This window comes from Aphis gossypii, chromosome 1 (assembly GCF_020184175.1).
Source record: "Aphis gossypii isolate Hap1 chromosome 1, ASM2018417v2, whole genome shotgun sequence".
NCBI classification, from domain to species: Eukaryota; Metazoa; Arthropoda; class Insecta; order Hemiptera; family Aphididae; genus Aphis; species Aphis gossypii.
The window spans coordinates 81,504,754-81,627,104 of NC_065530.1; the positions used below are offsets into that span (position 1 = coordinate 81,504,754).

The 122,351-nt window shown below is 24.8% G+C and overlaps 1 protein-coding gene and 1 long non-coding RNA gene across 9 annotated transcripts; both read right to left on the reverse strand.

The window, feature by feature from the left end:
• Positions 1-25,105: 25,105 nt before the first annotated feature.
• On the reverse strand, positions 25,106-31,786 carry LOC114124977 (uncharacterized). 3 transcript variants are annotated; one of them, XR_007603471.1, is made up of 6 exons: positions 31,534-31,782; positions 31,227-31,311; positions 28,462-28,612; positions 28,238-28,330; positions 28,059-28,159; positions 25,106-25,752 (listed from the first exon to the last, which is right to left on the reverse strand). It is a non-coding gene; the product is annotated as an uncharacterized LOC114124977 (long non-coding RNA). The 3 variants fall into 3 exon arrangements; XR_007603462.1 differs by lacking the exon at positions 25,106-25,752 and having other exon boundaries at positions 27,254-28,159; positions 28,417-28,612; positions 31,534-31,786; XR_007603453.1 differs by lacking the exon at positions 25,106-25,752 and having other exon boundaries at positions 27,254-28,159; positions 31,534-31,783.
• An 18,267-nt stretch (positions 31,787-50,053) lies between these two features.
• On the reverse strand, positions 50,054-120,581 carry LOC114124975 (high affinity cAMP-specific and IBMX-insensitive 3',5'-cyclic phosphodiesterase 8). 6 transcript variants are annotated; one of them, XM_050196926.1, is made up of 20 exons: positions 120,461-120,581; positions 96,851-97,059; positions 89,188-89,252; positions 84,594-84,719; positions 81,604-81,684; positions 79,597-79,799; positions 63,964-64,023; positions 63,813-63,870; positions 61,141-61,308; positions 57,406-57,620; positions 56,819-56,937; positions 54,767-54,918; positions 54,577-54,684; positions 54,309-54,502; positions 53,654-53,932; positions 53,460-53,587; positions 53,249-53,400; positions 52,992-53,156; positions 52,006-52,135; positions 50,054-51,909 (listed from the first exon to the last, which is right to left on the reverse strand). In XM_050196926.1, the coding sequence occupies exons 2-20, from the start codon at positions 96,951-96,953 to the stop codon at positions 51,755-51,757; spliced, it is 2,661 nt and encodes an 886-aa protein (XP_050052883.1). In that variant the 5' UTR covers positions 96,954-97,059; positions 120,461-120,581; the 3' UTR covers positions 50,054-51,754. The 6 variants fall into 6 exon arrangements, with proteins under 6 accessions (XP_050052883.1, XP_027844238.2, XP_027844239.2 ...); XM_027988437.2 differs by lacking the exon at positions 120,461-120,581 and adding an exon at positions 115,618-116,159; XM_027988438.2 differs by lacking the exon at positions 120,461-120,581 and adding an exon at positions 115,618-116,156 and having other exon boundaries at positions 54,767-54,903.
• Between the last annotated feature and the right edge of the window lie 1,770 nt (positions 120,582-122,351).

The window sequence follows — 122,351 nt, forward strand, 5'->3', positions numbered from 1 at the left end:
CTGTTTTAAATTGTGTAGGTATATTCTAATGTTATGAATTATTTTAAATTATTATTCTAAATATTTTAGAAATAAATTTAGACGTTAGTCGATATTTCCATTATTGTCTATTTATAATGTGTCATCAAACAAAATTAAATTACATAATTTTTTTTTTAAATATTTCGAAACAAAACTAAGGACAAGGCCATATATGTATACAACCTTGGACTTAAAATATCATACAATTTTTTTATCATATTTTAAAATAAAATGCATATTTATGAATACTGTTTTTGCTGTAAAATTGATTAAAAAATTGTATTCCTTATCGTAAGCAGTATACATTTATACAATTTACGGGAACCCCAATGGCCAGTATTACAATACAATTATATAACTTTAAAATAATTTAATGTCTGTATTGGTAAATGGTAAAAACAATTTATAAAACTTCATTAGCACATTTATTTATTCGAAATAAGTAATAACATGCATCATTCGCATGTATTCTGCACTAAAAATATTATGTTATCCGCATTTTAAAATTTGATGAATTAATGTATGGTAATATTATTTAAAAACTCATAATTGCATGATTTTTTAAAACTTACAATAATAAAAGAAAAATTGTGATGATATCCTTCCTGATCAAGAAAAAGAATCGACACGGAATTCTAAAGATTAAAACTTCCAATATTTATGTACTCAATTGTTTAATTAACAAAAATAATCAAGAAAAATATTAAAACAGTTTTGAAGAAATTTTGGTACTGCAAAAAATTCTATAATTTAGATTTAAGGAAGGAATAAAAATAGTACTAATAGTAGAACTTGATGCAAAACAAAATAATATATAAGTAGGTATTATACAAAATCATAATTAATAATTTTTTCTAGTAATATTTTATTGAAATTATAATTTAACAGCAAAATATTTCACGAACGACTAAATATTATGTAAGTATCTACTCCTAAAAATGTAAGTATAATGTAATAAAAATATAAATCAATAGTAACTGCTAACAAATATCAAAAAAAATTATATAATTATAACAAAATTCATAACATATTAAGTCATACCTATCTATTGACTTATTTATTTTCTATTAATTTTGCACCTTTGAAAAACATTAATGTGACATTTATAATTATCTATTATGTTTTTAATATTATTCTTTGTTAGCTAAAAATATAGAATACCTAATTCAACAATTATTTAATTAACGTTATTAATTATTGTAATTTGTTCGTACATTTGCTAAATATTTATATACTAAAAATAATAATCTAGTTAGTAGTTAATATCAGCAAAAAATTAATTAACCTTGGGTCATAACAAAATTCCAAGTATATTTTTGTATAATTAAAAAATATATTCATGTTGATTACTTATAACTTATAAGCTATAATAAATACATCAATGTTTATTGTTTTTAATTTATAGTGAATAAATGTTAAATTAAAATTATTTTTATAATTAAGCTTTACAGGTTCTTTTATACTTCTTAATATTTAATAATAGAAAATAAACTTCAATTTATTATAACCTTATATAATTAATAAAAGTTCTTGGAAATATGCGAAGACCTAAAATAAAAAGAATTCTGAAATTTCTCAGCCGTAATTATTAAAATAATATTTGTTACAATAATTAAAAATCCAATCAAATTTTAAAATAACTAAAACAATATAAAATATAAAAATACAAATAACACAAGAATTATTTATACATCCGCTACATACTATATAGTATATATACCTAGTTTATTAATACAGTCGTACAGAAGTTCTAGAACTGTATAAGGAAATTAGTTTTCCGGTTTAAAATAAAAAATTAAGGTAAGTACTTACAAAAGTTACAAATTATCAAATGCTCCTAGATTTTAAAAAAAAAACTTTTATTTATGACTAAATTTATATAGTTTGTTCGTAATCATAACATTATGCTTCTTATTTAAAATACTTACTTTAGTATATCCATAAAAATAATTAATTATAAGCCAAGTTTACTGTTTTGTTTAATTTTTTCTTTATTTATTAAAACCTAGTATAAATTTTAATAAAATGCAAGCAGAGCAGTTTTTAATTCGCTTATAATTGGTTGTACAATATAATAATATATTATTGCATAAATTAATGTAGAGGAAGATTCAAGTCTCTAACCACGTATATAATAATATAATCTATAATAACTTTTAAAAATATTTATGCATTATGTTATTTATAATTAAAATACTAAAATTATTTGTTATAGCTTTAGGTCAGGACTTATTGTACAAAAATCTTTTTGCCATGCAATCAAAATTACAAATAAGTATTTGAAAATATATTCAACGAAAATGTTTTTATTTGAAAAACACCCATTAAACATATTATAAAAATGTTAAATAATTGACAATTGATGAATTAATAAATTGGTTAACTTGCCCTACAAAGTACAACTTAGTACATGCAGATATATATTGATAAATACGACTATTATTTGATATTTTAGATATAATTAAAAAACAACATAGTTAAAAAAAATGTAATGGGTTCGCTGCGCATTAGACTCAGATATGAAATAATAACGATTGCTACTTTTATATAAACAAGTGTAATCCAGTAATGGGTATTGATTTATTTATCTTCGTATAAAATATCATTTTAGTTACTCTGAATCTATATTTCTAATCCATACTTCATGTCATACAACCATCGATAGCATACATGGTCGATAATATCCACTAGACATTCTTCGATGAGATAAACTAGATGAAGCAATGAAGCATCTGCGTACTTCAGCCGATTGCTTATGCTACATCACATTGCATACAGTAGAAATTCACTGTATTTCAAGAAAGAGGACAAACAAATCCAGGGAGTTCTGAAGCAGAGAAGCGTTCTGGGTTGTACATCTCATGGGAAACTGACCAACATATCATACATAGGCTACGGCCTACGAGATTCTACACTTCTGAAACTGGGATATAAATAAAATCAATAGACAAAGTCAACCAGGCTGGTAAGATTGAATCTAAATTTCTGTATTGTAATTAGATTTGTAGGCCAAAGACCACCAATGGCCTTAGGCCTAACTATAATTTTTTATTGTGTATTACTAGCGAAATGACCAAATCTACTAATACTGTAGTCATACACAAATAATACATATGATAATCTCAGCTTGAAACATTTAAAACCATTAATAAAACTAAATGTAACTTTTAATTCTCTTATTTTAATATTTTTCAAAGAAAATGTTAGCGGTATTTTTTTTTCTTTGGCCCACGCCGCAATTTGAAAAAATGCATTCACGCAAAATATTTTTATTTTTATTGTTTTTAAGTAACTTAAATACTTCGATAATAATACTTTGAATACATTTTTGTCTAAGATACGCGTGGGCCAGACTGCCATAGAACAAACAGTAAGTACGACTGACATCCTCATCACGTTAACTTAATTACTAACATTTAAGTTCTAATGACTAAAATAAAATAAGTAATTACATTGACTTTGAATATAAATATTGTAGTATTAACATTAGTGTATATTTATACTATAGATCTACACAGTACTTGAAGAAAAACTAAGAATAGGCATTGACAATATAATATAATATTTAAGCCTATACTTGGCAATTAAGTTCCAATATCAGTAAAATGTCAAAATAATTACTTTATCAATATTATAATAATTATATATCGATTACAGGTTAACTTATTTATGGAAAATATTATAAATGTCTTAATTTATCAACAATACCAACATGGGTAACTACCATAATTACAAATTAGTAATTACGATTATAATAATTAATAACAAACTAACCAAGTCGTACCTTTGGTCAAATGAAAAATATTTCGCTAAAAATTACTCTTAAAGATTACATTTTTATTTCTAAAACTATATTCATACATGCATTTACTGTAAAAAAAAACAAGTATTTGCTGTTCATTTAAGATTTTTAATATTAAGATATTTAGTATTAGATAGCCTTACAATTCTATCTGTACCTACTTACATAGCTAGTTAGCAGCACAAAGTATACCTAAAAACTAAAAATGTACACGATAAAAAATCTTATGTATATTGTATATTAAGTATAAATATATATAGTTAGAAGAATTATTTAAGTTATTTTAATCCAAATCAAACGTTATAAGTATGAACTTATGAGTTATGACTTTCGACTTGCACGAACGTCTCACCCTGCATGTGTATTGTCTCTGTCAAACGTGCAACATAGCAACTATACAATCAGCAAAACCAATATTCTGTAATGCGAGTATTAGACTAATGGCTTATTACTATATCAAACTTGATAAAATTCAAGTCTAACCTCGAGTCTTTTAAAATTATAACTCAATACACATGCACAAAACAAGACGCACGATATATTTTATAAAAATTGTATTTATTCTTCATTTTATAAATAAACAAAAACTTAAAATTATAAATAATTTAAATAATTAATTATCTTCTCCATTTTATCAAGTCTTACATATAAATAAATAATGATAGTTATCGAAACGAATAAATTGCTTGGTGATTAAACCGTTTTAATTTATATTTCTATGCATACATCGTTAAACCAAATAAATTTATCTAATGACTTAACTTTTTTTATACCATTTAATTCATTAGTAATTTACTTACTGCCTACTTTCTTAAATTTTTATCAAAGAAATTAGTAATTACCTATTCATCTCACATTCCCACAGGACTCATCTTCTTGCGTTTGAACTGTTTGAAGATTCGATAATCGACATCCTAAACGGATGTCATCATAAATCATAACTATAGAAATTATTATTATTTAATCACATTTATTTTTTGTTAAATACTTATAAATTAATTATAGTGGTATACTTACTATTTAGTAACTTCGAATTTTTTTAAACAACTAAAGACTACAGACTGGAGAGATTGATTGACATTATTTAGTTACAAAATATATAATTCAAAAATGAAATTTCCTTTTCAAAATTTTAAATTCTTAAAAATATTACAAGGATTGAAGAATAGCTATATTAAGAAATTAGAATTGTTTTGTTTAAATCATAAAAAATATTGGCATAATTAAAAAATATCGTAATTGATTATATCATGTATGATAATATTTCAGAATTAAAAGCAATTAACTATTAAGTAAGGGCATGTAAACATGTAATATTTTATATAAAAAGTGAAAGATCCTCAAGTCATCCCAACCATCCAATAAAATTAACTTTATATAAACTTTGGCATAAACCAAAGACTCCCAAATGTGGTCCTTGGTGAACCGTCATTATAGGAGAGCCACGATATAATATTATCTGATCGAATAAGAAATTGGAAATTATAAAAAGCTAAAAAGACTACGGATTCTTTATGATTAGTAATAGTTTGACTTAAGAAAACGTTTGGGAAGCGTTTAAAAATATAATAATTTATACTAATTACATAATTTTTAAACGTTGTGCAAAGATTAAATTATTATACATAATAATATATTAGATATTTCTAAATTATTTAGTCTTAACTTTTAAGTTAGGTGTCAAGATTTCCGATAAAAATTTAATTAACAATTTAATGATAGTATAAAGTTTAAACTTAAAAGCTATTATACAGGTAAATAATGTAAGTACAAGTAATAAGTAACAAGTTTATTAAAAAGGTTCAATTTTAAGGGATTTTAATTTTTTTTAATACTATGAATTCAAAGATTAATTTTTAAATGTAATTTAAAAGAAGAGTATTATTAGCTTTTATTTGAATCACTGGTTTTAAATTTTAAATACTGAAGTATTTAAAGCTTATATAATAATGCATCAATATAATATATAATTATAAAAATGATTTTTTCATAGATATATTTACTTCTAAACCAAGCTTCTTTAAAATAATTATATATTATATATTTATGTTTATTATGTTTAAAATTAAAAAATTAAAAAAAGGGGGGGAAGTAGGTAACCGCTCTATTGTAGGTTTAGTATGTCGAAATCTAGTCGAATATATTTCGTATATACTACGTCATTGAGTACATTACTATAACGTAGGTATGTGTTAAATTTGAATTTAATTTTTGAGCGCGAAGACAGACCTTCAGCCTATATTAATATTACCAAATATTTAATGTTGTGTTATTTAATAGGTATTACTAATAGTTACTAATTTTTTTATTAATATAGAAAATACTTCTAATACTGCGTATTACAGCAGGCTAATTAAGTTTATACCGAAAACAGAATTTACTATTTAATTATTATAATGGTTTTTATTTATTTAGGAAATGTATTATTGTAATTAGCTTTTGAATCAATACCGCCTTATCATAAAATAGTATGAATGGGTTCGTGGTATAAGTAAGAGCTTAAAATTAAACTTAATATTTTGAAAATTACATGTATATAAAATATAATATAATACAATATGTAAGTAATAAGTATAGGTAAGTTTCAATTTTCAAGTTGCTATGAATAATATTTTTATGGGGCAGCTTCTATTACATTTTCAAGATATTTGACTAAATGGAAATTTTTTTAACTTATCCATATTAACTATAAAAAAAAACAAAAGTATCAAATGCCTATAAATAGCTTTAAAAAGCCAAAATATTTTGAAAATCTTAACATGTAAACATAATACTAAAATAAAAATTTGATGAAAATGTCAAGTATTAGTTATTCATGTTAAATTTACTCAATTACAAAAAAAAAAAAAATTAAAAAAATGATTCTGTTGAAATTCTGGCTTATATAAAAATCACCATTTCTTATTAATTGCTACTTGTTTTTTGTTTTTTCTCGAGTAATAGTAAGAAAAGTACTGGATATTTTTTAGGTCGTCTGTATTTCCCCCCCCCCTGACCACTAAAAAAATTACCAACTAGTTTCACTTTAATACCAGAAAAGATATTGAAGTTGATTGAAAATCCAGCTTTTTTACTATCAAAAGGTGATGATAGACATAACAAAAAAAAAAAACACACATCATTGTAAAATCAATAGATAGAAGCGATGAGCATTGCTCAGAATTTAAAATGAATAAAAGAAATGCTGTTGTTTTTGCAGATAATAAAACTTATTAAAAAATGTCCTGCACTTAGAAACTAAGTAAAAACCAAATTATATATAATTTATTATGATTCTATATGCATTGTCTACACTTTTCGTCTTAATATAATTTATTTGCAGATGTATAATAATTACACAAAAGATACTAAAATAATTATAACAACTTTTGGTATTATTTTGTCTTATTTTAGAGATACACAAATAATAATTAAGTTCTTTTTTTTCTTTTTTAGATTAATTGAACTAGGTATGATAATTTAAAGAACTAAATTTGTGCTTTTTTTATACTCACAAATGACCTAATTACATTCTTTAATTATTTCCATTATACAGTACAAATTGTACTAGTTTATTTCTATGATTACTATTATTAATATTCTAGAATAATACTACTCCATTAATTATATTTTTTAATCTCAATTTTTATTTATTAACGTCTACAATTCGCGGCATTATGAATTTTACTTAATATTTTACTAGACTAACTACGTCCGAGGAGAGTATTTGTTTTCTATATAGACTATATAAAATACATTATAATGTTCTCGAAAAATGCTTTATTGCCATTTTAACGATCCTCGGACAGTCAGACCGCATTATAACGATGCATTTGACATAATATGGTTATAATTTCGCACACATATAATATAATAGTGTATGTATGTAGTTCTTATGGACCAACTCGACGAATACGCAGTGTTTGTCAATTGGTGGAATTGAATTTCAAGTAAATCGACACCACCGGAGTAGGTTATAAAGGTACTATATATTATATTAATATTTCGAAATATAATCGTCACAGCTTATAATAATATATACGATATTATATGCGAATAGCGTCCAAGCAGCAAGTTGTATTCGGTGTACGCAGAAAACTAGGGGTTAAAACGAATTCACCACAATCGTGATACATAGTATTATAATAATTAATATGTATACGCTAAGGAAAAAAAATGCACATAATTGTATTATTATAATACATGGCATACATTAAAAAGAAAAAAAAATGATATTTTACACTATTATATATTATATATAGTACAATAGTATAATATATATATAGTGCCTATACACGACGTTCCAACGTTCGATTTTACTTTGTTGTTTTTTAATTATTATTATTATTATTATTTTCTTATTATTATAAAGATGATTTACATAATATCAATTATAAACGTACCCGAACGGCTGTCAACGGCTACGCGTAATTATTATTCGTTTTAATTGCGCACAATTCGTTTGCGTGAATTGTGAATATTATAATAATACTATATTATTATTACTATTATTATTATAGATCGGCGCGCAGACGTCATCGAAGAAAACCATCAAACGACACACGCTACTCGACATTCATACGGTGCGCATTTACTCTGTCAAAACGCACGCGCACGCACGGGCACGGCACGGTATATATCACACGCGTAGCAGTGAACTCGGGGCCGCCGATCGCAGGATTATCGGCCAAATGAGACGGGCCGGACGCGTAATCCGTGCCGTTTAGAGTCGAATAAGTAATATTCGACTTGTTACGACGCTTTACCGACATAATAATAAATATGTATATAGTTATTATAGGTGTGTTCTGTGTATATTACATTGAATATTATATATATACGGAACACGGCACGTATGGTGAACCGGACTTAACCGATATTAGTATATATTGTTAAAATCGTTAAGTACATCATGAACTGTGATTATTATTACTACCGGCTGGTTCACTACGGTCCACGAGGCGCGTCATTCGAAGGGGACAGTGCAGATGACGGTGTGCATTTCCTCCTTTTGCCTAACCAAAAACGAATGAAATTAAAGCGCTGACACGACGAATGTCTTAAAATCCTAACGTTCGGTCCGCAGTCAACGTTTTTTATTTTCTAATAAATCTAATGTTATTTATTTTTGCTGCGGTTCAACAATTGCTCATGCGGAGTGCCGAACGAAAATTGATAACACACCATTGTCACTATAATATACTGCAGTCGGTATATTTATGCTATGACTAACGAGTGATATATTTTATCAAAAAGAATAAAAAATAATAAGAAGAAGATAATTACCCACAAGGTTTTCGTTTATATACTATATTATATGCATTCGATTTTAGTGATTTTACCAAGAACGAACTGAAAGGTCCTAATCGTTAAATAGTGATAACGCAAAATCACAACGGTTTTTTAATTTTTCGTCAGATTTTGGCACCGAAAATATTAATAAAAAACTGAAATGACAGTCCTGGTTCACACTTCATCGGTCGTGTTCCGTATTTATATACACGGGTTACAAAATGTTGTTAACAAGTCACTTACAAGTAGAACATATTTTTCGATTCCTACACGCACGACACGGTGTAGTGAGAACCCGACTCGCTCGTTTTTTTTTCTGTTGCGTATACGAATTAGGTAGGTCGTATTTTTGACAAACGTCGTACACTATAATATGATCATCTATCGCCGGCCACGACGCAAAAATATCATTATTATTATTATATTATGTTACAATAACACATAATACGAGAGAATTTCCGACACACAAACAGTTCAATAGTAGCGAAAAACAAAACAATTCACGGTCTTAGCTCGACGGTAAGGACGTGAGGTCATTTAAATACGGTACATATATAGTGTTGTATTATAGGTATATTATGTGTTTCAATGCAAATAAAACCGAGTCAAACGAGGTTGGTTAAAATCGATAACACAATATAACACCATACAATGATTATACTATATTATGCGTCGTCGCTCGCGATGGATACAATATTTAATAACATTTTCTCGCGTATAACGCGTTAATACACGTTCATAAACAAGGACTGAGACGAGTCTTATGACGTGTGATGTGTATTACAGCCCGAGACTCGTTCGCGTATATTATTAATTGTTATTTGACTTTACCTACGGCGCACGTGTACCACGACCGTTTATATACATACCTATATGGTATAATCCAATATCATACTTATACGTATAATATAGGTAAGAGCGAGCGAGTTGGCGAAGTAGTTACCTATATATCGTATAGTAGCCGAGTGTCCGCGACGAGAAACCCGAAATAGTATAAGATACACTAAATACTAAATATATATAGGTCAGTTATACAATAGTATTTTGCTAAACACATTTTTCAATATTACCATGATAATAATATTGATTACAAATTAGTATTTTGTAGGTGCTATTTACTGCAAATGTATAATATTATTATACATTTATTGGTATTCAAATAATTAGAAATCTATGTTTTTCAACTTCGACATGCTTGAAAGTGTCTCTATGAATTATTCACGCATAAGTAGTAGTACTTGATGTCGATAATAATTAATAGGTATGGTGTTTTTTATGGTATTATATAAGTAGGTATAGACTGTTAGATTTAACTGTTTTTAAGTAATAATTATATGTTCTACATCTTTTGTTTCGAAGAATGGACTTGCAGGTGGTTTCCTATCGCATTCTATTTGTTCTAGTAATGTCTATCAAACGCCAATTATCATTGTATTATAGGTTCTTATATGTCATTTGCGATTTATCTGAATCAGATATAGTTATCAAATGGGCCCCCCTTTGCAATAACCCGTCATAAAGGTACCTAACCATATTATGCAATATTTTCAATTATTTTAAATTAAATAATACAGATATATATATATGAACGTTTTGCTAACAAATTAAAGGAAATAATATATTTTTTTTTAAAGTCTAAGTTTACAAAAATTATACAAAAAAGTTATCGTGTTACCATGTATTTAAAATAAATTGCCCATCATCTCTATATCATATAATATTATCACCGAACATTGCAGTAGTATAGGTATAACTGTAAAATAGTATAACGGGCTATTTTTACTCTGATACTTTTTTTTTCATTAAGAAATAGGCATGTCAATAAACTACTATTACTCATTGATGATACAAGAGTTATTGAAACGTTAGTTACAAAGTAGTGATCTTTCACCATTACACTACAATATAATTCAATATGCGACATTCCCAAAACTCCAATTTACAAATACTTCTCAAGCTACCTTCGCTGATATACAATAATCTATAAGTGTCCAATAATGATCTGTTTACTACAACTGAACAAGTACCTACCTACAACACCATCTTGACTTGATATTTTCCTGAATTACAAAGCCAAATCAATTTAAGCAAACTTTACTTTAAATCAAAAATAATGTCCTCTACTTATTTTAAGCAATTATCCCTCGCTAACCTCGAACCTAATATAATAACTTGGAATAACTATTGAAAAAAGACTCGGTCAAAAAGATTTTTTGTACTAAAAATAAAAGAAAACAATATTACTGATACCTTTACTTTCTTTGTCTAATCCTTGAGTCTAAATTTTGTCTCCAAAACAAAATGATTATATCTATACAGCTATTTAATGTAGCTGCCATTTGATTATATGACAGCCAAATCTATTAGGGACAAGAAAAACTACCCAACATTCGCCTACAAGAATAAGAATTTCTGGTGATAGCTTACTACTAACTACTAGATGCTCATAGTAGGTACATCTTTAACCTTTATATTTTATACACAATGATCTCTAAAATCCCTACATTCAAAGAACTAACTCGCCAATATTAGGTATAATATATTTCACAACAAATTTACCAATTACAAAATTCTTTTTATCTTTCAAATTATCTCCAATTATTCCAAAAAATCACATTAAAAAGTAGAAGACTAAAAATAAATTTATCTTTTTTAAAAAAAATTAAAATGAATGATACTAAAGGGTCCTTTTATGTCTTTATGCATATATTGTTTTTTTGTTTATACCTATACTAATTTTAAGTGTATAATAAATCACGACACGAGGTTCTTCTTTTTAAGTTTAAGGAACGTTCTAAGGATCACTAAGTATGAATTGGATATAATGTAATATGAAGGGGAGTGGTGAAAGTGACTTTTTAAGCATGTATAGTATGTTGGCATTAAACAACAGATAATGTGATGTATATAAATTCACTCATGGACTTTGCAAGTAATTAAAATCGGTGAAACCCAAAAGCGCAAATTAACCTTTTTTTCGATAACTCAAAAGCGCAAAATGGATTTGCGCTTTTGTACCTTGGTAGTGGGATAAAAGCGCAAAAATAAATTGTATTACTTGATACAATATTTTACTGACCTAACATGCAACGCTCGACGCTTTCCATATACGTACGCGTGGCCTTACCCGTCCCACGACTGCAGATTGCAGTAACAGATCGCGACGGTTATTGCATTTGTTTAATTAATTTAAAATAATACTCATAATTATATTTTTTATTTTTTACCGATTTTTATTAGTTATTATTAGTTTTTTTTTTTAATTTATAACTATTTCAAAAATAAAACTTATAGTAGGTACTCATATTTTGGAAATAAAAAAAATTTTGAATATTTCCTATATTTGGGTTAAGAATTGTACGTACGTCATCGTATATTATTATCTTGTGTACAAAAGCCGCGCGTCTTGTTCCTCCAACGCGACTCTCATTGCCACGAATCCGAATGACAAATACTGTTTCGATCGACTATATATTAGGTACAACTAATATTTTTTTAAGTCGCGAGTGTCACATCAATACGCATCAGATGAAAGTTTTCAGCTACCAATACGTTTGTACGAATAACATTTTATTATAAATGCAATTCGTACTAATGCCAATATGCATTAATCCTGCTCAGTCTCGGTGTAATCTATATATAATAATATAGGCATATAACCTCTGCTTTTGCAGTACTACAGTCGTATATTAAGATTCATGATTTCAGACAAATTATTCTGATGATAGAGCATAATATAATACGCATCTGTCCGTAATATATACATATATCAATATAATATGACATATTAAATATGTCGTACCTATATATACATTATACCAACACAATATAATATAATTCCAAGTACGTGGTATGCGACTGTATGAGGTATTGAGGTCCTGGTGGCCGGTGCTGCGGAACAACTACAGTTGTGGCGAGCGGTAACAACTAACAACGCATGTCGTTAGATTTTGCCCATGTACTCATAAGATGCGAAAAATAATAGTAAAAAAATTGCAAACAAACAATGATTACAATAACATTTAAAGGGCCCAATTCACGATAAATGTTATATATTAAAATAATATTATTGACCTCGTATTGATCGTGTTTAGGCCGTATAGGGCGTAGTATTCAATTTATTATAAAAAAATATCAAAACCATGTTGATATTTATTGATACAATAAAATTCATCGTTCAATATATACCTTTCTGTACCTATCATAAGTTTAAAAATTATTTTGGTGTTTTTCTAGAAAAAAAAACCTACTTGGAAAATCCATATTATCAAAACACGTAAGATTATACCAGAATAAAAACTATCTATATCTATCTATATCTTTTAATAAATTACAAATCTACACTATTGTTATCCAACTGAATAGTACGGACATTATTCACCTTCGTCTGCCCAGACAGCCATAAAAATTTAAAAATCCCTCTAAAACAAATTTCCGCCGGATAAGTTTAATGGCTTCCGTCGTGGTTCATGATCGTGAGGAATAGTTAAATACACAACTTCATACAATTCCATTTCTTAAAAAATGGATTAAAACCCAATTGAAAAACGTCCATAAAAAACTCAAAACATTAGAAGGAGCCTGGAACCATAAGGATTAAGGATTCGAAACAATGCAAAAAATATACATTTACGACCCAGACTGTCACAGGACGTAGGTACTCCACTCCTGGAAATCCTTCTAAATCTCACGACGACGAATAAAATATATTTGCACACAAAACCTATTGTATTTTTATACTTATTAATCCTATGCCTATTGTCACATAATATAATCAATAGTGCAGAGGCGTCGTTTCATTTTTTTTCGGGCGTGTGAGCTTTTAGGCAGGCCCATTATTTTACAATTTCACCAGGCCATTTAATAATTAATATATAGGTATATAATTATAGGTGCGTAAATATTGTACATGAGACAGATACCTATGTCATACGCATCAGTATAATATAATACCAATACGGCACGATTAATTAGGTGTTCGTGACATTTGGCGCGTATAGGCATAATGTACATAATAATATTATTCATATTTAAATTCATATAGAAATGTAGAATATCATAGATACTTTCATAATATTATTATTACCATTATATACTCTGTGATATTGTATTATTAATAATCGCTATGATTTCGTTTTGATAACGATTAGACTCATAGTTGTTAACATTGTTGTGTACCTAGGTATTATTTGTATTTTACAATAACATTGTTGCGCGTATTTGCGTACCAGCCGAGCATCGCGTACGGGAAACACCTGTGACATTATTAATTCATCGTTGCCGTCGAGTATGTTGTACAATATCATATCGTAATAATTATACCGATCAGACAAAGAAATTATTTTTTCCCTGCAGTATTCACCATACTTTAATCATATTGAGACATTAAGTATTACATATTTAATAATATAACGTTATATTTTGATAATCGTACTACAACACTCCTACCCCACCACAACCATCACTAGAATATACATATTATTATTATCGGGGAAATTGTTGGCAATCGCGGCTGCGACGATCAACTCGAGAGTCAACACATATTATACGCGATACATACTGTTATTTATAATATAATTTTAGTACGTGGGAAATTACGTGTATACCTGCGTTATGGTAATCGTTCCAACGGTCATTAATATAGTCACTATAACAGCAGAAATTTTACGAGCTACAACATATTTTTACATTATTCAAGTCCCGGCTCAACAAGACTACGCGTCTAATTAGCGAACGATTCCTACGAAGAAGTGGATACGAAAAATAATATTATATTGATAATGATATGATTATAAACTAAACGATATTCTCGATTAAACAAGAATACCTAATATGAGTAATTACTGCTGCCAACCACGACTCTATCTTGGCTCACAATCATAATAGATACCTACCTACGTACCTATATGATATTATAACATTAATAAATATAGATTATAGGTAACGATTAAAACGTACAGCATTATTAATCAGTACACACTTGATCCGATATTATAATGCGTATAATAATCTTTGGACGATCGGTAGGTAATTAATCGATTCGTTAAAATAATAAAATATACACATATTAATGTAACAATTTAACGTATTATATTATTTAATATTTATTTGTTAATTTTCTATTAAAAAAAACCGAAAACAGCAATCTTAACATTAAATATAATTTGATTAAATTAAAACCTTCAAATTTGTTGTAAAATAAGTAAAACACTATTCGGATATTCATAATAATATAATTAAATTATTAAAAACAAAAATTTAAGTTTGAAAATTAAAATTACAAGATAAATATGAGACGTAACGTATGTAACATGTATGAACTATAGTATTATATTATGGTACCTAAGTAGAATAATATCGACTAACAAAAAAGATGAAAACGTGCTATAGACTATAGAAATGTAATGCTGGAGAAAATAAAATGAAATCGAGATAAAAACAAACTAAGAAGTGTTAAATTTAGTTAAAGAAGAATTAACTTTGTTCAACAGCATAAGATCAAGACAATGATGTGCGACTGGTCATATGCCGACCACGAACTCCATATCATCATACTAGAGTCTAGAAGGTATCATAGGTACTATTATAGAAAGAAACCGTTGAAGGGAAGGCCGAGAACATATTATTAAACATTATAAAAGTCAAATAATTAAAGATTTACGAGTCGACTAGTTTCGGTTCAGACGACTTAAAGATAAGGCGAACGCAGGTGAATTTTGGAGAGATAATTTTATTGCTAATTTATCTACAAATTGAAAACTAAAACGTAAATATAATTAAAGTATATTGTATAATGCCTATATTGTAATATGTTGAACTTGGACACTAATGGCATACTACTACAAACAGAACACATAGACAAAATATTATGTCAATCGTCAAATGCATTTTTATAGTTCGTACGTATTTTCTTACTTATACAGATCTTTATTAGACGTGATATTTACCACATTGTGTACGATTAAAACAAAACACAAAAAAGAAACAAAATATGACAACTGACAAGAGCATTATGTTCTGTGTATTTTGAAAATTATTTAAGTCAATGCCATCCTATTATTTGCACGATTGATAATAATATAATATTATTATTACTTTGTGTGTTGGTATAATACTAAAATAACGTTTGGTAAACTAACAAATGATATGGAAATGATGTTGCATAAAACTCGAAAAATAAGAGAACAAGACCTTCATTTCGTTGGTGTCAAAATAATAAACAAGAATTACCTACTAAAGATAATGACGACGAACGGAAAACGATTAGGACTCTACAACTACAAGTATTGTGATTGCTCATTATTATTATCTAAAACCTTTTGAAAATAATTAAACTACACATATCAATGTAATAATTATTATGGAAATTGTTTGTATAATGACTGGTCTTTGGTGTGAACTGCAAAGCAAAGCTGGGAAAAAGTATCATTATAAATTGAAATACTAGTTTTTTTTTGTCAATGTCAAATTTTATAGTGCAAGATTAAAATCCTTGATTTGAATATTTATAAATAATATTAAAATCAAGAAAAATAGTCAAGAAGTAAACTTTCTTCTAAACATAACGTACAGTTATAACTACATCTTTGTATAAAAAAAATATCTACAAAAAATTGAAATACTTATAAAAAAAAAATCATTAAAATTTCTATATAAAAAAATCGACATAATAATACATCTATACATATTATATCTATAGATAAGTTATACGTATTATACTAGCTATAACTTATAATTAGTGAGATATAACTTGAATGTTTATTTTATCTAAAATGGAAAAATACTTATGAAGTATATTCTTATTTCCTTTCGACTATATTAATGCTATGTTTTAAAATGTATTAAACTTCATTAATAGCTTACATTTAAAAATTAATTTTTATAACTATTGTGTAGATCTTCACATAATATAAAAATTATGTTATACACTGTATATTATACATGGTACTGCACGTATATTTTTAAAATGTATTGATAATAGTGGTATGATTTTTTTTTTTAAATTTAATTTCAACCATAACATTAATAAGTAATAAAAATAAAGGACAAATTGATTTTTACGCATTCTATACTACTACAAACCAAGAAGCAATAAAAAGTTAACACAAATATGAATAAAATACTAAAATTATATAATATTATAACTTATAAGCATGGCCACCAAGATATTTCTAGTGGTAACAATGGTTTATTATAATATTTTAAAATTAAGTCTATATTGTTTTAGGTATATAGCAATGGTTGGTACGCCTACAAAGTACAAAGGGTTGTTATAAAGGAACTGATGTATCTTTTTTTTTAAATGGTAACCAAACGATAAAAGTAATCCTACATGAACATATGTTTATTGTTCTTATGATTATTATTATTATTATTATTGTTGTTTTTTTTTTGGGTAAACTGATGACCTATTTGAATAATTTCCATAATAATGCGGATGTGGTTAAGCCAACATTAGAAAAAATATAACGTTGACATTATAATATACTGCTCACATAGTCATATCTCAAATGAGTTTATTACTACAGGACTTAAACATAATATTATTCCCATTTTAAATTAACTCATAAATCCTTCCACTTATTATATAGATATGTATGGGTATGGTTTATAAGTTATAATAGGGGGCCAGAATTTAAACATCCGTTGCAGTAAACAATATTTTCTTTAAGACCGTTCAACGTTTTATTAAAAATTTAAGATTTTTAGTTATTATATTATACGAATTCATTAGATGGATTTACAAAATAATGTAACTATAATAGACTTTAAAAATTATTTCTTTTAGAATAAATCCGATAAAAACTTTTACATTTATTTAAATTGTTTTTTACAAACACAATTGTTTGGATTTGTATGCTTGTTTAAAGCTTGACATACAATTATATTTAGAGAAAGCTACAAGTATACAAATATTATATAGTTATTTATGTTAATAACAAATACCTACATGGTGAAAACAAAATTAGTTTTAATATAAAACATAATTGTAGCTCAAATAATAATTTAACAAGTAATGACTATAGTACTGTTCACTACAGTTTATCTAATATAATTATTTAATTTATATAGTATGTTAAGAAATTAAAATAAAAAAAATAACTAGATTCATTTTTAGTTTTAATTTTTTTAATGTTTTCTTTTAAAACCCAATTGCATTCCTTTGTAAAATTATTTAACAAATATAAATTTATAATCCGAAACAAAAATATAATTAAGTATCTATAAATGTTAAACTATAACTGATTCACAGCTTTGTCCATGACAAATTAAATGCTCATGAGTTTATTCCTTCTTAAACTACATTAAGTGTAAACTGCAGAGGTTTTTATTAAAGTTATTTGAATTGTTTTAATTAAATATAAAACATAGATCTAAAAACTAATATCTAATAATAATAACTATTTTATATTCTAGAACCAGTGGTGACAATGTATTAAGTAAAGAAAGTTTTTTGGTTAACTATTTTCAAATTTTAAGCTTTGAAAGGTAAAAAGAAGTACAAAATAACCAATAACACAGTGGCTCTTGATAAATCTATTGACGAAAATGTTATGAATATCATTCAAAAATTGTGAATTTTTAAGTGTCATCTATTTTAGGCTTTTCATTTTATATGTAGTAGACATATTTATTAATTATACTTGATCCTGCACGATGTTGCCACTCGTGACAAATTAAATAATGTCGGTGGATTTACCTTGTCTTAAACCCTTATTTAAATTATACATATATTTTTAAACAGTCATTTAGATTTTAGGTGGTTTTGGCTAAAGGGTATAAAATTATAAACAATTATATTAAATATTTTATATTATGTAACTATAATGATATCTTTATAGAAACAAAAAAAATATTTGTTTTTCGTGAACCAACCAATCCAGTTTGTACTGAGCTGTGTAAGCTTTTCTTTTAAAAAGCGAAATTAAAAAAAATATCTTTAAGGTGCACATCCTCAGGTATAGGATTACCTAAGTACCTACCAAATTTAAAAATCATGAATGTTAGCTGAAATGAAATGGATTACTTACACATACACAAACATTGTTTTTCATTTAATACAATAGGCTAATTAAAATAAATATTTAAAAATTGGAAATATTTTGACAGACATGATTTAACTGATTGAAGGAAAAGATACTTTTAAATAAAAGTATCTAGATACCTATAATAAGTATATGAGTATAATTATTATATGTATACATCAATGTTTAGTTCAAGATACAAAATACAATTAATAAAATACATTCAACATTTTCGACAAATTAGATATACTTAATAAATACTTTTAGAGTATAAGATTTTAAGCGGAGAGATGAATGTATCAATATTAACATATATATTTTTTAAATTTTTAGTTTTTAGATTCTTATAATTCTTATTGGAGTTAATGATGATATGATTTGATACAGTGATGTAGTGATGTGTATTTTTTTTAATTACAATATCTATTATCAACATAATCAACATAATCAATCTTGTTTTTGTGGTTTTAATTTTAAAGTGTTTAACTGTCGAGACTTGCATTTTTATCAACTATGGTTGCCATTTTCTAAACATTATTTTTTATTTTTCCTACTATATTTACGTATAAACATTTAAAATTATTGATTTTATTTTAGTTTTTTTTCGATAATGATAAATATTTTGTTTGTGAGTAAGAAAGATCACAAATTTCACACAAGAATTCTTATAACTTATTCTTATTGCAATTAATAAGTATCGAAAATACATAGTCACAATTTTTTTATAAGCATTTAAAGTATAATTTTTACGAAATTCATTAAAATCAAGAAAATATGTTAATTATTTTGTTACTAAAACTTCTTAAATTTTTCAATTTTACTTTTATTTTGAAAATAGTATACAAAGCTCTTCGTAAATTTTTCTTACACTAACCTAAAAATCTCGAAGATAAAATATTATATTTTTATATAATATATAAAATGTAGGTACATATACATTTTTTTTTATAAAAATTGCATTTCAAACTTGCGGAATTGAGCAATTAAATGATAAAAATACTGGTTTTATAGATTTTTTGATGTAATTAAAAAAATAATTTCTAAAGGAATGTTATCATATTGTTTACGACGTTTACGTATTATGATATTGTTTACTATACTGCACAATAACATTTTCAAAATAGATATTTAAGTAAAGTTCTAAAATACTTTAAAAATACTATTTATTTAACTTCATGTTATAATTATTACTTATTAGTTATTAGTCAATAAATAATTAATATATACTTGTTAATTACCATAAATCATCATAACGATATAACTTTTAAAGATATTAAAATAAGAATGATGAACATTCAATATACCTACCTAGTTGTGAAAATTACATTTTTAATATTATTTGTTTTATAAATTATTTAAGACGTGATACTTTAAATGGTATTTAGTATATAACCTATTCATTTTGTTGATCAAATTTAACTATAAAAATGTATGCCTTTTAAATAAATTATATGATATAATATGGTAGGTACCTATAATCTATATAATATGTATATTATATATATCATATAATTTATATCATGGTTATAAGTGTAGGACTATGTTTAAGACTCTACATGACCCTTATTCTGAAATAAGGAATTTGATGAAAAATGGAATGTATATAAAAACACATCTACACATCCTATTGTTGCAGACATTGAATAAAGAAACCATACGCATTGAATAATGCTGTCTGCGGGAGTGCGGGACTCTTATAGGTTCCTATAATCATCGCAACCCTATCCATATGCGATACCATTACCGACCATCAGGAGCAGGTGTATTGAGGTCACTAACTGTACAATAAAAACCCTGTTTTACGCGTACTCATAAAAATATGATTCTACTCTAAATTTTATTTAAAAATTAAATGTTTAAAAACGAGTAGTGTTCAAATATCCATTTTTTATGCATAACTCAACAACAAATTTCTTTTCTTTTATTCAAAAACATATAGGTGTTTAAGCTATGATGTCATTAATTCAGTGTAGTCATGAATGATAGATAATAAACATAGGTTTAATTATAATTTTGTTTAAACGCGACAAGAAAGCGATGTTAAGTAAAAAAAAACACACATAACATAATTATGAGTTATCTGTAAGAAACTAAAAACAGTTTCCTAGTAATCAGTTAGTAATTTTGTCTACATGTCTTTTTTTTTTCATATCAATAATCAATAATAATATTATGCAATTTACAAACAATAACATAAAAATGTTTTATTTTTTAAATATAATATTTCAAAGCTAATATTTTTTCAAACCTAACTATAATTTTTATTTTAATAAATTAATGCGAGATACTTATTCAGTCAATATACAGTTATGTATTCTACTCGATTTCTTTATTGTGTTTTTACCATCTTCAACGATGTGATCATATCATTTAATTTTTTATATTAGCATAACTAACTAGCATAATAGAGAACAACTATTGCTATCAATATAATTTTAAGAACGTAATTCAAGCAATTTACTGTAACATTTTAAGCATATATTTAGGGACATTCTATTATAATAAGAAACGTCAGTTTAACTAATAAGTAATTTAGAATTCTTTGATTTAATAATTAAGTAATTACTTTTAGATCAATGTACGTTCACTGTACACTATTATCCTACGTCTTTAGTCGATAAACTGAATTATAATTTATAATATAATATACAACAAATGAAAATAATTATTTCAAAGCGTTTAAAATTTTGAGCCATAGATATTGTTTTGTAATATTTGACACATGTGTTAAAAATAAGTGATATTTAGTGATAAGTTATCACTAATAACCATACTAAATTGCTGTTAAAAACCAAAACATTCTCTTTTATTAAATCAAAACATTTAAAATATTTATTTTCTTATAGTTATTGTTTACAAAATATGGTTTGGATTTGTTATTTAAATAATAACAAATACATTTATACAATTAAAATTAAAATAGCGACCTTATATTTTCGTTTTATATAATTTTGTTGTTATTCTAAACTCGAATATTTCACTGGAAAAAAATGTATTATTAAAAAAATTACAACAAGTAAATTTCCAATAATAGTGGTACACACTTGCATTATATATGTATTATTATATTCTTTAAGCATTTAGTATTTATTTATGTATTTTTTTTATTTTGATCGTAAATTAACATTTTGTTTAGAATATAGTTTTCAAAACCTAATTATAGAAGTGGAGGTCATCATATTTTTGAATAGGTAGGTACGGTCGTTAAGGACATTTTCTATCAAATTGTTTATTGTTTTTATTCCAATAGAATTATTAATAATATGCCTAATGATTAAAATCAGATAATCAGCCATTGTCTCGTTTCAAATTAAATAATAAATTATGTTTAAAACTCTTTTTCGTGTATTTTAAAATGAACTATTAAAGTATTGCCAGATATTTATTATTATTGTTATTGTTATTTAAAATTCAAAGTGACTAAACATCTCAAATTGTTCAATAACTCAAGTGCTGTTGTACTGCTGTACAAACGTACAACTAATATAATAATGATATTACTAAATTATATTTTTAATAATCATAGTTAATACATATAATAATAATACCTAGGCCCTATAACTACTAATAAAATACATATTCATGAATACAGACGTAGGTTTAGACGTATACTATTGGTAGATACAATTATACAAATGTACAACACGTATATAGAGAACGTATAGTTGGACCGTATAACGCATATAGTAATTATATTAACAATTATTAATTACGTTTAAACCCGATGACAGGTGTTTTTAAAAATGAAAATTATTTTACGCTTGCGTTTCAGCATTTATACTTTGTATCGTCCGTTGCAATAAAATATAATAGTATAAAAATCATAAAAAATATTATGAAAGTATAGTAGGTATAGCATGGCAATTGGCAAGCATAATAACATTATTGTTATAGTAGCAGCTACCATTATAATAACGTGTGTTTCCTCGCACAGAGTGCGCCGCATTATCGCTTCTGCGCTCCCGGTCGGAATGGTTTTTACTTTTTTTTACGCTTCGATCGGTCGCCGGTGGGCAGTAATGAATAACGATATCGTATACCGTGTACGTCATAATGTCGTTATTACAACGTAGGGATTTTGGCTGAATACAAGATTTTCCACGGAAAACAAATTTTCGATAAGTCTGTCCTGTCCTCGCGTAGGCGTTCTACATAGGTATCGGCGGAATTAATATAAAAATACTATAATGTATAGTATTGTGGGACATGGGCATACAAACCTTTATGGCGTCGTTCTGTAATAAACAACAATAAAATAATAGAGAATTATAGTAACAGTATAATACAGTGTAAAGTGGATATCTACTCTAAAAACCGTACGCCTATAAAGACGTGTGTGCACTACGCGGTTCATCGCCGTCATCGATTCGTCGAGTTCCGCCTACACTCGGTGGATATAATAATATAATATTAAGTATAAATACAACAGAAACGTAAAATATTCTAATATCATAATTACAATTAAGTCTGTAGGCGTTGTCATTATAAATTTAAAAATCGCACGGAACGCGGTGGCGGAAAGCAAATAAAAACGAAATTCCTATTTTACAATAGTAAAATAACGTAATATTACAGTGTCCAATGTACGATATTATTCTTGTTCACTAATATTATTGCGGTACCTATTATATTACATTGTTATTACCGTAATACCAGTTTCTAAGAATAATATTAGTCATTCTTTGTGTTTGTATAATAATGTTTGTACAATAGGCGCCGCCTCTGGGCTATATAACATAAGGAATACACTTATATGTCATATTGTGTACTGCGTAGACTTTATCCAATGATTTTTGACCCTTTGGAGCGGATGTAATCAATATTCTAATATTGCTAGCTCGATACAGTTCGTCGTTACTCGTCGTGTTATCTATAATTGGTTAATAACAATACGATACTACACTATAACAATGTAGTCGATAAAATATTACGATCAAATGCCCATGAACATTGTCGCATAGGTACCACATGGGTGCAACTAGACCTCTAAAACACGGGGTGCTAAAACTGTTAATTTTTCAGAAAAATCGAGTGACTTTTTAATTTCATAATCATAATATTGAATAGATATATATATATTACACATTTTAAATCGACATAATTTTCCGAGTTTTCGGGGTATTTCACTAAGACAATAATAGTTGGGTACAAAAAAAATAAGAGGTGCTAAATTTGCACTAGGGGGGCGCTTAAGACCCTTTTGCACCCCTATAGTTGAAACATTGGGTAGGTTTAGTGTCCACATAGGAAACGTGAAAAATCCAAAATCGTTGACTAACGTAACTTTCGTATTTACCGTTGGTAAAATTTAACGGGCGGACGGTGGGTACTGAGTAGTAATAATAATTTCGGATTCCGAACCGGTAACGGAAAATATCGAATAAATTCGACTTTCGAGAGTCAAGACGATCTCGAGTAAAACATAAAAATATACACTAATCCGTAGGTAATAGGTATATCATTATTATAATTTATATTATACGTACTGACGATAGTCGAACATATCGCATCTACGTATACATACGAATACATATTAATAGTCGTGCGTAAATGCGTATAATAATAGACGAATGACATGCTGAAAATTGAGATTTCCATCACCGCAATAAGCAGAGTGTGACCGTACTGACGTGGTTATTACAGTTTATTACAATTTAGTATTTACAACTGCTGCCTGCCTGCCTATATTATACACACACACACACGACGGACAATTATTACGACACGGCACATATAATAATAATATTATTGTACACAGTGTAGACAGCACCGGTAGGGGAGCAATAATAAGTAAGAATAATATACGATTTGCGCAACGATGCCATGTCGGTTCGCAATGATTGAGTGGCAGAGATTCCGCTGATTTTTATTTATTTAGGTTGATTGTTATTATCGCCTAGCCGCGATATAAATAATTCAAAATATTCTTTGGGATTTGGCACAATATATTATACGAATATAATATATTATGTATTATCATGTACGATATTTTATTATTGCGATTTGTGTGGAGCAAAATTAAATTAAATTAAAATTAAATCACGACGATTATTGTGTTATTAACACATATTAGCTTGTAACTATAGGGACAAGATTTTTATAGTTTTTTCACTTTTTTTAGTGAGGCTGTAATATGCAATATCACTCGGGTGAGGTTTGTCGAAGTATCATTCTACGACAAAATATGTATATACAATATTTTATTTTGCATAAAAATGCAGATAGACGTTAGAGAATATTTTATACATAATGACATGTTTTAGAAATATTCTTTTACTTTAACAATAAACCTAAATAACAAAGCAATTTTTAGAAAAAATAATGTAAAGGAAATGTACATTTTTTTTATGACGTTTTAAAAGTGGTATTAGTATTTACCTAGTAGTATTAGTGCGAAACGTTTTCCTCTCATGACAAACCGTGGCCATTGATCAAATATCATGTTGAAAGTTTAAGTTGAAGCTTTGTAATAGAGATGTATGTATTGTAATAAACAAAATCATTTCCTTTTAGTTAGATTTTTTACAGAACATGTGATCGAATTGTTAATTTTTAGATTCTGAGTGGAGCAATAAATGTATTGATTTTACAGCGATGACGTGAGTTTTATTTTTTTGTATCTGTCGACACCCTCTGGAGCAGTGAAAATGCAACTTTAATATCTCTTCTGGTAAGAAAGTGGATCTAGTTGCGACTGATAGGGTCACGTTTATTAGAACATACATTTTCGGCCTCAATAATTATATCACTCATGTCGTCGAGGACGTAATTTTATAACATTGCATATGAAGAAAACGAACGGACAATATTATAATGTTTTACACACATGACACATAACACATACGTTTGCTTTGGGCACTCGCGCAGTCGCGCTCACACGTCGTGGTAGTGACTATTATACGTTAAGTAATGTAACTATGTAAGATATTTAAATATTGTAAATTATGTACAAGTCTGGTATTACTTTCAACAGATTTCGAGTTTTCGACCTGTATAATATTCAATACGAAACGCATAATCAATATTATCATTACGATTTTGTAATAGTATTGATAATAATATTATATCAATATTATATTCTCAGAACCGTGCGACCATCGTAGGAGTGGCAACATTAACTGTTGAAATATGCCTTTGAATCAAACGGTTATGGTCCATGAATAATATACCAATGGGATAGGTCGGAGTAAGTCGAATAATTCATGACTATCTAAAACTATAAAATTAAATTCAATCAAAGGCGCAAGACTCTGAGGTTAGAATGATAGCTAACTGAGGTGAATTATCAATCGAACATAAGTAACTATAGAGCTACTATATAGTTGTTATCGCATGCCGTGTAGCTCACCTCAGCTTCTTTAAATCCAGTCACGGGTTGGAAATAATAATTATTATGCTAATATAGTAGTATTCTAGCCATTACTTTATTATCTACGGAACGGGAGGATTAAAATAAAAAAATCTGAGTAAAAAATATACCCTAACTACTCGTTTATATTGAGCCAGGAAACGGCAAACGCATAGTTAATGCCAGAGCCGTGATGCCGTAGGAGTCTGTGCTCCGGGCATAAATTTTAAGGGGGTGTCAAAAAAGAAAAATATTAAATAATAAATTAATGGAGGGGAAGAATATTTTTAATTTCGCACTGGACGCCAAATTATGACGACACGGCTGCTATTATTTCATAACTGGTGGTCAGGAACACGGCCTCCGAGACGGAAACAATTTAAGATATCAGCTGTTGTATAGAAACGCATATTATGTCTGACGACGAGGCCGGTCGCTAGTTATCTATTTGATGGGTCGTCCAAGTAATCTTAGTGCGAAATAACACGATGCCCAACTGCCGTGTAATAATAGTACTTACTTTAAAGTAGGTAACGGTTACACAGTTACACCATCGTAATGTCACAATGTCACATGCATATACCGTACCTACACATAGTGGGTACTATCTATCTATTATTATTATTTTATTATTGTTTTTATAATTATTATTATCATATTATATTCGTATATAATACATTATGACGTGTACGTATACGGCAAAGGTATTTTGACTTGTCTTCCGTCACCGTACATTTCCATTATTATTATATTGACGTCTAAACGTTATCAGAATACTACGTCATCGCGATCCACGGTGGAGGTTAATGAATCGTTATTATATTACGACGTAGATATCTACCAATACTATAGGTACTTATTATTTTTGTTGGACTGACAGACAAGTTATTTATGATGGGCATTTAATATAGGTGTTTTTCATTAAGGTCGTTCGTTAAGTCGATTTTGAAATTCTAAGTGATAGACATTAATTATTACCTATAAATTTGTTATCTGAATATTATAAATTATTGTGTTCAATTTTAACGATATATTTTACCATCGATTAATACAATTATTAAAAACAGCGTACAGCGATAGAACGTTTTAAAACAACACTACGAGATTCGAAACACACTGTTTTGCATGCTATACGAACCTTATTTTCAATATCTTACGTACATGGTACATATACTGAATGTTAATCGATTTAATTATACGATATGGATTTTGAAAACAAACTTGGATTCATCGTATTGTCTTGTTAGTTGTTTAGATCTTAATAAAATACCTGCTTGTGGTTTTTTAACAACTTTACTAATCAACATTTGATTTTAAAAATGTACAAATGTAGTATACGTTTTTGCATATACAACAACAACAACAACAACGAAGCTTTTTAAGATAAAAAACGGAAAAAAGTTGTTCATAGGATCTAAACCATAAATACGTTAAGACGTTTAAATCCGTTTTCAATACCACAATGCATAAAATGTTCGATTTTGATACCTGAGATTTGAAAATATATAATACAAAATCCCTAAACTTGATCTTACATGAATCAAAAAAAAGTTTAGTTAAAACTTTAAAGTCACATGACATATTGACATACTTGTCATATTATATTGTGATAGGTAGCTATTGGTTGTCCCCGAATACTATTGCAAGTGGTAACTGTCTGCTTCCCCTAAAATCCGGTGGGTTGCAATTGACCTAGATTCGACATTATTATGTAAAAAAAATGTCACCGATCGTATACTCAAATAATACTTACAAGTACTTACGACTTACCTATTGGCTATTAATAGCTATTATAGAATCGTGTATAAATGGTATATCGCTCCAAGTCGCACACGCTTGTTGTACACTTGTACATCAATATACCTAATACAAAAATATCCGTAATCAATAGTCATTATCGAAATTAAAAAATATTGTTGTTAATCGAGTAAATAGTTCAAAATAAACACATTCATGTTATGACTGCATATTTTGTCACGGCTGGTGTAGTATACCTATTGGCTATTACGTATACGTGGAACAGCAGTGTGACAGTTCTGGATTGATTGACAAATGTTTTTGGTATTTTAAAAGTGTTCGAGTTCACGTTTAAAACTATAGCTACGGCATAAATTATATATTTTGTGTGAAAATCGCAACGAAATCCTGCAGGAAAAAAAATGAATAAATTATTGTTTTACAAAAATAATAGGACGGATGGTATTTTATGATATCTTGTCTATATGGATCGATTTGTATAAAAACGACTGTTGCAGTGTTGCGGCGGGTGAGATCGTATAATATATATATACATAGAGATCAGGGGAAAAATAATAATTTAAAATTATTATATTATATAAAAAAAAAAATACAAATACAAAAAATCTATATACACTGGCGTTGTTGTTCGGAAACGACTGGACGCAAATCGTCCAAATGTCACAACAGTATGCCATCGCGATGAAACTTATACGATTCACCTTGCCTATAATATTATTATTTATTATATATATATAAGTTTATTGCTATTACACCTGATGGTAAGTCGCAAGTAGTACGTTACTGCGAGATTTCGGTATAGGTAATATTGTAAATAAATACAAATATATACAATGTAATATTAATATCGTCATTAAAGTTTATCGAACGTGTTCGAGCAATCGAGTGGCGGGGTCGCTGACTGCCTATTGACTGAGAGTTAAGATTTCAAGAGATATTTCTGTTATCACCTACAGTACATATTGTAAACTTACATAGATACGTAGGTTTTGTTTCCCCTATAGTGTATTTTATATATTATTTGACAATTATAATTATACATCTATATAAAATGAAAAAAATCAATTAAATTAATAAAATCTAAGTTAAAACAACTAGATCACTGTTGTTAACATTGAGCCAAAAGGAAAGTTTATTGATTTCAAACGTAAAATAAAGTCTTGCCGATTTATAGATTGAGATAATTACACATTGTAATCTGACGACATTTCAAATTTATCGAATAAACAAATTTACTAAAACAAAAAATCTAAACCTGATTATATTTATGTAATGATTATATAATTAAATTTAACAAATTAATCTGGTTAGGATAAGAGTATGAAATAATCAATTTCGCAATATGCACTATGGTCCATTGTTCACAGGCCGTGATGTTATAGAAATACATTTTTGTTGATAATTGTTTATTTTGTATTTTGTGAATAAATTATTATTAAGCCAAATACGTACCTAATAATATAAGTATGTAGGTACTACATAATATGATCAACTCTTAATCTAAAATCTAAATCTAACCCTAACATTAACAGAACGTGGGTATTAACATGTGTGATGATGTATAAAATGGTATATTATACATAATATAATGGCTGTTGCATCGGTAAGATATCCGAAATTTCCTATCATAATAACCACCAGATGCCGATAAAAAGATCATTTTTGAATATCCGAATTCCGGTGTTTCAAAAACAGTAGTCACTATCGCGTCTGGAGATCATAAAATCGTAAAAATATGTTCGGCCAAACTAGTTCTCGCAGATTATAGAATAGAACGCCAAGAAAATCTCCTTGTACGGTATAATCGCACAACAATATTGTCGGTTCAAACATATTATTATATATATATATATATATGTATAACTCTCAACTCGCCCACCGCTTTTAAGATCAAAAACGCCAACGTCAATTCGTTTATCGTTTATTCTTCACCACCGATGTTCGTCGGTTCAAATAAGTTAGTAATTCTAGCGCAACATTATTATTATACTCTGCTTAATATAGAATTAATATAATATAATATTATTATTAAAATACTTATTACTTGTTATACTTTGTTCGATGTTACCAGTGATCAGTGGCCTTGATTAGGTCCCACACACAGTGGTCGTAGTGGTTGTGGGTTTGAAGAGGGAGTAATTTCATTTCTTCACTTTTTAATTTTCCATTCTACTACTTATTTAATCAAAAATAACGCATTCCCCTTTAAGAATTATGCCTTTTAAGTGTACGTATTATTGTGCTAGCTTTTATCAAAACGGTATAATATTGATTTCTTGACTTGGAAAATAATACATTTAATTATACAATTGTTATTTTATTTTACAATTAGATTCTATATTTATATCCATTATCAAGTTGAAAGTATTATGTAACACAAATTGCTATTAATAATTTAACATTTAAAATAATTTACCTATATTATATTTGTTTTTATTATTTAATTATTCTTAAATATCTAATTACCCGATGGGGTAGTAGGCCCATTATAAATATTAAATTATTTGTTTATTGTATAGAACAAACCGAGATATAAGATTAACAATGATGTACTTAACTTAACTTTAATTACTAATAACAAGATTTAATCTAAAAATGATAAGTATTTACATTAAGTCAGAAGGGTGTTCGTTGCCTATTGGTAAAAACTAAGATGCATCCATACAGTGGATTGAATGGTTAAACGGACCAAGTTCGTAGTATGATATGAGGTACAGATGAAGCACGGGAGAGTAAGGTGCTCGCGAAAGACTCTAAAATGTACTTGTGAGAAGAGCGATGGTGGTTATAGTGGTCGTATGCTGTGCATGGTTATAAACCCCTCAAAATCAGTAATATTAATTTTATTTTTGCACATTGATTATAATAATGAACAATATTTTTTTTATATCATTGGTATCAAGTATCCATTTTCCAATGTTTAAATAACAGTTGTTTAAGGTATGGTTTTGTTATGATTTTATACTTATGATGACCATGTATAAAAGTTTAAAAAAAGTACATTTTATAACTTAGCTGATTAGCTCCTCTTCTGTAGTAATTGTCCAATGCGTATATTATTCTACCCATTTTGTCCATAGGTCCTTCTATAAAAATTGTTTTTATTTTAATCTCATTAGTGATTACTAGGGCTGTGATTTTAAAGCACAAAAACCAACTTAAAAAAACAAAAAATAAGCTTATTTTAAAAAAAAGCATGACCAAAAATTAACATGAACTAGTTATAAAAATGAATAAAAATACATTTCTTACTCCGCTCAGAATCTAAAATTGAAATATTAATATAAATTAAAAAAATTATTAATTACCGTGTATTTCCTTAGGTTTGAAGTAGTGAAACTGACTCTATTGTTTGACAGAATATGTTTGTACATTGAAAACGAACTGTCTACATCCACTGAAGTGATCGGTACATATTCTCTACAAAAGGTTTCAAATTAAAACACTAAATCTTAAATTTTGAAATGGTCAATATCGATGTTATAGGCATACTGACCGTATAGGTACTGCAGGTTATAATATGTAGATCGATTATCTATACCTTTAATACATTTAATAAACAAGCCGATAACGAAAACAATAATAATCCAATATCCGAATTCTGGGTTTTTATGTTTTTCATATTAGTTATTTTTTTTGATTGCAATAGCATATTAAACATACAAAAAATTCACAGCTGTAATAATTTAAAAAAAGCAAAAAAGCATTTACACAAAAAAAAGCAGAAATAAATTGATTTATTTGGAATCAGAATGACGTGAAACGAATTTATGAACAAAAATTAGATTTCTATCTCATATATAAATAGAAAACATATGCTTAAAAATCCGAGCCCCAATGATTACCTTCTCTATTTTTTTTTTTATTGTTATTATCAATTATAAAAATGAATTAATTTAAATTATAATGTCAACTCATTTAATCTTAATGTGTAACTTTATGATGAAATATTTTAAAATTTAAGTAAATTAAAGTAAGCTTAAATTAAAGTATAATTAATATTTAAATTATTTTACCACACTACCAACCAATTAGAATGCATTAGGTCGAACCATAAAATATAAATTAATAATCAAATTATAAAAATCATATATATATATTAACCCATAATATTTTCAAAAAGTACTATTTCATCTACTTAACACTATATTGTTAAGGACACAAGAAAATGCATCATAAAAAAGTTCTGTACTACAAAAAAGAGTATGTCTGGTCACCATATTTTATACAACACAAGTTAGTTTATGTCTCAAGCTCAAAATACTCGTCTTGGTAGCATATCTATATAATATATACAGTATTCTATACTATCTATAAAATAATCTATAAAATGACTGCACTACTGCAGTATGCATTTTTGCATTCGCATACATGTATATTGTATATAGTACATACATAGAGAAAATATGTAATATAGGTGGGTAGTCGAGTTATAAATATTTCTTATCGTTAAATAATTGTTACCAGGACGTCATATAGAATGTGCTCGTTGATTCGGTGTGTACTCGTGACTGTATAGTGTATGTGGACTCTGGGTTCAGTATTGCATAGGTACGCTATCTACCGCCACACATTGATATACGACCGCGTATTACATCGTATTATTTAAAGAATGTAACTTTTGAAAATGGTTTTGTAGGGATCGAGTTTTTGTAGAAAAAATATTTGAAGTTAGCGGACACTTTTATAACTGCAAACGTACTTATATCTAAGGTAGCTTAGAACATTTGAATATGTAGCTGTATTAAGGATGTTCAATGTCAAAAAACTTAGATGCAAATTTAAAATACCAAGGGAACTTTAGTGAATAATTAAATTAGATATATTTTTAAAAGTAACGTATATATTTAGTATATACAACGGTATTTTTGTTACATTTTTCGAAGTATAGGTATAAACTCTAAAGTGATTATTGTTGGCAATTGATATACTACATATAGGTAAGATAGATACCTATAGTATTTATGTATAATTAAATCGATACTGTGGAAGATAAAGGAATACAAAAATAAGCAGTGTTTCTGGTTGAACGTATAGGAACTCTGAAGCTCACTTCCGTAAGTAGACTCTGGAAATCAAAAGAGTTAGACCGAAATGTTGAAAGAAATATACGTTTAGCTGAAAGTTGTCGATCCGCGAGATTAGGTAAACCCAGCATTTGATTTACTGGTGTGTAGTCATGGACCATGGGGTGGACATTTGATATTTAGAATGAAAGAAGCTTCGTGAAAAAAATATTCTCTATGTATAATTATATGTCAGTCATAAGAGAAATATGGATTCCAAATTATAGAATCATCCTCTAGTAAAGGTTTGAAGAGAGTGCAGTAAAGGGTTTTATAAGAAAGGTAGTAAGTTTAAATTGCAAGCAATTTTTAATAAAAACTACAAAGCCAAGGATTTTCAGTGCCTAGAGCAAATTTCTTAAATGAACAAAGTACGTACCTACGGACTAAAATTGAAATTATACTTCAATAGTGAAACCCTAGATTGTAGCAAACAGAACGATATAAAATGAATGGTATAAACAAAATTAGGACAATATTAAGCTGTAAAAATTAAGTGATTCGCCTTAGTGTTTAGTAAACATTGTTAATGGATACTTATGGTTTTAATAGTAAAATTGTATAAATATAATATATTAAAAAAAAAAAAAAAAAAAAATGGGAAGTTAATTTGCTATAAAACAAGTTTTAAATGTAGGTACTACGTTATTAAAGTATATGATTAATAATAAATTCATAAATTCTAAAATCGATTCTGAATGGAGACGATGTTTCAGTATATAAGGATATTTTATAAATGATAAAATATATTAGTAGTACATTACTCTTAACAATTAGGTAGGTGAAATCAATTTTTGACGAAAACATCGTACAAATAAATATACTATAATATAAAAATATAGCTAAAAAAAAGTTTAATATTTATTATTGATATTAATTTTTAAAGTTAATGTCGATGTACCGTACTACTAATATGTTTGTCGTATAATAATATTGTAATTACTAATTAGTGTAAATAGCTTAAAATTAGTTGAAATATTTTGAAAATATTATTATGAACTAGCAAAAGGTTTTAACTGTTTCAAGTTTCTACGATTAATTTTTTTTTTAATTGTAACAAAAATTATTTTAATGTTTAGAAAATTCTATAATTTAAGTATTTGGTAAAATTTTGAGTTTCTAAAGTTACCTATTCATTATTTTTTAAACAACAAAAATACAAAATCAATTTTCTTGAAAATCAATTTCGCGTAAAAATGTTCGTTATTCCCTATTCCCCCTCCATATTATTTAGAGAAGTAAGTACTAGCTTTTTTACTTTTGGCTTTATAGTATATTAGGTATAATTTGTTACCAGAAATCATTCTCAAAAGGTCATAATGGACAAAACATTGTAATATTGTATTGCATAGTATTTTATGATGTATAATTATTTATCGTTACCACGATATGACGAACGGTAATTTCAACACACACGAATAATTGCCAAATTGTTACTATTTTTTTTTTTTTTTTTATTGAGCATTTTTTCTTTTCCAAATGTTATGAAAAAGGTTAAATTATTTATAATCGTTTTAAAAATAGTTATAAAAAAGTGTGTTTGTTGAAAGGTAAAATGTTTGAAAATTTCGTTTACTTCTAAGTGTACATGATTTTAAATAATAAATGTTTGTTAGGGATACTATTTATTTTGTTATTTTCAAGAAAATTATCAAGTATAGATAAGTACAAAGTTATGTTATGTATGACGTGGAACCTTATAACTATATTTTTGTATGCGAGTAGTTAAATATTTATTAAATGGCTGTATTCTTATGTACACTATCGATATATTCTACTTTTATTATTATTATATATTTATATCACTGATCACTACGTTGCTTTTATTCGAGTAAGTTATTAAAAAACAAAAACAATTTGTATGTATATTGTATTGAATAATTTGTCTGGTATATATATATACAATTAGTGAATGTCAGATTGTGTAACTAAAATGTTTACAATTTAATCTGAATAAAAGTTGATACCTGTTTAACTTATAATGTAGGTAACTGCTAATTATTTATTATCATTTTGAAATCGAGAATACTACAGTATAAACGCTTTCTATGTCAAAGTGCATATAACTAATGATACGTACATATAATATATATATATATACTTAACATTATGTTGTATTGTTATATAATGTAAAATTGGTTCATGTTCTAACCAAACACGCATTAATATCTAACTATCAAATATTTTAAGATATGTTATAAAATAAAGTTCGCTATGAAAAAATTTTTGCGGAACTAGTCGTTTATTATTTGATAACCATACGTACATCTTTGATTATTATGATTAATGAATATTAAACTAAAAATAAAATGAATACCTACAAATTAAAAATGGTTGAATAATGCACATGCCATTTTCAACTTAGTTTAAATTAGTAAAATAATATTCGTGGGATTTATGTACATATTATACCCACTATGCAAACACACGTGTTAAGAATTTAGTACTTTGGTAATAAGTTTTCCAATTCGAAATATCTTCATAGAAGATCCCACTTTATAATTACCTAGTACTGTATCGTTGCTAACTAATATTTATTAATGGGCCTTACATAATTTAATAATAATCCAATATTCTAACAATATTACTTACTAAAGAAAAACCAAAAAAAATAGTATTTTGTATAAATAAAGAATTATTAGTATAGGGTACAAACCTATTTCATAAGAAACGTTTATACAGAATGATCACTTCACACTTATAACAACACTTAATAGTTAATATGCTTATACTATTATAGGGTAATAAATCAAAACAACTAAATGTTAAAAAAAATATTTTATCATATTAGATTAATGTCGATTATTGGTATATTAGAAATTTTATTTTGTAATAATATTCATTACATTATTTTGTTACACATCATCACATACTACAAATACCATCATGTTTCATTTATTATTTGGCATTGAAAATATCAAGTATATAAAAACAACCCGTTTCTATTGTTATTAAAATAAATACTAAAATTGCAATAATTGCAAAATGTACCAACTATATATAGGTACTTATAAGATTTAATATAAACTTCTACATAAGCAGTTCTTACTAAAAACTAAAAATATATTGTCATAATTTTTTTTGTAGACACTTGAAGTTTACATTTTGACATTGCAGGAAATTGTTTAAACAAACAATGAATATTTTCGTTATTTTGTCAGAATTCAAATAATCTATTCGTTGGGACTTGAAATTCTATTATATTATTATTAAATTCTATTTTAATATAAGCAATGGCATTTTAAAAATATTTAGATAATTTTTTGTTGTTGTTTATTTAATATATCATATTACCAATAGTTAAATACATTTTTATAATGGCGATAAAAATATAATATTTAGTAAAATATACTTAGGTAGCAATATATGCGAATAGAGGCGATCTGTTTCCATTCTCTGATTTTAATTCGTTTTTCGTATTCAACGATGATTTATTATTGAATTGAAATTCAACACATCCATTATAGTTATTTACTATTACACTCTACACTTGACTCCAGATGTGCTGCAGTGAGGATACTATTGTCTACAACTTGTCATTTTTTAATTTTTTTAATTGTCTTCAACTTTAAAATAAAATTGATTTTAATTTTAAATAATTGAATTTTTATAATAGATACTTAAGAGTAGTAATTAGAACTATATTTTTACTCTTATGGAATATTATTCATAATCAAAATAAATGCTAAAAATATTTTTATTTTGTTTTTCATAATTAGGTTTTTTCAAAACAAAACATGTATGTATGTTATAATAAAAATAAAAAAAACTATCAATGCGTTGAGTTTTAATTTTATCAATTTTTTTGTTTAAAATAAATATTATTCGGAATTTATATTTTTTTTACTTACGATATTTTTTTAATTTGCCATGAATATAATTTACGTAAGTATTTATGTATATTCATAAGTTATAGTAACTACGTATCTATAATAAAAATATACATGTATTATACGAGTATAATTAAGGATTAGCATTCTTAGAATCAATTTTTGTTTTAAGAATTACATTAATTCTTGATTTGTTAGTATATACACTCGAAAGAATGTTAATGAAATATTGTTAAACTCTTAAAATTTAGATAAGTTAGAATAGTCGTATTCACTTTGTACAACAGTATTAAAATTTAAAAATATAATAGATCCAAAATCGATGAAAAAAAATATAATCGATCCATTCCTAATAAAAATAAAATTAATCATTTTTCTTTTTAATGAATAATAAATTAACAACTTATTCCTGATTATATTTTTGTTCATGATATACATTTATAATGGTTATTATTATTTTATTTTTTATTTTTATGTTTTATTAATCTTCATTAGTAATAATTGTTGTATATTTTAAATTACGAGTATATTATGTATTATATATTTTAAATAAAAATATATATTATGTTTTACATTAATAGCTATAACACAATGAAGTAAAACGAAATTGTATGTATTATATAGTTTAAGAAATAATTAAATGAACTTCATCAACAGTAATTTAATTAACTTATACAGCCGAACTATAGGGAAGATATCAGCCAATGTTTGATGTTAAAAATTTCAGCAATGGGTATAAAAAATTTTGAACAGTCTGAGACTGGATAAAAAATTCACCATACACACACATAAACAATCACATATATAATACATTTTACCATTCTTGATATAGACTTTGAATTTAGCTGGTGGTAAATTAAAACAGACCGAATTTCCACGTAATGATATAATAATGCTGAATATTTTCAATAGTAATATAAATATATTAGTGAATAGTGGCGCTCCAACAAAGTCAATGAATTAATTTTTAGGGTGGACTGATTTAATATACATTATATATTATACATGTATTAGTACCAAAAACAAGGGATTATAAAAAGTGGTACGATTCCCACTTAACTTCTCCCCCGAGGACGCTCTTGAATATAATACGATAGAAGTATTGTTATGGCTAATTGAGCGCCGTTTCAAATTTCAGGACGCATCTGTTTACAAAGTCCGTCAAAGTGTAGAAGTTCGTCAATCGCCATATTTATACTTGTATTCTAGTATTTTACATACCTAAGTCTTAGATTTTTAAAATTAGATTTTATAAAGTACTTCCACTCGATTTATGTAATCATCTAAGCACAAACACATTTTACGCAGGTGTATCATTGTTTTGAATTCAAATGTGACAATTATTGAATTTTATAAATAATCTCATATGAAATTAGGTTAGGTACTTACAAGTTTTTAAGGATAAAAACACACGAGTTGATTTATATCCCAGCACATCATTTTCTCAGTTTTATTCAACGATGAAATTCTAGAATGATAGCTCCCTGTCGAGTCCTTATTGTAAACTCAGATTCTAAAATAAGTTATTGTAGATTGGACGAGAGGGTTATAGCTCACTCAAATTTTATTATTGGCTTCTACATTGGTAGGTATGATAAAATTAATATTTTTTTGCTTTAATTGCTTTAATGATTAATAAAATACATTTAGTATAAAATATATTACAAACCTAAATGTTATTAACGGATGACTTCTCTATCATCATGTTTAATTTAAAAAAAGTATGTACACGTCTTTTGTTTTTTAGTATACCATTGTAATAAAAAAATTTGATAATGTGTTTACGTACTACATTTAACACATATAGGTACTTATTGTGTCAATAGGGTATATAGACTGTACAATACAAATAATAAATAAAATAAAAATGCATAAAATAATATTTTACGTTTTTGATGTTTATTCCTAATTCCTAAGTTTAATTCATACTACTACCAAATGTTTCTTACAAAATGTTTTCAACATTTTTAAAACGATAGGGTATAAAACTGACATAGCTTTCTGACATCCTCAAGAATCCGCAGTGCATATACCATAAATTGGTTTTAATTCTCTCCGTTATCGTAGTATTTAATAACATAATCGAGAAAGTCTTATTATAAACATGAATGATATGTGTGCATCTGAGAAACGGTATTGCTTTCAACAGGAAGCATAACCTCGATATCTAGACACTATTATTAATATAATTTACATACATTGTTTCTATTGACAACCATGTTCAAAATAGTCTCTATGTCGTACATATATACCACAACGCGACTTAAAAGTTAACACTTTATTTCACGATTTTCCACCGTGAATAGAAGTTTGTTATTATTGTTATTTAAAAATGTATAATAATAGATGTATTATAAAAGTTGTTACTAATTACCAACCTTGGTGTGTCTGGTAATAAACTCAATTGTAATTTCCGCTTAGCGGTTGTCCTTCTTCATATTCTGAGTAAAATGATTAATTATTGCCCAAACCATCATAATACGGCATTGTTTGTTATTCGATCCATTGAATTTTCCACGGATCAATATATAAAAAAAAATATAAGTAAAGAAAATGTCGAATATTGAAATAACTTGTCAGTAGTTTAGTTTATTATCGTTGAATCGTCTATAATAAGCAATTTATTGTTTACCAAATTTAATTCAAACTAGGGTAAATGTGGATATTTAGTAGTTAATATATTTTTTCTATATATTCTAAACTTTAGATAAACGTTGCCAAAAAAAATAATTAAAAATATATTATAGCAACACAAAAGTATTTAGGTTAATTGCATTGTATTATATGTGTTCACGTCCTTGCAGAGTAATTGAGAATAAAAAAAAAATAATGTTGTATTTAAGTATTATAAATACTTATAGGGTGAACTGCAGTGGCAGAGTTAATTTGCTTACTATCTATACTAACACGACTCAAAACTCAAAAGTACCTATAAAATAAGCCGAAAAAATAAATATTTTCTGTAAAAATACGATTAATAGCATTAAACTTGCCTATATAGTATAATACTTTATTTTTTGAGGTATATGAACAGTGCCGGGCGCTAGGTTTTTCGCTGCCCTGTGCCAATAACCTATAATATGTCACCTATGCCGCCCTTATATAATTTACATATTTTTATTTATAAATAATGCCGCCCCTAAAATTCCAAAAAAAATTGCCGCCCTTTGCGGTCGTACAGGTCGCACACGCCTTTCACCGGCACTGGGTATAAATTGTAAAGTTTTAGATGATATTATTGATCAACAATAAACAGTGGTCACAAATACATTTTTTTATCTTAAATTTTATAAAAAATCTAATATTTATAAAAAATATTCAGGACTTTGAGTAAAATATTAAAATGTTCGTCATAAAATCATTTGCACTAGTCATTAGTTGTATAAATATAAGCCGTCGTTAAAACAAAAACAAGTGTTCATTGGAATTCATCAAAGCCCTGCAGTCACCAAAGTAATACTTATAGCTCAAATAACCTTTGAAGTAAAAGGCTTTTACAATAATATGCTCGACTTTTTTTTATAATAACCCAACAATATTATTTTTTTTTCGTTTTTTACAGATTTATTCTTTTTCCTATTATCATAATAATATGATATCACCTGTAAAATATTTTACGCGCCGTCTACTTCTGGCTATAGTTCCGAGTATTATGTAAACAGTGGTGATGAATAGATACAGAATGTAGATACCAATGGTAATTTCAAAAATCTTACGTGTGGGAAAAACCTATTAATGAGAAATAATAAAGCAATTCACAAATGACATTGAATGGCGGCGTTCGTCTTTTGTATAATATTTTAATATTTACACGTTTGACTTAACTGGTCGTGCCTCATACCAGCTGGTGTACACGAGACGAGTTACGACCAAATATTAATGATCATAAAGCATTTCGTCAGCACATTTTTTTAAACCAAGTTTACGGTTTCTAATAAGGTGTAACTACTATAGGTAATAGCTATAGTAGATATAGGCATATATATGTGTTAAACAGATATTACAATTTATTATGTTTCTTAAACGAAATAATATTTTGAGGCATCACGTCCTGTGCCATTTTTCCTAGCACATTTTAGTTTTAAAATATTTCAATTATCGTTATTACGGAGTATATATGCATAATAAATTACTGTGCAAACAAAAGGTATACGCATTTTTATTTTACAGTTGTTCATAAAAAGTGTTTTAGCTTAAATTAATGTAAGTTTACGCCGATTATATCATTAACTGCCGGTACAAATTCGTTAAATATTACTATAATTTGTGTGTACCATACTGTGTCTTGTGTCTACTCAACAAATATGTCATACATTCATGTCCATTAAATGTTTAATAAGTATTATATATTATGTGCAATGGCACAGGCTTAATATTAAATAGGGACTCAGTGACGCAAATGTTATGATGTAGGCGCTACACCGAAAATTCACCTTAGCACAGACCTCAATAATTATCTTATAGTTGTATAATATCAATATGGGTATACTTACAACTCGTCCATTTGCGCCACAGTGTTTCCCAATCTATGGGTCGCGACTCAAAATTGAGTCGTTAAATATTTTTGATGGGTCACTGTTCATGAAATAATAACAAGGCAAAAATATGGTTAAAGAAAAAATTCATGTATATTATTTAAAATACATTTTTGCCGTAAATTTATTAAAAAATGGTTTTATAACGTAGTTTTATTCGATACCTCTACGTATGGATATCATAATAATATGAAATATAACTTACTATTGTAGGACATAGGTATCCATTATATTTATAGTAATATTTGTATTATTTTATCACATTTGTAGCTTTATCGGTAAATACATTAATGACTTGATGGTATCGTACTATCGTTGTGTCATAGGTGCTCACTGCTCATGTATGGCCATATTATGTTGACTGTTCATAAGAATATACCGAGACTATTAGCTAAATTAATTTTATTATTACACAATGTTGGTTTGTATTTTTATTTTGAAGCAGGTATATCTAAATATTTAAATTTAAAAATTATCTTTATATTTAACTTAATATATAATATAATATAATTAATCATTCGGGTTTTGCATTATAATACAACAAAATGATAGCATATATAAAAATGATTATTACCTAATGTAACTATATTATTGCTTATTTATTTTATTTTTTATTTATATTTTTTGTGGAAGGAAGTTTACTCAATAGCTAGAGAGTAAATTTTTCGTTAAATTTTCGTTATCTACGATCATTAACTGCTCTAGAAGCCTAAAATGCAAGGGTATCAACTAGACCCTTTTGTTAGCGCTGCTGTAGTACCTAAATATAATGTTGACGTTTAACACACTAAAGACATTATATCAAACAGTTGGGTATACAAACTTTAATGTAACTATGTTAGTTTATTGGTAGAACTTAAATATGTACAACCTGATTAAATTATAAGCATGAAATCTGGTTCAAATGACAATATTTGTTAATACAATAGGAAATTTAATAAATGTTATCTATATTCTATATCTCAAAGATTATACCTACTATCATAAAATACGTTTAATTTTGTTTTAATTTAAATTTTATTTATTCTAAATAAATTCATATTTCATATACACGGCGAGTATGTGTTTAAGCGTAATAAAATCGATTAAAGCAGAATTTCTAGTTATATTTAAAATGAGGTTAAAATATATTTTCTATGACTTTTAAGAAAGAAAATCAATCACCAAGTTTCTTTTTACTCAAAAGTCGAACAATTTTCGAACGAAAATATTGATCATGTACACACAGACACACATTAGTATATTGTACATATACACGTTATAATAGCTTATATTTATAAGGTTTAAATGCATATACCTCTATATTATATGTCGGGTGGTACTACTGAGTACCTCCCTACTCTGTAATTTTCCGTTTTTAAACTATTAGTAAGTTACTTATTGTACAAACACTAATGTATGTATTGTAATAATTACGCGTTTTATTAAAAAAAAGTTATAGGTACCTACATTACATAAATATGTATTGCGATAATTATTATTACAAATCATGTAAACATTTAGAGTTATTGTTGTTATTATTATAGTACATTATATAGAAAAAAATTAAAATCTTAAAATATTTGAGATATGATTAAAACTCTGCCATAGAGTTTTAATAAAAATCAATTTATTAAAGATCAATTCTAATCGTTTGATAATTCAATGTCTGAATAAAAAAATAGACAGAATCGTGAGATTTTGTCTCAGAATGATGATGGTATTTATATTCTTATTTCTCATCTACATTTCAAAATTAAAAATTAAAAGTGTGAACTATTTATGATAGTATCGATACGAAAAATTATTTTGAGCGGAGTTTTACATCATAATTAATTATTGTTATGAATTTTTCAATAAATATCAATTATATTATTTATTTTAATTGTGTTATAGTCTTAGAGAAATTATTATTATAATCTTGATTAGGGGTGGCCAATTGGCGTTCCTCTTTAGATGATTTTATGGTCTGCTAGATTTTACACAATTTAACAAAATATGTTTTTTTTTGCATTGGGTACAAATCTAATACGGTGATATATAATATCCTAGTATATTCTTATATTATAATGAATTTTCAAAATGGACTACCAGATCGTTTGATTTTGTCACTCTAATCTAGATATTTGGAAATTTATGTAAAATAACTAAAACTATAGATTTTTAAAAGTGTACACGGAAAACAAAATAAAAATATTACCATAAAACAAATAAATTCTTATCTTTGCTTAGAATCTCAAAGTTAAATTTATTAAATTTAAAGAATAATATGATAATTATTATATCTATGAATTTCGTCTTAGATGACGTCATCATCATGAATATTTCAAAAAGCATCTTTTATTATTTTGTTCACATTAGACGTAGTGCGTACATATATGCAAAATACATAAACATTCAACATTTTATTTCAAACTGTATGGATATACTCACCAACTATGTTGACATCATAAGTTACGTCATTGGCTGACGACTGAAATCTTATTTAACGAGGGCAGGTAGAAATCATTATAACTTATTTATCGTTGTTGGTTTGTATTCAAATTATTGCTACTTTTTTAAGGATCCTTTTCAGTAAATATTATAGACCGTATATTTATATTTTGATATAACTTATAACTTGTAAGTAAATAGTAATATATAAAATAGTTTTCATAAAATAAGTGACCGAATACGTAAAATTATAAAAAAGTCCAAACAACCGGCGTTCAGCAATAGATGATAATCAACATAGGACATTCAAAATTTTATCAACGGTGGTCACAAAGGTCATTCATGTATTCCATCCCTAAAGGTTTTTGTACAGTATAAATACACGAGGAAAAAAATCATTTAGCCTTTTGCCCACTTATTGTTTCATACATGCAAAAGAGTAAATTTAATATAGCCAAACAGAATAAGTATTAGGTATACTTAATTTAAAGACTTTTAAGTATAGGAGCTACTGTAAAGGTGCCAAAGTTTGTAATTTTTTCCACTGTACTTCGTAAGCACGTATCATGTAAAAGTAATTTGTGTGTATATATTAATCAAAACGCAATTCACGATTTACGATATAATATGGCTTGGGACGTTTAGCAAGCTTTAGTTCAAATAAACTGTATGTGTAAGCTGAACACTTGTTTTGGTCGATTTAGGTTAGGTATAACACGGGAATGGCGTGGGCTGTGTTGGAAATTTGTTGGAAGGCAATAAAAAAGAAAAAACAGTCTCTGGGTACAAAATAAGCAAATATACGTCACTGACATTAATAATATATATACATCGAAATAATAGGTATATACTTAGTACAGTGAAAACCGAAAAGTCAATACATTAACTTCCATGTAGTATAATATTAGAACTTTAGAAATGTTTCATTAAAGTTTTATTTGTATTGAGAAATGTATAATATAAGATAAAATATTTGTAATATTTTGTACTTTATTTTATCATTGAAAATGATCAAAACTCAAACTATATCCTGACACATTATTATTCTTCCTTTAATAATATAGATGTATAGGTATCGATAAAGATACTTTTTATAATAGATACAGATAAATTATTGGTACGTTGTAACTTGTAATCAACATAATATGAAGCAAATTCAGAAACAATAATGGAATTAGTTAACTATATAATATACTAATATTAATGAGCTTAGTCCAATAAGAATATAATCTAAGATTGATCTACCTATTTTCTCAGCTTCGGCAAAAGCATCTTCTTTTTAATGTAACATTAATTACTTATTGAGTTTGGATCAGGTATAAGTAAATTAATGTACATTTAAACACAGTGGCTCCAAATTTTTCATATATTACTCGACTTATTCTTTATTACGAATGAATATTATGTATAAAGTTCTGTAAAGTTAAATAGCCATGAAAAGTTATGAATAATTATTTGTATTTAAAAAATTAATGATAATTTACACTATTCGTACCTATGTATCTACTAACTTGGTGAATATACAGCGCCATCTATCCAACTATAAGCGTTCACATTATTTCAAAATTTTAAAAATCATGCGACATGCAGCATCCTGTAATGATTTATTTTCAATTCTATCACAAATTTACAAAAGTACAAAATAATATTAATAATATTATATGATATAATAATTTATTAGGTATAACAATTTATTTTTTCATTATACCTATTTAACATGTAGATCTCTTTAATTTTGCATTCTTCATTGTCAATTCCCGAAACCTAAAATATTTAAAAAAATATATGTATAATGTATATTAATGCATTTTCCACAATACTAATTATTATTTTATTATGAATGATGAATAATATTAAGCTTTATTTATGAAGTATTACCAGTTGGTTTTAAAATTAAAAATAAAAGGTTTTTTTTTTTTTGAATGCTTGAAATAATAAAAAATGAATTTATTGGTAAAATAACTATAGGACCTGCGTGTGTATTGTCTCTATCTTACAAAGTATATAAAACAAAGAAGAACTAATTACTTTTAATATAAAAGTCAATTTGTTTATGGACTACGATCAAATTCAAAGTGCGAGAATATTATTTGTATTTCAATATTTTGAATGAATTATGACTTCATGAGTATGTAAACTATTGCAGTTTAAAAATTAGAATATTGTAAAATAAATAATTTTTCAAACACAGTTAATGTTCAGTTAATCGCACACCTTTAAGTTTGGTAATAGGTTAACGTACTCGTCTTACTATATTATTAAAGCTAATCATACAAAATTGGTTCTGCTGAACGGAAATTTACTGTGTTAACATGTTTATAAGACGAAGACAACATTAGTGTGACATTTTCTTAGTAGATAATACTATGATAAATAATGTTATTCAAATGTTCACATGCCAGTAATCATTTATCAGAGATGATAGTTGGATTCAGAATCCAGGATTCTACACGTTCAACATTATACTGTCTTGCTCAAGCCATCTTTTAACGAGTATTCACTTTTTAACACTCGCCATACTCTTTAAAAAGTTCCCAGAGTAGAAATATCTCACTTCCTATTCCTTTCTCACAATCAATAGGTAGGTACTATGAACAAATAAGATGTTTTGTTTATTTATATTTTATACAATATAATATTTATTTCATTTATTTATATTTAGTAAAAATTAATGAAATGTATTTCTTATTGTTATTTATTTTGAAGAATTTTCGAATTATAATGTTTTTTCTTTGGTTAATCCTTTATTATTTCATAAAATAGTTGTAATATTATAATATTATATAACACATTATTTTATAAATATAATATAATATATATTTATATACAATATACATTCTAAAATATTTTAATCTATCAATATATGTGTGGGGATTGGGGATAGATATTATAAATAAGATAATATGGTTTACTTAGTACTACTTTGTGTTATATGATTATAAAGTTTGACGTGATTAGAAAAAAAATTGATGGGAGGGGTAATTATATAAATTATTTCTTTATTGTACATGCTATAAAATAATATGATATATAAAAAATGTGATATGATGTAACACCTTTATGAAAGGCTCGAGAATTGGTAAATTCCTGTCTTGAGGCGCTAAATAGCTTAACAACGCTCTGATTTAATTATTATATTTAGAATCTAAATTATATCAAGTGATCCAAAGTCGTACTTTGGACTTAACATTTATCCAACCTTTTCAAAACTTCAAGTTTTTGGATTGATATGTATTCGAGGTGATTCAATGCTTCAGAATTCTTATAATACTTGTAATAATTTATACTCTATTGGTTCATACTATCTAGCCACATAGATTATGGCGTCGTTATTGTTTTATAGGCAATTAGTATTTTATAGTATCAGCATCATAGTGGTAAGATATTATTATTATTATTATTATTATTCACCAATATGGATAATACCATGACCTGTAGCAGGGATAGGATCAAGATGGACTACAGGACTACAGGAGTAAGAGAGCTGCAAGATCAGGAATGAGGAACGTACGTGAACGAGGATTCGCGTTGTCGTTACAACTGCGTCTCCTGTGTACACGACATTATAGGTGAAAATTGTGTGTAAGTTAAACACTTCCGATATTCGGGTTACTAGGTCGGGCGGCAGCCATCTAATACATGTCGTTCTCCGTAGTAAAAATAATATATATTATAATTTGTATTTTACGTCTTCTGGTGCTGCTCGTTTAAGCAGCGGAGTCGCGGCGTGGTAAATCGTTTCGACCTAGTTCGGCATCGACCCCAACGACGCGATACGACTGTCCGTTTTCCAGCACATCTACCAAAGAATATTTTATACAATATAATATATTTGGGAGTGTAATGTAATGTATAGGTAGTTAAAATATTAAAATATAATGTTCAAATAAAATTGCGTCGTTCGAAAAACTATAAAAACTGCCGTGATCGAAATAACTCATTATTATTATTATTATTTTTTTTTTACCGACACTTGTATTTTTTATATAATCATTATTATGTCGTGTGTGAACATAGACCAATATAATACGGTCTGTATTATAAATACATTATTATAATTTTTAAGTAAAACTGACAAAACGTTAACAGGAAAAAAATTGTTTTTCAAAAGTTGTTTCCTTCGAGGTGAACTCGATTTTTTTATGAAACACTTATCGAATTTAAACATTTAAATGGTAAAAATCGATTTACGAATTTGTTTTTATTGCAACAATTATGAATGCGTGTGAAAACATTGATTTTTTAAAGTTTGTCGGTATCTAAGCGGTGAGCACTGAGTTTAATTTATAATTTACGACAGATAACACAAGGTTATCACTAATAATTAGTAATTACCTATTGTTAGTTGTTGTTGGTACTGTGTGATAATAAATTTTATTGTAAATAGTTTGTATAGATAGGTAGGTACCTAATATATAACTATTAGTATTACATTTTATGTCTAAAATCAAAAAAATCAAGTTTATAATTTAACTAAAAACTATTACTGGCTAAATGGTAGATGCTATACTCAAAGTAATTTTCTATTTATAATTAGTGAAATTTATTCGATAAATTTTAAAACTGTTAATTTTATAACATATAAATTATATGTTAAGATAATATTAAAATAATTAAGTGTATAATATGATTGTACTTCGATAAATTTCTTTCAGCATTATCAGACAGAAATGGTGCAGTCTATTTTTCATAGTTGTATCAATTTCGGACACAAATTGAACACATTTGGAGAAGCCAAAAAATTTTTTTTTCTTTCCTCAATATTTCTGTATATATTTTTACATTTTTATTAATATCTGTAATCATAAACAAATTATGTATCTCATTAGTCATTAGTAAAAGTAATTTTTATGAGGTATGTCAATGAATGTCATTTGTATTAAAAAAAAACCTTTAAAGTTTTTACAATTGTATACTTATAAATAACCTTCATACAGACTGATCTGAAGTATAAATATATCAAATCTTGATTAAATTATAAAAAGTATTTTTAGGATATAATTCGATAAAATTGATTTCAAATTTAAACTTACTTATAAGTAATAACAACCGTAGATTATATTGTATTCAATTATATTTTATTTTATGTCGTTTATGATTTCCAAATTGTTTTGAAATCTTAGCAACTATAATAATTATAGTTAAAATATTAATGTGCAGAAAATGTTCAAAAAAAAAAAAAATCAAAAACGAATATCTCCATAAAATAATATGTTTTAATCTACTGGTTCTTTTACAGTACCTATCAAAGAAAATGTTTTTATAATTGTGTTAAAGCTGATATCTAAATTACGATGTTATGGTATTATAATAGTTTAAAGGTGGGTACATCCAAAAAAATATACCTGGTGCACATGAGGATCATGGACAAACGACATAATATATTATCTATTTTAACATTTACATAAAATGACACACATTTGACTGTGCATGTAATACCTACCCAACATACATTGAACATTATGTTGTACCATAATATCAGTAATAACAGAATGGTCACTACTACAACGGTCCAATAAGACAATAACCATATTATTATTAGTGTACTGAAAAATTTTAAACGACATTTTATTCGTTTGTTCAAAGAAATCATGGATTACGATACAAACAAAGAAAAGAAAAGTTACTCCTTCTTTAATAGCATTTAAATATAATAATGTGCTAACTTACAACTACACAAACTGTAAATTATTATTATATTATGATTAGGACAAGTAAGTATAATTCTTAAACGCCTTAAACTATAGACGACTTATTGCATTCACTAGGCATTCAATAGGTATTCACTATTCATATTCAATATTTAGTAACTTTATTATTTATTTTTCATCGCCTATTCAATTATTCTGACTATGTTGTTGAATACTATTGCTCTATAATTAAAAAAATAAAATATTAATTTTCAAATAGAAAATTAACAAATAAAAAAAATATATATTCATAGTAATTTTCATACTATTAACAAACAAAATCAATACGCAATAATTTATAATATTGGTAAGTTTCTTAAACTTTTATTCATAAAGTATACTTATACAATGAAGAATGATATAGTGTATAGTTATTTTCATACTAGTTATTAAAACACAATATTTCAAAGCTTAAAATAATATTATATTACGTTACACATAGAAAAGTTGTTAAAATTATTATTTTTTTATAATACGTGTGTACTGTGTACAATACATACCTGCCTACATATTACAATAATCGTGAAGTAACTATAATTAATCAAGTAGTTTATTTATAGATCAAATACAATTTGATCATTTAAGTGTACATCCAGTCCTTAAATACCATGTTATAAATTATAATATAATATTTCACGTGCATTATAGACTATAAGTATGTGGTAACTGACTTTGATCATGTGTTTTAATGAACAATTACACCAATATTGACACGATATAAGATAACATTAAGAATATATTTTTTATTGTTTTAATTTTAATACTTACATTTTGGGTTCGCTTTTATAACTATATGTACAAAAGCTATACAATAATACATTTAAATACTTCATATAGTTTTTATAATATTATAATAGTACTTAAATAAATGTAATGTAATAGTAAATAAATATATTGTAACATTTTAAGTATATTATAAGGTATATAGTTAAATATAACTAATTTAAAATTTAAAAAAAATAAGTATATTGTTGAAATGTAAAAATAGATATGGTTAACGAGCTAATTCTTGTTTTTAAATTATGGATTAGAAGAGCGCTCGCGTATTCAACAAAATAGTAATAGAAGGTAACATTATATAGTTTAAATCTTTTTTTGTACTCAGCATTACGATATACTATGAAATTGAAGCTAACTGCTACACATCATGAGAAAAGAACTCAATATAATGATTCATAATACTTATTCTATATTATATAATGTAAAATTTGGGAGATTAAGGTGTTTAAATACGCAATATATAATACACACGAATAACTAAATTTCAATTTATAAACGCTCAGCTATGTATAGACAATATCTAAATTTGTTGTCGATTAACACATATTACATATAACATAAGATTAGGAAGCACCCAAAATGTTTGCAAATAAAATGAAATTTTTTTTTAATATATATTTTTACAATACAATATAATAAGTAATATAAAGTGTAATATTAATAGTCTTTAGTTAATCTTAATGGTAACAAAAATAATTTACCGTGATAATATTTTAGGTACCTTAGTATTGGCGAAAAATCTATATGCTAAAAAAAATTTTAACATATAATATTATATATTAACATCAAATAGTATTTAAAGTCGATTTTATGTAAATCGAAGATATTTTATAATAAAACGCAGAAAATAGCGTATAAGTATATAACTTACATAATTTATCAAAGATGATAAAACAATAATCATAATAATAATAAAAAAAACACCTGTTCAATTTGAAGGTAATAGTATATACAAGTTAAAAATAGCATACACTAGTTAAATAGAAGTATATTATATACATAAGAATAAATATTGTGTCGGTTAATTAGTTTTTCTCAAATGTTCTGTAGAAACGAAAAATAAATATTTCCGTGATGTAACATCGATGGAATAGTTGGATAAATTTGGTATCAGATAGTTACAGGACAACAAATTTTAAAATATTATTATCTGCCACCGTTATGTCCATTTTAACGGCGGACACTATACTTTGTAGAACATTAATCACAATTGTTATCAGTGGTTGCCACTGGACTCAGGTATCTTTGGCAAAGTAGTGGTCATCATTTTACAAATGTCGTTAAAGCTGATCGTTCCTTTTTCTTCCAGATCTTTCCAGTATTGATAATTGCTCCTCATGTAGTACAACATCTCCGGCATGTCTATGAATGCTGAAAAATACAATAATAGGTATATTTTAATAAGTAACAACGATTGAAATATAAAAAATATATAATCGAATGGAATTAGTAATGGACGCTACTTACAGTCCCACGTCTCAAACATATCGTTTATGATGTAGTCCATAAAGCCGATTTGCGATTTTGGTATGGAACATGATGCTCGGTCAAACATTGGCATCACCACTGGCAAATGATTGAGTTTCTCTTCGTCAGTCTGAAAATATAAATTAACAGTATTAATCTGTCTCATTATAATCAGACAAATTTTTAACGTTTCTAAAAAGACGCATTAAAAATACGAATTTAAGATTTTGTTAGTTTTTATAAATAAGATTTTTAAAATTTTTCAAAATTCAGTTTGTATACTACTAGTTTGTATATCAAGGCGAAAAAGAGCGCATATGTTTCATAATTAATTTATGTTAATCAAAATATTATTTATTATGTTATATGTATTATATAATAATGTATCATATCTTATTATTTATATTATTCGTAAACAAGAAGTCAATACCAACGCACTTAAGAACAGTGCGAATAGGATCATAGTATTCGTGGCTTAAAATAAGTCTTAATATTTTATTTAAATTTAAATTTGTATTTAATTTTAAAGTTTTTTGACCAAGAAATTTGGTTTATCAACATTTAGAGAAAATAAAACTATACATTAATTGAACATAGGTACATCTATAATAAATATATATAAGAATGTATATTATATGATGTTAAATTACAGCTTCTTTTTGAAAAAAATCGTACAGTATACTTTTTTATACATCAATCATAGTTTTAAGGGAGGGAGAGAGGGATGCAAATTTATAAACACTTTCTAGAAAATTTATGGTTACACATTTTAAATTCATGCGTTTTTGTAATCAAAATGTTGTTGTAGGTAGGTACTACAAAGCTCGTACAAAATAGGATATATCGTGTAAACGTACTTAGGTATCTACAATAATTACTAAGACGTCATTAGATAGTATTATATTAAATACATTATTTTTACATATAACATTCTCTTTAAATAAAAGTACATTTTTAAAATACAGAAGGAGTGTTTGCTTTCTTACTTGATTAAAGTATTCTTCGGCAATCCGTTTAGCCCATTCCACGCACATTTTTAATGGTCTAGTCGGATTGGACACGTCTGCACATTTGATTAACATTCTCTTCACCAGATTTACTTCCTCGGCACTAGTAGGCATTATAGTCTCAGGACTTACTTCGCTAGGAGTCTAAAATAATTATATTGTATTAGCGTTTCATTATTGTAAAGATAAATAAATCGATTGTGAACTATGATGTTGAGAGGGTTTGTTTTACTTACTAATCCGTCAACGGGCGCTTCGTCGAGTGTTGAAGGTTTGTTACAGACGCTCACGAATTTGGCTAAATGTTCGAAATGCTTCGTCATTTCGGTGGCCAATATCATGTCGATAATGTTCTGTCTTACCACTTTGTAAGTGTCTTTTTCCAGACCTAAATGCATTTTTATTTTTCTGAGTAAACTAAATTTGGACATCAGCCAAAATACGTACCTTTAAAAATGTTTAATCGTTCATCCTTGGTAGTGAGTTTAAACGTTAAAGCGGCGTGGTGAGATTCCAAAACGCTTATGTCGTTGTACAGGATGGCCAAATCGTTTTTAGAATTACACAGGAACGCGCTAATAAAAAAATAATACATCATTACATTGCCAAATAGTTAAAGTTTAGTTTTGATGTGGTCTAACCTCGATTTTCCGGGATGATCGATGTCATGTGTGATCGCTGCAATCAGACAACAAGCTTCATCCAATTGATCTAAAAGCCTTTTTATGCGATCTTTTTCTAAAAACATGGCGGTTGCTTGGAGAACATCGGCAGCATGTGTAGAGTTGTGATAAGTATTTTTAGCGTGATAATGACCTTCAATCACAGTTAACCAAGCATGCAATGTTCGTTCGTCACAACCTAATGTTTTGTGTACTTCAAAGTGTGTCAGTAGATTCATTCCTAGATGTACCAAAGGCCTAAAAGAAAAAATAACCAAAATTTTGTTTTTTATCTAAACTGAAAATAAAGTACAAAAAATATAATTGAAGTACCTATTATTTTGGAAGAATAAATATAATAAGAAAAGTATGATCAGAAAAAACATTATTTAGATGCATACTAACTATTTGTATCATTAACGTTAAAAATATTAAAAAGTACCTATAAATTTTGTTTGTTTATTTATTTATTAATTTATTTTTATAGCGGGTAAAGTCTTTTATTGTTATATTTTACAGCAATTAAGACTTTAAAATAAAACTATTTTTTGAATATTAAACAGCAGATGATCAATGAATTAATTTTATGAAAAGTGATGGCCAAATTTGTTATTATCGTAATTAAAAATTTAACCTTTTCATAGTAAGTTCTTCGAGCTTAAACACATTGAAATCCCAATATAGAGACATGTCTAAGAGTTCTTTGATTTGGGGAGTTACACTTGTCATAAAATTCATTTTAGCAACGCCCAAACCGTAAGGCTGACTTTTAACAGTAGCTGAATCATTAGAGCTTCTTCTAGTGGATGTCACGTGTACAGGCCCTTGCTAAAATAAAACAAAACATAATATGTCTAGTATTACACGGATGTTAACACAATTATTATGTTGAAAAACAATACCGTAATAAGAGCTCCGATAAGATCTGACGTAACGGGATCATCGTATTTGATATTTTCGGTTTTTAAATGTGACGAATATAGTTCAGTAACACGCAATATATCAACAACCTATAATATTATATAATTTATATTTTTCTCAACATATCATATATTATTTGTTAATAATGCAACATCAAGTTGAGATCCATACTTTATCCAAAATTTGTACAACTTGGTCGTTCGAGTTTTCTTGAGCTGTACATATCAATGAAATTACTTTTGTGATTGGTGCTTCAAGTGGCAAGTTATGTAATTTTGCCAAACTTTGTCTTCGAGCGGATTGTGCGCCTATTATAGAAAAATCTAATAAATTAAATTTAGAAATGATAATAATTTATTTCACAAATTTAACAATCATTTTTAATATTTTGCATAGAGGCGGATATTTTATAAATGTTTATAATAATATATTGTAATTTTATTTACTTGCATAAATACAATTTAAAATAAACTCAAATATAAAGCGAATTGAAGATTTTTTTAAAAACATGCAAAATTATTATTATTATTTTTAATGTACTTAAACAATTATTAAATTATGATCACGCGGCGTTATGAGTAGGCAATTAAAAGTACACCGTTGTCAATTTTTTTTAGCACCCCATAATAAATAATTATTATACCTAATATCTTTTAAAGTTCTAATTTATTTTAATCATTCAATTATTATGATTTAAATTTTTTGACTGGCGTGTTGATAAAATATATAAATATATATAATATATATATTATATATAAATGATATACATTAATAATTTAGACATCTCTAAAATGATTATATTAGACCATTATTGTACGAAATGTAATTTACAAAAATTCAATTGACTGGAAAGATAATGAAGTTTGGTTTTTATAAATGTTGTGTTATCAGAAATAATACAACTTTTATAATGATGGACTCAGCTTACTCCATATTGACGATATATCAAAGAAATATCTAGAGATAATATAATTCTATATAACTAAATATAAAATACCTCTTATAATGTCATACTTTAGACACAGTAAAATAATTAATTGAGTAGCAATTACTGCCAGAAAATATTTATTTATTTTTTTTAATAACATTTATATTGTATAAACTATATTCTCGGTATTCTTCAACTACGTTTTTTGAAGTACCTATCTAAAAGGTCACAATTAGTATTAAAATACTTATAAATTATATTTGACTCTAAACAAGAATGCTTTAAAAAGTCATTTTTGCCTATTACACGGGTACAATGTTTGGTTATAATCAAGGGGTTTTGAGTAAAAAGGGTTCAGACGACATTTATGTGTAAATTTAATTAATGATAGTTGAACATGATAAACGTTATTTTTCAAACCATGTGCGATTTATGTGTAAGTGCTGTATTGTGTGTATAATATATTTACCTGGCTATTTTAAACAAAATTATAAAATATACACTTATAGGTATAGTATGATTATTTAGTCATATATTTACATACTTAAAATTAACAATAAATATTATTAAGTTAATCAACAAAATTAATTGTATTCATATTATTTTTAGTTCATAACAATCCAGTTTAATACCTAATAATATACATATGTTCTAATGGCAGCAGCAACTAAAGTTCTAGTTCAGAATTTACGTTAAGTCTCCGTAAAATTGTTATTAATTATCATATAACAGACGGAATTATTTCTATAAAAGTTAAAGTTTGTGTTATTAATCTATATATACCAGAGTTTCTGGTTGAGTGATTTTCGTGGATTTATGTAAGGGGAGTTTGTTTTAAAATATTAAATTAGATAACGCCATGTTAAAATGATGATTAAATAGTATTTTAGATTTTGAATTAAGTGGAAAGTTAATAGTTGTATAAAGTAATGTTGAATATTTTGTTTCAGGGTTTCTTTTTATTTGGTTAATATTTTGTTACAAAAACCCCTTAAGCTCAATAGTTAAGAATAATTTTGAGTTAGAGTTTAGTTTAGTTGCGAATTGAGTACAATTTTTAGTTCATAAGACTGATATAAAAATCATACATAGTTACTTAAAGCCTTATAAATAAATGTGATACAAGGATAGTTTAATAAAAGTAAATAATTTACATAATATTTTAACTGTTTATAATATGAAATGTCATTATTAATCGGAAGGATTTGAAAACGTTAGCATGCATGTCGTGTATTTATCATATTAAAAAAATTGTTTTTAAAATGTATAACTTATGTATGGTTTTAATTACTTACCATCGCTGTTAATAGATTTGAGGTCATATGATCCTTTACGAATGGATGGAACACTCCCTCTAGGAAAACCATGTACATCTACAATACTTTCTTGTATGTATATATAATTCGTTGTTTCTCTGAAAATCAATACACTTTAATGAGCGTTTATGAGTTATTTTAATAAAATTAAAGGATTACTAGTTCTTTCGGTTTTTGTTATGATATTTATACCTGAAATACGTGTAGTGAATATTTTATCAATACTTGATTTTGAGAAAATGTAAACAATTTGCAGTAAAGTTAATATTAAAATAAGGACTTAAATATTTTTTTATACAATACGATCAAATGTTAAATACATAAAATAAATTGTACCTACTCGTTATTTTTATGTATGATATGTATATTAATCAAAACACAATGGGAAATAATGTTTCTTTTGATTTAACTTTCATTCAGCCTTTTTTCCTTATTTAGAAAATTAAAATATTTATTCATTTCAAAACTACAAGAACGAATTTTTAATTGATTAATATAATATAATTATAATATAATTTTAGAATTTCACCGCAGGTAATTCATAACATTTCAATTTGTAAACTTACTTCCCAAACGATCGAAACGGAGAAGCTCGGCAATGAAGGTACACGTGTTCACCGCTTTTGCACTTCCACGATACTTTACCATCCCATTCGATGTTTTTCTCTAGCTTTTTGGTAATTTGGTCGATATCACACAGCTGATGGAATACAGCCAGTGGTTTGTTTATCACGTCTTCGGCACCATATCCCAAAATCACTGAGCCCGACTTATTCATGTACTGCAAGGTTAAATATCCGCATTATGACGTGATATATTAGTATGAAATGATTCCAGAAATGGTTAAATAGTTGTAATAACACCCTTTATGTAGGCACATAGTAGTGTAAATATAAGTCGTAATAGTTAACGGAGAGTTAACCTAGAAAGGTTCTATTGGGATAAGGATTTCCTGATTGGATTTTAAATTTGTTTCGTTAGCTCAGCATTAGCTATAAAAAAAGAAAAAAACGTTTTCAATTTACGATATATAATAACGTTAAACCACAAAATAGATATTGACCAATGTAGTAAAATGCAATATTTCATTTTAAATCCACATAGGATAAAAAAAAAAATGCTTAAGTTATTTTAATATATTAAATACCAATTAAAGATTTTACATTATTACTATGCATGAAAAAATAATAGTAAATTGAATATTATTATTCAAATAATAAACTATTTACATCTTGTTAAACGGTACATTTTGAAATTAAAATAATGAGACACTGTATTTTGGAATAAAACAAATAAATTACATAACTAGTGCTTACGAAGTATCATAATAATTAGGAACAATTATTTAAATTTTTGTACAATAAATAATAAGTGCTATAATTTATTAGTCATTTAATAATCAATATTATATATATATTTTTAATATTAATTTTAATTGTTAACTGAATTTGCTTTACAATTACAAATTAGAAGCTGCTATTTCAGTATTTGTTTTTTGTTAATAATTATTATAAATATGAAATTCTTTACATACTATGTATTTATAAAGATTGAACAGTATAATATTAATCATATTCTTGATTAAAAATATTATTATTGTTAGAATTGATCAGAATATGATGCGGATTTAGTATTAATCAATTTTGAGTAATTTGTTTTATATTATAGTAATAATTTTATAGGTCAGGTGTAAAAGAAAGTATAATACACGTTTTATTATTATTTCTTTTTTATCGATATTATTAGTAAAAAAAGATAAATCTATGGGTGTATTTTTTCACGTTATTAAAATTAGTTTATCCATCAAGATGACAACGGTATTTTTTTTTTATTAAAACTTGTGGAATACAAAAATTAAATAGTTTTTTAAATTATTTTGTTATTTAATTATATTATAGAATATTATATAATTACATTTCAGAATTCACTACAATGTGGGTATACTGACTATACCTTCTTCAGTTTGTGTTTATTATAATAATAAAACAGTTTACTTACTGTACAAAATATGACAAGGTATCGAAAACTGACATGAAGTAAAATAATGTAAAATCATGTTTTAAATTTGAAAAAAAATTGATACGTAGGTACATTATGTATTATATATAATGTAACATTACCCTAGGGAAAAATGGAACAGAAAAAATATTATATTTTTAGATATTCATTACGACAGCACAATACAGGGAATAATAATATCAAAAAAATGTAATAAATGTTTTCTAAAATTATAGGTTTTAAATAAAATACAATAATTCTAATAATTGTTTCATTATTTTATTTTTATTTTTAATTAACTTTTTCAATTTTTACTTAAATATGGTTTCTAAGAGCTTAATTTGTTTTTAATTGTAATTATATATAATTTATATATTTTGGAATACAAATTGATTTATTTATTTAACCATCTAAGTGAACACAGTAAGTGTCTATTGTCTATAATTAATACATTATTTGAATTAATTTGATGGAAAGTTTACGAATATTTTACATAGAAGACATAATCTTATGAAAAATATAAAAAATAGTTAAGTTTGAAGTTCTATTATAATTTATAATATAGTATTTGAAATGTATATTTTTCTATATAAACCAGATAGATAGACTAAATTATAGTTAGAAACTTTTTAATATTGTGAATAATATGTTTCGGAAAGTAAAATAGTTATCTGAAATTGAAATAAAATCACTAATCAGATTGATAATGTAAAAGAACAGATTTTTAAAATATTTAGGTACACAATTTACCATGCCTCGCTGAACTTACCAAAAGTCAAAACTTCAAACAAGAGTACATGCAACATTATTATTTATTACATTTTTTGACACTAGTCCAGTACAAATTGGTGGAAATTGGATTTTTCGTGAGAACAAAAGTGTTCGTACTACTTCAATATCGAAAGAAATACAAACAAAATCGTTGAACCTTCTCAAAAACGTTAAAGTAAATACTGTCGACAGTTTGGTAAATTCTTTTATTATTTTATCAAATAAAATTGGTTTAAATTCAAACTTTTGTTTTACTTAGGTAGTGAAATATCTTGTTACAATATTATTTTCCAGTAAATTTGTTTTATTTTAATTTGAAGAGTATAATATTGGTTTATTCTGAAATTGATTATTAAAATCATTTGAATTACATTAGGTAAGAACTTATATATTATATTTTTCCAGCTCTTATTAAAAAGTGTTGTTAAAAGTTTATGTATTCATGTGTAATGGATATTATACAGTGTCTTTGTGACTATATTTTTGCGTTTACAAACTTTGAATAAATACTATTCTTCAAATAAAATTGGGTTGACTGGGAAAAGTTTTATGGTGTTCTACATAGCAATTAGCAGTGGTCTTCAATCTTTTTGGACTTGCAACCCACTTTTTAGGACTACATTTTTCGCGACTCACGTAAGCTTTGTAAAAAATCTAAAATTGTTAAAATTTAATTTTTATTTTAAAAAGAAGTCTTATCGCGACTCAATTTTAAAGCTTATTCACCGATTGAAGACGATTGCTATATAGCATAGTGTTATGAATAAAACATAATACTATAAATTTAGGCAATAAACATTGAAACTTAAATTTCCCTAACGCCGAATTTAAAATGTATAACAATAATATACACAGTATCCCCTTGAAATGTTATAATAATGTATATTTTACTAAGCATAATAAGCATATGTCAAAATTAATTGATTCAACATTTCATAATTTTATACTTTGACTTATAAGGATAATATTTTATAGTTAAATTACATATTTGAATAAATTTATTAAATATTAATTAAACAATAAAAATAATGTATTATGTATACTGCGTATAGTAATAGTATTCTAGCGTTGGTTGGTTAGTTCTTTTTTGTTTGTATCATTTTATTATTATTTGAATAATATAAAAAAAACATTTATTCTGTGCCTAAACAATTATTTTGAGCATTAATTGGAATTAACTTGATTTTATAAAATAGATTTGAACACTTATAACTATTTCAACAGTTAGGAAATGTTAAATAGCAAAGTGTTTTTGTAATGTGGTTATTGGAGTTTGGATGAGGTAATTTAATTTTGTGGATTTACCTAAAACCTCTCGCTCCCAAATCGTTTTTTATTCATCTACATTTCTCGGTTTACCTAGAACAACACTGATCCAAATGCAAGCAAATAAGTTATGCACCCAAGGGATGTTATGCATGTCAGAATATTTACCGAACCGATGAAGTTATTGATCACTTGAAAAGCTCAAGAGAGAGAATAAAAGGTTTTGAAGTTTTAAAAATTAATCTTTCAATTCGATGAATGTTTACTTGAATGTTGTGTTTGAGGTCAGTAATGATAACGAGGTCTTTGGTCTTGTCCAGTGCAGCTAAAACTGCGTCTTGTTGTGCTAACATTGAACGCATCGCAACATCTTCTTTTTCCAGCTGTTGCAACTCTTTGATCCATACGTTTTTGTTGCATGTTTCTACAATTATCTGTAATAATGTATTTTTTCAATAAATTAAATTAAATAATATGTTATACTTAAATAAGTATACTATAAAGTATTAAATAAATAAGGTGAAACATCGATTTATGAATACTTTAAATACAAAATATATTCAATAGGCAACAGGTAACCATTTTTTAAATTATAAAACGTCTAGACATAATAATTATAGTACTATTAGGTATTAAATTAGGAATAGGTAAAACAGAATGTTTGATATAGATAACAATATTGAGAGTTTAACTGTATTATTATAATTTATATAATTTAAATAACTACAATAATAGTTTTTATACAAAGGAAGGATAGTTTCTTCTTTAGATATAAAATGAAATGTTTATATAGTAAGAAAATAAATAGTTGATAAAACTAAAATATTAACTTGATGATAATAACATAACATTTACTGGGTAGGCATTACAATATTTGGAAACTTCCTTTAAATTTATGGCTTAACCATTGAGCTAACTTTTCTTGCGGTTGATATTTGTGTTGTCTTATAGTATCAGATAATGAAAAGAAACAAAATTAAATGAAGGTGTCTGATTGTTACGAGTTATCTTTGCTTCTTTGAAAGGTTAAAAATGACCATAATAATATTTTCTTCTCGGGTCAGCAGTAAGAATATCTAAAATATCTGAAGTCATATTATTTATTTTACATTTTATTTATATTCATAAGAAAATTGATAAAACTTAGGAAGCAGATTGTAAAATAAATCACAAAATAAGTAAAATCTGTTTTATTTAAACATTTATAAAATACAATAAGAAGTGGTTTTGGTGTATAATAATATACAATAATATTAAAATATTGTTTATTTTTATTTATGAAGTCTTAAAATGATTTGTGGTATCTGTATGCAATAGTATTAATTTAATAAATAAATTTACCAATCATACCAATAAAGAAAATATGATTCACCAAAAATGTCCATTCTTTATTCATTATTTTTAACAAACATCCTTTTTCAGTATTTATTTTTCCCAATCAATAAATTAACCATCGAAAATTACTGGGTAATCGACAAGTGCTTTTAAAATATATTGAAAAAAAATGCAAAGCCTTTTAAAAGTTAATCAATTAATTTAATTTAGCATGTAAAATAATAAAGTAATTACAGATAAAATTAATATTCCATTGATCAAAGAGATAATAAAAATATATCTTCAGAGCTACTAGTATCATACCTATGATACCTTTAATAAAACATTGTTATTTCTTATTAGAATCAAATAAATTGTTGCTTCATAATTAATTTAAATCGTTTGAAATAACATTTTATTATTATGCAAAAAAAATATAAATACATGTTATAAGTATCTATAACTATCTAGAATAATTAATGACATTTCACTAAAATGAACATCAAACAACAATGTATTTATCGAAACATTTTCGAGCTTTTAAATTAAATTAAAATAAATTTAGGTAGATAGTAGTGAACACTAATCTTTAAATTAAGTTAATTCTATTTATGAATAAAATATGAAATTATGAATGGGATTTATTTGAAAATACTCATCAGTATGTAGGTATGTTAAAATTGCAAAACATAAGTTTTTTGCTAGCAAATTGTATTTAAAATGTTTTTCAAATTTATCATATAAAGCCGTACTATGAAAATAATTAGCACAATCTTTGAATATATTATGTAAATAGAAATTAATACTAATCAGAATATTTAAATGTTTTGTAAATGATTCAATCAATATATTAATCAAACAATTATGTTCTATGTTATATAATATATGTGTGTGTGTGTATTTTACATACACAAAAAAAAACTATTCAAATGAAATGAAAAGCTAATGAAGCATTGATGGACATTATTGATATAACATAAAATATGAAAATTAAAATTAAAAGTTATTTATTTTTATGAGATAAATTACTTAAACGCTGTAATTATGATTAAAGCACGGAAACGATATAAAAGTAAAATCATATAAATATTTAAAAACAAAAGTATATTTTTTTGTACTTACATTTTTAAATATTAAGTTTATTTTAAATCTTGCAATCATCATTAAATAATATTATATATATTATATCTCTATTAAAATTAAATGTTAAATATACTCGTATTACTATACCCAAAAAAACCTAATGTTTTTGAAAGAAAAAATAAGTATTTTTACAGGATACAAAATCTAAAATAGGATTAATAATTAATAATAAAGCAATAGTGTGAAGTGTGAACGCATATTAATAATGTATAATAATGAATTATAAATAATAATTAATATACCTAAGTATCAAAGATAATGTTTGAAGAAAAGAAAAATAATACATTTTACTTCATATATTATGTAATATGTAATATAATATGTAAAGCATCGTATAACACATGGGTAAAATTACTTATAATTAAACTGAAGATAATTATGTAGAATTTTATTTAAAAATGAACATTCTAAGTAAGATTTTTTTATTAATCGTGTGCAATGCAATTAAGTAGTAGATTGAATAAATAAAAAAAAATATTACCTTATTAAATCCACTGGTTAAAATGGACGTAACGTCTTTTTCGTTTTTCAACACAAGGCTGAAAAAAACATATACGTTATACTTTATCAACCAATGAGGTTACGCATCATTGCCCGTCGAATTACTGTATAAGTGTAAAGAAATTGATTACCTTTTCCTTACTAAAGCGACAAGTACAACGTGAGCATTCTTTCTAATCGAACGTAACGACCTAGGAACAAAAAATAAAACATACAATCAATACTAATATACTATTTTTATATCGTTTACTTATTTAAAATAATACGATCAATTTTCAATTTTTAATTTAAATATTTATTATTTATACATTTATATTATTTTATAAGCTTTAGTAAAAAGTAATGTTATTGAAATCTAACAGAAGCTTTTTAACTGATAAGTATATTTGTTTCTTTTTTTTAAGATGGATGTATAATTTAAAATGCAGAAACTTTTTTTTAACTCTATAAGAAATTCATCATTTATCTATATAATATCAATGTTTTACATTTTTTGTGGTTTAAGATTTATAAATATTTTCGGTACAACATTTCAAGTCTATATACGTATGAAATGTAGACACTTTCAACGATTTTGTTGGTTTATATTGTATTGTTTTGAAAGTGTTATTATTATACTTCGACTCACAAACCGATACATTTGGCTTAAAAATAGAAAAGCAAAGGTAAGTTCTCAAAAAACCTTTAAAAAATCTTAAAATCTTAAAATCTTTAAGACACGTTGGGATTCATATTACATTATGAATAAATATATTCTAATATACTCATATATATACTTATTTGGACATTAATTAAAAAAGTTATACAGAAAAATGTATAAAGAATTTAACAAAATAAATAACGTATGTGAACATAATATCATGAATTTATAAATAATATTACGATTATTATTTATGTGTAAATTGTTTGAATTGCAAATAAATAAAATAGTTTACTATTATTTATTAACACACATGTATTGTATTATTTAAATAATAAAAAAAACCAATCGAAGCTTTTAAGTATGCATTTATCTTAAGTGAGATTGAAGTAATAATAATTATACTATAAATATTATAATTGCATAGAAGTCATTCTTGTTTGTATACTTATTATTACTATTCTAATTAATAAATGCGTAAAAGAGAATTATAGAGGGGGTTGCTGATATTTTTCACAAACGCTTAGGGTACAATGGAGCGAAAATGCGATTAAAATAATTTACTCTAAGACGAATGAACCGAAAAACGTGTAGTAACATAATGTTAGTATTTGGATCATTAGGCACACTAGTAAAAAGTGAATCAAATGTCTGCTCGAGGATGATGGGCTACTGCAAGTGTTCTTTATCTACCGTGACAAGCGTACATTTAAAGTCACCGCACCGCCTCTTTCGATTTTATGCCATGATAACATCCATCGAGATTCCATTTGAGGGACTCGGTAAATTGCGTCCTCAAAAAAAAAAGGCCATAGTCATAAACTATGTAAATTGCGGCCCGTGTACTTTTAAAACACGTGTCCTGGGTATATTTAAAATGTACGTAAATTGAGGCCTAGGGTATTCCGATTTTCAGTCTGCTGTACAATTTAAAGATAAATGATAGTATTATCTCTAATATTGATCGATTTAGATAATGTGCTCACTTACATAATATTACTAGCAGCCAGTGTGCATTTGATCGAAGCTCTTATTCACAAAAAGCAAAAAAATTACTCGGTTAGACTATGTGCGAGAATTGTCTTTTACCAGTATCTTAATACGAATTTTTAATAATATATTTTTTAATAATAAACAAAAAACAGCAAAACAAATATTTTTAACCATACCAATATTGATACAATTATATTACCAATCCCAAGTGTGAAAAATAAAAAGGAAAATATTGATTTTGTGAAAAAAGCCTTAGACGTAATTTACGTATATATAAAATACATACGGGCCGCAATTTACATAAAAAATTTGAAATGGGACGCAATTTACGGCGACCCCCATTTTAGGTTGTTTTAAATGTAATGTAAATGGATAAAAATGTGTTACAGTGAAATTTTGTCTTTTAATGTAACTTATTATATGTAGTACATTAGTAGTATTATAAAAATGTTTTTTTAATGAACATATTTTAAAAACCACTTAAGTTTTAAATACATATAATGTTAAATATTTCCTATAGGATAAAACATATAACTTAATTAATAATACGTTAAAATTATATTATATATTTTTATATACACCTAAAATATCTAAAATAATGTTTAAAAATTAGATTGCCGTCAATCATAATAGATTTAATTCTTATGAAAAAATAGGAGATAAATATTTTCTAATGCAATATTTTTTTTCAAATAATATTCATTATGTATTATCATCTACATAATCTAAACACAATGTTAGTATTGTTAACTTAATTACTCACACGAGGCTTAAGATTAACAGTTAGATCAATGCAAACAGAGAATTAAGAAGGTCTCAAGATTTAAGGGATCCGAAGCCCTAGGCTGTTCTTTTAGAATAAATACCACAGGGATGCTATATATAGAATACTTCTTTTACTCATCCTTCGATTGACTATACAATTTACGAACTAACCTTAAAGTAAACAAATACACTAAATATAAGCTTATATTATAGCCCTAGGGTATAGTTGATAGTGAGAGAAGTTTTAGTGAATTCGAAGTGGCTGTAAAACGTGTCAATACCTACTATTTAACATCTTAAAACAATATTAGTTTACTTCTTTTTTATGTTTGTATTTTGAGTAAACAAGTTTTTAATACATGAACATCAAGATATTAAGGGTTTTTATTAACGTACACTTTTTACGTATTTAACATTTTCGAATCAATTAAATTAAGTAGTATAAAAAACATCTTAGGATTACTATAATATTAAATTGATTTTTTGTTTTAATAATTTAACATTAAATGTGTTTTCTTAAAGCTCAATAAAGTATATTTATATATAGACATTGGGTTAATTTTTACTTTTATTAAACACTATTTTACATAAAACACTCTTTCAATTTTTATCCATTAACTTTCGTTTAAAATATTACTAAAATGTTTTTCTTAAAGATTGCATCAAGTATTTTTCATCTGGAAGATAATAATGTGATTATGAAGTATATTTTTCTTATTTAAGATGATTTTTGCTACGCCAGTTAACATAAAAATAAAATAATAGAATTTGAGTGGTAATATAGGGGATGAGGAGATGGGCATTCAGGAGAAGTTAGAAGTAGAACATGACCAAGTCTAAAAACGAGTAAAATGGGTTTGTCTTTTTAAGAAAGAAACAGATAATCAAAAATTATGTGGCATATGTCTATTTGATTGTTATTAAAGATACAAAAGGGAGATGAATTTTAAGAATTATAGGGAGAGAGAGAGAGAGAGAGAGAGTTGAAAGAAAATTAAAAGAAAAGAAACAATAATACATTTATGAGAAGGTTATATTATACAGTTATAAGCATATAAAAGGTAATTAAGAATCTAAGGAAAAATAGCTAGTTACCAAGTGTTGTAGTTTTAGGTTAGTTTGTATGTTAGGTTACGCATAAAAATCTAATTAAGATGTTTATTACATTATCTATTTATGCAAACATTTAATTTAATTTTCAAACGTTAAACAAAAGCTTTTATGAAAATTTATTTTTAAATAAAATAATATAAAAGTTCTTGATAATATATTTTTCTAAAGAATTATAAATACTTCATAATTATTTTTACTTGAAAATTAAAAGCAATCAAGATATACTTTTAACATAAATAAAAACAAGATAAATAGTAAATTCACTTTAATTATTCTTGAATTTAAAATTGTTTAGATAAATATAAAAGTAATTTATTTATTTACCTATTTTTGGTAAATATTTAAAAAATTATTTTTGTCAACACAATAATATTTTAAATCGTTTGCCTTTTATTTATTTTTTAGTTCTTAAAGACTTTTTTTGGACGATATAGGTATTTGAGTAAATTATTAAATATTTATGAGTATATTTTTATAATGTTGTATAGTATTTTATTTTTTTACTATGAAAACTATTCTATAAACAAAGATGTATATTATATATTGTTGATTAAATGTAGAGCTATGTCATTCATTAAATTAATGTATTGATTTTTCAATGATGCGTTTTTTTGTATGCATCTGTTTAAAATTTATAATAAAAAAATGCTCGACTTTTAACAAAATTATATCTAGTTGATATTTTTAAACAGTAAAACTCGAAAATTCCTAGTATTTTTCAAAATATTTCTCTAAAACAAAATCAGTAATTAAGGAAAAATAGAAATTTTTGCCCAAAATAAGTTTTTGACGAAATTAATTTTAATGTAATTTAAAAATAAATAACTGTTGATAATTCAGATTTTCACCAAATATAAATATTAATATTTTATTTACATAATATTTTTATCAAAATATTTGGACTTTTTTTGAGCTATTTATAGCATACACATTTTTCTTTAAGTTTTATTTCTTTACCCTTAACACTGGGTAATTTCTTAAACAAGTAATCGCGTGTTATTTTTTTCTTACTCTGCACAAATGTTTATTTTGCCATTTTGTACATATTAAATATTTCTTTTAAAAAATGATAATAAAAAATTTTTTTCTATAAATATTTAAATAAAATATATTCACTCAGTTAAAAAACCTAAAAATCTAACTAACTCTTTTCCTAAGTGGTTATTAGTTATACAAAAAAAAATTGAGTGTATCAAACTAATAATATCACAATATTTTTTATGAGCTTTTGAAGTAACGTTTTGATATTTATTCCTAAGTTTTGAAAATTTAGTACAAGGTTCTTCATAAACTAGTATAATTAGAATTAAAAAAAAATCTAGCGTAACTCTATAAATATTCTATCATTCTATCAAAAAAAGATTTTATTATTTCATTGTAGTTCATAAAAGAATAATCGTAGAGACTTAAATTTTTCATTTAATATTGATGTTATATTTTTTTATACAGTGATTTAAGTGTTATTTTGTTGCAATTCAAAAATATTTTTTGCGAGGATTAAAAAAAAAAATTACTCTTAAAAATAAACCTCTTAAAATAAACCTACGTAGTAGGTAAACAAGTTGACAGACTTTTCATTCAGAATCGCTCTTTTATGCAAAAATTTATCATTTAACTCAAATTTAATACATACATTAGGTACAGTATTTTACTGAATTACGAGGTACACTCGACACCTAATTTATAATATATATATATTTTAAGTAAATATTAATACAGCACATAGTAATGCGTAACTTTGTATAATTAACTGTTTATATCATAAATGTATTATATTTTCACTAGGATTAAGAAATAAGTCTTTAACATCGAGAACAGAGTTGAGATCTAGCTTTGAGGCTCATTTTCATTAAGTTCACTTCAGTGATTTTTCAATTTACACTACATCTTTTACTAAATGAAACTAACATCCTCACAAATTAAATTATAAGATAGAACAATATCATAATATCAGAGTTTAAATAACAATTAATATCTTACCTAATTTATTTATGGAACCTCTTTATTATAAACATTATTTTTTTTTGAGTGAAGAAAGCCATGATTTTTATTCAATACATACATTTTTCGTAACATATATAGTTTTAAATTGTAACTAATTTTATTAATTCTGCAAACATAAAAAAAAATCATGGTTCTCATTGTTGGTTTTTAAATTTTGAGTAGAGCTTTTACGTACTTTGATGTTTCTTGTTCAATATATATTTTTTTTAGTTTCATTTAATATCTTTTTTTTTATTAGAAACTTGAACAAAGACGTAATGTGTTTTTGTTTTTAAGAAAACTACAAAAAACAGAATAAAAATGAAAAATATACACCTGTTAAAAAATAATAAATAAAGGAATTTGAGTCTTGAATAAAGAAATTATATTAACAGTCCACAGGATATGCATTATGATTTTGTATGTACTTAATACTTATATTTAAAATTAAAATTTTATTAATTTTAATTAATTATGTTTTTAAGAGCAGTACATTTTATGATTTTGTAAATTTTTAATGAATCTTATACTTGTATTGAAAATAAATTTTTCTTTTAATTTTGTAAGTTACCTTCAATACTATATTTTATTTTAATTTAATGATAACTAATCATCATCGTTTACAAGTAAACATTTTAGTATACTTTTATTATAGTATTCTAACTATCAAAAATTTTAAAATAATACCTAATACAAATTACTATAATGTATCTACGAATAAAATAAACTCAATAATGTTATAAATTACTGAAAATATCCAATTATTTTTCATATTACAAACTATTGAATAAAAACAATTTTTTTTTTATTAGTATTATTTTTGTATAAAATATACAATTTATGCAATTTAGCGCGATAAGTAATATATAATATATATATATATATATATATATATATATATAGATAGATAATAGATTAAGGATACAAATAATATTGTAGTTACTTGATTAATGAGCCATCCATTGATGACACTTAGTATGGGAACATAAACATTTAAATAACAATTCCAATTAAATGAAAAAAAAATAATAAACACTTTTACTAAACTACTGTATGCTATGGACTTGTATTATACATTACTCCTAAATGAATTACAAATTTGTCTGTAGAATACATTTGCAATGCATAATTGTAATAGTTTATAAAACTAATTCTAAATTGTTGTATTAAAGTAAAAGACATATGACTAAAATAAATTGTTCTCAAAACATATAACTTTACTAGTTTAGTTATGAAAATCCTCAATATGTTGAATTTGATAAATAAATTAGTTGTCAGTAATCGAGTATTATTATGAATGATACATAATAGTATTATATTATATAGCAATACAAAATTGTTAATAAAATAAGGAAAAGGCAATTTATGAATTTGTATTATTTTATTTTTCTTAAATCAACTTGTTATATATTTATCATGTTTTGTTTGTTATGGATAGTGCAAATATATTATATCTATATTATAATAATTTTTAATGAAACAAATTAGATTCATGAATATTTAGAATTTAAAAAGGTTTATTATAAAATATACTATATACTATATACTGGCTGATATTATATATTTAAATCGTGGTTTTAAAATGTCAAGTCAAATTCTTTATGGTGTTTGATAAAAATAAATTAATATTTGAACAAATTACTAAAACTACCATAACAACTCTTAAATCATAAATTAATAACTCAAAACAGTTCAACAATTAAAATATTAAAATAAATAAATATTAAGTACATTGTATATCTATTGAATTTGCAATAAATTATTTTTTATTTTTAATAAGTAATAATTTAAATTAATTGTTATAAAATAAAAAAATTAATATTAATATTATGTAACAAAGAAATTCGTATGTTATATATAATTTACGCCTTACATAATATGTTTAAGAGTTATGACGATTCAAAACAAATGAACACAAATTTATGGCTCAATTTATAATGTATAAATTTAAAAAGCATTACGAAATTGTTTAAACAACAAGAGGAGAGTATATAGTGTATTATAGGTTGATACTAGTTTAAATAAAATAACCGCACTCAAAAACATTGATTTTCTGTCATCTTGTAGTTAACGTTCATTTTTTGATATAAAGCTTATTGTATTCATAAATTATAAACATCAATATAGATACCCAAGTATTCAAAGTAAATACTGAAGTAAGATTAAAAATCAGAATTATCTCTAGCTCGTATTATATTCATATATTTTATGGAAAATGATTTGTAATTTATAACCAACATAATTGTAATTTGTAATTGTGAATTGTATAAATTAAATATTACTACTTCATTTTATTTCTATAAAATATAATTTTGAAAACTGATAATTTTATTTTATTTCAACTATTAGAGTAATTTAATAAATTTGTATACAAAAAAAATACAAACGTTATGCGAAAATAAAAATTAAAATACACGACCTGAATTTTTCAAATTATTTTATTTCATTAACATTATTGTTACATATGATTATATTTATGTGTAAATATTTAATATAACTGTATGACGAAATACCTCTGTAAATACTTAACATAGGTTGAAGTTTGTATTTTCCTCAATACAAATATACATTTTCAATTCTATCAGGTTGTCTGAATTTCGGAAAATTTTACATAATATGTCGTCAAATGGTTTACATGTACTACTATTTAGTATTTACTATTGGTAATACGTACAAAGTTATACAGTCATAGTTATATTATAATGTAGTGGTATTATAGTACACTAAGTACACTATAAATAGTGTACTTGATAAGTTATTCTCCTTTAGTTCTAGTAGGTGCTTCATCATCGCACCACCATGATGAAGAAGACGGGATGTATTAGTTCTTTAAAACGAGAAGAAGCGGTGTGATTTTGTAATAAATAACCGAACGAGTTGGAAAGTTTTAGACTTGCCGTAATTAAAAACATACCAACAATGTGAGTTATGTCGATAGTGGCACAGGATCATTATATAATACCCTTCCGTTTGCGTAGTCTATCGTAGGAGGACGAAGTTGTGAGTCGTGACACGCACAAAAAGCCGATCGCAGGCAATATTGTTGATAGGTAGCCTTTCAATAAATTCATAATAGTCTTTTGTCTAAAAATGAGTTCTGAGTCCCTATCAATAGTTGTCATCATCATTGTAGGTACTACCTAATAAGAATAAGAATAAGGGTCTTCTGTTACGAATTCAATTCGTGAGAAGGTCGAGAAGGGAGAACCCGACTGAGAGAGAGAGAGAGAGAGAGATGGTGATAGGTAGACGGATAGATTGATACAGTGGGAGAGGGTAGAGCAGTGGCTTCTGTATACTGTCATTGGAATTTTGATAAATTATCTGACTAGCACTAGCAATCATCACAGCAGCGCTAGGTTCGATACTCTGGTTCTGTCATATAAGCAATGAGTAGAGTTGATAATTTTGTGGTCATTTGAGACGAGTTGAAGATTGTTGAATGAAAGAATTTAATTAGTGATCAGATCCAGCCTAAGACACGTTTTTGCATTGTTCGATATATTTGTTGTAAGAAAATTATTTATGCAAATTGTTTTATAATATTTATAAAAACGTACAACCAAACTTTTCAATCAATTTTTGATTTTCGACTGACGGAAAATATGTCAAAATCGCGAAAATTTGCAAGTAATTTTGTAGTTGAAAAATCATAAAATGTTTTGTCTTTATATCTAAGGTTCAAAAATTCAACACTAAGTTTTCCATAAGTTTTCCTTCAAGTAGCTATAGAGAGAACTCGAAGCATCATTGTAGGAAATTTCTACAGAATTGCGTAACGATAACGATTTATCCTCAAACGATTTTAAATATTTGTTATTATTCAAATAGTATAAGTCGTAGATACTTGAAAATTTCATCAGTTATTTAGATTTTAATTTTCTTTACATAATTTAATTTTCAAAATATTTGAAATATTCGTTTTTGTTTATTTTTCTTTTTTTTTTATAAATATTGATAAAAAATTTTTGGATGAGTCAAAATACTTTTTTTAAATTGAATACAAAGTTTCTCTTAAGTTAGTCTTATAGTGGTTCAAAAATTATAAGAATACATACTAGGCACAATTTTTTTTATTGATATTTGAAGTTCAAATATTAACAAAATTCGTCAAAATTATGAATATTTGAAAATTATTTTGTAGGTATAATTCATATAATTTTTTATAGAAGTAGCAAAGAGTTGAAAATTTAATACAAGATTTTCCATAAGTTTGGTTAACAGTAATTATAAAAGAACTTACATTTTTGTGTATTCAGGTCATTAAAATATAAACCACCTTTTATACCAATCACTGGAAATAATATCCTAGGCTGACCAATTATTTCCGTTCATTATTTTTCATATACAATTATACCTATCATTGGATTCAAATCGAATACATCAATTATAGTGACTTACTATACAACAGAGCATTACTCACTTGACCACTCTTTCTAAATATGCATTTTTTTTAATTTTATAAAAATTGTATACTACATAGTATACGGTAATATCAACATATACAGTATATAAATGCTTTTTAAGTAGATAATTTAGTTTTAGATTGTATGAAACAGTAACATAGATAGATTTTATTTTTAATTGTTTTTGATCTATCAACAATTATTTTTAATATGTTCTCGATAGTTACATCTTTTTTTGAACTCAAACGTGTTTACTCATGTTAAATAAATAAATTATAATAAAACAATATAACAAATGATAAGTTATATAACCGCATTAGTAAATCTATTTTCCAACTATTTCACAAACTAGACGTTGATATTTGATATACTATTAAAAACGTACAATAATTATTTAATTTTATCAAGAATACACTATATTATATTACATGTATCAATAATCATCGAAATGTGAATAATATTCTTATAATGTATACGAAACATACACATCAAACGATATCAGGTACGTATTATATAGAGTACATAAAATTATTGTTTATCGGAAAATAATCATAAATATTATTTATTTTTAAAACATAGACATCGGCGATAAATTATTTGAATAATTTAAGTAAAAATAATATGAATGCTTTATATTCGGTCACGTTTGTTTATACCTTATTAGTTATAATGCACGTACGTTTTTGTACTTCTATTTTCTAATAATCTAATGTATAAAAGTAAAATAATTAATAAAAAAAAGTTATATTAAATTTTAATTTTTGAATTATTATCTTAAATAAAAACTATGAACAAAGATACAGCTACCCCAAGACTTCCAACATATTTATTTAATATGCCATGTTTCTTTGAAACACCATTATATCTTTATTGGATATTCGTATAAATCTGATGTAAAAATGAAAGAATCATTCCACCTATACACCCATACTTCTACACTTAGTTTCTTATAATGTTTGCTGTTATGAATAGTGGAATTGGATCAGAGAAATAGTAATAGTGTTATTATAGATTAAGCAGTTTATGTTTAATTAATGATATAAATAGTTGAAGATGAAAATATAACTAATAGTCCAGGGGTGGCCAGCGAGAAGAGACTCGTGAGCCACCAAATGTATTAATAAATATGGAAGAGCCAAATGTAAAAAAAAAGTCATATTATTATAATATAATACATAAATTTATATTAAAATTTTTTTTGTAAAAATGTTATGATAAGATGCGAGCCACAAAAGCCTATGCGGCAAGCTGCGGTTGAGCCACCCCTATTAAAGTCATAGTCATTTAGAAACAAAAAGACGATGTATTTTTATGTACAAAATTGCATAATATTTATACATAGATTTTGAATGTAATAATTAGTTTTTTACTGGATATTGAATTATTATATTCATTTTTTCAAAATAATGAATTGTTGAACAACTAAGATGTTATGATAAAGTTATCTTGATTTATTTTTTAATGTTTAATAAATATAAAATAATATTTTTTAATACCCAATATATGATTTGTTTAGAACTTATAAGTTGAAAGTAAAAAATGAAACCATTTCTATTTAAAAACGTTCAATGGTTCAAAATTATATTCAACTAACCCCTAAAAAATTATAGTAGAATAGATTTATATTGAATGCATATGTTTGGATGTTTAATTAAAAGATGAAAGTGGGAATAGTGTCTCTACAATGCTTATCTGAGTTTTGCCTTTGACATTATATTAGACTAATGATTATAAAAAATAAATTCATACGAAATAAAATACTATTATGTCATATTCATAGAAACATAATAAAACACAGGAAATATGATACATATTTTGCAAAGTATGTCAATACAATATCAAACACTCAAACACAAGGAAAAATTGATAAAATAACAATCGATGTAAATAGGTCATTAATTTATAAATTTCAAGATATAAGTAATTAAGTATAATGAAAATTGGTAACAAATAACAATATTGTAATGTCTATATGGCTATTTTCAAGTTAAAATAATAAACGTGTTTTATTTTAAGTTAAGTTTTTTTTATTATTAAATTATAGTTATATATCTTATAATTTTTAACAAAATATATTTTAAGTTATGAGTATTCAATTGTATATATAATCTTGTATATATTTATAAGAAAAATTAAAGGAAGCAATATAATTTTCTTTTATGCACAATGTATTTATTTTTTAAAATTTAAATTTGTGTATTACTTAGTTTAAAAATTGCTTAATATATTTAAATTGCATATCATTTTTAATTTACTATTATAACATTGATTACATTACGAGGTTATTTTTAATTTTTTTTTTTATTAAAATATACTTTTCCTTTTTTTATGACAACTTAACTAGTTATTTACTTTATTTTTAATTAAATATCCAATTAGATATAAAGACCATTCTACAAAAACATTTATAATACATTTTTTCAATAAAAAAATAAGGCCCTATTTTTTTATTCAAATTTAATAAATGTATTAAAAATTATATTATGTTTATAATTGATATTTAAATTATAAATCCATTATTTTATCTACCTATATAAAATGTTTACATTGATTGTTTTATCATTTAAAACTGATATTATACATTATCTTTTATTTAATTATAGAATATATAAATAATACTTATATTTATTAAATATACTACGGTAAAATAACTGTATTTCGTTTAATATTTTTCTTAGCAATTATTTATAGAATTGGTTTTATTATTATTTTATTTAAGTAAAAATTAATTTGTTAATTGATTTTTTTTTCAGCTAATTTTAAACACTTTTTTAACACGATGATTAAAAATTGAATTTGTCATGGCAAAATCATGATAAACATTGTATAAATAAATTAAAAAATACCATAAGTGTGATATTGATATTAAAACAAAAACCTAATATATATATATAAATACATATATATTTATTTAATTATACTTAATTAAATGGTTTTCAAGAGTAAATGACTTGGAGAAACAAGTTTTTATAGTCAATGAAAGTAATAAATGTAAGTTTATATATGTCACAACAAACATTTAATTTTCATTACTTATATGAAAGTGCATTTACTTGTTATTACGATAATCACTTTACACTTGTAAGTTGTAGAATAGTATTAAGATAATGCGATGTATCCATAAATGATACATTTTAAAGTTGCAACCAGAAATATCGAAATTAAAAACATTTTAAAAATACTGAGGAAAATATTTGTTACAAAGTCACAGGTACTACAACCAAGAAATTATATTTAAATTAATTATTAAAAATATGAATATTTATCGAAAAATATTAGTAAATAGTGATACATTTAACAATAAATTATCAAGTAAATTAATATAAATTTTCAGGTTTTAAAATTAATAAAAATAAATATTTAAAATATATTTGATGTATCTATAATACAATAAATTTATGGATTAAATAATTATCAAAACTTTTATTAACTTGGATGTGTATTGTAAATGGTTGAAATGTAATGATTTTTGTCTTAAATAAAAACTGCATACTAATTTTAATATTGAAAATTTAATACATTGCTAAAGACGAAGTTCTTATTAAATTTGGAGTTTTTGTAATATTTTTCATTTAAATTTTAATATTGAAAACTATTTTTTAGATTTTTCATTAGGTTTTCAATGTTATAAATTCTTCATATATCAGCTATAAACAAGATATAGCCTAACAGAGGATAATGGAAAAAGGCTATAAAGTGGCACCAAAATTGCATGATTCAGAGGCAGTTTAAATACGTGATAAACCTTGTAGGTAAAGTCAGAGATGGTGATAACATTTTAAGAATTTCTCCAACATAACCAAGTTCCAAAAATATATAAAAAAAACCGGGGTTGCCATGACACATGATCATTATAGGAATTCCTCTACATCATATTTCTTAACATTGCAATTTCACAGCTTTCTTGTCATTTAAAAATAAAATAATTATGAGGATTTCAATATATTTGAAGTTATGAAAGTTAGTTGACTTCACAAGAATAAATCATAGTTTTTAATGGCCATAAAAAAAATACTTATTTAGGGTACCTATTAAATTATAACCAAAAGAATGAAACTCTCGTATAAACAGAGATATAGTATAATACTATAATCTAACATTACTACATAAGGTAGTTTAATACATTAATAAAACAATTTAATTTAATTTGAATTAATGAGTATTAACAACCATATTTTAAGGAATTATAATATTGATTAAAATGTAAATAGGTACTCAAGGATTCAGATTCACCATGAAATTTTAAAACCATTCGTTTAAATATTTTATGTCATGAATTTATATTGTAATAAAATTTTTATTTAATATGTATCAAACATTGTTTGAGTATACGAAATGACATATATATATATATATTATATGTAATAACGTTTAACAAATTATAATTTAGAATTTATAATCTGTTTATTTAGTTGTTGTGAAACAAAACTTATTTTATATATTGGATTTATTATATAACTCTATTGTCATTTAAACCATTTTAAATTTTCAGTATGTGAATTTTTTGGGAAATTTTATAATTGTAAACCAATATTAAAATTTAAGATTAGAGCAAATGTACTGATCTGAAACATAATGACAGAAAAAAATCATTACACTTATCATTGTAAAACTAATACCACCAAGCTCTACTGAGAATCTAAAATGAAATAGACAATAGCTAATAGCTATGTACATTGTACTTATTATACCTATAATTTATTTACAATCGATTTCAAAGACATTAAAATATTACAAATAAAAATAACAAATGATTTTTGATTATAATGAATCGAATACGATACTTTCATTAGTATTTTTAATGACAATTTTTTACGAAAAAGAAATCTATTTTTAATACAAATACTTGTATCATTTTTCTATAATATTTATCATAGAAATAGAATTATTTAGTTATTTACACACAGTTAGAATCATTTAAACAACTTTCTTCATTTGGACTATAATGGATTATTATAAAATCTATTTAAAATTTGAATGAAGTAGATATATTAATTTATGTTAAACAACATTATTTGAAGCAACAAACATGGTTGAGTGAAAGTGAACAATAATTTTGGCATTCTTGTTTAACAGTGGTTCAACTTGTCTCTCATCTCTCCGAAATGTTTTTATACGCTTATAAATTGTCTTCTTTGTTATAAAAGACAACGTATTTATAAGTAAATTATTCCTTGTTATATCGAATATTATTTTACAAAATGATGTATTTCTACTAACCAATAAGTTTATTCTCTTTATTGTTGGCTTATATTTGTATTGTAATGGTAGGTCATTTATATTCAATACATTGTGTTTATCAAATAGTTTACTGATCCGTGCATTGAATAATAAGAAAATAAAAACAAATAAGGTTAAAAAATATATGTTTGTAAATTATTATTTAGATTAAATATTAAGTAAGTACCTACCTATAGTAGTTACTAATTGTAAGTTAGTCAGTTTAGGTATACTTATAATTACAAAAAACAACTGTACTAACTGTTGAAGTTCAATAATATTTTATTTTTACGAATATTCAGAGTTAATATATTTGTATCTGATTATTTCAATATTCGTTGTTTAATTTTTAAAGGTACTATTATAATATTATATATGTTAAATGACATGCAAAATCATATTTTTTCTAGTCCAATTTTAATTCTAATTTAGAATTATCTTAATTAATATGATAAATGATAATATATTTTAAAAACATTTTATAAACGTAGAATAATTCTTATTTCTACAATTAATAAAGGTTAGATTTTTATAAATAAACAAAGATTTATTTGTAAAATTACTAGTCCTTATTAAAATATCTAAATTGCTTTTTAAATTGTAATTTTAAATAGAGGTGCATAATGCTAGAAAGTTTCTCATACCTTGCTATTTGATGTGCGTCTACAGTCTTGTCATTTTGAAATCTGCAATCAACAAACGCTACTGTTGGTACTCCGTTACCCTTGTGAAAACACTCCAACGCTTCTTCCGTACTAGTAACACGGTTTACAGTCCATTCAAGATTTCTGGCTGTTGTTGTTATAGATTGCCATACTGAATCATCTTTAGATGTTACTAACAGTATCTATAAAATATTGTAAATTATATTTAATTTGGAACAAACAAAACAAATATAAAAATAATTTTTATTATACACTATATAGTGAACAGTATGAAAGAATATTATTGTGCACCTGTGTGGGCCAGAAGTGTTCACTGAAATAAATTTAATTTACAGTTAAATAACACAACGAGGTTATCGTAGGTGCTGTAAGATTAACAGAATTATATAAATAGGACGTTTTTAGATCTACGTATACAAGCCCAAAGTGAAAATGTTGTTAAAATTAACCATTCTGATCTAACCACAGTTTCAAAAAAATATAGTAAATAAGTAATACCTACCTAAAAGACTAAAATCTAGAAACTTTATGTGAATATGACATTCTCAAAATATAAGAAAACAGAGAAAATGCGGGGAAGCAGGTGGACAAACACAAAGTTTAAAATCATTTTTATTTTGTTAGCGCTCCTACTAGTGGAATCCTATTTGACCTAAATTGAGCATAGTAGACGGCCTTAAACTGTATAAAGACTGAGCAAGGCAATTATAAATGTATGCTACACAAATGGAGTATGACTGATTCCTTACTTTTTGAATGTGAGATAATATGCACAAAACTACATGCCACATTGTCAAGTAATGCCAAAGGTCAATAATGGTGTAAGGAATAACAACGTTGTACTAAGTGGACCAGCGGCGGTCAAATGATTTGAGGAACTTCATTCTAATAACTAAAGAGGAAAAAGAATTAATCCTATTCTGTTAATATTTTAGCGTATTTATTTTGTTTTATAATACATACATTGTGATTTATGAATTTAAATACGTTATTGTAATGTTACAAGCCAAATGTCATAAGTATATAAATAATGGGTTACTTAAAAAGATAACAGAGCCACATGTGCTCTTGGTCCTAGTCTATACTCTATAGAATGTATTGTAACTAATGACTAAATAAAGATGATACAAAGATAAGCAGTTTGATAAACATTTCGTGTGATATGTATTAAAAATATAATATATATTTATATGTCTGAATAACGATAATATTAAAATTATGCTTTCATGCAAAATAAAAATGAATACAAATCTAAAATGGATTGAAATGATTAGTGTTAATAAAATAAAATATAAAAAAACTGTAAGAATTTCAAGTTTAAAACTAGGATGAAAATATAAAAGTATTGATAATTTTAATTTCGCTTTATTTACATTATGATTAGTTAAATTTTGTTTCTTGGCCCTTTAAAAAAAAATATTTGAATAACAATAAATCTATCGAATTTGTTCTCTAGTGAAGCTATTAAAATTGTGAATAAAGTAGACAGTAATTTAATTAAACAATGATTATCAGTTATAAGCTAATTATTTTGAAATTTATTATGTTTTTAAACTCTTACTAATTAGAAATTAAGATAGAAATGGAATGGATAAAAGCGATTCGTGAATCTTAATACACATACTTAGAAAGTTCTTATCTATGAATATGTCAATATAATATATTACAGTGTCACACATATGCGATAGGTATTTAACTCTATAATAACATACAGAATTATAATATATTAAATATAATAGAAAATATTGTTGTTTTAAAGTTATGGTTTATTCTAAATTTCTTATTACGAGTTTTAAAATAAAAAAAAAACGTTAAGCTTAACGTTCATCATAATATTTATGCTTAATTTTTTAATTTTTTTTTATTGAAGATAAGCATACGATTTATCAATTATAATAATATGGTATATTAAATATATTTTTTTAAATATTTAAATATTCTATTACCTTTATCAAATTTTAAATTAAATGTTATGAAATGTCATACCTTTTTTAACGAAGTATTTGAACGTAGGTCTTGAATATATTTTGAGCAACCAAACATGAAGTTGTTAAAATTGTCAGGTGTCTAAAAAAATATAAAAATATTAGTATTATATTTAAATTTATAATTATGATCGCTCAGTTAGCTAAAATTAAAATGTAGAAATCAAGTGGAATAAATATTTATTTTATCTTGTATTTATATGATATAAAGAATTTTAATACCTATTTTATAATATAGCTTTTTAACTAACCGTTATTGTTAAATAAAATTTAAATAAACAAAGAAGGGTTATTATATATTATACAATATATATGAACAACAATCAATAAATAATATGTAAATTAATTTAACTACATATATAAAAATATGTATGTTAAAATCAATAAGTATAATTATATTACAAATTTAATTAAGTTGTGTCATTCAGAAATAAAGAATATCATTCAATAATCTTAAAAAACGGTTATGAAACAAAATACACTTAAATGTTTTAATAATATGCTAATACACAGGTAATTAAAACAAATAGCTTAAATCATAATTAAGAATATCTATTAAAAACAAGTACTTATAAATTATAGTTAATTTTAATTGTATAATATACTCGTTGTAATAATAATCATGCGTTATCTAAATAATTAGTATTCAAATTATTTTAAAAATCTATAAATATATTAAATATTTGAAGTAGCTAATAACTGTTTAATAAAAACATAAAATACATAATATGTACAACCAACTGTATTTTTAATACATATTTAATGTGTAACTTGAATATAAAATATAATAATATGAAACGACCAATAGTAAATAAATATTTTAAAATAATTTATGACGTTCAATTATCCTGTTAACCAATATGGTTCCCGTGATAATTGTTTGTGATCAATTACAGAAGTTTACTTGAAATCCCTACGATTAATATTTAAAAATAATAGTTTATATAAATATTCTCATTTTCAGTAATTCTTTTTTAGTTTTATCTGACAATTTTGAAAAACATTACTAACTTAACATACTTTATAAAGCACCCTAGGACACTATATTGCTCAAAATATGATGTCAAACACACAATTAATAAAACAAAACACATTATTGTAAAACTTATGACTTTATGAGCTTAGAATTTAGAATTTTTTTCCCGTTTATATCTTAATTCATAGGTTAATTATTTTATCATACTCATTACGCAGAATAAAGATATAATCGTAATTTGTGGTGGTTTTGAAAAGATAACATTTTTGGACAGCCTTTTTTCAATTTAATGGGTACACTAATTGATTTATAGTAGTTTAAATCTGCTCGAATTTATATTGGTATTTAGTTACAGAAAACCGAATAGAAAGGCAACAAATCCCAATCTACGTCAGTAATTAAGAGAGAAAAAAGTCTGTACGATTAAATTCGATACTCAAAGTAATTCGATCAACAATATATTACAAATACATACACACTCATATAATATATATATATATTTTTTGTAAAAAGAAAACCGGTGGATAATCGTTATATTGCTTAAAGCTTATAATTTATAATCGTTTAATGATTTATGAATAGACGATAAAATAATTATGGATTTTGATTGTCCTTAAAGTATGATGAAAATATGTATTATACCTTTAGTTATTTCACAAAATATACAAGTATTTAGTCTATACATATAAATTAATTATTTTAAATATAATTATAGAAATATAAATAAAGTTATATTAGAGTTATCCTCATTTCTCATCCTTCATTTTTATAATTATAGGTACTTTTAATACCAAACCGTGAGTAGGTATAGATAAATAAATTTATAATTTAGTTATTAAATGTATGTTTCTCGACGAATTATTATTTGATGGTCCTCAAAACTTATAAATATTAAACAACAAATGTTTTATTTTCTGTAATTAAATATTATTCCGATTTTTTTTTCCAAGAGTTATTTTAAATACTTTTTGAATGACATCTTGTTACCTTTTTTTCTATTTTTAGTCAAATTGTATTTGTGACACATTGTATTTAAATGTTTTACTTTTTTGTCAACATTTTTTCATAATTGTATGATGTTTTTTATAGAGTTCTTTCAAATACTGATACCATTTTTTCCGTTTTTTGGTCAAGGGAGGTTATATTACAATATATTTGATTGTTTAACTCTTTTTCTTTTGGTAAACCAACAAGATATTTTTCTAATTTTTTTCTATAAATCTCCTATGGTATAACCACGTCGACTTTGTTCACATTTTATATTCGAATTCTTAGCATACGTTTTGAGTTAATAGCAGACGTGTTTAAATTATTTAATTTGTTTCCGAAAAACAACCGATGTACAGTAATATGATATAAAGCAAAATACACAATAAAATAATTTAGAATAAGAAAATATGTGTATAATATTATGTGTGTAATAATATGTATATGCGTCAAAAACTTTTACCAAGATTTAAAGTTGTGAAATAATGCAAGCAAATTTGGGAATAATTATTTTTATTTTTATTTTAATCTACAATATACATAGATAGTTTAATTATAGATAGTAAATAAAAAATGTATGTTAATAGCTACTACTCAAGGGTAGTCGAGTAACTCAGTTTGAATAAAATAAATAAATTATAGTTATAGAAGATAAATAATTTGAAAGTCTTATGGGTTACTTGAATCAGCAATTTACTGTACAGGGATAATAGAATAGATACAATTTAAACATTTTAGTTTTTCAAAATTATTTAAATATTAAGTATTGTTTTATAAATTATGTATTTATATTTTTAATGTACTTAATACTTATAGCTACCATTTAAAGTATTTATTAAATTACTATTAAGATTTTCTGCTTAACAGATTTTATTTTGTAAATTAGTAAAAGGAAATCAGTGTTCTAACCAAATGCATATATTTTAACACGATAAAAAAGTTTATTTTATTTAGCTACATTGCTTATCATAGATGATAAATAATATCGAGTTTTACTTTAATTATTTTTTGATGGATTTTATATTTACTTGCGCTAGTGGAGAATCACTTCGGTTTATTGGTGAATATGCATCTACTGTGTCCCTTGACAAGTCGGACGTAGATCCACTCCTTCTACAACAATTGTCCCACATTTCTGGCAGGATATTTAGTAGCTATAACATTACAGTTAAAAACATTATAAATAATAATTTGAAGCCTCAAGTTAATTTAATTAATAAATCGCAATTTTCAAATGTTGAAAGTGATAATTATTTAGTACATTTAAATTTATTTTCACTTTAATTAGTTTACCATTAGTTGAACAGTAATTTTCATATTTATAAATAATTGTACCGAACTTTTAATTAACTTTTCATGATGTTTTTATTATGTAATCAATACTTGAGTGAAAAACGACAATTTGTAATCTTTGAACTACTATTTTCATCTTTTTAAATTTATTTAAGGATTTAATTCAGTGGCGTCATTACTTTTTTAACTAGGGTAACCATTTACTGATTTACTACCTCATCATTTTTACGCTACTATATGCACATGGTAAGGTCGCATAAATGCAAGAATATGAAGAATGTCATTCAACAAATTTATAAGTGCTAATTAACATCAATAAATTCTACAACAAATTTTAAGACAGTAAAATTATTAAACACATGAATAATTTGTAAATAAACCTTTTATTAGTAATTTACAACTCTTATGTTAATAAATTACCATTGTTCTACGGAATTAGAAAATCATCACACTCTTATACTAGATTGTACATAATTATGCAGCAGTCTGTATAAATGTAAGCGTTCTTAACTCGACCAGTATTTTATTGATTATTTCTAAATTTCTAAATTTTTATTAACGTTCACATCAATAGTTTTAATAATAAAATGACCTTATATTTTTTAAATGTGCCTACTTGAGGTTAAACTAAACATTAAACTGGGTCAATTGCATGAACTGCTACCCCCCTAAATGATGCCACTGGGGTTTAGTTCTTGATACGTGAACAAAATTAATCTATTTGTTTTAAGGTAACAAAAATAATTTTATTAAAATGATTAATTGTTTATATATATATAAAAAAAATTATTTAGTAAAGAAGATTACTTTATGCAATATATTTTACTTTTTTCAAGAAGCCATTTTAAAAATATTGTTAATTATAGTATAACATAGTGCTTATTCGATTTTTAAATAATGTTTGAGCGATGACAAAACTCGTTTGAAACTTTAAGTTCCGTGTTTTAAGGCAATATTACTTTTAGTTATTTACAGTTGATTAACTTATACTTAACTCCGTGTTACTAAAACACTATAGTATGTGTAACATTATAACCAAATGAAAATTTTTATTAATTTTTATCATTAAATGAAAATTAAATTAATACATAATTGTATCATATTAAAACAAATAACTTAATTGAAAAAAAATATATTTCTAATTAGTGGATTCATATATAGTATTAGTATTTATATGATTAAGTATTATTATTATTTTATTATTTAAGTATTATATACAAACAACTGATCACGAGAGAAACTGTGACAGGTCGGCTAGTTATATAATATAATTTAAATATTTAATATATTATATTATATAGGTATTAGCAATATTGTAAAATTTTATCTTAAATAGGTTTTTAAAAAAATATTTTATATAGGCATTAAATATATTAATATAATTATAGTGTATAATAAACACGTTTTTTTATATTTAAGAAAAAATAATATTAAATGGTTTTCGTTCACGTATTGATATATACGTAGGTAACTTTGAAATATGATACATAAAATTAAAAATTAAACATAGTTATTAATAAAATGTATTCTGCTTTAATTTTAAAATAAATATGTTGTTATTTGACAAGCGTTCATAAAAACTTATAAAATAAAACCTTAAAAGTTATCAAATATCAGTAAATATAATCAACAAAAATAAAAGGTGTAATTTTCTACCTGCTAAACTATAGCACATCATATACTACTTAAAAAATAATAGTAGTTAACTTCAATTAAATAGTATAACTCGTTATAGTTTATTTATAAATAAAGGGTACATCTGTTAGATGTTATTTAATAACCAATAATGAATAAACAAATAATCAATTGTTTTTAAGGTGCTATCAATTATATTGATTCTTCAATGTTAAAAAAATTGATTGCAAATCGTTTTTTGCTTTTATTAATGCACTTATATTTTCAAGATGTATTTTTGGTAAAATTATATTTCTGTTATGATGTCACACAAAACTTAACTTGTCTTGTTGTGTATAAAATAATATATTAATATTTAATACTCTATATGTTATTTTTATGTTATTTTCCCCAGGCTCAATATTTAATTTAAAACTAAGTACGCTACACAATGCTACTATCTTTGTTTAATATAAAGTTGTATAATATGAGCTATGAACCCATTGGATACACTCACTTCGTATTGTCCTTAATAGAATGGCCATAATGTATAAAACGTTGATGCGGATAAGTCACGTTTCAAAACTAGTAAAGTGTATTATGAAGAAGATAATTCAAGTTTTATCTTCAGGTATGTGATTAAGATACCAATATTTTGAAGGCATGGACTATAAGTTTCCCAGAGGAGGTAAAAACGTATTACCAAAAATCCACAAGGGAAATTGAGAACTTGATACATTTATTGTTCTCATATTATAGATACATTATAGACACCAGTATTATATATTAATAGAATCTAAAATTAATCTCATTTTAAAGCACTTAATTTTATTTAAATTTAAAAACATGAAAAATAGTACAATTTTTTTTAATGTATAACATTATTGATTCGTTTATTCTAATGAAAGGATTATAATTTAAATATATAATTGTGTGTTTGAAGGGCTATATAGTAATATAATAATTCAGAATCATCTTTAAAATTGTATACATATTTGAAAATATGCTATTTAAATAATATTATAATAGTAAGTAGTACAATACTTTAAAATACTTTTAATTGTTTTCTTTAATAGATTTGAAGACAAAAAAATCAATATTGAAAATACAATATGGATAAAACCAAAATTTAATACATTTCTTAACTTGTATTAAAATTAAATTGACTAATAGCGTATCATTATTTGATTTTTAAGAGATTGTTAAATATTTAAGTACTTATCAGTTATTAATTGAATGAATGCTGTAATGGGAACCTGGCATTATAAGAAATTATAATTATATATAATAAAATAATAAATAATTTATAATAAATTATAAATTCCTCATTCACTTGTTTTTAGTTTTTATATTATTCTAATTACGTAACTACATGTTTATTATTTAGCGCCCGACTTTTTCTTAGATTCCCTTATAGATTAATAAGAAATGTTATTTATTTATTTTTTGATATTGTGATTTCAATAATAATCTGGGTTAAGTATAATTGGCAAAATAAAAATATTTTATGAAATTCTATAAATATAATAATTAAAAATCTTACAAGTTGTAAATTTACGATATTCAATTTTTTGTATCGTCTATAAAATATTAATAGTATTTCTTTCAAAATATTTTTGATAAAATTATGTTCATATTTAAAACAAAGTTTTCGAAAACTTTTTCTACCTTAATACTTAAATACTTGATTCTTATACAGTTATATATGAAAATACAAATAATTTGGTTCAAAAAATTAATTATTGTAGTGTTCTGAAATCATTATTATTAAAGCTAAGACTAACTATAGGTAACTTAAATAGTAAGAAATATTTTTCAATCATTTTCTATGTTTGATAAATAATTATATGTTTTGAAGATAAATAAAAATAAAACAAAATCAAATAAAACATTTGGATTACAAAATAAATAAAAGATATTTTTCTAAAACAAAATTATAAATGCTAAAGATGATTAATTTTTAATTTTAAACTATAAAAATAATATAAATAATAAATATATATATTTGTTCATTAAAATATTTGATTGAATAAATAGTAACTATAAATAAAGTAATTAGGTATACTCTATGTGTATGATTTGAAATGATTAAATATATATACAATATTAACAGACAACAGAATAACTTTGATTTTAATTATATTTCAAACTTAATAATTGCACTAAAAAATAAATAATTTTTCTTTTGTTATGTTTTTATATTTTATAAAGAAATAAATATTGGAACTATAAAAAGTATAAGTACTATTGTTTTTGCGAACAAGTAATAAAAATATTTATGTATAACATGTGTACTATAATATTTGAAAGCTTTAAGTTTTTATTGATCTTCTTCAATTAGTATACAAACATAATTGCACATACTTACATTTATGTGAATTAAAGACTAATTTATTTGTAAGCTAACATTCTTGTTGCCTGTTGAATATTAATACTTAGTAAGTTTTAGGAATTTATATATATTATTTTTTTCCGGAGAATAGATTAACTTCTATCTATATTTCTACGTTTTATTTGTATTCATTGTTATTATTGAATTTTTCAAAAAAAAAAAAAAAAAAAATGGATATTAAATATAATTTAAAGTTTATATTTTGTAATAATATAAAAAATTAATACTATAAAGAAAATTAATAATAATCCAAATGAAATCCTATAAAAGTTGTAATAAATTGTATATAAAAAAAAAAAAATTAGAAAAGTAATAACACTTACTCTACTCCTATTTACTATTCCGTTATTTCTCACTGTATGTTCTGCATTCCATGATTCAGTATTGGCTAAAATAAAATAAATAAATAAAATAAAATAAAATTCAGGCCAGAATAAAATTTAAACAGTGTAATAATATTTTAATTAAATAGTAAATTCTATAAATGACATTTTATACAGACTTGATTATTATAACAATTGTTCAAAAAAATAGATACATATTTCTATAATTTGTGTTATTTAATCAGTACACAATTACAAAAACATTTTATACTTTTGTATTCATTAAAATAATTTAATATACGTTATGACAGTATTATTTATACAATTAAATGATTATTTACATTTTTATTATTGTGGTAATCGAATTATTTCTAATTCAAAGTATACCAAGTAAATATCTTTAATATCAACTGGTATAAAGTGAATATACCTATGTATGATTTATAAAAATTATAATTATAATAAATTGTAATATTGAAAAAAAAACAGAAGGGTGTATCAGTAGAAGTATCTATTATTTTAAACGAGAAACTGGTATAAAAGGCCTATAGAGCCATAATGATAAAAGTATTATAATATAATTTCAATAAACTGTATACTTTATCATATCGTTGATCTTGAATCACCTTTTGGATCAGTTAATAAAATTAAATAATTTACTTTGCGGATGGATTCTATAGTATAAAATTGTAATATTGTATACATAGTGATTCTTTTATTATGGTCCACTCATCATTTAAAATCTATTAACATATTTTAAAATATTTGTTTTATTTAAATTATAGTCAAACTAAAAAAATAAATATATTATATTTTTTGTATTTTTTATAGTTATAATATTTTAAATGAAAACATACATTTCAAATTTCATATTCGAAATAATTTCTATACATAAAAATCAAAATTTGGATGAATATTTTTTGAGTTATAAGTATTTAAAGTTTATGATGTGGATTAAGCAATTCATAGTTTTTAAAATAATGAGTGATTAATGATAAAAAAACAACCTTGTTGTTACATGAGAGGTTAAAAAGTCTTCAATATTTTTTATAATAATTGAGAAAAACGGAAAAGTTTAAGTAAAACCAATTTTGATAATAACATTTTTTTTTTGTAATTAAAAAATTAATTCACATAATATTAATATTAATATTTTTTAAATATGATTATATAATTTTTAAAACGCTTTGGAAATAATCGACATTTTAGTTTTTTTTCTATTTATGTACAATGACATTCTGATTTATTTCTTAGTAAAACAGTTTTAAAATTTGTCATTAAGTTCCTCATACATTTTTGCAACAGCGATTATTCAAAAGATTTTCAATTTAAATAATTAAGATACAAAAATGTAGTAACAGTACAATATTTATCATGTTATTCTTTCTAAAATTCAAAAAGAGTTTAGAGTAAAGTCATATACATTTTATACGAGCTCTTGAAGTGTATATTGATAAAATTGGATTTTCAAGTATAAAATATCAAAATTCATTACGATTAGTTAAAAACTAATAAATATTTGTAAAATTATTAGAAATAATTCAAAAACCTAAATCATTTTCAGATAGTGATCTAGGAGAGTAGTTCATTTAAGGATGATAAAGCTAAAAAAGCGTCATTGGTAAATTAGATATTAGAAACATTTGTAAATTAATAACAATAACATTAAGTATATAATATAAATTTGATGGTTTTTTTTCAAAAATTACTTTATTCTAATGTACCTATTTCTTAAAGTAATGTTTATTATTTAATCAAATATCTTTAGAAATAGATCCTAACATATCGTTTTAACTTAAAATAATTCACTAACAGAAAATTGTATTTACATTATATTTTTATTTTTGTAAACGTAATACGCAATAATGTTTATAATTCACTACAAAATTACTCAAATAAAACCGATAGTACTATTTTATATGAGTATTATTTATTCGTATTATTTTATTATCACTTATAATTATTATATATACAAAAATTAACGCTAAAAACAAATATAAATATATTATATTTCAAAGTATCATTTGCCAATAATATTTTAACCACAGTACTGTCAGTAACATTCAAAAACTTACTGAGGCCATAACACACAAATTTGTCCCTTTGTGGATCATCAAATCTAAATAACTAACTTTATCAAAAGTTGGGATAATATAACAAATGCACTAAATGGAATTTGTGTCAATGCATAACTTTTCCCTATCACAATCCCAAATATCCAAACAAATACAAATTTTTCCTTGGCAGTTCATATAGTATTTTATAATAAAACTGATAATTTGACTTTTAATAATAATTGATATACTATGAATTTGTATACCTACACGGAGTTGTAAGGTGTAAGACTTGTGTAAATAATAATAATAAAAAAAAATAAATAAAGATGAATTTTTCCAAAGATATTTATTTTGAAATATTTTACTTATAATGAATTGTGACATAAATAGTATTGGTAGAATATAAATTATAATTAGTGGTTAACCGCGCTGGGTAACTATTTTCATTTCTTGACTAAAGTCAAGTTCAGACTTAAAGTAATAAGTATATATTTCAATAAAATACAGCCAACTTTGTTGAAATTCTCACGAATGCGTATAGAATAATTAAAAATGAATAAAAATATAGTTGTTCTGGCAAACTTTCAAATAGCGTTGAAAAATGGAGATGTTCGATGAAAATGTGAACCCCACACTAAAAAACAGAACAGTATCTTTTAATGATTTTGTTTTACTATTAAATATAGGAATAAACTACTTGAGCAATATACATTGAACGCACAATATGACGTGAATAATACATCACAATATCACACTATCATAGTATATTATACTATATTATAACAAACGAAAAAGCTATATTTCAAACAAAATTTAAAAATTGTATAAATATACAACTGAACACATCTTGTTCGATTTTTATTTTGTTATTTTTGTACCATTTATCTACTATTAACAAAGAGGAAAAAATGTTTGCACTATTATGCCAGCTTCCTTTTTTGTAGGCATGATAAATTTACTCTACAATATTTAATATTGTAAAAATTATTTTGAACAATTAACAAACACCTCCGCAAATAATCATTCGGTTGCAATGTAGCATGTAATAGAAAAAGTAGATATTAAATGTGTAATAAAATATCAAATACATCACTGTTCATATCACCCTTGCAGCTATGCGTGTCCGTCGAAAATTGAACAAACATTATAGCGACCATAAGACTAATAAAGGGAAATCTCGTTTTGGGGAAAGAATTAGCAGCGCGCGTTTGTTTTAAGCCTCTCCGACTGACGGCACATCACGTACTTGACATTAGCTGCACAATGCACCTACTAGTTTGCTATCTTGCTATTTTCGATAAAAAAAAAAAAATAAATAATAAAAAAATAATTTTATTATTATTATTATTATAACTGACATTCTGACAGTGTAATTAAAATTTTAAAGAGAGATTAACTACATTGTGATTTCACTTAAAATTAAAAATATATAAATATACGAAGACAAATATTTCATTGTATTTGTATATAGATATATAGTATCATCATCCATATTAAATTGAGAGCAAGAGAATATTATTATGAAAAGTTACTATATTACTTTGCGTGAGTTTACATTTATTATACCTATTACTAATCATAACAAAAAATATAATCAAATAAAAAAAATAACGTTAAAGAGAAACAAAACTATTAATAAATCATATCAAGGTAGGTTTTTAAGTCCAACCTACTACAAAACATAATTCAAACTTTAACCATAGGTACTAATGTGACTTATATCTTGTCCAAATCAGCTACACGCTATAAATAAATTTACATTTCATAATAATTTAACGTATACCGATTCAGCTGTTGTATAATAAGTACAGCGAAAGTTTAATGACTAATTCATAGCATAGTACCTACTTAGAACGTTAGAACCTTAGAAAATAATTTTATGGATTATTTTTTAAAGTCTAAATAATTTCTATAATTTTATCACTGTTGTACATATTTAATAAATATTATTAAAATAATATAAAATTTTATTTAATGTAAATTTTAAATGTTATGGGTAAAATACTTCTCATACATATTTCTATAAGAAATTAACTAAGAAAGAATTAAAATAATTTAAAAATATCCAAATTTTTCATTTTTTTTTCTCAACTGTTGTATTTAAATAAACTGCCTCCCTCTCGAATATCTTCGATCATAATACAATAATACAATAAATTTATTAATAATTTCATTACTAAGTATATTATCAAATAAAATCTTATGTTGATAATAGTAACCATTTTTATTATATTTCGATATTAGTTACTATTAATAATTAAATATAAATATAAAATATTAAGATATAATATTTATCAATAAGTCACCAATTAGGTAATATAAAAATATTGGTTTTATCATGATAAAAAGAAAAAAGAAATAGCTAGACGTGTAAATCAAATATTCCTAGAAATGGTAACAATTAATATTCATACAACGCTTAATACACCATATTATTAATAATAAAACTATTATATTAAATTGTATAGTTTGTCAAATGACTAAGAAAATTAGAAATATGTTTTACACATATGTATAGGTACATTTAAATAAAGTCGTTCAAACATAATTTACATGACATGTATATAATTAATTGAGTATGAATTTCTCTTAATAGGAAAAATATACATAACAGACGAAACAAAGTAAAAAACAGAAACAATCTTCATTGAATATTTTGGGATAAGCAATAATGATATTGATTATAATTCCATGGTAATACTTAGGAAATCAATATAGGTATTAAAAGTAGATGAAACTATTATTTAATACAGCGATAAAAGTACCTACAGCTTAATAACGATGCATTATAATATTAAATATATCATGCACATATTACAATTTATAATACATAAATTATAAAATATACAATAAAGAACAAAAAATTTCAAATAACACTTAACAATTCGAGTGTTTACAAAATATACTTGTAGGTGAAGTATTAACAAATGGACACAACGGGAAATTAAAATAAATAATAATAAATTCTTTAAAAGTTGTTTCATTTCACAACATCTCATAATAATAAATATAAAAATAATAAATTTTATCTTTTGTTATTTAATTAATAACAAGAATAACGTTGTCTTTCAGTTACTTATCTGTGTTACTTTAGAATAAGAGTTCAAAGGCCGCAATAAATATTATGATTACAAGCTATTTATCTTAGAAAATTTAAAAAAAAGTAAATATTAAATTATAACACTATTAGATCATTTTTTTAAGCTAAAAAATTAAATTTCTGTTATATTTTTAAGTAAATATAACTCAGTATTTAATAAAATGTATAGCATTATAGTTGAAATAGTTAAAACGCTGTTTAAAAATGTACTTCTATACATTTTTTAAATGTAATTATTATCAATATTTAATTAATAAATCTTTTACTTATACATTATTAATACGTATTTATTAAATATTAAATTGTATAATTTATAAATTATAAATATAAATATTGTAAAAAAGACATTATCCGTATTTTTAATTAAATCATAAAAAGCTTAAACACTATAAAAGTTTTTTTTTATTAAATCTTAGACGAATTGGTACCTATTTCATATAAAATTGTTTTTTTTATTGTTAATAATAATTACTATTAATTACGCAAACAATTAAATTTAAATTTATCAGAATAGGTAATACGTACCTATCTAGTACTAGATAAATTAAAATGTTCATTAAAAAAAAAATTAGACACTCGTTAATGGTACTTCAGCGGTTTTTTTGGTACAAAAATACATATTTAATTTTTTTAATTTTTGAATTATATCGAGGGTATTTCTGGATAAGTGGAGTTCCACGGAAAACATTAAAAATTCACGACCTAGTTCCTTTTAACACTCCTCGTTTTCATTTTTACCTGTTGTGGTGACTGCTTTATAAACTATCTATATATTATTTTTTATCTTTCTCTCTTCAACCGTTTAATAAGTCGGTCAATGTGATTTACCCGGTCCAAGGTCATTTCAGTGTCTAAGTTGCGTCACAACAAACTACATTATTTAATATATTTATATTATATGTACAGGATGATACATTTGATTATACACTCAATTGTACAAAATGTTTAAATTATTTTTAAATAATAAGTCACATAACATTTTATATCAATATTTTGTTCCAATATGAATTTAAACTAGTAGAGATAGTAAATAGTTTATGTAATTTTGAATATTTATAAATAAAATGTAAAGAACAATATTCTGCTCTAGACATAAAAGTACGCATGAAGAGCTTCTTTATAAAAATTAAAACTTTTTACAATATATGTGAAAAAAAGTTAGTTAAATATTTAAAATACATTTTTCCACATTAAAAAAAGTATTAAACATATAATAGGTACCTTCTTACAAAATATTTGTGTTTGTATCTAATTGATATATTACATGTTAAATGGATCATCCTATACACTGTAGATTTGCTTCATTTATGTTTAACACGAATGTACATACTAAATACGACTAAACATGTATGCTGGTATGGTTACCAGTCATATCTTGTCTATGGGATAATTCATCATGTGGATTATCGTATGTCCCCTTAACCACCCTAGTATGTGTAAAGGCTTAAACACGCGATAATCCACAAACATGTTCTACGTGTAGGCAATACTGTACTCTTCCACTGATTGAGAACGAAATGCTAATTAGGTTTTAAGTACATCTTCTACTCATGATATTAGATTTGAAAACATACAACTTATCTTATTACCTTTAGTTAATATAAAAGAAGCTAAACATTTTTTGAGGCCAATTTTAATAAAGTTTTACATTTTAACAATAATGTCAAGGGTTATTTTACATACTACTAATCGGTTAATATAATATTAAAGATTTATTCAAAATATAGTCTCTATTTATAATTTTAAAATGTTCTGAATAATTCTAAAATCTATAAAAATAATCGTATTAAATAAATTTGAAAAAATATGTGATTGTTTTATCGTAGATATTGAAAAATTATAAAAACATTGTACTATAGATTAATGCATAAAATTCAATAAAAGAATATCTATTTTTTATAATCTATATCAAACGTTTAAAATATTTTTTTATTTTTATCATAATGATTAATGTCTACACATATTTCTATCGTCACTCAAAATCTAATAAATATCACTTTTAGAACAATCAACATTTAAATTATTCTTTAATAGTAAGTATACCCAATATCTCGTATTTATATTTTATTTTGAATATTGATTAAGTTTAAAATTTATTTTTTTCAGTAACGATGAAGCCTAAATATTTGTAAAATACATTATGTTTATAGAATTGCATATAAAAATTACAAATTTGCAACTTAAACTGCACGTTGTTCTAAGTAAAATTATTATTTTTATTATTTTTTATCTATATTAGTAATAATTTCTGCCATTATAAATTAATTTATGAATAAATACAAATTTTCAACTTAAAACAATAGTATTGTTTAAGTTATTTTATCTTCTTAACTATAAAATACCTACTCATATAAATTACTTTAATAGTACTCACGTTTTACTATATATTAACTGCACATTAAATATCTGTAATAGTTTGCATTTAGATTTTTGAAATTGTTTGTATAATTATGTTTAATATATGTATTATGCATATAATATCTATAAAATTAATAGTAATAAATACCTGTTTGATCGTGTAAAAGACGGTCCAATGTAACAGTATTATTTTTTTCAATCGCGTTATGACGATATTTGAAAACGTCTTTGCTACTAGATGCGCAACCCATGTGCACCCCTTCGCACTTTCATTTACCAGCCATTACTTTGATCACCATTAGGATGGCATGCTTAACTAATCTTCAAAATTCTCCACTCCACTAACGACAGACAGAGCTATAAATAAAATTATTATGATAAAGTATAATTCAAACTAATAGTAATTTAATTAATATATTTAATAAAACTATAAGGATCTTTAATTCTATAGATATAGTAAATAAAGTAGTAGAAATTAAATATTTTAGTAAAATAGTAATCATTTTTTGTTTTTGGTAACTATAGTTGTTATTTTAATTTTAAAATCAAGTGCTATTGTTTATCAAAAAATATCTATAGTTCATTTTTTATTATTATTAAAAATAAGAGCTTAAAAAAGGTTAGATACTAAAGTAAGTAATTCTAATTTAAGATTTTTAATTGATAATAGTTGAAATCTAGATATGTTTTATAGACCATAGTTGTATAAAAGTGTAAGTACAAAAAAAACAATTCATAACATTATTATTAAGCTTAGTTTATTGATATGGGTTTCTTTCTTATGGAGAATTATATGGAAATTAATAAACAAGATTATTAGCCAAAGAAGCTACCTCATTTCGTTGTTTAATAAAAATAAACTTAACTACAATACCTGAGACACTTATTATCAAAAGAAAAACAATGTAATATTGCAATTGGAGTAACATGCCTACCTATTTCAAAAAAATTCAAAAATGTATAATTCAGTATAAAAAATTATAAATTCTATCCTAATATTAAAAAATAAAAAATAAAAAATAATAATAATTAGAACATTGGTGAAAATAAGAAAAACCCATCTAATTTACTCATATATATTGTCAATAAAGAATTTTTACCTAAATGTTTTGAATATTTTCATTTAGATGCACAATCAATTCTCAAATGTAAATAAAATATTACAAACACATAATAACCAACTGATATAAATATACTGAAGTACGTAACTTCATCAACAATCAATTTTCAGTACAACCCGCACTTAATTAAAAAAATACCCAAGCATTAATTTTTCACAAAATAAATTTGAACGAAAATTGTTTTTAGATTCAAGATGTTAATTATAATTATATTAAATTATAAACATTAAACATTTAGCATATAAATATATAAAAAAGATCGTATTGACTAAATTATCTATTTGTAATAGGTATACAATTATAAACATATAGTATTTATATTTAAATTATATCTATGATTCTACTAATAAAAGAAGTTTTCAATAGAATGCATATCATTTTATTTGAAAAATAATAAATCAAGATAAAACAAAAATCTGAAATCATAAAAAATATAATGTTACATAATATATTATATTAAATTGTAAATTATTATTGTATAAAAAAAAATGTCAAATTATGTAAAGAAATGCATACATATTTTTAAAAAATGCTTGAAAATGGCTACAGTAGGTATAGTCATAATAGTGTGGGTATAAATATTTATTTTTTAACATGACAATCAAAAGACGAATGATAGCAAGGACTTCCGATTAGGCACAATAACAATTTATCTTGACTTCATAAAATCGGCAAATACTATTGTGAAAAGACATGTTGTAACACAACAGCTATAACTTTTCCATGACTCCGTGTAGGTAGGTACGCCGTACACATAAACAAGTAATATAATCCTACTCGTATAAATACTATTTTAAAACCAATATATTAAAGACCATGACCTATAGTTAGGTTATTACCTCTTTTCTAGTATAATTACTAGTTAACATTATGCTTTGATCAAAAGTGATAATAATATCTAGAAACAAATTAAATACTTTGAATGTAGGTAGTAAATAAAAATGTTTTAAATAATATAAATAATAAAAATGCTACTATTCAAATTTTTACTAAAAAATAAACAGTCATAAACAAATTTAATTAATCAATTTTTATATTTCATTTTGATTTTAAATTCAAAAATTAGCTGAAATACAAATTTGATCCAAGACATTGCAATTCTAAATATGAACTATTTTGCATACCTATTTTTGATGACAGTAAAAATATAATATACATATTATAATAATCTATATATAATATGTATATAAATTTTTAATTAATATTTGAGGGAAAATTACTGATTTGTCATTTTATAAATTTAATATGATATTTGTATTTTGTACCTATATAATATTTAGTGCAACAACTTTTTCATTACAGGTATTTCCTCATTTGCGCATATAATTTATTTTAAATGTACATATATTTTATTGATAAATACCCTTCAAAGCATAGTATTTTGAATTTATTTTATTAAGATTATTTTGCATGTTTAGAAATGTTAACCTATTTTTAAGCGCGTACATTTTTGGTTGTTTAGTGTATTAAATCATATTACTTCCACCAACTCAATTGATATAGATACAGGAAATAATTTAATACGTTTTAATTAAGTTTAATCCTTAGGAACCTTTTCAGTAGAAATTTACTTAGTTCACTCGCTGGTTTTCCTACAAGATTGAGGTTTCTCGGTGTATTTTTGTAAATTTTTTATAAAACTATTTCCTAAAATTTCTCTTAAAACATCTGTGTCTAATTTAACTTTAGAGAGGATACATCAAACTTTTGGAACACTTTTTAGCCAAAATAGTAGTTATACAGATTTTCTTGAAATCTAAAATTAATATAACTTGACTAATTAATACAATTCTGTTTAACATAGTTAGTTACAGGTACAATATAAGCGTGTATATTTAACATTCAAATGAATGAATATAAAATTAGAATGTAGTAAATTATACAAAACACAACAATATTTATTGTTGGTTCAATCAACTAATGTACACACATACAAAATGTATTTATACAACAATAAACAGGCATGTTTTCATTTCATCATTTATGTTTAACATATGTTAAGTATTAAGTATAATAAGTAGTTGAATAATGAGGTTATTATAAATACTTTTATTTTTGGAATTCATAATTTTGTCTTGTTTTGATATAAATGAAATAAAGCAATAACTACTCGTATATTCATTAAAAATAAACTTTCAAGACTGTAACAATTTAAAGGTAACGAAGTGCTAAAATATTGGAACACTACACAAACAGTGAGGTATTTTAACTTCTGACATCGAATTCAAACATAATATTCATAATATATTATATTACATTAGGAACCCTGCATATATGTGTTTCACGACTTTGACGTGTAGATTTATTTATTAGGTTCTTCATTTATGTTATCACAGTTAATCTAACAAAGGTGTACACATACCTATAATATATAACTATTAAAGTTAGATCCATTGATATAAACATTACTAGTAAAACACGAATATTATTATCATATAAAGGGAAGTATTTTAAATTTAAACATGAGCTGAATACATTATTAAATATGTACGTGATATAACGTGCACAAGTATTTCATAACGACAGTTATTATTAACAATGATGATAGTCACCTTATTACGATGAATATATTATTATATAGGTATATATTTTGCGATTTAGTGTATCTATATAAAATATAACGTAAACAGAAAAGATCGAGATTGAACAGAAATGCAATAATTAATATTTATCACTTTACAATATTTATGCTTGAATGTATTTATTTGAAATATTAAAAACGTCATACTATGTAATATTTATTATCTATTATAAAATGTTTAATTTTCAAAAGAAACAATTTTTGTTAATTAAAAATTTAGTAACAAGTATAAAAAAATAACAATTGAATTATATTTTTTAGCATATTTTAGTTATTGAAGTATCATGGTTATGGTGTTACAACGTTTTTAGGAATATTATTCTTTATTTCTAATGAAATAAAGCTAAATAAAATAGCTAATTAATTAATCAATGAATGAAAACGCTGAATATCTAATGTCATCAGTAATACTCAATAGATATTATTTGTGATTATTAGTGTAGTTGGCACTCGATAGTCACTATAATAAGTATTTATTTCTAATTTGCAATCATTATTCGACAATAGAAAAGCTGTAGTCATGCAATGTATTTAAAAACAACTGTTGCCAAAAATGTATTAGATATAACATGTATAATCATAATTTATAGATATGAAGTTCAAAAAGATTAACCTTAATAATATTTATATGAGCGTAATTAACTATTAAAAATAGATAAAAGTTAGAAAAAATATTATACAGAACCATTTAAACTAAATAATACACATGTAACTAATATGTTTACTTTTGAAACGAACTTTATAAGCTTCACTTTGTTGCATACAATTTAAAAGTATACAAAGTTAAATTTTCACAAAATTAATTAAAATTATGAAAATATTATTTTGTAGGTAAAAATATACAAAATGTTTAAATATGACACCTAAGTTTGAAATTAATGTAATATAAGGTTTCTTATAGAAATCTTAGAACCTATAACATTTCAAATTCAAATTTTTACGAAATATTATTAATTTCATGGTTATTTTGTTGTAATACCAAAAAAAAATGTACTTAAAGAAACTTGAAACTTTGTATTCATTGTACTCAAAAGATAATTCTAAACAGAAATGATTTGTTAACCTAGGGGTTAAATTGGTTGGTGAAATGAGTGATTTATGTTTTAATGGTCCTGTATACCCAAAAAAATAAATCATGTACAAATTTAAACAACTGATATACGTTTCAAATTTCTACGGCTACTAATAATTTTTAATTATAAAAAAAAATCTAAAATTATTAGATAGTCAACCATTATTTTACGAGTGAATTTTGGGTTTCGTAAAAAAATGTATACTAAAAATAATTTTTTTTTTAATTGGTCAACGTTCAAATTCTTTTATAATTATTTTAACCAAACTAATAAAAAATCTTGTATTAAATTTTCAACTCTTTGCTACTTATACAAAATATTTTTATACATTTTAACTACAAAATTATTTGAAAATATTGAAGATTTTGACGAATTTTTGTTAATATTTGAACTTCAAACGCTAATAAATTGTGAAAATTTTGTCTATGTATTCTTATGATTTTTGAATATCATAAGACGAACTTATGAGGAACTTTGTATTCAATTTTCAAGTATTTTATGACTTAGCCAAAACAATGTTATAGATATTTATAAAAAAAAAAAACTAAACAAATATGAATACTTCAAATTCCTATCTACTTATAAATATAGCCTTAAAATAAGCGAAATATTTTAAAAAGAAGATTTAGTAAAGAAAATACCAATCTAAATAACTAGTGAAATTTTCAAGCATCTGCGAATCATACTTTTTAAACAATAACAAATATTGAAAATCGTTTCAAGATAAATCGTTATTTTTACGAGATTTCGTAAAAATTTAAAATTCAAACGCTCATACATTTTTTCATATAATGACGCTTTGAGTTTTCTCTATAGCTATTTAAAGAAAACTTATGGAAATCTTAGTGTTAAATTTTTTGACCATGTATATAATTACAAAAAATTGTATGAATTTTCAGCTAAGTACAAAATTACTTATAAATGTTGACAATTTTGACATATTTCATAAAAATTTAATTTTAAACGTTTATAAAAATAAAATTGAGACAAACGATTTTCAATTTTTTTGAACTGCAATAAAAACAACTTAAAAAAAACCTTGTATTAAATTATCAAATTTTTTTATCAATATTTAAAAAAAAAATACTTAGAGAAATCGAAAATTTCAGTACCTATGTATTTATAACGTTTTTATAAATATTTGGTGAACACTTCAAGTATTTACAGTGATTAATTTTTGAGTTACAATAGAAACTCAATTTTGTCTAAAACTGGTTTTGAGGAAAATTTCCTGTTTTCAATTACTTTTTATTTTTATTTTATTCCTTTTTTTTTGAAAACTGATGGAAAATTCTTAGTTTTGACCTCTATCATGCATTCATGCACCAAGGATATTCACTTTGCCATCAAAAACCACCTCTGAAGTTTGAAATTAAAGCATTATTTCGACAAGTTATGCTGTCCCAAAAACAAAAAAAACATCATTGTAAAATCAATACATTCATTCATCACTTTTTTCAGAATCTAAAATATTACGATTTATTTTTAGCACAAATCTACTTACATTATAGTCAACGGTATGTCAGTATTGACTTATGAGTTGATAACAACTAGTTATTACTTATTATATATACATTGTTTGTATTTAAAAAAAAATAGTTCAACTGTATTACCAATAGAAAAATAAATAACTATATAATAGCAATACAAAATATATTAAAATGTATAATTAAATATCCTTAAAAATATAGGCCATTTTTGACTAGAATCACCTTTTGTGTATAATTATTTATCATTAAATTTTAATTTAATACACTCCGTTAAGCGACCTACTCAATTATTATGTAAGCTTGATATTCTATAATTCAGATGAGTTTCCTGATTTTTTTATTATTATTATTTATTATTTATTGATGAATAGGAAATTTATTGTTTATAGTTTAGCATGAATTTTATAAATATTTTATACTATAATTAATATAATATCATGGGATATACTTATTAATCCTGAATAGTTTATGTAGATTTAGGTAATATCTTAAAAATTTCTGTCAACAGCTATTTTAACGAATAAAAAAAATCTTTGTAACAAGAGAGAATATTTTCTCTTTATATTAGTATAAAAGTAAAAATAAATATTTTATTAATCACGAAATCTTGGAGCGATCAATTGCAGTATTGTACATGATATATCATCATGTAATATTATAATTATAATTATTTTTAATGAGAAAAAGCTTTAGCATTGTGCCACTGGAAATAATATTATTGTTTTTTATAATATTACGTAGTTATAGGATAAAAATTATGGAAACCTAACAGGATTGATTTTCGATTTAGGTGATTTATACTAAAATCAGCAATAATACTAATATATCCTAGAAAGATAAAAAAAACAAATTATCATATATTTTATTCATTATGGATCACTATAATCAATAAATATATTACCTTTCAGAGAAAATAGATAAATATGGATAGTTTTTCTATGCCCAAATGTAGAAAATTAAAACAAATACTGTACTTAAAGTGTATACATAAATTAAAATTACAATTTAATTGTGTAATATATTATAAATTATAATACAGCAGGATTACAAAGCAGACTCTGATAAGAATATACCACATTAATATTTCTGATCGTCATATTTCGCCTATCTATATGGATAATATTTTTAAAAATATATCAAAACCATATTTGAAAAGACTCGTTCAATTGAAAGCATTGTTTTTTCCTTATGAACAAACCACATTTGCATTCAATTCACAAAAGTAAAAAAAAATGATTTTGCACTTAAATCCAAATAAACATTTTATATTATTCTCCTTTTGAGTATTTTTTATTGATATAAAATTTAATATGTCGTTTGTTAGAACCAGCTAGTACACAGCATTACTGAATTACATTCTATAAAATATGATATGGATAATAATAGTCTTCATATCTAGATTTATAGCTTTTATTTTTTTTTAAATTTAAAAATATATAAGTATAAACTATTTTGATTATTTTAATTATTAGAAACGTATAGATCATACAATAAGTCTATAAATTCTTAAAATAATATATAAAAATAACGAAATTGAAACTTATATAAGTACCAGTATTAATTAATCACTTTGGTGGGTTTTAATAAAATTGAAATAAGTAAATCAGGATTTAAAAATACACCAGATTTTAATTAAAAATATTTTTAAAAATGGCCTCGAAATTTAAAATAAGAAAGTTGAAATTCATTATTATATACTTTTATTTTATTTTATTATTACATCAGATAATTTAATGATTTATAATAATATTATCTATTATCTTTAAGCAAGGTTATGGGGGTGGTAGAGATAATTTTTATAAAATTAGAAAATAGACTTTTATATTAAGCAATTATTCATTTAACATTATTATTACATATACATAGTATAGGAGTACAAATAAACTTTTCTAATAGTGTAAGTAACCAATCAACAACTATTTTATTTGTATTAGACTTTTTAAAATTCTAGGAGTCATTAAATACTTATAATAGCAACAAAATGTAAATAATGTCCATTTTCTAAATAATTTTAAATAATAAGTCTACAATTACTTTAATTACAAAAAAAATATTAAATTTAAAAGATTAAATAATCTAATTCATATGTATTTTACCACAATAATTATAAGCCATCATCGCTATAGAGTAAATATAATACATATATTTTTTCAAAATTTTCAGTACAATTAATTTATATTTTCTTAAATTATTTTGTGTTAAAAAAATGCATTCTCTGATAACGAAAATGGAGTTTACTACTCAAGACTTGGTGCTATAAATTTAAACAGCTAGTGTCTTATTTTTTCTCTATTTTAGTTTTTTTTTTTACTTTTACTATTATTTGTGATACTCGTGGGAGAAAAAGTATCGTATAAGGGGCTGCTGAAAAACAGTTTCATTTCACGTTCGTATTTTTATAATATACAAAAAACGATAAGGTCTAAGATACTAAGCATAAACAAGTGTATATATTAATGCACAAGTAATATCCCAGATTTTAGTTAAATAAATGTGTTTTAATCGCAATTAAATTATTATAAGTCTATAAAATTATAATTATACTTCATTTTTTTATTTAATTCAAAATTAAATTTTCTTAATAGCCGTGACAATTAACTAACATTTATTAAACCAAAATGATAATTTAAAATATATATTATATATATATTTCAATATAGGTACTAATTTTATTGTTAAAGATAAGTGCGTATAATATATACCTACTTTTAGATAAAAAAGAACTAATATAATAATATGTTTAAATATACAATGTATATAAAAACAATTTATAAAATATTTTCAATGAACAGTCTATAAAAACAAATATACCTCTCTATATTACCTTTTAAAATTACTTTCAAAGCACATCAAATAATAATTAGAAATCTCTTAAATTTCGATTTAAATTTTATTCAAATACATCGGAATTTTCATAAAGTCATTTGTTTAACATTTATAGTAACAAAAAGTTTGTATGGCTACAACACATTATTTGAAAAATCTGAATATCTAAAAATATAGTTTTTAAGACTTAAGTATATCTTAGGTTTTGTATCTATACGTAGTTAAAGAATAAAGAGTAGGTAAATCATTCTGTAGTAAATATTTATATTTTATAAAAACTGTGACAAATGGATTTATGAGCAATGAATTATTTTGTGATAAAATCAGCTTTTTTTAAATTATATAAGCTAAGGTTTATTTCAAAATTTTTAAAATATGAAAATCATCCAGTCAGAATAACAATTATATATATTATTCACATTAACATATATTTGTTGTTAAAAGTTAACAAATAGAATAAGTAATAGCCTATATAACATTTAAATATTTAAATAATTTTTCTGAAGAATAAAATAATTGTTTAAGTTTGCTTAAATTTGTATCAATCAATAACGTACAGTCTGAAATAATTATTAAATATGTATACCTATTGTGTGATTACTGATTATACTATAAGTATTTGATCTAAATTTTAAATATCTACTTAAACATAACAGTATAAGTATAACACCGTTGTACACACATATAAGAGACATTTTACAATATTTACATAAATATTAATTCAAAATTATAATTTGAATATAAATATAAATATAATTCATAATGTTACCTATAATACGTATATAGTATATTATAATAATATTGTTATAATTTTTTCTACATTGACCAAAGACGTTTTTATCTTTACAGGATACTTCTTATTTCTTAAATTACATAATAATTTTAATTATTTGAAAATATGGTATTAAATATACAAAAATCTGAGTTAGAATAAATTTAGAATAAAATTTACAAAAATTTGGTATGAAAATGCTTTTTAAATTACCCAGTGTAATAAGTTTATGCATAAAAAATACTAGACACTACAATAACTATATATAAAAATACTTATTCTAGTGATAATACTTAGAATAAGAATATTAAATAAAACGCGAAATTAATTCAATATTATTCATAATATCAACGGTAAATAATGTTTTATTCATACAATTACATGAAAAATTAATTAATTAATTTTTAATTAAAAAATGTAGTTTTTTAAGTATACATGAAATGAATAGGATATATTATATACCTAAGTATATTATACTTTTACTCCATATATTATTTCTATGCGACGAATTGTTTATCAATATAATAAAATAATGTTCTCGAAATAAAACACCTAAGATTAAAATGTGTAGATTCCTATAACACTTAAAAATCGTGTATAAAACATGACGCATTCTTTATATAACAAAAATATAAGAATTTCAATAATAATTTGTTCTAAGAGTTAAATTTATAGATGGTATAAGTTATTGTTATGATACTATAAATTGATTATGATTCATTGACCTCTATACATTCAATCAAGAGCAGTGACGTTGTAAATAATTTGGGACATAATTTAATTACAGTGTTTACTATGTTTACGATACATATTACATATTATGTGTGTACTTATCAATATATATATTTAAATAGTTAATTATTGTTGTTATTTAAAATTAAAATACTTTTAGACACGTACCATTTTAATAATATGTGAACACCTATTACCTACATATAATATACCTATATACCTATATTTAACAATAGCAATTTATTATTTTTAATAAATAAAGTTATGTGAAAAAAATAAATATATTTTATATTTAAATTTATTGCATGCCTAAAAGTTACCTAATATTTTTTAGTATGATAATAAAATATATGTAACATGGTTTATGCGAATTCTAGATTAAACTCAAGATTAGTTTAATTTACATGATTAATTAGATCTCATTAAAAACAAAACTTTTTTGAATCTGAAATAATTTTTAGTATTTAACATATTTATTTTTATAATATATTCATAAAATATGATATTATATATCAAACAATATACGAATGTAATAATGAAAAAAATACATGATTTAATTAATGAAGAATCCTCATCTATTGAAGGAACTCTGACATAAGTACAATATCTATTTAATACTTACATAATATATTATATTATTATTTTGTATATAAAAATGAGTATTCTTATACTATTAAGGGGAGAGGGTATAAATAAGTTAGTTTATTTATAAATAAAAGTATTTTAATTGAAGTATTTATACTTAACCTAACCTGGATTCTTATTTAATTTAAATCGTTTGTAGCACACTTAGGTTACATCGTCGAAGACTGATGATATGGCAAGATCATTATTCATAGAGTGATTTGATAAATAAAAAGTGCTTTGGTGCTCAAAAAATTTTGGATTGAAAACGATGAATACAATTAGTGTTTGAACATAATGAAATATGAATATCAATTGCACCTACCTATATACAATTAAGTAGATAGAAAATCATTTTCTGAGTTACTTAAATGTGTTTAGATTATTTTAATATTAAGCGTCTTCCAATTGCTCACTAAACAAATAAAGCAAAGATCGGATTGTTTTTTTTAGATAACGAGCCACTACACAAACAGTAGGCTACCCGCCATCAGTAATCGGTTGTTTTTTAGAGATAAAATTACATTACTGATATACTGTAGGTGTCAACAACATAAATGTAATAAGAGCCAAAAACTTATAGTATACCTACCTACATCTAAAGATAACAAAGTAAAGTTAAATTATTAGAAAATCTGTGGGTATTTTAATACTAAATTATAGTATTGGGAATGTTTGCCGATCTAAAATACTTTTAAAATTCTAAATTCTAAATTTTAAAATATTAAAAATAATTAGGTAAGTAATATTAGGATCCCACACATTCTTAAGATGACAAAACTTAAGTATTAAATGTAACATGCGACCTTTTATAGGTGACAAGTTGTTAATTGTTATAAATAAAATATCCAATTACAACTTTTAAGAAGATTGTCTTGTAATTAATTAATTTCAATTTAACCATAATACATTATACCTTAAAACAAAAAATATATACAGAGTGATTCTTTTAACAATAAACATTTATTATCTCAAATAAATTAATATTTTTGGAAATATATTTTTTTGAGAATTTAATTTTAAATCGGAACGACTAAACATAAAAACTACGCTTTTTTAGCAAAAAAAAATGTTTTCATTGTTATAGTTATTTATGTATATTTTTTAAATTTTTTTGAATAGTGATGCACATTTTCAACGTCACTTGTATTCAGGAGCAGAATATTTTTTCAATTTGCAATATTAAATTTTGAACGATTATTAATTGGTCATAAGTTTATAAGTACTTACATATTTAAAATTTAGATTATTGATATAGCGAATCAACATTTTGTGGGTTGCCTATTATTTAGTTCATATTATGCTACTCCTATTAACTTAAAATATCTATAATTATAATTAATTAGGTACCTACTCGTTAAAAAATTCTCAGAAAATATTATGTTATAAAGTATGGATTTATAATTTACGCTGTCATTCTGTATGACTGTATGAGGCGTAGTAGAAGCGACGATGGACCTTCAGGTTCGGAATAAGTAAAAAAAAAAAAATCTTTAAAAAAAGCTAAAATCAACCAAAACGAATAATAAAATACCGATTATATTTAACAATATAATATGATAAGTTATTATATTTGAATTACTTGCTACTACAAATAATAAAATATTAGAAATAAATTTAGTTTTAGTTTTCATACTAGCTAAGGTAATTAATTTATAATTTGCAATGTAATTATAGCTTTTAATTTGAATTATAACTTGCAAGTATACCTTTATCTAAAATTCAAATTATACATATAATCAATTAAAAAAAAAAAAGAAAACTGAGAAGTTCAAAAGTCTCGCTCTATTGCAGCGATTCTCAAACTGTGGTACGCGTACCACTAGTGGTACGTGAAAGACTACATGGTGGTACGCGTAAGGCCACACGGTGGTAGAACGGAAAATTAAAAATAAATATTCGATTCTGATCTCATTGAAAATTTGTTATTTAATTCATATTTTATTTTAAAAAACTAATGAATAAAAATAATTATGTTGCAATATTTTACTTGCCATATTATTTAAAATAAATGTATTTAACTAAAAAGTAAAGTATTTAAATTGTACAATTTGAATTGTTCTATTTTTAGTCATTAGTGGTACGTGACTGATTAATAATACACCTAAGTGGTACGCAAAAAAAAAGTTTGAGAACCGCTGCTCTATTGTATTGAATGTACCTACTTCATAATAATTGAGCTATTGCCTATACTCATTATAGATTCGTAAAATTCTAATTTGATGATAAATCATTAAAATATAATTACCTATTAATACGAGAATATAATGTTCCGAGGGTCGTAGCCCATTCAGCTCCCATTTTCCTAAATGCCTTTCGTTTTACAAAAAGTTCAATTTCTAAACGGCTCCGATTTTTTACATCATACAGACTAATTGACTCAAAACAAGAGTGGTTAAACTTTTGTTGGTGTAAACTAAGTAAATTATAAAACTTATACAGAAAAATTATATATTGTAATTTTTTTATTAAAATAATATTAAATTCTAGTGTTTACAATTTTTAAAAAATGGATGTTTAAGTAGAAATACAAAAAAAAAATCATACTTAGGCATTTTTTTTAGACATAATTTTTTTTATATAATCCATACATTATTTCACTAAATGAAAATTTGTTTCCTAATGAACTCTAGTTCTTTTAAAAATTTAATTTTCTGACATGACTGAGCTTTAGTTTAATTATTTTTTCTACGGGAGCCGTTTAGGTATTTACCGGTTTGTTAGACCATTTTGGCTCGTTTTTTCGTTCGAAAATAAGCAAACAATAGACGGGAGCCGTTAGGGATCCAATGGTTCCAAGGATATTTCATAATTTATTTATATTATCTAAGTTTTCTATTAACTATTACTAATACGCTAGGTTAAACACATTTTTACTAAAAATATCGGATAACTATAACTATATTTATTATTATAATACCTATTATAACAAATATTATTGTTATTAATTTGTATATCAAATGTCAATATAAATCGTTGTGTATAGGTTCGTATTATTAATAACTTAAAATTAAAGCAAATATTTAGACAATTTAATTGTGTATGTATACTAAATAATATAATCAGTGGCGTAATTTTGAATTGATTCTGGGGTGGGATTGAGATATACTTAGTTTTACTACCATTTTAGTAGTGCTATGCCCCCCTACAACCCCCTTGACCATTAAATCTCATAGATCACAATATTTTATTAATTTAATAAGTTAAATGGTATAAAAATGGTTTTTAAAGACAATAAAGTAAACAATTAAATTAAATATATTTTTCATAAATTATAATATCAAGTCAATTTTCCTTTTTGTTTTTTTCGCCAAAAAAAGGGCGTCTAGGGAGGTATAGATCCCCATATCCTCCCCATAATTATACCACTTTAAATAATAATACGTAGTAATGAAAAGTTTCACAAGTCTCTATGAAAAATATTTGTTGAATTACCTACAACAAATCAACTAAAATCATTATTAAACTATTAAACTAATTAATAAACATTATTAAACAATCTATTTTTTTTTTTCTTTTTTTAATTTTTGTAAAAACATTTTTTTTTAGTAGAAATAATCTGAACATGAATTGCGATGAGGGCTTTAGTAGCAAATTATATTTAGTTGGTACTTTTTCAGGGCTTTCAAAATTGGAAAATTATCAATACTTTTTAAACAATCGTGAGGGACACCTTATGTATACTTGATAAAATTTTAACAGTATTATTAAAATAATAATTATTTAGCAATTTTGGTAATCAATGTGCATAGGACAAATTAAAATAACTCTATATCAATATCATACATAAAAAATGATAATATAAATATTTGGTAAACATTTTAAGTATCTAAGTTTATTTATTTTTGAACTATCAAAATAAAATACAATTTATTTTATAGGAAATCGGGTTTATATAAATACTTAATATTCCAATTTACCGTAATTTTGTTTCTTAGTTTTTCCTGAGTATTAAGAAATGTACTGGAAAACATTTTATTTTTGACTCACCAAAGCATCAACTTCGGCCATTTTAAAGATCAAAGCATGTTTTCTACTCTAAAAAATGTCTTCACAAACAAAAATATCTAAAACCTATGAAATAAAAGTGTATCGACAAAATTGAAGTATGTAATATACCTTTTATATTTATATAGGAAATACTATACATACTATTTAGTATTTATACAAAAAATCCAGAAAAGATTGTACTCAATTCTGATATAATTATAATTTTTATAATTTTTTGGAGTTATAACGTGTTAGACAATTAGATAATCAGATTACGTAAATATACGTATATGGATCTTCTTTATCACATTATTATTAAGAGTGTTTTGATATTTCCCGATATTTCTTTTTGGAAAATGTATATATTTGAAACTATTAATAACAAATTATTTTTTTATTTTTCTCATTTAACATCACTTCCTATCTCCATTTTAAAAGTGCGCACTAGGTTAATAGTTATCATAAAACTGACGAGAAATAAACAATCAATTTATAAGATATAAACCTATACTATAGGCTTAGGACTATCAACTTTAAAGTAAGTTTGGTTAAAAATAATAATCAACAACTTAGTTCCCTTTTACTATTACTTAACATTAACTCCATAATAACGAATGAGTAATTAAAATTAAAAAATATAAATTAAAATACGATCGATGTATAAGCAAAACCAAATTTATATAGGTACAAGTATAAATGACAATGTGTTATTCGAGACTGTACAGTGCTCACTAACTTTATTGTTCATATGTACATTGTACATATGATAGGTCATATACCTAGGTATATATATGATATATCCCATACAGCAATATACTTACGTATATCTCAATCGTTAAATTCATAATTAATCGAGGTATCAGCGATAATTTGCTAAACCTCCAACAATTTATTACTACTAAAGAGTGTATAGGTACATTTTATACTATCTAATTTATATTTTGTACAAATTATTAAAAATAAAATAAAAATTGTCATTATTCGACTTTAACACAAACGAGAACCAATTCAGTTACTAAATAGGTAAAACATCCAACTTTCAATGATATTTTTTAGTCTGTAGGTATTTTATTTAGGTATGTTTACTTTGTGACAAAACAACTATCAATATTTAGTAACTTAACTAGTATTTTTGATATTTCCTCACGATGTTCTAGAGTATTATTTTTGGGATTTTCTCAGAACAAGAAAAAACGACAAGGAAAACTAACCACCACTATAAACTACTTACAAATTTTAAGCTGTACTTATTCAATTTAAATTAAATCCATGTCACATTTATATTAAATAAATAATTTAATTTTTTTTATAATTTAACATTTTTTGAGTTAGAATTTAGTTATAAACAATCAGTGGTATAATATGGTATAGAATAGTATCTTATAAATTATAATAAGTATTAAATAGCGAATATGATTTATCGATTTTATTAAACATAGTAAATATAGTAAATTTAGTATATTACAGTGATAAGAAATCCAAATTTATTAATTACTTTTATATTTTTAGTTAAATTACATTTTTTATTTTTAACTTTTAGGAAGCTTATAATTCTGATAAAGCTAAATTATTGTTCAAGTTCAAGTCATTTAATAGAAAACTATTAGAATATTTTTATTGCTTACCATAATAATTTACAATTAATGTTTTCCCCTGACAAAAAAAAATTAAAAAACCAATTTAATTTAAAACCAATATAGTTTTCTCGTTACGGCCCTGATCAAAAACTAAAATAACCAATGTTAAATATTTCGTAATTTAAATTGAAAAATATCGAAATTAAATTATATAAGCTAACAGATATAATATAAAGTATAAGTTAGCAGAGTGGAGGGCGTTGAGAGTATTCGATTCAACACTATAACTTATAAGATAGGGTTATACCTATAACTATTTATCGCAATCGTCATTGCAAAAATGATTTTTAATAACATAGAATATAAAAATATGTAGTCATTTATTAAATTTTAATCTGAATTATTAAAAATGTTTGTGATATTTTATTAGTGAAAAACATATTATGTAGTATAAGTAAATTTTAAATATTAAGTCATTAAATAGGTATGTATTAATGTAAAAACCATAAATAAGTAGGTAAGAGAGTTAATGAAATATAATGTCTATCCAAATATTATTTATAAGTAATTTAATAGAAAGAACAGAAAGAACTTATCTTCTTAATATAGAATTATTTGTATATTAAGCATTTAATTAAAGTTATTGCTATTAGGTATATTCTAGGAAAATATTTCTATTATTGGATTTATTTTAACGATTTGTTTAATGTTTTGAGCCAACATTAAATTTTTTATTACCAAAAAATAAGATTTAAGAATTAAAACACGACGTCATGGATATTAAAAGCTATGAATAAAGTTTTGAGTTTTATAACTATTGATGTTTTACAATATGTACCAATACAATAATATTATTGGGTAATACGATTACATATGGATCCGGGCACGACACGACAGGTCCACAGATAGTGATCATTTTGAACTATTTGTTTGAATCCAGAGTTGTAACGTACTAATTGCTGGGAAATTCAAGTCAAATATAACATGAGTTTATAACAGGTAATCAAATTACAAATTTAACATTAAAAAGATTTGTGAGCCGTATTTCCTGTGAACATAACTTATTAATTGATTCAACTCAGGGGCTGACTTTACCAATGGTATTGTATGAAAATGAGAGTATTTCTAGTGATTGGATTATAGCCAAAGTAAATTTAAGCGCATTGTGTTGAATAGTGATTGTATTATATAATATTATTTTAATTTTTTTTTATTCATATTTTGTTGATAGGTAACATGGTATTGATATCCATAAATTTCATATTATCTTTATTATGCAATGCGGAGCTTACTATTTCGGTAAAAAAAAAAGGTAAAATGTAGAAGTACGAGAACTTAAATATTAGGTATATAATATAGCCAGTAATATATTTTTTGAATATAGTATTTAATTTAATTTTTTGCTATTTAATCAATATTATTTATTAATTTATTATTATGAGACGAGACGAGCCCATTACAAATTTTGATATAATTCTTAAAACTTAACAGTTAACAGTATAAAATATAAATTATAATACAACACGAAAATTACGAATTATTAATGGACGAGTTATTATCCGTCATGACATATAAAAGTATTTTTGTATATTATACGCGATAGGTTCCTACTATTTTCAAAGTTTCAAGTAAATAAAATATATTATTTTTGGTGGTAATATAATTCAAATTTGAAAAAAAATAAATGCAATTATTAAAATTAAATTAAAATAATTAAAGTAGATTTTTAAGAAAACTATTTGATATATAATACATTAATATTCAGTTAAAATCGTTCTTAAACCAGTTAAACCTATAATATGTACGCTTGAAGAGACGACTAAAAAGTTAAAACTATATAGGTTTACGGTATAACAAACAGATACCAAAGTATAAAACATATTTTATATAATAGGTACTCAAAAAAATTAATTGATTAGGTACCTAAGTAAATAACGCAACGACACATACGTATTTAATACACCAATACCATAGTATAACAATATAATATGATACTACGTTATACACGGTCTACGACTTTAATAACTCAATACGATTAGTGAATATTATAGTCTGTGTAATCATATCCAAACAATATAAATAAATTGTGTGTAATAAATAAATGCTCATTGTAATTATTCTAGACTTACCGAGGTTTTCATTATCCGGCGACAACGTGAGAGTAGACGAATATTATCCGCATAGAGGACGACGGTTAACGCGCTAGCATATAGGTATATGTCCCTGTGTCTAGGTATATCTATATATAATATATTGAAAATTCGACGGCGTTACGCGAGTACTGGGAAGACGGATAAATAAATCACTTCGAATTGGGGGGAGGGATAGAAATAAAACTAAAAATCAAAACGGTTAAATTTATCACAAAGGGCGTCGGGTGAAACTTTGGCGCGCACGAACTTACGACGCGGCACGTTCACTCGTCAAATTCGCGGCGGCAGACACACACACTCAAACACAAATATCACTGACACATGCGATCGCGAAACGCGTACTCGAGAGAAACTCTCATACACGACGCACGCGATCGTCCGTCCGCCGGTCACCGGTGATCTGCGGCGCGGTCGCGTAACGCGTCGTCTACATGTATGATATTGTATCGTAATAGCGGTCGCGCCGGCCGGCGACGACGGCTTCCGTGGAACAGCGGACCGCCCGCGCGCCCGACGGTGGCGCGCCCGCGGCGGCGGCGCAAAGCTCGTGTTGTGGACGTCGCGCCCGCCCGCTGTCCCGCGAGATACTCCGGGCAGGCTGTTCGGGACGGCAAAGTTGGCGGGAAACCCTGGGCCCCTCCGCGCCGGGCCCCACTACCGGGGTATAACCTCCGTCTTCAACATTATATAATACCACTATAAGAGTTCAGTGCTTGACTTATTGGGACGGAGGGTGGAGAAGCAGATACGCAGGAGGACTGTGTGTACATCAGCTCGATATTCAGATATTTTAGCGTACCGTTAGTTTTTTTTTTTTTTTTTAATTAAGATTACTGCAATAGGTACCTACTTTATTCAGGGGTCTTTTTGCAAAATTATAATATCTTGAGATTTTCAAAAACTAAATTGGTATTTGATAGAGTGATAAATGATAATAATGTAATGTTCACGAACAATATTATTTAAGTATAAACTACAGAGTGATAACTGATACATAGATATTTCTTTACGGATCTTTAATTACAAACGTTAAAAGACGAGCAAATTAAGGTTATTTATCCTAAAAGATAATGTTATAAATAATAAAATATTTTTATTTATAAAATTAATCAAAATATAAAAATTATTAAAAAATATTTGATTACAATGTTAAATGTTATTTAGTAAATTCATTTGAAAGGCAATGATTTTCTTACGGTGTCAACAAGTTGTAATGTTTCATGTAAAAATTAATTTTCAGTATCGATTTTAGACAAAAAAATAAATGTATGTATTATTATTTTTGTATAAAGGCTTATACCTAGAATTATATATTATAAATAATTAGATTAATATATTTAAAACCACATTTTATTATTAATATATTTAAATAAAAAAATGGCAATACTACCCAACATGAAAAAGTACCTACGCAAGCTTATAATTGAAACTTTTAAAGTATAATAGTTAAGGTTGTACATCTTTTCTTGGCTCATCAGAGTACCTATACTATATATTTTCCAAGTCAAGCACTATGTCTACACTTTTATATAATATAAAATAAAACCGTAGGTTTTTTTTTCCCGGTAAAAATCTCTGTGGAGATCGAAGACGACAAAAAATCTTTACAGTTGGATCTATCCAATTTTCCACTTGGCCTTTGATATCAACCATTATATTATACTACGATATTATATTACGAACGCTGCAACACTTTTAGCGACACCGCAAAGAACAGATGGGCACAACAATAATAATATATTATAAACGTCCGGAATTCGTTCGAATTGGGAATCTTTCCTCTCAAAATTCAATTATTCAAATGATGCTATTTATTGTGTGTGTTCAGAGTTTCAGACTTCAGAGAAAACAATAAGATTTTCTCTACGCCGTGGTAAGTAGTGTATAGTGTATAGTGTATAGTGTATAGTGTATAATGTATAGTGCTACGTCGACCGACATTATTATACATATAGCTGTTGCTGTTTTATCCGTTTTTTATTTGTTCATTCCCTTTTGACTTTGAAAGAAATCGATGAAAAAGTAGTTTTGAAAAACAAGACGTGCTGTATTATTATTATGTGGTTCGAAACTATTTAATTTAAACGTTAGTAGTTTGTATATAAAAAAGCTACAACTCAGTTCTGAGTTGTTTTAAGACGCATTTATCGAACTGGCGTGGGCCAAGATCAAATTTTTTCATCCTTCATAAATGATATTTTTTTCTTAAAATGCTATATAGAAATTGTAAAAAACTTATCAAAATTTTCCAACATGATTTTTATGCACATTTTTGCAAGTTTTGACAATATTTTAGACATTTAGAAAACAAAATCACTTAATAATATATTATTGAAATGTTATAAAATATGTTTCAATCGTACAAAGTATAAATGTCTTTCCAAAGTCCTAATAGTTATAATAGTAATAGAATTAGTAGATAAACATCAATTAATATATTATGTTTTTGTTCACATTATATATCTATAGGGAGGCGCGTAAAACGAAATGTTTTAATCAAATTCGATTATTTCTCTCAATCTCGAAGCGAAATATTTACCTATAAATCGCTATATTAACAGTTTCAAAGCAGTGAAAGAAATAAAAACTCCATTAAAGTGCTTAAAGAATATATTTAATAATCGAAAATGTTCTCATTTTGGATCTAGTAACTAAGTAAGTTGTTTTTTAATAAAACATATGATACTATAAATGGTTTGTTTTAAAATGATTAATTTTGATCACTATTATAATTAATAAATTACTTATACAATTATTCATAATTTTATTATACAGCAAAGTATTCAAAATTACGTATAAATTAGGAATTAAAATTGTAATTTCAGAACTAATTTACACAGGATTTTTGATAATAGAGGTATATATTTTATCTACAGTTTTAAATTCAATTGGTTTTGAAAGATATCACCAAACTTCGAATAGGTACTACAATAATTTCTTGAAGACACACATTACATGTAAAAGAATGACTGAACAATGATCTTATAGCCAAAAAGTATGTAACGATTGCCACTGCACTTAATTTAAAATAATGTATTGTAATATTATTGGATACTTGTAAGCTTTAGCTGACCATTAGGTACAGTAATCTTAGTCACACCCGACCTCCTGCGTTTATATAGGTGTTTCGGACACCGATTTTCTAAAGTTCAATGACTTATAAATCGCCGTGGCTTTCGAAATTTTGGGACAGTTCCTAGGAGTCCACTGATCAATCGTGGTTAAGATTTCTCAAATTAATCTATATGTATATGTCCCGTTTTACTTTGACGTTATAGTTCAAGAAACTTACATACACCTAGAGACGTATTTAAGGGATCAAAGATGATCGATCACAACAAGTGGCACTTTTTTACATAAATATTCACGTTTATAAATTATTATAATAATTAAATATGTTAATCAAGTTACTATTTAAAACAAATTATAGATTTAATTACCAATACTAATTATTAAATTACATCTTAAATAAACAAAATGTGAAAATTCTTTTATTATGATCCGAGCTTATTTTTTAATAATTATACCTATTGGACGTTGAATTATTTACATTTAATTAATTCTATATTCATACCTTTTATATTATGTATATTTATTGTAAAGATTTAGTAAACACAGTTGAAATTGCTTTATGACGACATCAAAGGGACCACGTAATTTGGTAGCATTAATCAATATTGATTAAACAAAACAATACTTAAATACATAAAAAACAAAAGAAATTCAGCTGGAACATTAAAATGTTGTACGTATTATACTACATAGCGTGTTAACTGATGCCGTACTAAACGATTTCTACTGTAGTTTATTTTTTTCTATTGAATTTTGTTCCTATTGTACAGGAACATATAATTTATTGTGTAAAATATCTTTTTACGATAGACTTTAACTAATGTGGTTACTGCAGGTAAGGTTATATTTTTTTAATACACTATATCTTCAAAAGACGTATTACAGTTGAGTCTCATAGATCAAAATATATGAACACCTAATTATGTCCAAAAATAATACCTGATCGAGTCCAAAAATAAAAAAACTAAATACAATTATAAGTTATAAATAAAACTATAACAATAGTACTATAAAATTATAGTTAAAGTATCAAATGCTAAGAAATTAATACATTATTGAAATTGACATGTTTTTATTCATTATATTATTATTATTATTATTATTATTATTATTGTTGTTGTCGATGTTATCAAATATCGGTACCTAGTACTGACAATCGATCATATCTACTATTAATTTATATTTGTATGAAAATATTTAAATATACTTCTCTATACATATTTAATATCGTTTTAGTAATAAATGAAGTAGGTAGATAAAAAAACAATTGGAAAATTCAATATTAACTAGTTGTTTTATCAGACTTAATTAGACGCATTATCGAATGGAATTTAGCCATATATTTCATTCCAAACCTAGAACTGAACTTTATAATTCTCTACGCATGGTTCCAAATGTCTAATAATACTTAATTTTTTATACATACTCTACTATATATAAATTATAATTTACAAATATATTACAAATTTTTACACTGCCTATTGATTTCTGCAATTCTGTTTGTAGAATATACCCACTAAAAATCAACAAAAGACACATGTGACTATTTAACCAAGGTTTAACTTGGATTTACTAATTTTACTAAGTATACACCATACATACAAGTATATTATAGTATGTAAATACAATATATTGTAATTAACGTCAATATACAAATTCAGCAAAACCATAATGAATGGCTATGCCTACATAGAATATTCCCACAAAGAGCCTGAAAATAGTATAGTTTGTATGATGTCCATTTTACCTTGATGCATCAGGAAACAGTCGACGTGTCTCGTATAGGTCCATTCGTTAGTCCGGAAATTCTGTGGCTTGCAAATATAATATCGTATTGATTTTAACCACTATATTATACGTATATCAATGATATACACGATACGCTCCGATAGAATTTATCGCAATCATTATCCGCGATATCAATATTATGCACAAATCGAAATAAATATTTAATTAACTTATTTAAAATGATCACACTCGATAGAGACAAAAACAGTTTTACCGAGAATTGTTGAAAACCGAACAACGCGTAGAAAACGAATGGTGGCGGTGGCTACCGTTTCTCATTAAGACTAATGGATGATAGGAAATATCGTTCGTACGTATAAACCGTATTTAATGCATAGATAATATATTATCTATGATTTAATGTGAAACACTGAAAACAGCGAATTTAAACCACGGTTGAGATGACAGACTTTATACCGCAACCGCAGTACATACTTACAAATTAATATTACTCGTGAACGGGTATAATTGCGATATTTTCCGTTGGTCAGTTTCAAAGGTAAGCGCCATTTTCTGATTCTCAATAATTCTTGATTAAAACATTTTCACGTCACTGTTCGCGAGTGCGAAAAGTGTTGTGTCGTTTGACGACATTCCGAAGAAACAAGTCTTGCAAATACGATTTTCAAAGCTAATCACTGTATAACTATGTCTGAAGAAACGTGTGGTCCATTTCCCAAGAAGCTGATATTCAATAATTGTGCAACAAGGTAAGATATTTATATATATTATTCAAAGATTCCTTACTTTACTGCAGGCCGCAGGGGCGTCTTTACGACCGTTATTGTTTAGAATTTTGTGTAGTTCCACATATTGTAATTTGAAGTGCGTGTAGGTATATTTTATAGTGGTTTATTATAGAATGCAGATAAAATCTTGATTCATGCGATTACTAAGTACGTTAAATACCAGAAACTAAAACATTTTCTAAACTCTATGTATAATATACTCTCAATATATATCTCAAATAAGAGTAACCTTAGTCAGCAGACCATCTGCGTAAGACTGTAGCAATTAACGTGTTTGAGTGCACATCAGCTACTAATGAAGTGAAGTCCGTCATCAGGTACTAAAGTACGACAAGTACGTCTTCCAAACATGACAAAATTTGACGATAACCGATTTTCATGGTCAACGCGGTTCTGACCTAACACACAAAAATTAGTCGTCGCTTGAGGCTACTCTTATTTGTTACAGAATTTAGACTTTAAATACCTATTTCGAAATTCCAAAAATCAAAATTAGGATAAATACATAATTTAAGCATATAATATTATAAAGTTAAGATTTATAAATAATTGCTATGTATACATTTGAATGTGTCAAACAGAAATGTATCTAAATGGGGTTTAAAGAGGGAGTGCTGAAGAGGTGATAACATTATCAACTCCAAAGATTTTTGTTTACATTTCACGAACTCGCAAATTCCAATAACTACTTGGTAGTATTATATTAGTATTAGATTATATTACTAAATATCTTATGATCTTATCATTTTTCCTTGCGTAAACCTGCAGTGTTTATTCGGATTTTAATCACGATAATAAAAATAACAATTATATATGATAATTTTATCGAACCGTTTTATAACCATAATTACACATTTATTTCTTTCCAACGAGGAAAATTTATAATATTTCACTGTTGACAATTTTTTTTCTAAAGTAAAATGTCTAACGAAAACTTAGCGATATAAAAATAATTAATGTTTTTTTTTTGTAAGTACAATACAATGTCAATATCAGCCTATAATTCTATTAGATTTTTAGAATTTTTGATATAATAGATTCTATTTTTTTTTTTTTTTTGTAGAATTCTACAAAGTTTTGAGAATTTTATGAATTATTCGA

What these genes read in the sequence shown, in the direction of transcription:
- LOC114124975 (XM_050196926.1), bottom strand. Translation starts at nt 96,953, where the DNA reads ATGGGTTGCGCATCTAGTAGCAAAGACGTTTTCAAATATCGTCATAAC. An exon ending in GACGCACATCAAATAGCAAG is followed by an intron (nt 64,024 to 79,596) that starts GTATGAGAAACT and finishes TTTTGTTCCTAG; the next exon opens with GTCGTTACGTTCGATTAGAA. An exon ending in CAAATCTATTAACAGCGATG is followed by an intron (nt 54,919 to 56,818) that starts GTAAGTAATTAA and finishes TTAATTTATTAG; the next exon opens with ATTTTTCTATAATAGGCGCA.